Source organism: Colossoma macropomum, unplaced genomic scaffold, assembly GCF_904425465.1.
Source record: "Colossoma macropomum unplaced genomic scaffold, Colossoma_macropomum, whole genome shotgun sequence".
Taxonomy (NCBI): Eukaryota; Metazoa; Chordata; class Actinopteri; order Characiformes; family Serrasalmidae; genus Colossoma; species Colossoma macropomum.
In genome coordinates this window covers 14,064,979-14,172,379 of record NW_023494793.1, presented here as the reverse complement: position 1 = coordinate 14,172,379, position 107,401 = coordinate 14,064,979, and the positions used below count along the sequence as shown (strand labels likewise).

The window sequence follows — 107,401 nt, the reverse complement described above, 5'->3', positions numbered from 1 at the left end:
GCAGCTTCACTATTGGCTAACACCCGGGCTGTATTTCATCATTACTTAACCAGATAACCACATTGCCTTGCAGAAGGCTTAACAATACTGGCCGAAGAAAGGGCCAGTCGAAAACGTTCTCTCCACTTGTGTAAACATGAATGGTAGAAAGGGTGTTTTCCTGAGGCAAAGCAGTGATTGTGAGTAAAGGGATTAAAGCAATACATGCTTAAGGGTGTTGGTTGGTTTGGGGGATATCAGCATATTCCGTAATGCTTATTTTTGGTATTTACTAGGGATGCACAACGATATCGGATTCAGATCAGTGTTGGCAGATAATTGCTTAAAAAACATTATCAACATTGGGTGGATGTTTCGGTTTTAAATGTATATTTATATTTAATACATATTTGTTGTGTTCTGTAAGAGCAGAATGTTTAGGCCACACTGGGCTGCTGACCTAAAATGTCTTTTTTTTATTTTATTTGTAAAAAAATGTTTATATTTCTCCACAATGTCCAGCTAGACATAGTCCCACTTTCTACGTTTTTATAAATGTTTATCTATAGGCTATAAGATCTATAACTCAGAGACCACCCTTCATTTATTTAATTTCCTGTCAAACTGGACATTAATTACAAGTGCTTCATGTTTCAGGAGATATTTCTGAGGAGATTAAATAAAAGATAATCCACTTGCGTAATGTGCACTGTGAGAAGACATCTCTACGCTTTGAGTCTGAAAGGATGTGTAGCTGTCAAGAAGCTGTTACTGAGAACAGGAAAAAAGAAGACAAAGAACCGGCTGGTGTTTTCAGTACAATGGACTGACCACCCCAGAGTCCAGACCTCAACACCACTGAATGTGGGATTACTTGGATCATGAGAAGCAGTAAATACAACCAACTTCTACGACTGAGCTTTGGAGGTGTGGAAAAATATCTCTGCAGATTTCTTTGAAAAACTGAAAGCGAGTCTCCTGAAAAGAATGGAAACTGTAATAGAGGCAAAGAGGGGACACATAAATACTGAAAAAGTTGATATTATATTTAGTTGTTGAGACGTCTGTGCAATTTTTTGTTAAATATAAAATCTTTTTTTTTTCCTGAAAACTTGTTATGGCCAGAAATGAAAGGGTGGTCTCTGACTTTTCCACAGTACTATATGCAGATGAACAATATCAGATAATTCCCATATCAGTGCATCCCTAGTCCATGCCAATAGTGTAAATGTACCTTAAGAATATATTTGACCATGTAGTGTCTTGTTCAGTTTTCCAGTTTGCCAGTTCATGCAAGCCTTTTATGTCACAGTCCAAAGCACACTACTTGAAATACCTTCTGTCAGATCCTAAGACCCCAGCCTGCCCTCTGTTTGCTGCAAAACTTTGACATAGAGCCTGGTGGTAAGTTCAAGGAGGCACGTACACACGCTAATTAAGGAAATGGTTAAGTGCAACACAATTGGCCTACTTAGGCTCTTTTTCTGGAGGACATTTTAAGCTCCATGTTGAGACCAGAAAGTAGTCTGTATTGTCTGTGCATTAAAACTAGTGTAGTTACTGTATATAGTGCAACATGTAACAGTATAGCACAAATATAGATGTTCTATTCCTGTATTCAGCAGGAGTGCAGCAAGCAAGCAGAAGAACCCAGTGAAAAAGAATGCCAGTCTGAATGCCCAGATGAATGCCCTCTGAGGTGGCATGAGCTCATTCAGTAGCAGTTTGCAGGAACGCTTCAGTTGACGGGTTCAATCTGGAAACACTGTTCTACATCTACCTCTACAGTTCACCTGTGCCTAGGCACTAAAGGAACACTTAGCATTAAATGGCACTAATATCCTTGTTTTGGCTCACTCTTACCTGATAATCTTGTCTTTTTCTGGTCAGCTTTACATGTGATCAGATCTGTACGTGTTTCCTCAAAGGTGTTTGGACCCCTTACCTGAAATGTGCATGCATTTAGATGCATTATGTCTCCCAGTGAAGAGTTCGGCATAATGAAGAGGGTACAATGAAGGTCTCTGTGAAGCTCCACGTGGAGGGATCTAGTGATCATCTGAGGCAGGCTGATTTTAGGCCTCGTTCCAATTCACTGAAACCACCCAAAGTCCGCTTAGAGTGTACTAGGGGTGTAAAAATGTCTCTGTCAGATTAACAGCTCTTATCAGCACTTAAAGCTGTCACTCCACTCTTACTTCAGATCTGAAGAAATCCGCTGGTGTTTCTCAATGCTGTGAGTCTGAAAGGATGTGCAGCTGTCAAGAAGTCCTTACTGAGAAAAGCATAGACAAAAAGGAAGGTTTTCTCTTCTGGTGTTCTCAAAACAATAGACTGACCACCCCAGAGTCCAGACCTCAGCATCGCTGAATGTGTTTGGGATTACTTGGATTGTGAGAAGCAGAAAATACAACCAAGTTTTAAGACTGAACTTTGGAGGTGTGAAAATGTTCTGTTTTTTTTCTTGACGATGAAAAATGAATAACATGTTCTTACTGGCCGTTTTGACTGGAAGTGAAGGGTGGTCTCTGACTTTTTATAGTACTGTGTTGACATGAAAAATCTCAGATAACAGCCTCTTCCAGTCACATTTGTATTTGTATGTTTTCTGTATTTTTAAAATCATTCAGAATCGTTCCATGGTGAATTTTCAGATTTCATTATGCTTAAAATGTATATTTACATTGTTATGAAGTCAGAGATTTACACCCCTAGAAGGTACACCTAAAAATATATTTGCAAAAGCTACTTTTTGACCTATCTGCTTTGATTAGGCAGTGATTCCTACCTTGATTACGCACAGCACAGTAAACACTTCCCTACAAAACTAGCTTGCAGAACTTGGATTAAGCCTTGGCTAAATAGAGAAAGGAAGTGTAGGAGGCCTAAGTTGTCTTAGGATTGGAGCAGAGCCACTTTATATTGGCTTTAGCCGTCCATGTGGGTGGGTGTATGTGTGTGTGTGTTGACTGTGTAATTTGCTTCAATACTGCCAGTGACTTGACTGCTGCCAGGCTCTAAAAAAACAACATCTTTTATCCTTCCCTTCTAGCATTCGCAAAGCTGAATCTCAAACCACCCTCCCCCCACCAAAAAACACATCACAAGTGCTTAAGTCATACTGAATATGGATGAACTTGTCAAACCAGTTAATAAAAACAATCTTGCAAAGTTTAAGTCTGTCATGTATGTCAAACTGGTAGAGCTTCATTTGTAAGCCTGTGTAAAAATTTTAAAAGCTGTGTTTTGTTATAGCTATCCGAGTGGACAAAGGAAGCTTCATCTTAATGGATTTATTACTTTCAATAATTCAATTACATTGTTTTCATCATGTGAAACAGGGTTTACGTAACGCTGAACATGAAAATCATGTGATTTCCATAGAGGGAACGCAGTTCATCACGGACATCTGTGAGATCTACAGCGTTCCCATGTTTGTATATATCATACACACAGCCGATGGTTCGAACTCCTCTGTGATGGTAAACTCTCGCTTTTGCTCATTCAGCTCACAGATTGTTGTTATAATGGAATGCCCCAAGCCACAGTGAATGGCCTAACGGAGGCACTAAGCCCGACAGCACCACTTGGGGCCACAGAAAGCGGTCAAGAAGGGGCACCAAGCCTGACAGCACAGTCAATGGCCATGGGCCAGAGACAGCCGCCATTCCCTCAAGGATGTATATCCCAAGCGGAAGCTGGCCACAAGAGGTTGCCAAGGCAAATGGTGCCACTGAGGGCCACGGAAAGTGGCCAGAGGGGGCGCTAGGCATGACACTGCCGAGGGCCGCGAATAGTGTCCAGAAGGGGGCATCAAAGCTGACGGTGCCACTGAAGGCCATGGCTAGCAGCCAGTAGGGGGTGCCAGGCCTGACAGCACCACCGAAGGCCATGGATTGCATCCAGAAGGGGGTGCCAGGCTTAACAGCACCACTCAAGGCGTTCTGAGATGGGCTCACAGGTAGCGTTCAGAAGGGGGCACCAAACGTGACCGCGCCACTGAGGGTCACGGATAGCATTCAGAAGGGCCACTAAGCCTGATAGCGCCACCGAAGGCCATGGATAGCGGCCAGTGGGAGGCACCAGGCCTGACAGCGCCACCTAAGGCCATGGATAGCATCCAGAAGGGGACACTAAGCCTAACAGCGGCACAGAAGGCCACGGATATTGGCTAGAAGGGGGTGCTAGGCCTGACTGTGCCACCAAAGGACACAGATGGTGTTCAGAAGGAGGCACCAAGCCTGACAGCGCCACCACAGACCATGGCTAGCAGCCAGTAGGGGGCACCAGGCCTGACAGCACCACTGAGGGCCACACATAATGGCCAGAGGAGGCACAAAGTCTGACTGTGCTGCAAAGGGAGGGCAGCTGGAGACAGCCACCAACATCTTGGGGACATGTGTCCCCAGCACCACTGAGGGGCTTCAGTAAACTGCTGACAGCACTACCGGGCCATGGAGAGTGGCCAGAGGGGGGTGTTTGGGAAATGGAGGCTCTGAGGGGAACTGTAGCTTTCCACTTTACTAATGCTTTTGTAAGTTTGCTGCTTGTTGATTTATCCATAGGTGTCCCACAGTATAGTTGTTCTAATTTGCACCTCTCTGTATGCCATAGACGGTGCCAAAGGGAAGCTCCTAGAGAAGTCTTTTAACTGTGTGTTTGAAAGGCTTTTTTAACATTAATTAAGCCATGTTAAAAGGCATGAAGCCCAGTGTTGGCATCACAACCTGCGCTCTAAACATCCCCATAGCTCCTAATTACCACTCTATCAGTACTGGCGTACACCACATTCTGTCATTGGCTCAACGGGTGTTGCAGAAACTGGATTGTAAATTGATGTATGAGTGGACAGAGCAGCGTTGAGTATTGGGCACTGGGGACAGTTTGTTCTGCCAAGACTTCCTTTCATTTAACTTGAATAATAGTCATTAATTTAAGTTGTCGCTGCCGAGCTTTTCCCTGATCAGCACTCAGCATGTGTTTCTGTGTGTGCGCGTCGGTTTGTTTGTTTTCATACGTTTTCAGGACAAACTTTGTTGGAAAATCAGAGAAGCACAGTGCTGTCCTGCTAACTTAAAACTGAAAGGGTTAGGGTTAGAATTAGGCTTAGAAAATTCTTAATACATAAAAAAAAATGCATATGGAACATTTGTTATTAAATATTATACATATTAATATACCATACAGGTATTACATATTTATAAAATGGCCTATATGTAATACTATGTAATAAAAATAAAATAAAATGCATATAACACACACACACACATATATATGTATCGCTGCTGTCGGAAGAAAACATTATATCTCCGTTTTTGCCGTTTTTCAGTTTTTGACATAATTTGAAAATACCTGCTGCCCTTTACAATGTCTGTAAATTTTATGATGCATGAACCAAAAGAAACGGCCCAAAATGACATGGAAAAAAGTCTGGTTCCATTGACTTACATTAAAAATATATTAGGTTTTTTCCTTCTCTTGTAAAGTGATCATTCTGGAGATACGAGGTTTTCTTCCGACAACAGTGATTTAATATATATATATATATACATTTTAAGCCCAAGTTCATGTAAAGAAAGAGCGATGCCCAGCAGCTTTAACCCTTACCACTCTTCTGAGCAGCAACAGCAAACACATGTAGTAATTTGAGGTTAACTATTATTTACTAGAAGTGTTAAACTTTTGAAAAGGGAATCTGTCCTTTATTTTTTTGCCATGTTTTTGCCATTGCTTTGTAATGAATGTGATGTAAATGATGTACTCTGTAATAATTAACTATATTTAGATCTAGTATATTTAGATATTTAGAACTAGTAACCCCTCCCCCCCCCACACACAGACACACACTCTCTAATCTACTGCACTAAGTAGTCTTACTGTTATTGAGCAATGCTTAAGAGTAGTATGACCTCTGTACATTTAGAAACTTCAGTTCATTTATTCAATGGAAAAAAACATAACAATTATAGCATTATTATTATTATTATTATATTATTATTAATAATAATTATTATGTTATAAAGTGTTATTGTGATTATAATGATGGTTATAATGTTGCTGTTATCATTATTATTTTATTATTATTATTTATTATTGTTTCTGTTGTTATTATTATTGATGGTGGTGACAGTAGCAGTACCCCTTGCAGCAGATTTTGAGCTGGCAAATATGAAAATGAAAAAACACAGCTCACTGTATAACCATAATCTAATTACTGGGGTTGGGTCAGAGGTGAGAATACTGACCCACTCAGTTCACTTCCACAGTCCAGCCCCATGTTGTGCTGAGCTGCTGCTGCCAAATCAAAATTAGCTCATAAATGAAAGCAATTAGGCCATATCTTGGCAGGCACAGTACAGTTTCTCTGACAATATTGCAGACGCTGCTCGGACTGCAACGTTTGTCTGCCTTTAAGCTAAGTTACTGTTATCATGTCTTACATGTATCAGCTGCGCACCCAAAGCCGAGTGTGTGGCTGCAGGTTGTACAGTGAACCTCCACTACTAGCTTTAGTGGGCGGAGCCAAAACACCGAGCCATAACAGCGGCAAAAAAAGCTGCTGTAGCCGAGCCCAAACCTGCAGGTTAGCTAGGTTAGACAGGGCAGCAGCGACTCCAACTCCCGCCCCACAGGGTTCGTCCTCTCCAGGCTAATGCAGCTAAGAACCTAAGTCCAATTAACATGAACGGAGGAGGAGAAACCCCGCCGTCGCCGTGCGCGGAGCCGACGGGCTGGACGACTTAACGGAGAGTGAGGAATGTGGCCGGTCGACTTCAGCTGACTGGAGTACAAACATGAAGCAGCACATCAACGCCTGTGTGGAGAAGTGTGTGTCGAGCCGAGGAGAGCGGTCTGAACCGTGTCTGTAAGCCGTTTTCTTCTCACTGCTTCTCGCGTTCGGCGCCTTGAGCAGCAGCAACAACAAAACCCCAGCACAGCAGCCCGGACTGTATTTTTCCCCCTTGGACCGTTTCTGGATTCTCGCTTAGCATGGAGCTGCACACGGACGTGTTACTAGTCACCGCAAACGTCGGCTCCTTATTTGACAATGTAAGTGTCCAAATGAATACTTTGAAGGGGGTCATTGGTGGATTTACACGGCTCATTGTCCCTTAGCTCCACAGAACAGGTATGACTTTAAGCGTTTCATAATGTAGCCCTGACTGCAACTGCACTGACTGACACTGAGGGCTCATTAAGGTAAACAAGAAAATTGCTTCAGTTCACATTATCAGTGTACCAGCAGTTGCCTGTTGGGACACGTTTTGGTGGGTTCGTGACGAAAACGTGTCGCAGAAGTTTCCTGCCCTATTAACATTAATGTCTGTGTCACATTGACACACAAGTTTGGCTCATTCACTGACTGGAAAGCGACGTTTTACACTGGAAGTGCTGTAATGCTGTGTGTCGTATTTCCACAGAATAACTCGGGCTCTCACTGACATTACGCTGCCAGCGTAAGCGTGCTCAGCACTGACGCCGAGCGATGGTGAAATAACGTACAGTAGAAATGAGGCTGAAGTTGGCTTCTTGTTCGAATTTTCCGTTCCACCTTAAATGGCGCAGCAGTTACATTCTGGCGCCCGGTGCCAAAATGGTACTGCTGCGCCATTTAAGGTGGAACGGAAAATTCGAACAAGAAGCCAACTACAGCAGATGATGTTTTTGTGTTGCTCGTACATTAATACTGAAACTCGACGTTTCGGAGTGAATTTTTCGAGATTTCGACATCTTCTCCTGACGGCTGGCTCGTGGCCGCGGTCAGTGCCGTTACACTGACTCTCCCTCCGGGGCCTCCGCTCTTCAGCCCCGCGCTAAAGTTGTGCGATCCGGCCGTTGGAGGCGACGCTTCGCCGCGAGCTTGCTGCCTGCGCGAGCGGAGCGGGTGCGCGTTCCGCCGCAGAGCAGCGGCAGCCAATCAGGAGGGAGCATTCAAATTCAAACAGGAAATCCCGCGGACGTTTAAAAGGCTGAGCTCTCGCACGCGAGCCCGCAATGCTGACGGAAAATAACGTTTTTTTGGCGAGATGTGAACGAGAGAAAAACCATACAAAGTCAGAATTTTTGTGAAAAAAATTTAAATTCTCGTAAATATTTTGTGAAAACTGGAGTAAAAATGTCAATTTAAATTTAACATTTTACATTGTATGTAGATTTACAGAGGAACAAGTAGAAAAACAAACAAAACAATAAAAACACATTTTGTGTTCGAAATTTTCCCCTAATCACTGGAATGTAGGGTATACATTCACTGTAATGACCCTAATCACTGTAATGTAGGGTATATATTTTCTGTAATGACCCTGATCTCTGTAATGTGGGGTATACGTTCACTCTAATGACCCTGAGTACTGTGATTTAGGGTATACATTCACTTTAATGACCCTAATTACTGTAATGTAGGGTATACATTCACTGTAATGTAGGGTATACATTCACTGTAATGACCCTAATCACTGTAATGTAGGGTATACATTCACTGTAATGTAGGGTATACATTCACTGTAATGACCCTAATCACTGTAATGTTATGTATACATTCACTGTAATGACCTTAATCACTGTAATGTAGGGTATATATTTGAAAATCTGCATCACTACATAAAACACTATTACAGGGAACAGAATTCGTAATGGCTGTAAAGAGACGCTACGTCGTGCGGGTTTGCTCATTAGTGTGCGACACCGAGTTTGACTGCATACATGACAAGAGCTTTCTAACATCTGTAACAGGTCTAAAGTGAGGTCTGTAGAGACGTTGCTGGGTTTGTAAACCAGCCAAAAGATGCTGCAGGTGAATCTTCAAACCAAACGACGTAGTGCATAATAGGTATCCCCATCCCTTAGGGTACATCGGTTGTACACTACTTATCGTGGTGCATTGTATCTTCTGCGGACACCCCTATGAAATGCGGAACCCCAAAATAGTGTAGTATATAGTTAATAGGGCACAGTTTCGCACACAGTTGTGGTTGTTATTTATGAAAGCTTTACTTTACTTTTTTCTCAATAGTAGAAGTATTTATTTATTTATTTTTTTTTCAAAAATTGCCACTATGTGGTAAACAAAATATTCCAAAGCTGACACATTTTGTCTTATGTATGGATATCACCGGATCCTCTTAATTGCGAAGTTGTTAAGGAGTCAAAATGCGAATGATACTACATACAAGCTAACAGAGCTGCACATTGAACTGACATAATAAGGCTGGCAACCTATGTAAGTATGTAATGTATTCCAATAACTTCAAGTTTTATTGCCGTTGTACATATGCAGGGGGACAAGGACAGTAGATAAAACGTGTATGTGATACACTGGGCAGTGAACAAAGAGTGCAGAAGTACCAGTAGAACAATAGACAATATACATATATATACAACATGTATGAAAAATAGTAATAAATAGACAATAAATACAAAACAAAGGAGAAACACAGAAGTGTACTGGTGCATAGAGGTGTACTGATGCATACAAGTGTACTGGTGCATAGACAGTAACATTACAAAATATATGCAGCATTATCAGAGGTAGGTCAAGTGTGTAAATTATTAGTGTTCCGTACACAATGTTGTGAGTTTTTGTTCATATGTTCATGCAAGAATGTGCAAGTGTGACAGTTAAGTTTCTTCACAGGCTACAAAATGACACACGGCTTCAGAGGTCAGAGAACGTTACTTAGAATATTCATACTTTTAAGATTTATGAGCTTAAATGTTACAGTTTAAAATTCAGGATTTTTTAGGCCAGGTCTGAATGTAAAAAGCAGACTTTCATGGTTGTTGTTTGAGAAATTGTGCATGAAAACGTAACTCGCATGAGCTTGTTTGAATATTCGGCTACTTTTCGTGACCTCACTAAGACTTTAAGATAAACCTCCTATGTTTTGAAAGTAGTGCTGACCCAGGATCAGTTTTTTTTACTTTTATGTCCGAATCAATGCAATGGAAAAAGGCTGATTGTAGATTGGTTCTCTGACTCTGAGATGCTTTATAGGTGCATTCATAGTGTACAGTTCATGTGCAAAAACACAGTCAAATCACATAATTTGTGTATTTGAAAATAAGTAAGTTAGCACATTGTCTACAGGGAACAAATCTAAAGTGCACAATTTCTACTTATTTGCTGATATAACATGAAAAAAAGAAAACACAAAATATAAAAAGTGCCATGACTTTTGGACAAACCACATTTGATATTTTTTCCCCTAATATGTTAAATCAAGCAAATAAGCAATAATTGTGCATTGCAATTGCTTACAGCTTTCCCATATAAACAGGAACATTCATCAGCCCTAAATGCAAACCTAAATCAAATCAAAAAACGTCACTCTGAACTAGAATATCTAATGCTGTTTAGCTTGTATAATTGGTGATATGAGTTCTTATGAACCTCTTGAGACGGTTATGGAGGAAGCAATAAGCAATTTGATACCCCAGATTAGGTTCCTCCTTATGTATGAAGATATCCCTCTGCACACAGTCACCTCTCACACCCTAAGTGGATTAGTTCACTCTGATTAAAGCCTTCTGTAATGCTTTCTGATAAAGAATCCTCCAGTGCCGTCGCCTCTTGGCTTAAGATGACAAACTTTGCTCTATTCAAACAGCCTAGAGTTGTTATTTTAATAGTTTTGGTGGGGACATTGCCTTCATTGTATGTGTGTGTATCTGTGTGTGTGTGCGTGTATGTGTGTGTGTGTGTGTGCATGTAGGGGTGGGGGGAGCTGCTGATCCTACACCAGTGGAAATTTGGCCACGCACCCGGTTTCCCGTGGCCATATTTGGCACAGAGTGAGCGCCTGTTTGGGTCCATTGTGACTATAAACAGATGGATATCTTTCCCCAGAGGATTTCAACCTCTCCTGTCTACTTTTTCTAATAGGTCAACAGTGACGTGCTGGCTGTAAAAACAAACTTCCAAAAATGGTGGGCTTTCTCGTGTCTCGTGTCGCTGGTTTACCAGCCGTGGCCAGTGCCTGGACGTATCTGACTTGCTATCTGTTATTATGAAGAAAAGTTCACAAGTGGTCTGACCTCACTGTAGCTATTCTGCTGTTCCATTTCAGACATTTATTGCATTTTTTGTTTGAAAGACCTGAAGCTTTGGTTTGCCTCTCAGCGCAGATCGACTGTGCAGTGCAGCACGAAAAGCAATATATCTTTTTGTGCAGTGGACAGCAAGAGTGGGCGATGTGTCAAAAATATAACACCATGATTCTTGAGGGCATAACATATCGCAATATTTAGTTTTGCTGAGATTTGAGAACGGACAAAATGCACCAAATAACAGTTGTGCCGCGTTACAAAAAGAAAGGAAGAGCTATAACTAGTGTTCAGAAGTTTAGCATAACTTTGGAATATTAATAATAGCTGTTATTTTATTCAGTAAGAACCTAGATTGAAATACTGTTAAATTTAGACACCAGACTGTATGTTAATTTTGGGAACATCAAGAAGTTATTACATGATAAAAATCACGTGATCTTCCTTTAGGTTTGATCACCATGCTTCTAATGTGAGGCATTCTGGATGTTTATTTTATAACTCCAGTCAATGCTGTGCAGCTTTCTCAGTCATTATACAACCATTTACATCTTAGCTCATCATCCAGAGCACATCTAACATTTCTTCGTGTTTTACAGCTTCTTATGATTAGTTGGTACCTGTAAAGTACAACATTGTTTAGATATTATAATGTATTTTCAACATATCCATTTTATATTATTGAGAATAGTGATTCCAAACTTCTGAATGGTGGTGTACAAACATTTTTTTAAAAAATAAGATATTTGAGATGGAATAATCAAACAATTGATTAAAAATAAATTTAGTAATACATTAAGTTAATGGAACAGTTCTTCCCATGAAGTTTACATTTTTATTCGCTGGTTGCTGTTGTTGTTTATAGTCTGTAAAACTGGTCTAAATCTGTCTAATGTATGATCCATGCAGTTGTTCTAGACTCGAAATGTGCTGACGATACCTATGCAGCGCAATTTATCACTATTACTATAACTTATTGTCATATTGCCCATCTCTAATGGACATGTCCAGCTCTTTTTTGACAAGTCTTAACTCTTTTTTGAGTCTTCCTTGCATTGCATAGTGAACATTTTAGCAAAAGGTGTTGTTCACTGAGAAGAAGGTGCAGTTTGTGAACCCGCCTGGTTGCTGTCTTTTATTACATGCTGCACTGCATGCCATTGTGAAGCCAATAATTCCTCATTCGGCCCCTGAATGCTTAGAGTGCACCATCGCACGCCAGTCCTGTCTGACAAGCACCTCGCTCAGCGCTGCATCATTCCTCTCATTGTTGTTTACTAGGGGTGTAAATCTCTGACGTGACAGTGATTCTATGTGGGTACGATTCTTTGGAAAACAACTCATTCATTTCAGTACAAAAGCAGAAATTTAGCAGAAAACTACACAGAGGTCTCAACAACCACAAATCCTCAACAATTGCACAGAAGATATTAACAGTGATATTATATGTCAGAGTTTTCAGTATTTAATGTGCCCACCCTTTGCTAAAGCTTTCTTTTCAGTTTCTTGCTTTCATTTTTTCCAAGAAATCTGCCGCGATGTTTTTCCACACCTCCAAAGCTGAGTCTTAGAAGTTTGTTGCATTGTCTGGTTCTCATGATCCAAGTAATCTCACTTATAAAGGACACAGCTGTTGGTTTTAAGATAATAAGAGTTAAAGTCACTGGAGGGAAAAGTGCACGAAAGTAAAGAATACTGATAGATTTAATTTTCTACTTAGTGTTAGAGGCTCAATCAGTGATTTCTGTAAAATAAATGTTTTCTGATTTTTTTCAGACACAGAAGAGTAAAACCTATACTTATTGCCTGTTTGGAAAATAAATAAATCAAATCGTGGTGTCAGATGTTTGCACATTTTGTTGCAAAAAAAGTATACTACGCTTTTGGGGGGGTTATTTTAACCAAAAAAAGTGATTATTGATCATTATTATAGATCATTATAATAGATGATAACAAAATCTATTCAGTTGAATTACCATCTACAGTATCAGTGCATTTTCACACATTTTACACTATTGCATACAGAATTCTCGTAAACACCACAGTGTGTTTTCTCAGACTCCAGCTTCTTCCCATGAACATGTTCAGTTGAGCCAGAGATGAAAGACAGTTAAAAGCATTTAAAGTAACTCTGAAATGTCAGCATTTGGATACAGGCCCAGTGATAGGAAATGATGCGTTTCAAATTTGGGAAATTCTCCCGAGATGGGAGATGAAGAAAGTTTCCATTGGCCCGCCCTTCCACTCTTTCAACAGAGAGAGAGAGAGAGAGAGAGAGAGAGAGATAAGGAAGTAAATGAGTGAATACACTGCTTTCCCAAGACAGAATATCAAGGTAGAATGTGTATGCAGGGATTTACATGCTAACGTAATACTAAAAATCAGAAATGAGATTGATCCAAACCAGGGACAGAGCTTGTATTTACTGTAGCACTGAACTTGAATCAGTCCATTCATTTGTCTGTCCATCTGTCAATACTGATATTACAAAAGGCTGCAATTTGCAAATGAGCCCTCTAACCAATCACAGTGTTTTTTGCTCTGTGCTGGGAGTTTCCTGCCCAATCCCGGTTTCTGTGGGTGCTTTGAAAGGAGGTGTTCATGTAGTTCACCAAAAGTAAATTAAAGTAAAATTGATCCGAATAATCAAAATTCAGCCTTCCATAACTAAGCCATCTAGTCACTGTGCGCTTGGTTTCTCAGTTTTTCTGATACAATTTTTGCGTAGCCAGCCTCCATTTATGTGAATGCTCTAAATTCTGAATATGTGCTGTTTGATGGTTGGTGGTTGCGATCACCTGTGAAATAGAGCTATGAACCAAACAAAGTCTATGGCAAAAATCAGTCAGCTATAGAAGTACAGTAAGTTGTTTGGTAAGGGTGTAACAATTTCAATATGGTACTGAAAAACTGAACAAAGAAACATTCAAAAAAGTTGTATTGAAACTATTGCCAAGATGCCTTTCAGTCTTTTCTGTCTTTCATGGAAACTACAAAACATTGGAAACAGTGGCTCGTATTCATCAAAGTTCTGTAGAATAAATTGGATTTGACCACCTTTAATGAGACGCTACTCGTCTGATTAATGAAACTTGCATACGACGTCGGAACAAGTGGACATTTGAGCATAAATGATGAACCTGCTTGAGAGCGTGAAATCAAGCGCCATCCTACCAGCACCTCATTAACATGAAATACAATCTAATTCATTCAGATGTTTCGGAAGGGAGCCAATAAAACGACGTCGTTCGGTAGCTTGTGAGCCAGTGGCTGTGCTCGCAGGTGGAGTTGGAGGTTGAGTAGTGAGTGCACAGCTCCCCCTACAGACCTGATTTTATAGTGTTAAAATTACGACAACTGTTTTGGTATTTTATATGATGTGGATAATAGTTTTGGTTAGTTAAGCATTTTCAAGCATTTTTTCAAAGTGTTGTTAAAGTGTTACTCAAATTTTAAAACATTTGATTTAACCACAACTTTGATTCTGAGACGCTGATGAAACAATAATAGTTACAGTTAATGCTTCGTTTTAGACTCATCAAATATGTGCACTGACTTTGCACATATTGTAATTATTCTTTTTATTTATTTTGTACAGATATTTTGTAATCTTTTGTTCTGAAATTAAATTTGTATTTTGTTATTTGAAATAAAAAAAAATCTTTCTAGTATATAAATAGGGCTCTGTAGAATCAAAACATTAAAAAAAGAACAGATAATTGAATTAAGCCATGACCTTAAAAGTTAAAACTGAAAGTATGTGGATGGATACACCCTGTTGTTTAGTAACGCTGTGAGTGAACTGAATGAATCACTTCCACAGAAAAGGATGACAAAGTTTCAGGGAAGTTCAGTGAAACAATATATATTGAGTAAAGTGTTTGTGCTCAGGATGCATTTTGCTGCAAATGAAACTTACAGTTTCTTTATTTACTGTGATGCCCTCTTGGAGATGGGTGTAAACTGATGACTTGAGTGGCACTTAGTGGCTTTGGTTGGTTTAGTTAACCCCAAAGCTTTAACAATACTTACTATATCACTCTAGTAACTCTGGGCACATTACATAGTGATTAGATACTAATATTAATAATATCTTCATTTTAGTTCATTTTTTAGAACCATCATATAGTAAAACTGCAGAATAAGGACAACATACTACACTCTCAAAACAAGTGTCTTAAGAATTAACAGCGTAAATAGCACATCTGTATGTCTAGTTAAGGACAACAAAGTGTATCACAGTCACTGTACTAGTATTGCAATACTAGTATATTTCTGCATATTATAACTGCGATACAGTTTGCAATATCTTAAAGAGGAATTCTAAATCCACCTCGAAAAAATTCTAATTTAAATTTTTACATAATTCAGTTGTTGAGGTGTAAACAAAGTCATTCTGAGTGGTTTGATGTGAAGTGGTGCACTATGGAGACACTTTCCAGCTCTGATTTCTTTACAGTGTTGGTGATAGGAGCCAGGGGTCACGTCTACAACGCAAATACAGGCATTTTGTTTACTGTCCAAAACCTCCAGTGAACCTACAGTTTATATGTATAAATAGTAAGTAATATATGTTTTCTTTGGGGACTATTTTGCCTCACAACAGTCTGCATGTGTCTCTCCACCATTAATGGATTTAAAATTAATGTTTTAGGACAAAAGCTTATCTCAAAACCATCATAAAACAAGGTCTCATCAGGCATTCGCAATCATTTAACCTTTCCATGAGTGAGCTTTTAGATGCATTAAACTCCTCAGACGTCTGGTTCCTATCACCACCACTTTGAACTAGTCTGACATGGTAAGTTTCTCTAGAATGATTCTGATTGACTTTGTTTACATTTTAGCCATTTAATTACACAGGAATTTTGAAAACCCAGCCTGCTTAAATAGGGTTGTGCAAAATCACCATTTCATTTCAGTATTTATTTATTTTATGATATTTAGTAAAATAGTATAATATATTACTTAATATATTATAATAAATGAAACAAAACAAATCCCTAAAATGTGATTTTGGTGTACGAATACTGGCACCTTGAACGGCTAACCAAGTACTCGAGTACCTGTGCCCATCCCTTAATATTACTGAATCAGCAATGTGACATAATTAAAGCTCTGCATTATTTTGAGTATCCTGAGATGCTGCTTTGACGTTTTAATGCTTATTCCAAGTGCCTGCATTGATAATGGTTAACATACAGTCCCTCCTTCCTGTCTAGAAAAAACACAGATACATGGCTGATGTTCATGAAAGTACTATTTTAGATTTATGTAAAAAAAAAAACAACAACTCCTAATTAAACCCTAAAATTATACGGTAGGGCGGTATGATATAAATTATGCTGACCAATCACAGGTCTGGATTAGTTTCTGCAGGTGATGTGAATGAAGGTGTTCAGGTAATGTAAAATGAAATTATTTTGGTGATGAGTGAACACTCATGACAAGCTAACATGGAGCTAGTAAGTTAAAGAACTAAGATGGGCCCTTTTACTTACTTATTTTGTTCTGGAATTGTTTGCCAGGTTGTCTTCCTCTCTGTTGACCTTGTTGTCCTTGCAGTGCAGTGTTATGCACAGCCTACCCACGCAGCAGCTCACCTTGCCCACCCATGCAAATAAACTATGCAAAGCCCCACTCGCCTAATATGGCAGATCCTGGCTACTTAGCTTCAGGTGTAACTTATTTGGTATTTTTAAGCTGACCCAGGAGTAGCTTTCCCAACTCAAATATTAATCAGGATAAGGCAATAATATTAGTCAGTGAAACGTCTGTGTATGGTAGTTTGGTGAAGCTGGTGAAGAGTGTGCATGTATAAAAATTCAAACAAATTCAGGCAAACAACAAGAGTCAGTGCAAGAGTCAAAAAGGAACACATGCTTCAAATAATGTTTTGGTTTAGTGGCTAAAATGAAAGCACGTCATTAACCATGGATATGGCAAAATGATAGTTTGGTGAAGAATCAAACTGACAGTTTTCCCTTACATCAGCCAAGGCATTTATGTTGTGCTTGGGTGCTGCTCAGAAACTTGTACATACCAGATGGTTAACTTCACTCCGTTCGGGTGCTTGTTGGAAGATACGCCCACCACACAGAAAAATAAAGCATGTAGGTCTGAAGAATACTCCTCCTGCTTTTTCTTTGCTGTATTAAAAAGCTGATAGATCACACAGAAGCACATCAGGTATATTTTTTTTATGTTCACTGCCAAGCTTACCATTTTTCACAGAGAGAAAAAGTGACAAGTTGAGTTATAAACTGGTGGAAACTCATTTGTTATCTTGAATCCAGAGTTTCCCACTTGTAAGACTTTGTAGGCCAAGTGCAATTTATAAGTCGGACAGCTAGTGTTTCCCAGTTTCTGACACCACTCGAATGCAACATTGGTGTCAGAAGTTATAGCACTTGAGATATGAGGCTAATGTAATGTCACTTGAGCAGCCAAGACATGTCTGTTTGCTTTTTTAGTTTTAGATTTGAGATACAAGGAAAATGTAACTAGCAAGTAACGGAAGCTTATACCATACTGTATCATCAGCGCTGTATTACTTAGCTACATTTACAGAATCTTTCTCCTTGTCCCAAATTCAGTCGATCAGCCAGGACATGTCTGCTATCTAAAGTTTTCTTTTTGTGCTGGAGCTACACGGCTAATGTAGCTAACAAGTAATGGATGCTTATACATCATATATCAGCATCATATTACTTGTTAGCTACTTTTACACAGCAGTCATTCAGTGTTTGGTGTCTGAAATTTACTTCTTTAGCACTTGAGCTAAGAGGCAAATGTAGTTAACTTGTAATGGAGCTAATACCAAACCAAAGAGCCCTGCTCAAACTGCCTAATTCATCACACACTTCCCTCAAATTGATTAGTGTTCTCGAAAAGACTTGCTCTTGTGGTTTCTGATACTGTAAAACATACTTTTTTTGGTACAAAAATGGACAAATGTACCAACAAAATTGAGGCTTTTCCTGTTTTCAGTTATGAGACATGCTTTTGTCTGTTCGTTCGAATATGTCTTGGTTATGGGGTAAAAGGAAAATAGTGCTTTTTTAAGTTTAAAACTGACTTCAGAACAGGGTCTAACTTTGTAACATGTACATAGTGGTTGGTCATTTGTTTTTTTCAAGTACCAAAGTAGGGCATTTAAGTATAGCACAGTGAATAATGTATGTCATGAGGTTGTAGAAAAAAGCTTGTATGGGTAAAAATATCCCCCTTGTGCAACACATGGTTAGCGCTAAATGGAAACTTTATGAATGCTGTCATGAGACGGGTGTGTATTGTCATGAAGCACAAATACTTCTGAAAGCCTGCAGTCAAAATGAAATGAGGCTCAGAAGATATCAGTTGACTGGTAAAACTTTATTAAAAGGACACATAAAGATAATCAAATGTTTCGTGAGAAGCAGAAACTGATAAAATACAGCAATAAATGCAGAAGGCCAAGTTATCAGTAAAGTATAATAAGTGAGATATGCTTCATAGTTTATTAAAATATCAGTCTCTCATTTTGAACTTTGAATGCTGTCGATGTTGCTTTTCGAAGTAGTAACTCCAGTAAACATCTGCTACGAACTTTTTTCCTGAAGAATCTGTTGCATCTGGAAACAAGCTTTTTCTCCTGAAAAATAAACCTAGTTAGTCCTGTTACGTCTGGAAACGAGCTTTTTTCCGGTAAATAAACCTGGTTATTTCTGTTACTTTTGGAAATTAGCTTTTTGTTTCCTAAAAAATAAACCTGGTTAGTTCTGTTACTTTTGGAAATGAGCTGTTTTTCCTGAAAATAAACCTGGTTAGTTCTGCTACGTCTGGAAATGAGCTGTTTTTCCTGAAAATAAACCTGGTTGGTCTTTCATATGGTTATTGCAAAGAAAACATGCTCATTTGTATTAAAAAGCTAGATGTTCCCAAATGTTTGATGGCCAGTGTCAGCATGTAATTCCGCTGTCTGTGCTAAAACAATCGGAATGAATGTTCCACACCAGTTCCTGAGAAGTTTTTCCATCTACATGTGTGCGATAAGAGGTTTTTGCGCTGCTTTTGTGTTGGGTCGTGTCTTACTATTGTTTGAGAGGTGGACACGGCCATGACTCGACACTCTGTTCTCAAATGCGGTGATAACCGTTTAATGAGACTCACGTTACCAGTTTAATCCTCATACACTTTCTCTCCTCATGTCTTTTTAAAGGCTTCACCTACTGTTGTCTGTGCCTCATATATTATTCAGCGTGGCCTTTGATCCCTGTTGCCACGCACTGCGAGTTATTGCTGCTCTTTGTTCAAACTCCCTTTATCTAAAGCTTGTTTAGGTTATTAAAGAGTAAAGTGATGAGGGTGATGTATTGGACTTGTTAATGAACCCAGTTGCCATATGTCATGTTCTGTAGAGTAGCGTAATAGCTGCAGGGCTTGACGTAAAAAAATTTGGAGGACTTGTCCTTTAGACAAGTAAATCCACATTTTACTTCTCTGAAGGCCGAAATCGCTTGGATAAGAGTTAAATACCGTTTGCAGATTACTGCTGCATTGTATAAGTTTATTAAAATGGTGCAGTTCACACTGAAAAATTTATGTGTATGTGAGAAAGAGAGAAAGAAGGGAGAGAAAGTGATTCAGTCCTCCATTTCGTACAACTCTTCTGATTCAAGAGAGAGATAAAGGCAGAGAGAGAGAGGAGAGAGAAAGATTTGAGGCTACTCAATTTAAATGGTGTTCCTTTATCACTTTTTTCACAACAAACTTGTCACTAAGACTCAGTATTGTTATCTCTTTCTCTCTCTCGCCTTCTCACTCATTCACAAGGTCAGAGGTCTATCAGCCAGCACTAAGTACCAGCTGGAGTGCTAACGTTCAATAACAGTAATGAAATTAAAGTCACTAACTAGTTAATAAGCATTAACCAAATTCTGCTTCTTAACTCTAAATGCATTTAAAGGGCACATATACTACATTTTGTAAATGGCTTCTGTTTTGGTCGGCTGTCCTGTTTTGTGTTATGTTCGAAAAAGCAGTCAGCGCTGAAACACTCCTTGCAACATCAGTGTGAAAAAGTGGAGCTAAAGTGCTATCGGCTAATATATGTAAATGTGTTGGGTTTTATGACATCACAAAAATAATGAATACAAACCAGGCTGTTATATGGACTGTATGGACCAGTACATTTTCAAACTCTAACAATGTTTACGTACTACATAAAACAAAGCAAGGCAAAAAACACAAGGCAAAGTTGTTTTTCCATAATATAGACCCTTTAATGTTTGCAAAACAGGCACACTCGTAGTGAAAAGACGTTAACAAATATGAAAAAATATCGAAAAAACGAAATCTAAAATGTGCCATAACTTTTGCACAGACCACATTTTATGTTTTGTTTTTTCCCCATAAGTTAAATTCAGGAAATAAACCGTAATTGTGCATTATTTTTTGTAAATTGTGCATGTGCCGAAGTTTTGTGAAGTGATATTTTAACTGATTTTCACTTAGAAAATCAACAAAAAGTCATTTGACCAGTGGTGCCCAAACTTTTGCATATGACTGTATAGCTTCTTGTGTAAATTTGGGCCTATCAGTATATGCCAAAAATAATTTAACACCAGAATAATGAAATCAGATCAAATTGAGTTGCAATTCAGTTCATTCATTCATTTCTTGAAATCCGTCTACTAACTATGGGCCTCATTCCCCAACAGCTTCCTAAGTTTGTTCTTAAATGTGTTGTTGAGAAGGTTCCTAAGAAAAAGTCTATGTCAGATTCATGACGCGTTTTTAAAGCGCAGAACTGTTCTCACCTTTGTGCTCTTGAGATTGTGTAGATTCCGTTCTTACCTAAGAACAAACCCTGAATAAGAAAACACTGGTGAATGTCAGAATCTTCATCAAAACTGAATGATCTTATGTGTGAATCTGTTGCCTTTGATTTATTAAAACACTGTAAAAATGAGAGGTCAAGTCAACTTAAAATGACTTAGTAACTAATTACATGGCTTTTCTTGAGTTGACTCAACTTGAGGACACCAGAGTTCACCCAACTCAAACTTCTTAGTGGAGTTAAAAGTTCTCCCAGCTACTGTTTCTAGTTTCTCTATCTCAGGTAGAAAAACAAAACTGAATTTGTGTTCTTTTACTCAATTTCCCCACTAGCTGGCATGCCTTCCATCACATAGTCCCATCTGGCACTGGTTTCCTCTTGGGCTTCCATATATGCATATATGGACACCTAAGTTATTGCTTATTAAGGTATGCAAACTCATAATCTCCTGATGTTGGGATGAATCATCATGAATCAGACAGTTGTACCACATGAGGCTATACCATGCTTTAAAGTCAAAGCAACAAATGTTTTTTCCAGTGTATTAAACATTTGTAGACACAAAATCTGAGTTGCTTCATGTGTTCCTGTGTGGTGCAGTGGACAAACCTGTCACCCCAACAGGAGGTTGTGGGTTTGAGCCCCGGTCATGCCATAGCCATCATAAGTAAGGAAAAATGTCTAGCAGTGTTATGTGATGGAAAGAGTCCTAGCTAGTGAGGAAGTTGAGTATAAAAAAGCAAGTTCATTTTATTTACCTAACTGAGATGTAGAACTGAAAAATTAAGGGAACGTTTGACTCAACTAAGAAGTCTGAGTTAAGTCAACTCAAGAAAAGCCATGAAATCAGTTACTATATCGTTTTGAGTTGAGCTGACCTCTCATTTTTAACAGTGTATTAGTAGTTTATTTCTGAAGAACATCAAACATTTTTGTCAAGCACTAAACATTTTTGTTACTAGTTTTTGTAACTTGAAGGTGTCTTAACCAAATCTGATTGTTGCATTGCTGCCTGTCTGGTTTTTGAGACTCAGACTGTTGACGTGTGAAAACAGCATTTGTTGTCATAACTGAAATACTTTAAGAGGATCCTGAAGATGGCATCAGGACTGGTTGTATGTGATGTCTTATCTTTAGTATGGACGTCACAATACCAGACCTTTGGCACTGATATCAAGCAAAGTATTAAAATGCTTGATTCCAAAACAGTACAGTGTTTGGAATCAATATTTTAAAATATTAAATATTTAAAATATTCAAATTGTTAATTAACATTTAATTAATGCTATTTAGCACAGGTTGGTTGAATAAGATGTGTGTCATTGCCTAGCGCTGTTGCCTCACAGCAAGAAGGGCCTGGGTTTGATTCCCCAGCTGGGCGACCAGGGTCCTTTCTGTGTGGAGTTTGCATGTTAACCCCATGTGTGTGTGGGTTTCCTCCCACAGGCCAAAGACATGCAGTCAGGCCAGTTGGAGATACTAAATTGCCCCTAGGTGTGAGTGTGTGTGAATGTGTGTATGTCTGTCCTGTGATGGACTCATGACCTGTCCAGGGTGTTTACTGCCTTCTGCCCAGTGGGAAGAGGCTCCAGCATCCCCTGCGACCCAGGAGGATAAGTGGCTTAGAGTATAAATGAATGAATGAATGAATAATTCAGCACTGAAAAAAAGACTGTTTTAACTTAAAAGTCAGTAAACTCAGTGTCTTCAAATTTTGAGTTAATTAAACTTCTAATAAAAAGTAACAGAACAATAATCTATTTTTTAAAGTTAAAACACTGACTCTTTTTTTTACTGTGAGTCTTTTATCAATGCAAAACTAACTGTTTGCAAGTAACAATACAAGTAACTGAATTTCATTTGAAAAAGACCATCCAGGATTCATCATTCTCTCTATTGCCTAAGAGCAAAAACAGGTTATACCTAAGTTACTAAATAAAACTTGTGTATATGTTTTCACTTGTATGTAGGTAATGGTCATGTCCCTGCCCTTCTGAATTTATTTAACATGTGCTATTTGATTTGCTAATGGGCTGTATACAGTGTCAGTGTTAACCTGTTTTACAATTGAATTGAAAGGATTGAAGGTTGGAGTATTGAATTGTTTACCATGATATAATATTGAAAAAGCACTGAATTTTCAGTACGTCAGCGCTGGTTTATGCTGCCGTTTTTAGCAATTTTGCAAAATGTCTGCATAATTCAGATGAAAACAAAACCATTCAGAGCAGTTTGATGTGAAATGCTCTGTCCTAGAGAACAATAACGAGTCAGAATTGTTCACAGTGGAACCAGACATCCAAAGCATTTAATGCCTCTAAACACAGAAAGTTCCCTCACAGAAAGCTATTACATGGATTGGTCACAAATACACAGCCTGATGCCTGAGAGTTTTGCGATATAATTCTTTTTTTGTGATCAATATTTTTATTAACAAGTAAACACATAGAACATAAGAACTATGTTCAAAAAGCCCAAGATATGCCTATAGGGCTCTTCACAATAGATACAGTATAGAGTCAATATTCACTACTAGATATCAAAGTAGCAATGATAAAGTTTTTTGAAAACTTTTTAAAAAATATATTAATGGCAGAGGTATGTCCCAGGGTTATTATAGTTTTGGAATTAATTATTTGTTCATTTTTATTTCTAGTTTATCATTTTGATTTTTAAATTCAGTTTAGTTTTAAAGGTGCATTAATAGTTTTAGTTTTGTTTTTATTTTCTAAGAAATAATAGTAATAGTTACAATGAATGCTGTAATAGTAGATCTTTGATAAAGGCAGAATAAAAGAACAGTAGACTGAACTCAGCTCAGCTCCGGTTTTTCTTGAAGACAGCCGAATTTACTTCTAAACTCTCATTTACGCACTGAAAAAAACAAAAAGTAAAGTTTTTAAATTAGTAATTCTATTTAGTTTTAGTTGGTTTTGCAGCAGGCATTATAGTTTTAATTTAGTTTTTATGTTTTTGAAAATGGTCATTTTTTATTTTTATTACAGTTAACAAGCACATTTTTTCATTTGAGTAATAGTTTTAGTTAACTATATTAACCTTGGTTAATATTTTTTTCATATTTACCACTATTTTACTATAATCAACATTTTTTGGGGTTATTTTTGCATTTTGACACCTGGTTCATATCACCACCAGTATAAAATCAGTCAGTAAGTTTCTTTACAATGAACTATTTCACACCAAACCACTATTTATGCCTCAATGACTGAATCATACAGAAAAAAATAGTGGAATTTACCTTCAGTGACCAGCAGACATTCATACTCTTGTTTGACTAAAAGTTAACTGAAGGCGCTTGGTGTCGGTGCTAATGTTTCACAGTTGGTTTGTCCTTTATTGGCTGAGGTGAAAATGGGGATCTGACAGTTGAAGTTTGTGGCCTTCTGGCCAAATTACTGATAGAAGGCCTTTGTGGAATTGGGCTGAGCTTTAAACTCATTACAGCCTCATTGTAAAAGTGCTCCGAGACTAAAATCAAATTCTCTGTCCCTCAGCTCGGCGAAATCGAGAGCGACTGGCTCCGGGAGTTCTTCACGGTGAGTTTGCCAGCAGTCAAGTGATCATGCAATAACGCTGTTTAACAGACAGGCTTTTGTTACATTTATGGCCAGCAATTCTTGCTCAGATATAGTCTGCCAAGTGGAGCTTTTATAGAAAGCATATTAAATATGCAAACACAGACAGGTGCATTTAGAAGTGTGGAATAATGTTTCATGTAAATTTTCATGTAATTAAATGAAATACATTAAATATACCATAATACCTTATACAGTATAGAGTATATGAATATTGTGTGTAAATATAGTTATAATAATAAATACTAGTTTTCTGTCTGTTTTTTAATGATCACACTTGAAATATGATGCATTCTGGATTTTTTTTTCTCAACATTATCAGCAGGTTATACAGCAGGGGTGCTCAATCCTGCCCCTGGAGGAGATCTGCTACCCTGCAGAGTTTAGCTCCAACCCTAAACTAACACACTTGTTAAAGTTGATGAAGATCTTCAGGGGCATCAGAACATTAGGTCAGGTGTTTTCGATCTAAGCTCTCCAGGGTGGTCGATCTCCAGGACCAGGATCTACAGCTCTGCTCTTCATTTTTCCATACAAATAAAATGTGTTTTTTTTTGTTGTTGTTATTTTTAAACAGCTTTCTAGCTCCTAATTATGTGAAGTTGTGCAGGGCTAGAATATTACAAGCACACATTTATCTGCAACCAAATTGGTTTCATGTTGTTGAAAATTAATTCCGAGCTTTTGAAGTCATTCAAAATGATGACTAAATGATCATGAATTTTTTTCATTATTTATTATTTCTTCTTTTGTCTGTCTGACAGACTGTGCACACATACAAGCCCCGCTTCGTTGCCCTGCACTTCCAAGAGGTGGGGGGGAAAGACTACACGGTCAACATGGCCCACGCTGAGAGCTTCTTTGGGTAGGTTTAACTCCATGCATTTGAAGACTGCCCTTTGGTGAAATAGCGTAGCTACAAAAACGTGAATTAATCGCTATTGTAGTTAATGTGTTAATAACGCGTTAACGTCATAAATTATTTAGGCCGTTGTTTTGTTAATGGCATTAACACAATTTCCAAGTTTGACAATTTAAACCACCTGTAGTTTCTGCCTGAAACACAGCTGCACGTACGCTGTTGCCATGACTTCACCACTGTAGTCCTCTCCATCAAATACAGCTTTTAAATACCAAGAAGTTCCATTGATAGTTCTATTGATAAAACCCAAGTTCTGTCCAGCTACTGCTATGCTGTGAATTTATTTATCCCTGAAGGAATCTTAAACACAAACTCCACACTGATGTCTGCAGTATCAATAATATCAGTAGTGTTAGCAGTGTAAGACGCTTCCGGCAGGCTGTTTTGTACAGTGCTCATGGGAAAACCGTAGAGAAATCTACAAGCAGCAAATAATCAGTGCAGCTGTGACTTTTGAGCAGCTTACTGGCTAAAGTTTTTCATTTAAGGCACTATTTGCATATCCTGTGCAGTGTCTTCAGACAAAAGGAAGGGTCAGAGTATGGGGTCGGCCTGGTGTCCTGTCTCTAGGCAACTTGGGGTTAGGTACTGAAGGATGATGTCAGTAACAGATGTTCTCAGCTAGGGTCAAACTCATGACCTCTAGACAGCTCTGCTGCTAAGCTGTCTATAATTTGTTCAAAGTAGGGATGAAACAGTATGAAAATTTAATATATTACAGTTTGTAGTATAATTGCAGTACCAGTATCAACCACAATTTAAATGAAAGTTAAAGAAAAACCAGGACTGTTTGCTGTTCAGATTGTAATATAAACATGTCTGTGCAGGCTGAGTGTAGTAGTGAGCTTTACTTCAACTGTAACTGTTTAAAAATCATACACTTTTATCAATTTTAAATAGCATGATTTTCATTTTTTATATACTTTTATAACACAATGTGTAATTCAAATAATTGTATATTGCAATATATCATTAAAACTGTTTTTTAAAATTAATGGTCAGCTTTTTAGTGGGGGGCATCCCAGTTCATCTGCAGGACCGGTCAAAATTCTTCCCCCAGTTTGAGCTTGGTCAGAATCGTTATACCAGTGTGCCACAAATAAGCAATTATAATGCTTATTTATAATATCCTTTTCTTCTCCTCACTTGACTCTCTCACTTTGGCTTTTGGACTAATTATTAATAAGTTATTTCAGTTTGTTACACTGGTAAACTTATGTTCATGTTAACACAAGTGAGGAGGTTCAAACATCTTGCAATATTCGCACTGTCAGGCAGGTCAGCAAACGATGAGGGCGACGTGTGCAAATGCACACACACAGTCCATCTTTTGCTCACATTCATTCAGTATTTTCACTCATACAAGGGTTTATTTTAACGATAACCTGACTTCTTCTTTCCTGAATTAAATTCCTGATTAAAATCAAGCTTTCAACAATTAATGAATTGTGTTTCAGAAACTACAGAAAAACAATATAATATAGTACTTTGCTTTTTGACAAAATTTCTTTATTCGACTTTTCCGCAAACAGACTGACCATCAGAATCAGACTTGTTGTTAGTTTTCGGACATTCTTTCCATTCAGATCCTAAGGAATAAAATCAAGTCCGGCTCACAGTTATTTCCTGGGCAAAAAACACACACACACACACTGTATATATTATATATATATATATATATATATATATATATATATATATATATATATTACTGTGATATACATTTTCGGCCATACCGCCCACTACTAGGTCAGTTCTTTTAGTCTGTGTGTTCAGAAGCGCTCTTTATGTTTTGCTTGGCTGAAGAATGATGTTTATTTCCCCTGTACTCTCACTTTTCCTCCTATTGTAGGGCCATCGAGTCCAGCTCTGAGATGAAGGACTTTGACCGTGTGTGTGTGTATGTGGACAGTCATTTCAAGGCAGAGGACAACTTTACGGTGAGTGTAATGTAGATACAGACAGCACTGTCTGGGATGATACTGTTGGGTGATGGCTGTGTCCAAAACTGAGACACCTTGATGCTCGATCTGTTTTATGAGTCGGTGTTATGGAAGGTAGCATTTTGTCCTGAATTCAGTAACAATAAGGTTTGTGGGCTTTGAACAAAATGTTAAATGTTATCTCCTCCTCCCCAGAAAAAAATGCATTTTCAGAAAGCTAGAAAACTTTCAGAAAGCACTTTTTTAATCAACATAAACTAAACTTTGAATGAGAATGAAATACAACACATATGGAAGACTCTACATTCGGTAAGACAGATGAACACTCAGCCAAACAGTTTCTAAAATGCTTTTATTCTCAATAGGATGAAAGCTATGCTGGTTTTCTCATCAGTAATAAAATCCTAAAGGAACGTGATATTCAAAACTGCATTTGCCTGGCCATTTCTACCATCCACAAAATCTGAAGTCTCTACCCTTTTGGCATATTTGCCTTTTTCAGAAAGCTTGTTATTCTACAGGCTGGTAGAATTTGATGCTTGATTCTGCATCACATCAAGAAAACGTTCTGTCCCACTTGAATAACCACGCCCACTTACCCAGCCTTCATACTTCCACTGCCACAGCTGCAGTTTCACAAACAGACATCTCTGATGAACAGGAGAGTGTAGAACAGTGATGTAATGTCACATACCACAAACAATAAATCAGATAGCGTGATGTACAAGCCATACAAAAATTCGCCTGTTTAACTGAGTGACAGTCTTGGATGCTTCAGTTACGTTCCGAATGAAACTGAAAACGCAGCAGACCCTCGATCACCTTCTGTTGTCTAGTCCATTGATATTAAGTAGCCCACTTTGTTTTCAAGGCAGTAGGCATAACGGAATGACCGTTTTTTGGAGTCAGACTTAGCCTAACATGGACAACAAAGCGATTACCATGCTTGTGTTTCCTCTCATACCACCCGAAAAGCTGTGTAGCTTGGCAGCTGGTATTAAGATTAATAAAATATATGTAGATTAATAAAATATATGTTCCAGTATATTTATACACACACACACACATATACATATATATTTGTGCCACTATTGTGTATCACATACTTGACCCTCACATGCTCATGATTTAGTGACTGTGATCTTAGAAGGCTGTTCTCTGGTGCAGCCATCGTTGAGCTCTCCACCAATGCACAATGACCACATCCCCTACCCTGCCCACTCTAATGAGGCAACCAATCAGAGCAGTGGTCATTTGCATACAAAATTATCACCCAGAAAGTGACATTTTCTTCACAGAGCAGTAAATGAAAATAAGGTTAAAACACATCATACAAAGGCTAAATTAAGGTTGAATTTGTTTTATACACTCCACGGTTGTCTTTCAGCAAGAACAGGGAACTATATTTAATTTACAAAAAGAGCAAAATATGTCTCATTTAAGTTAAGCCTATCACAAATAACTTATATCTGTATGCAAGCCGGTCTCTCTCCACCACTACTGGTTTCTTATGTGATTTTTTTTCCTGATTGTGGCAATGAAGGGTGTGGCCTGCAGTAATCAGCCAGTTGAAAGTCCCTCAGCAAGCAGCATGTTATGCGTACATTTGATTCGGACATGAATCAAATGTAAGCATAACATGCCTTTAAATACTGAGCAGCATCTTCAGGAATAGTTTGCGACCACCAGATGGAGTGCTGCTCCAGGCTGAAAAAGACTGGATGTCAGCCTTTCTGCTGTCTTATTTATCTGTTTTATCCTTATCTAGAATAGCACTTCAAAGTAAACATAAGGTACCCAAGCCCTATTGATCTCTGTGTATAACCATTTGGCTCTGTATCCTGTTTTAGTTCTGTGGAAATGGCTTTTATGTTTTTTAGTGGCCAATTTTCCTCCTCAAATGAGTTTTCATGCACCAGTCTTTATGAACAGTTCCTGAAAAACAGAGACTACTAAATGACCGAAAGATCTGTGGCGTGTTTAAATTGTGGTTTCATTAGACTCATGCACATTTCTGACAGGTTAACCATGGCTGCAGGGAACGTTCTGTGGTCTGTAACCTCTCACGCACGCTTAGACGGATGTTAGGAGTCTCAGCTTAGACAGAAAGCGTCTGACCTTCAGCCACACACACGTCAATATGGTGATAAAAGGTCTCCCTTCAGAGAGCAGCGCGCCGAGCAGTTAGTAGATAATTAACTCAAAGTGCAGATTTAGATGAGTTAAGATGTGTATGGTGGTGTGTGTGTGTGTGTGTGTGTGTGTGTGTGTGTGTGTGTGTGTGTGTGTTAGTTAGTGAGTGTGCCTCTATTTTTGCCTTTTCGCACAACTGCAATCTGCAATCTGTGCATTTACTGGTAAAAGCTGCTCTTCACTGTGACCACTAGGGGGAGTAAAGGTCAATGTGAAAACCTCACCAGTCAAAACTCTTGTATGTGATCTGGTTAGATACAATATCTTTCACCTGTCAGTCTTATTGTATTTAAACCTCATGACCTTTACTTTGTACGTGTTTTCCTTGTTGACAGATCACAGTTGAAAGCAGAACTGCTCAACATGGCTTCCTTATACATATGTGTGCAAAAACGTGGGCACCACTGGTCAAGTTATGTTTTGTTGGTTTTCTAAGTGAAAAGAAGTGAACACATCCTCTACAGAGACACACTTCTGCACATTTTAATGTACAGTTTGTACTGTTTATTAGCTAAATCTAACATATTGGGAAATAATTTTGCATAAAATGTGGCCTATGCAAAAGTTACGGCACATCATTATATTGTATAGAAAGAGAGCAAATAAATATACATTATGCAGTAAAATTAGCAAAAAATATGTTTATTTTGCATTTGAGACCTAAATATGAAGCTGGACCTTCTTTTTTGAGGTTTTGTATGTGACAGTAATATGAACGTAATTAAATTTGTTCTCTATAGTGGATGTCTTAGCTTATTTTTACCTAGAAAATCAACAAAACATGCAATTTGACAGGGGCTGTTCAAACTTTTGCATGCGACAGTATCCTTGCTCATTTTTATTAGGCAGTTGTTTGTAAAAGGTATTGTTCAATTGCAGTATCATCGTAACTGTAGGGTAATCCACATATAAGAATTAAAAAGCCTGCATCCTTAATTTGTCAAGTATTTTTTAATTTAATCTGAAGACTTTTGTAGTTTTGTAGTTTTATCTACCAAAAAACAGCCATAATTCATTTTTACATGAATTACAGTCTCTTTTTATCCCTTAAAACAGGCTAATGCCGTTAAGACAGAATTGTGCTTCATTCAAAAAGCAGTCCCGGCTGAAAGGAGTTGGAAAGCTGTTTAATCTTTTCACCACATCTTCCACCTTAATAACTCTAAAGACTGTCTGCAGTAACAACACTCTGCACCACATCAGCGTTAGTGGGAGGGAGGCTTTAGAACGCATAAAAGGATACATTTAAATTCAAAACAGCATCTTGACTTAAAGATGCATTGTGTAAGGTTTTCCTGTTAAAATGGAAAAAAGCAGCATTACTGAGTCAGGAGAAAAAGGCTGCTATAATACAGTGTGAAAGCGCTGCTGCCCTGTAAAACCTGAAACATTGATTTAAAAGTCTGAGATGTCAGGTCAGATTTCGCTGGACTTTTTTTGACCACGTCATACATCTTTATGTATTGATATCACATGCACAGGCTCAAATAGAAGGTCCAGCTAGATGTTTAGATTAGATTAAGTGACCCTTATTGGTCCCACAATGGGTCAATTTCACCTCTGCAATCTAACCCATTTGTGCAGTGAAACACCACATACACACTTGTGAAGACACACACTAGGGGGCAGTGAGCACACTTGCCCAGAGCGGTGGGCAGCCCTATCCACAGCGCCTGGGGAGCAGTTGGAGGTTAGGCACCTTGCTCAAGGGCACCTCAGTCACGTACTGTTGGCTCAGGGGATCGAACTGGCGCTCACAGCGCTCAGGAAAGAGGTCTGAAGACCAACCCGCAATACCACCAGAGAGGTCTCCAAATGCACAAAACCTACACAATATAGCTTTAAATGTACTTTTTAAATGTACATTTTTCGATTGTTTTTATTGGTCCATTTTGTAATGTTCACACAATGGAAAGAGCAGCAAATGAGCATTAAGAAAAAAAATGTTCTAGTAACCATTGTAAATCAGTCTTGTCAATAAAAGAGAGTATTAGAAAAGTGTTGTAGAACTGGCGAAGCCCTTTGAGAGAGAGAATAAAGCAGTGATGTTCGAGAGATTGGCAGGGTATTAACCTGTCGCCCACCCAGGTGAGGAGTGATAGACCGTGTATGTTGTGAGTGTGTGTGTGAGGGTGGGCGTCCGCATTTGTTCCACACTCTGATGGACTGGGTTAATGTGTGGGAATGGCCGGCCAGTAGGCCGAGTCAATACGTTTAAGTCCAGATTAAAACTATTGATCAGGACCCTCAGTCTGGACATGATAAATAAACTTGGGGGAGGGCTGGGTGGGCTGGACATGTTTGGGGTTCTGAAGATGTTAAAGTTGAACAGCTGTTACCTTTCAGCCAGCCCTTATCTCAACCACATACATACGTTAATTATGCATTATTATACTGTTGTGTGCAAAAGTTTGAACAACCCTCGTGAAATTACACATTTTGTTGGTTTTCTAAGTAAAAATAGGTCACATCTCTACAAGGACTTAAAGGGGAATTCCACTGATATTTCAAAATTGCTGCATAATTCACTGGTTGAGATGTTAAGTCATTCATTGTGGTTTGATATGAATTGGTTCACTGTAGTGAAATTTGCTCATGCTGATTTCTTTACAGTGGTGGTGACAGGAACCAGGGGTCAGCATGTCTACAGTACATTTTATTTACTATCCAAAACTACCAATGAACCTACAGAAATACATTTTAGGCCAAAATAGTATTGCAAAACTATTGCAAAGCAGTGTTTTTGTACATATTTCATGTAAGAATTTTCTGTAATGGAGCTTTTGGAGGCATTAAACTCTTTAGACGTCTGGTTCCTGTCACCACCACTGTTAACAATTTTTACTCTGTATGTTTCTCTAGAATTGAGAATTTCACATCAGACCACTCTGAATGACTTTGTTTACATCTTAACCATTTAATTATGTAGTTTTGAAAAATCAGGGGAATTCAGCTTTAAATATGGCATTTTTCTAGAGTTTAACATATTGCCAGGTTTTGCCAAGGCCTTTTCTGTTTTCCCCCCAGTATGTGAAGTTCATCAAATAAACAGTAATTGCACTTAAAATGTGCAGAAGTGTTTTCTCTGCAGAGGAATTGTTCACTTATTTTCACATGTAATGTGAACAGGGTACCCAAACCTTTGCACTTGACTGTAAATGCCAACATACAAAATCTGCTGTCCACCACAGATACACACACACGTACAAGCACAGGGACACACAAAACAGAGGGTCTCTTGCACACTCTCAGCTTCAACACCTATCTTCATTAATCAGGTCAGTGCAGCGTTTAATAAAAATTTATTGACTTACAAGTGATTTTTTATCAAAACACCATTTATACTGCTGGAGCCTCCACACACACACACACTCTCCTGCCCAGCAAAGCGATGATCTACAACCTCCAGAAAACTGATAACTAATCAATATAGATGGCGTGAGAGAAATGAGAAGTGTGGAATGGGGACGCCGTTTGCTTAGAGGTGGTTGTGTTGGCTGGAAGCCGGTGGGCTGGGGGGTCACATGTGTAGATGTGCCTGGAAAATGATTTGTTAGCATCTTGACAAGACGGAAAGACTTTAAGGGGAAACTCCACTGATTTTTTAAACTTTCTGCACAATTTAATTGCAGAGATGTAAACTGTGTCATTCAGAGCGGTTTAATTTGAAATGCTTGGTACCAGAGAAACTTGCAGAGTCAGAATTGTTCATAGCGGTGCTGATAGGAACCGGGCGTCTGAAAAGTTGAATGCCTCCTATGGCTCCCTCACCGAAAGTTATTACATGAAGTCCTCACAAATGCACTGCATGATAGCTGAGACAGTGTTTTAAGATAGTTTTGTGATAAGATTTTGGCCTAAATGTATTTTAATACATTTATTTTAATCCAATCATGGCAGAGGGGTACATGCAGGGTGTTGTCCCCAGAGAAACCTGACTTTTTCATATTTTACCGTCATCAACTTATACACATAGACACTCAGAAGACGTGTAAGTTCACTGGTGGTTTTGGATAGTAAATAAAGTGGGTATGTTTGTGTTATAGACATCACCACCCCTGATTCCCATCACTACTATTGTAAAGATATCTCAGTCAGGAAGTTTCTCTACTATGAACTTACTTTACATCAAACCAATCTGTGCTTACATTCCAACCACTGAGTTATGCAGAACTTTTGAAAAATCAGTGGAATTCCTATTTAAGTGTGTCTCTGTAGAGGATGTGTTAACTTATTGTCACTTAGAAAATCAACAAAACAGAAGTGCTCAAAATTTTGCACATAGCTATATAATAATGCGTAATTTATATGTGTGTGTATGTCTTTACAGTGGTGGCGATAGGAACTAGGATTTGCACATCTATAATGCAAATGTAGCCATTTTGTTTACTATAAAAACCACCAGTGAACCTACATGTCTTTTTATATGTAATGTTGATAATGGTAAAATATCTGCTAAATCTGAGGAAAACAAGTTTTTTGGAGACAGTTTTACTTTACAACACCCTGCACGCACCTCCACGAGTGTAATTTAAATACAGTTCCTGTCACACAAAAACCTTTTGGTGGCACTCCAGTTACTCTTTGTGTTGTGTTAAAATATCTCGATGAATGGACCAGTGGAAATGGTCCAGAATTACTAGGGAAACAATCATATTACATTAACTTAAACTTCTCCTGTAAAGTTACCATTTTAGAGATCCAGGGTTTTGTTTCAGCAGCAACAATATATATTTTAGAAAAAACCCTTCTCAAAACTATTATAATGTCTCAGGCATTAGTGCATGTGGAACCATTTTAAGTAATAGCTTTTTGTGTGGTTCCTATCACTACCACTGTGAACAGTTCTGTAATTTTCTCTAAAATGGAGCGTTTCACATCAAACCACTCTGAATGACTTCATTTAAATTGTAACAAATTAATTATGTGGACCTTTTTTAAAAAGTTGGTGCCGAAATGAAACAGAAATGGTGGCATTTCCCTTCACGACTTGCTGTATTGAGAATTACGGACAGACATCTTTTACTTTCATTATTAAGTGTTATTAATATTAAGGAAAAGCTAAAGTGAATTTTATATATATTTAGTTTGGGCAAAGGTTTGGGCACCCATGTTCAAATGACATGTTTTGCTGGTTTTCTATGTAAAAACAAGTTAACAGAACCTGTAGAGAGAACACACGTCTGCACATTTTAAAGCGCAGTCACTGTTTATTAACTGAATTTAACACATGGGAAAATAAATAAAACATACAATGTGACTTGTGCAAAAGTTATAGCACATTTTATGCTTTTTTTTCTTATATATTACAGCTAAAACTGGCAGAAAAATATCATATTTAAATTTGTTCCTGTTGTGTTAACTTATTTTCACTTTGTAGACTGTAAATTACCAATAGATAATCATCCACTAAAGGTCTACAGTGAACCAACTAAGTAAAGTTATTGCGCATTTCAGTTGTTGTCGCTTTTGAACAGGTAATACTTAAAAATGATTTTAGAAAGATTTATTTTGTGATGTTAGGTGTTTGGAATTTTTTAGGAGGTGCGTGGTCCCAGGTGGAGATGTTTTTTGGGGAAACAGTGATCACTGAGCTTTTGGCTTTTAATCTGCTTCCTGCAGTAATGTCCAGCCTTAGGGCTGGTCAACTGAAACGCACTGTCATATTAAACAAGCATCACTTTGCTCACAAGATTTATTCCCTCCTCCTGGGGACGTTCTGTCACAGCCTGAGCAGCTGTGTGTGTGTGTGTTTGTGTGTTCAAGGGGTTGTTAAGTGCAGGCGCTGCAGTGCGAAGTGTCCCAGAACGGCAGGTGATTTTTCTTTGGCCTGTGTTGAGCCCGCGCTGGGCCCACGCTGGGCCTGCAGTGGGCTCCTGTGTTTAATCACTGTGTGATTGTTTTAATTTTCTGTCTGTATTGATCCTGGCAGGGCACGATTGATGAGCGTGTGCAGAAGCGGGCAGCTAGTACATTAAACCCACTCACAGGTCTGTCAGCTCTGAGTGGTGAGCGTGCGTGAGGGCGTGCTTCTGCACATACTTGTTAAAGTCAAGTATACAAGTGTTTTATGTTCCACACATTGATGTACTTGTGTTGTGTGTTGACATGATGGTCTTGTACATGAGTTTTATGTACTGAGAAAGTGGAGATGGCACCAATCCAATACTGACTATCAGTACTGGGCTCTTATCAGCAGAAAATACTGGGTTTCACAGTGAACACGATCCACATACAATCCTAAGCAAAGTGATTCAGTTAACCCTCCTGTTATCCTCAAATTAACTAACATCTTTTAACCTTGGGGTCAGTTTGACCCCAGCAATTTGAACCTCTGGGAAATATCAAAGTTCTCATGGGAATTATGTTTTCCCCTCACCCATGTGGTGTGAACTATCAGTGGTTCTCTTTGGTTATGTTAGGTTAGGGCCCTAAAGCAGAGGGAAGTTTTTCAGCATCACAAAATTGCAGTTACAGTGACCTCAATATCATCCAAAACAAGGAAAATAAGTACGTGTAAAATGTTGAGGTCAGTTTAACCCCAATGAGGTCTATTTGACACCAATAAACACCGATGCATACAAAATATGTGCAAGACATTGATAATATATGATCATGTTAATTTTATGTTTACCCAGTCGTCATCATTAGGAAGAGTCATTAAATATGAAGTAAAAAAATAATGTCAGCGATTTATTTAGAGACTTTAAACATTGAGTGGGATCAAAATGACCCTAAAGATCATAGGAGGGCTAAAAACTGATACTGAAGGTTTAATATTAAAGTTTAGTACTTTGTAAATAAAAAAAATATTGGATTAGTATGAGTGTTAGTTTGATATACAAGGTTTTAATATCGTTATCGGCTGATACGCAAGGTTTCTACATTAGCAAGGGCCGATACTCAAGGTTTCAAAATCAGTATTGGCCGATACTGAAGGATTCGATTAGAGTTGCACCAATAATGTATAGTTACAGGTGCCAGTTCTGGCATGTAATGCCAGTACTGTCAGTATCGTTACCACAAAACAGTTTCTGATGCACACGTGCGCTGGCGCATGCATGAGCAGACAACACATCAGCAGTTGACAAGCAGCAGTAAAAATGTTGGCAAAACACTTCTACCAGTATTTTGTGAAAAAACAGTAGAAGTGGGTGATACACCAGTTGGAATTCGTCCTAAGCTATTGGTTTCACCGATGCCATACAAATACACCAGAAAACCCAGATAACCTGATAATGTGTACACACAGTGTAAAACACTCTAACAAGAGCACCTTAGCTCAACTCCTGAGCCAGGCTTTTTCAGGAATCCCTCATCTTTCACTGTGTGCGTTAATGTTAGTCCAGATTGTTACTGAGGGGGCAAATGTAAGGAAGGCATATGGAAGGAACCAGTCTCTTGAGGTAACCATCTTAACCGTCTTTAGTCTTGGTTTAGCCTTTAGCCTAGCAGCCCACTGGCCAAGCCTGTATGTCCACTTGCACCACCTGAATCTTGGAAGCTTGTTAGGTTAGTTATAAGACAAAATTAGTAGCGGTATCGGTACTCAGCATCGGGCCATATTCAAGAAACTGGTATCGTTATTGGTATTGAAAAGGATGAAGTGACATCAATGCATCTCTGGAATCAGTATCAGTTTTGGCTGATACTTAAGGTTTTGATATCAGTATCGATCTATACTCAAGGTTTTCTTATTGATAGAAGACGATACTCAAGGTTTTAATATCGTTTTTGGCCATTACCCAAGGTATCAATATCAGTTCTGACCGATACTCATCAGTTTAGTATCACTACTGGCTCAGGTTGCAATATTTGTAGCAGCTGATACGCAAGGCTTCAGTATCGGTTTTGGATGATGTTTAAGGTTTTGACATCAACATTATAAGATACTCAAGCTTTCAATATCGGTATCACCTGATATCCAAGCTCTCAATATGGGTATCAGCTGATACTCAAGGTTTGAATATCAATATCATACAATACTTAAACTTTTAATATCCGTATCAGCTGATATCGGTGATGGATGTTGCTCAAGGTTTCAACATCTATATCGGCCTATTTTCAAGGTTTCAACATCAGTATTGGAAATTGTGCAATCTTTATAAAAGGTTTGGTGCTGTCATGGCAACATTACAGTAAAGTGAACCTTAAATGGTTTTATTTCAATTTCTAGGTAATTTCTGGAAAAAATAAATGTCCATATAAATGAAGAATGACAGTTACATTTTATTTACTTTAGTCCTGAAAAGAAGATGTTATTTCAGCTAATATGAAGTTCACAGTATTTATGGTCATAAGTTCTTCCGTTTCTAATTAATTATTCAAAATGTAAAAATCTGAATCACAGAAAACAAAAAAAGGAAAACATTAAAACTGGGTTAAAAAGAGGAATTCATAGGTTAATACATTGTTCTGCTTTAAACATGCTGTGTTTTTGTCTCTGAGTGTTTGGATAAGGTATTGACTTCTGTGCTGGATGTCAATAGGCAATAATCAGGACAGTGTGTATAATTAATAAGTATGTATAGATAGTCCTTCTTTGTGGTTTATCAACGTAAAACCGCATGCTAACCTTCTTTTCTCTGTGCAGGCCCTGGGCAGCATGTACTTCATCCACAAGTCCCTGAAGAACATACAGCAATATGACTTCAATAGTGAGTTTCTGAAATGTTCTCTTACTTCACTGAACCAAAGGCATCTTCTGATCACTTTAATCTACATAGATAAACAAGGTTTTAATAATCTCATGTGCAGCGTCAACACACAGTCATTGTTCAAAACAGGCAGCTGGCTTGCACTAATCCAACAGCATGCAGATAAAGCATATGAAACCGAACACGGCGTTAGACAAGTCAAACACGTGGCTCTTCCATTCGTTCCGTTCAGTAGTGCAAACATTCGTCAGAAACTGTAGAACACTTTGACAAAGCCTTACTGTATCCTTTGGCTCTTTATCATTGAACTAATAAGGCCCAGCACAAAAGGTTTTAGGGTGTAGGGTTTGCTAATTCTTCTTTTTTATCAGGAGCCTACATTGTGTTGTAGTTATTAGAGTCCGACTGTGTCAAGAGATTGCCAGAAAGAGAGGAGAGAAAAATTGCAGAAAGGAAGTAATTTTAAGTGTCATATAGGACTGAACAATATAGTGTTTGTTAATTGTAAACATAATATTGTCCTTTATAGGGCAAAAAGCTGCAATATGCAATCACACCAGTAACCAGTCACAGTGGTTTTACTGTGTGCTGTGAAGCATGGGTGTTTGAACGAATCAAGATATTTATGTAATCCAACAAAAGTAAATTAATTTGGTCAAAATAAAGAAAAGAAATCTTTAAGCATGTTATTGATTTACCAACACATTGTTAATATACATAGATCAGGCATGACATTAGGACCACCTCCTTGTTTCTACGCTCATTGTCTATTTTATCAGCTCCACTTACTATATAGGTGCACTTTGTAGTTCTACAATTACAGACTGTAGTCCATCTGTTTCTCTGCATACTTTGTTAGTCCCCCTTTTACCCTGTTCTTCAGTGGTCAGGACCCCCATGGACCCTCACAGAGCAGGTATTATTTGCATGGTGGATCATTCTCAGCACTGCAGTAACACTGACGTGGTGGTGGTTTGTTAGTGTGTGTTGCGCTGGTCTGAGTTGATCAGACAGCAGTGCTGCTGGAGTTTTTAAACACTCACTGTCCACTCTATTAGACACTCCTACCTTGTCAGTCCACCTTGTAGATGTAAAGTCAAGACAGTAGCTCATCTGCTGCTGCACAGTTTGTGTTGGTCATCCTCTAGTCCTTCATCAGTGGTCACAGGACGCTGCCCACAGGACGCTGTTGGCTGGATATTTTTGGTTGGTGGACTATTCTCAGTCCAGCAGTGACACTGAGGGGTTTAAAAACTCCAGCAGCACCTTTTTGTCTGATCCACTCAGACCAGCGCAACACACACTAACACACCAGCACCACGTCAGTGTTACTGCAGTGCTGAGAATGATCCACCGCCCACATAGTACCTGCTCTGTGAGGGTCCATGGGGGACCATCCTGACCATTGAAGAAGAGGGTAAAAGGGGGCTGACAAAGTATGCAGAGAAACAGATGGACTACAGTCTGTAATTGTAGAACTGCAAAGTGCACCTATATAGTAAGTGGAGCTGATAAAATGGACAATGAGCATAGAAACAAGTTATGCCTGATCTGTGTATTATAAGGCATATCTTAATTGACATACATAATGTTATATATTTATAATGTTATATATTTAAAGCTCAGCCGAATTTAAACGAATGACTTTCAACTAGGGATGTGCCTGGGTACTCAAGTGCTCAAGTACTGAAGCGCCAGTATTTGAATACTGACATGCATATTTGGGTATTTGTTATGTTAAATTATCGGAAGGCAGAGAAAATATACGCACTGACAATTCAATGAAACCCTGAATTTATGTTTTTATAGCTGTTTAATATGACAGTTTTGTCAGTATTTATAAGTGTATTAAATTATACTTTGCTACTTCGAAACATGAGTGCCTGAATGTGGTTGCAATGTCAAGGATGTGACTGACGACACAGAGATAGCGCGCCTTTTACACAAACTAGAATAACTACTCTAACTAATGTTAGCTAGGTCCAGAAACAAATAAATGATATTTTCTCTGACAAACTTACATGTTAACTAACACATTATCATAAATTGTGTTAGCATTAGCTCATAAGCTGTTTTGCCTTAAAATTAGCTCATTAGCCCACCTGAAGTTGACCAAATATCCCTGCACTTAACCGAATATCTGTTCTTTAACACTTATGGATACTTGAATATCAAAATTATTGGCCCATATTCAAGAATCTCGTGTCGGTATTGGTATTGGAAGGGATGAAGTGATGTCAGTGCATCTCTGGAAAAGTAGCATGTTGTCATCGTCCACTGAGGAAAAAAAATCACCTGTAGATGCAACAAATCCTCATTATCGTACATTAGATTGCGTTAGCATTAGCTCATAGGCTATTTTGCCTTAAAATTAGCTCATCTGAAGTTGACTAAATATACCTACACTTAACCGAATATCTGTTGATTTTGGATACTTGAATATCAAAATTAGTCCGAATTAGTCAGTCACATCCTTACACATTTCAACTTGATGATACAGGTTTTTCCCAAATCAGCTGAGACATGTTTGATGTCTGAAGTTTGTTTCTTCAGTTTTGTGCTGGAGCTACAAGGCTAATGTAGCTAACAAGTAATGGAAGCTTAAAGGCACCAATGAGCATCATGCTAGCTGTGAAGTTACTGTCAAATTGTTAAATATTTTTAAATCCGGTGTCTAAATTTTGCTTCTTTAGTTTAGAACTAGAGCTGCTAGGCTAACATTGCTGGGTATCATCAGGTGAAAAATGGTAACGTACCAGACGACCAGATTTCTTTGTTGTTTTTGTAAAATGGAATGCAACCTCATTTTTGTAGGTTCATCATTATTTCATGTGCAACTTCTGACTCTCTTAAGTAAGCAAGCCTTAGACATTACTGAGCTAATGCTACAAACCTGCAGAATGACATTTCACAGCATGGCCCCATGCTCCAGTCTAAAGGCAGAACAATACCGGAAAGTGGGAGTTATGCAGATGATAGTGAAGTTCGCATTTTAGCTAAATGTATAAATATATGACATTTTACTAAATTGTTTTTCTAAATGAGTTTATGTAGCTTATCAACATAATTTATATAGGAATGCAGAAGGAATTTGGCATGTATTTATGGAAACATGATATGTGGCAAATGTAAAGGCACTGTAAGTCCTGTAGATTTTTCACCAATTTCTTTAACCCCTTAAGAACATGTGTTTAGAATGTGTTTAGCATCTACCTGCCACCATTAAACCTAGTGTTACTGACATGAGTATAGCAGAGTTGTGCTCTATCATATGGTATAGTAAGTGCTCAGCCTTCATCAAATCTTTGCCTCATTTAATACCATTACATAATTATTCATTTTTAACAACTCATTCTACGTTACACAACTTAACACTCTGAAACTGAGACTTAAGAACTCCTCTGATTTGGTTAGCCTCTCTGGGGGAATGAGGAGATTTTTCCAGTCGTACATTCTGGTCACGCTGTCTCATGAATAAGCTTTTAAGAAGAAGCCTAATAGAAGAGCCATAAAGATCAGTGCGCTGACGAATTTGGTTCCCCATTAAATTCATGTCCTATGGATCCTGCTCTCAGCACCCGCTGCGGGGTGAGGGGGAGTGAGGCTAACATTAGCGTATTGATTTTGTGTTTGCATGTCTCTTTCTCTCTCGTTCTCTCTCTCGTTTACTCACCCTCTCTTCCCTCCTTGTCTCTCCTAGCGAGGGAGTTTAAATCCGTCTCAGGACACAAGAAGTACGTGGGCTCCCTGGATGGAGTCACTACACTGGAGAAGGAAAAATTCCCCAAGAATTTTTGGACTGATGTGAGTTGTTGTTAAAGATGCTGCCTGATGTTAGTTTCCTAACATCGAATCATTTCAGGCATATGTGCTCCTCAACAGGTGTCGTTTAATATGTCTAGTCGTAACTTCAGTTTTGCAGTTTAAATTATTATTATTGTGGTAATTTAGAATCTGATTTTCTGGTGAGGCTGAAAACTAATGTTTCCTTTTTCTCCTCAATGACAAAGTAAAACATGGATAATCATGGAGAAAGCGCACAGTTGATCGAAATTTAAATGTAATTAATGTTTTCCACTCAATGAAATTTCCAGTCAAAATGGCTATTAAGTACAAGTTATTCATTTTTCGAGATTAATCATTTGCATAAGACAGAAGAAAGTTCACTTGCCTAAGAGAAGGTCAAATGAAAAATGAAAAAAAAATGATTACAAGACAGAAAATGGGATTCCTAACAACCACCTGCAAGACCTGCTAGACCAAAGCTGTCCCCATCAGATTAACAGCAACCCTGAGAGAGAGGAGAAAATCAAGCTGTCCTTCTTCCACTGTGAGAAGTCAGCTCAACACTAAGAGTCTGAAAGGATGTGTAGCTGACAAGAAAAATCAAGGAAGTTGCTGGTGCTCTCAGAACAATGGACTGACCACCTCAGAGTCCAGACCACCCGTTCACTGAATGTCCTAGGGATTACTTGGGTCATGATCAGGACCGAACTTTGGAGTATATATCCCTGCAGATTTCTCTGAAAAACTAAAAGCCTCCTGAAAAGAACAGAAGAATAATAAAGAATAGAATAATAGAAGAATGATAAAGAATAGAAAAAAGAGGAATAATGGCGAAGCGTGGACAGACTGAATATTGAAAAATATTTATTATATTATATTGATGTTGAGGCTTCTAGGTTTTAGGTTTTCTGCTTTTTTTCTGATGCTGAAAAATGAATAACATGCTCTTAATGGCTCTTTTAAAGGGAAATAAATTGATGGTGGTTTCTTACTTTTGAACAGCAGTGTATTTCAGATAGACAAGTACAGAATTTTACATCAAATTTCTCTCTATGTCCTTTTTTCAGATCAAGTGGTCAAGAAAAGGCTACATGAGGACACGGTGGATCATTCACAATCAGTATGTTAACACTGATGTGCACAAACACACTTACAGACACACACACACACGAGTTCACATACAAGATCCAAATGTCCCATGAGTATTACATATACACTATATATTACATATAGATACCTATATATATCTATGTGTAATAATATGTCCCATATGCATTTTATACACACACACACCACACACACACACCACACACACACACAAATATATTTATATGATGTAAGAACCTATGTGTAATAATAACGTCTTATATGCATTTTATATATTTAAGTATCTATGTATTAGAACATTCCATATGTATTAAATATCTAACTACCTATATGTATTAGCAATACGTCCTATATGCATTATATTGGTGTAACCACCTGTATGTAATAATATTTGCAAGTACCTACATAATATGCATTCTGTATGTAATAACAGTGTGCCGTTTGAATCATATAAGTCTCTATGTACTGGGACTTGTTTGATGCATAATGCATTACATATATATGTAACTGCCTTTATGTAATAATATATGTAAGTAAATAATATATGTTTTCCTGCAAAGTCAGGATAATCTTTAGCTGAAAATATATGAAAACAAGTTCACAGTGTCTTTCCTGCACATTCAGCTTTTCCTCCTCTAAGTGTCACACCTTGTGTGCGTGTCTGCATATTGCTTGGCCTCAGCTCAGCTGCGTGCAAAACAAAAGATGTGCATTTGCAGGCTGTCACTGGATGTGTGTGAATAAGCACGCAGGCCCATCAGATGTGCATTAATAGGACGGGCGTGGCAGCAGGTGAATGGAGAGTGAATGGAGGCTGAAGGGCTGCTGGGTGATAAATGAGGAAAGCCTCCATGTTACCTGGGCTGCACTCACACAGCCCACAGCTAATGACTTACAGCAACTGCAAGACTGACAGCACTGATACAGAGACTGACACACACATACACACAAATCCTTAGGTACACATGGGCAAACACGCACTGCAGCAGAAATACGTATCAGTGCACACGCACAGTACTGTACAAAGGTGCAAGATTTCCTGTTGAAACAGCCATTAAGTACAAGTTATTATTATTAATATTTTTTTATTGATTTTCTCTCAAACCTGGAAGCTTTATGTACTGTTTTAATAATGTTTTAACCTCTGTTTTTTGAAACTCCTGTTTTTTCACTTATTTTCCTTTAACTTTGTCCTTCTTTATGCAAGTGGATTTGTCTCCTCAGAAATATCTCCTGAAAAATTAATAACTCGTACTTATTGGCTGTTTTGACTGGAAATAAGTTATTGGTGATTACTGACCTTTGCACAGTGATGTACAGTGAACATGTGTCTCACATTATATTTTACAGTTAAAAACGGGTTTTGTGGGGGCTCGCTCTCCCTCGGTGGGTAGGACGCCCCCCCTTCTCCCCCCTTTACTCAGCGCGATGCTAATCAGCGCAGGCATCTGTTAGCTGACGTAACAGATTTGGCGGTTGACACTTTCCTCCGAGCGCGTTCAGCCGTCCAATGACGTTGTATGAGCGGCAGTCTGAAAAGAAGCGGTGGTTGGCTTCACAGGTCTCGGAGAAAGCCTGTGTTAGCCTCTGCCCTCCTAGCGTTGATAGTATTGTGTGATTGGGGGAGTCCTAACTAGTGGGTGTAATTGGAGAAAATTGGGTTAAAATAATAATACGGATTTTGTGTTAGTCCTCTTCTATTCCTTCATCAGTTGTCAGTTTCTGAAGTCAGAGCTGCTCCTGGCTGGATATGTTGGCTGGCTTTTCACTTCTAAACCTAGCAGTGACACTGACAAGTCTAAAACCGTCTTATACACTCATACCAGTTCCACACACACCATCATGTCAGTATCACTGCTATGCTGAGAAGGATACATCACCCAAATAATACCTTGGTCTTGTGGTCAGAAACTGACCAGTGATGGATGTGTAGAGGCGGCTGATAAATTGTGCCTCAACAAATGTAGTTGTACACCTGTATAGTGAACCTATAAGCTAGGTGGACCTCATTAAGTGACCAGTGGAAGTACAAGGAAGGGGTTTCAAAAAAAAGGCAACATTGATCTGTTCTGAAAAACAGCTTTTCTTTAGTTGTTTAAATGTATGTTCCTTTGTGTGTAGGGGCCTGGACCTGGTGAATGTGCACCTCTTCCACGATGCATCTAACCTCATTGCCTGCAACTCAAGTCCCTCAGTGTACTCCACAAACCGGCAGAAAGCACTCAGATACGTCATCAACAGGTTAGTCGTTATCCCAGCAATATGGCCACTCCAATATGTTTGTAGTATGGAAAAATAATTCAAACAGAAAAAGCTTTTAAAAAACTTTTGGCACCCTTATAAATATGAGAATTTCTATATTCATGTTGCTGTACTATTCAGCCCCAACAGGATCTCATGCCCTTATTTTGTGATTTTTGCTGGCTAAACTGCTTGATTTTGCAGTACTATTTTATTTACAGCAATGTTTGTACTTTCTTTGTTTTGAGGGAGAGGAAGTTTTCAATAAAACTAGAAATTTGTAATAATTTTTTTTATTTAAAATATTTCTGAGAAACAAGTACTGACACAGACTCAAATAATATTTTAAAATAATAAAAAAATTGTTTTAATGTTTTTTAAAGAAAAGAGTTTAACATTTTATGTTGAGTTGATGTTATGAAACGTCCTGTATAAAAAATAAGCACCATATTTCTACAGTCTAATATTGAGGAAAGATGAGAAAAGTAAAATAAATTGCTCTCAAATTTCTTTAGCTCGAGCAAAAAGCAGTGCAAAATTATCCATAAAAGAGCACAGAAAATTTAAAGTTCTCATGACAGAAAAGTCATTGACTTTCTGTTGTTAGCCACAGCATTGTTGCCTGATGGTTTCCACACTGCTTTTATATAAAATGTTCAGAAATTGGTTTGTCTTCACTTTAGATTAAATATTCATCGGCAAATGCTTCTCACTGTGCAGCAGAAAAGTTGCATGCTTACAGTTTCTGTGAGTGCACTTACACGATGTACATATTTGATTATCTGTATTGACAACTTTGAGAACAACAGTAACTTTTCATCAAATTCAGATCATACAAATCATAATAAACTCTCTCATAATCTACTTACAAACACGAATGTGGTGTTAATTGAAAGCTTAGAATACACAATTTCTTTGCTTGTTTCAATGAGGTCTAAATGTATAGTCGCTGTCAGAACAAACCCTTGTATCTCGATTTTTCTCGCTTTCATTTTTCGGCATACTAAAATGCAGGTTCCCTTTACACTGTGTTACAATGAATGATTATTGTACCAAATGATGACCCAAATTAACTTGGAATACAATTTTTTTACATATACTTAAAAGTTAAGATGGTTTTTTCATTCTCCTGCCATTTCGCAGATACAAAGTTATTGTCAGACAGTGACGACATATACAATTACAACATGCTGTTGTATCACCTGCGATAACTCAGACTTCTAAAGGTTAAATGACATGGAGCTAGCAAAGTCAGTTGTGTGTATTCACCTCATGTAATCTTACAGGTTTAGTTTGTTTCTGACTGTTTTCTGCTGCAGGATATCAGACTGTATCTACAGCCCTATGCCTTTCTTCCTGTTTGGAGATTTTAACTTCCGCCTCGACACACAAAGTCTAGTGCAGGTATGATTCAATAATTCATATAGTGCACAAGCAACCATGCGTTCATGGCTGCTGTAATGTCAGTGCAGAAAACAAAATACCAGGCCTCATTTCAAACTGACAGTGAGCTGTGTGATTTGTGTATGTTTCTGTTTGTGCACAGAACCTCTCCACTTCTGCTGAAGTTCAGACGGTGAAGAAAGACAGCAGTAACGAGGTGGAGAAGATCATCTATGAGGAAAAAGACAACGACCACAAGGTGCATCTCCACACTGTGGCCTAGAGAATTAGATTAGTGATGCTGTGCACTGATCAGCTCTAAACGTAGTAGTCGACAGGCTGCTGTTAGCTAACACTAAGCTAACGCCATCATTTGCAATATTACATATAGGCCCAATCCCATTTCACCCCTCGCCCCTACCACTTAGCCCTTAGCCCTTTGTTTTGCGCGTTCACGTCTAGGGGTAGGGTGTCCTGACTTTTGTTGAGATAGAGGAATGTGGCGAAGTATCTACATGGCCCCCCAAACGGAGGTTTTTCAAAGGCTGCACAAACAACCAAAGAAACCCACAAATGTGAGAATTTTCTCCATTAAAAAATTCCGATAACCATTGTATTGCCTTAGTTTAATGCTGTTTCAATGTGTTATGGTCCTTTTCCTTATAACAAGCATAAAAAAATCGCTAACAGTCTGCTAATGTCTCTGTAGCTAGCCAAATTTCCCGTTACACCTTAAATAGTCCAGCAGTACTGATGCTTGAAGCACCAGAATATAACTGCTGCTCCATTTAAGGTGGAATGGGAAAATTTGATTAAGAAACTGGTGAATAGCTGACTTCAGCGTCATATCACCAAAGAAATAAGGGTGGATGATAATTAATAATTATCACATCCCATTTAAATAAAGACCAGCAGTGAGGTTGCTGAAGTTTACCCTCCTCTGCTATAACTGCAGACTGGCAGGGTTGCCTACAGAGCAGCGCTAGTAGCCTGTTAATGAAGTAATGTTCTTCTTTATTTGAGGATTGTCACATTTCGTAGGGGAAGACTTCAACCACTACCCCTTATAACTCAGTTCCAAGGGGCAAGGTGATGCTCGAAAACAAGGTATAGGAGTGAAAAATAAGAAATGGAATTGGGCCTTATCCTGTATCCTGTTATCCAATATCCATGGCTATTGCTGCAGATTTATTCATTCTTTTCCATTAATAACATGATTTTTCAGTGGTGTTGTTGCATATCTAGAATGTAATGTATTGCATATTTAATTACAAATACTCTACATTTTTGAACAAGAAAATGCATAATTGGGTACATAATGAGCCTTTCAGACATGCACAGTGACCCAGAAGTTTTCCAGACATTACCCAGAGGAGCTGTATGTTTGAACGCAAATGTCTAAATCAGTTGTATCAGACATTACCTGGACTTGATCCTGCCAGCCCCCTAGTACAAAGTCCGGAGAATGTCCGGGTGAACCCACGTGTGAATAAAGCAGGTCATTTTCCAGAGAATTCACAGTGTGTGGGATCTTCGTGCACAGAGTGTAGCTGTGTCACTACAAGTAATACAATCCAAAATTACACACATGCGTAGAGTACCACGTAGTGTAGATGTTGCCAAGGCAACGAGCATCACGTGAGTCCAGTCAGAGTGAGATGAGTTTTTGTGTTTTTAATTACTTTAAAATGATATCAGACTCAGGAAAATGTACTTCACGTGTACTGTTAAAGAAGGGCGAGACGAAGACGTCGTGTTATGAGACACATAAGCTGGACGCCCGTCTCACCGCCGTCTTTTAAAGTTCAAAGCATAAACTTCGTCTCCTCTGCAGACCAGTTTCTGCTCCCTATAAACTTTCTATATGACGTGACGCACGTGAGCAGAACGTACTTAAACTTGCCGATTGGGAAAGTAATCGGATACAGGCGTTTACATGGTTATTATTCTTCTATTTAACAGATTATTTACAGGATCACACACCTCGTGCAATCGGATAGAAATTGTGTTTGGCCTCAATCGGACTAGTCTATACCGACTGCGATGTACACGTGGACATGTTCTATTCCGATTGAGCTATTAGTCAGATTATTAACGGATTATCAGGCTACATGTAAACGTGACTAGCGATATTTAAACCATGTCCTAGCTTACTGAAAAACCTGCATTGATGAATATTGTGGGAAATGTATTTTTAAATAAATCATTAATTAATTTTCCTGTTTGTTATGTGCTGTATAAACTGGCTACTTCAAGTTGTAATGGGCTTTCCTGTGTTTCTTGAGAAGACTGGGCAGAGCTGAGACTGTGAATATTTAATAATAAACACAACAGGCAGAGTTGTAGTCACATAAGGCAAATGTAAAATAGCAATGACATCACAGAGAAAGTGCCAGCTCTGCTGTTCGGTGCACTAACTGTGCTCTTCAGTTTCTGGGAGATGATTAATCCCCTCCTGTTGTGCTCACCCAAACATAACCAGCGCTCTGTCCAGCCAGATTTATGGCCGAGGAGAAGATATTGACTTTTTGCCAGTGGAGAAAATGCGTGTGTGCATTAAGAATGCTCACGCTGAGCTGTGATTCATTTTATGTGCCAGGCTTTTTGGACTTACTCTCAGCATTTAGCAGCTTGTTCTTCAAATGCCCTACATTAACCTCTGTCTTCTCTGCTCTCTCTCGCTGTCTTTTTCTTCCTCCTTTCTCTCTCTTTTTTTCTGCTTGTCATTTCCCCCTGCTTGTCTTTTTCTGCCCCTCTCTCTTATTTCAATTTCTTTCCTTCTTTTTTTTTCTTTCTTTCTTTCTTTCTTTCTTTCCTCCATCTCTGTTTCTCCTCACTCTCCCTCCCACCAGCAGGTCCTTCTCCATATTGAGACTAAGCTGTTTGCATACCTGCACCAGGCAGTCTTCAGAGAGAACAATGGAAAAGAGGTGAGTGTCCTGTAGATCTGGAGTGATGTATGACTTTAAAGAGTTCACGTCATGGAAAAACAAATTTTCCTCACCTTTTTAAAGGAAGAATTTACCATATACAGACCCTATATGGCAACTAAACTGCGAAAACAGCAAGTTTTAATCAGTCATGCTTGATATTATGTCACAACCATGAACACGTTTGCATTTGCCTCCCCATTCAGCTAACAGTTTAGCCGCCCAGCCATGTTGAAGTGTTGTTACAGCAGACATTCTGTAGCAGAAATATTATGGTGGAAGAAAATTAGAAAATGATAATTCCAAAACGCCAGCTTCCCTTAATGGTATTTGAAAAAGTCATGATGAACGGAACAGTACAAATAATCCTTAATATGTTACCTAAAATCTTGTTCCATTAACTTACATTCAAAGTTATTTCTTAGTGTCTAAGTTTTTTCCTTCTCCTCTGAAGTTTCAAATTCCAAGACACAACAGCAACAAACTTTTTGTTCTGTACAGTTTGTTCTGTACATTTCAGCCCAGACTGTTTTCTGAGTGAGGCACAATACAGGACAGCCAATCAGAATAGAGGTCTTAAAGGCACAGTAATAAAAACAGCCTGTTTAGTCTAAAGGGGTAAAGTAAAAATAGAAGAGAAATATAGAAAACAGCTCCTTTAAGTCAGCAATTACACAGCTCATCACCAGTGTTTCTCCTGCTTTTCACCCCCACAGCTCCTGAAGTATGACAAGGAGATAGAAGCGTTCCACGATGTCATCAGAGAAGAGGAGATTCTGTTCCCACCCAGGTGACTAACCTCCTGAGAACCAAGCAGAATTTACAGTAATCACTTGACGACCTGAATAAATCATCATCTTGAAGATACTGTGTATATGCTGAACGACTGTTGTGTTGATGTTCTGTTTATTTATGTTACAGTTACCCCTACAGTGAAGACAACACTAAACCCACTCAGTACATGAACACACGATGCCCATCCTGGTGTGATCGCATCCTCATGTCCCACAGTGCACGGGACATCATGCTCAGGGTTGGTACTGCCTTATAACGTAGTTACAAACAGTTAGCCTTAATATGGTAATGGATATAATATAAATTCCAAGTTACACAAAAAGAGCTTGAGAGTTCATAGTGTAATTACATTATTTTGTTTGGTGCTTTAGATGACGATTTTAGTTTTGAAGAATTTCAAATTTATTTCTGAAGATTCCTAATCAGTAAACCCCATTTTTGGATTGTCAGTTCAAGGATTTTTAGGGATGTAAAATTCTGACAGCAGTTTTATGTCAGTATGCATTAATGCATCTCACTTTCGCCCTTATTTAATTATTTTCATGCAGTTCAAAATTATTTTCTGTGACCCAAGGAACTGTTTATGCAGTACTGAAATATAAACAATAAGAATAATAAACCAAGCTTTTATTAGGATTTTAACATTTGAAAACAGCCTTGACACCTTTTAGTAAACCCAGTAAAATGAGCACATACTTCAGTGAATATAGTTATAATTAATTAGGACATTAAAAATGTTCTGTTTTTATTTGTTCATCATTCACAGGGAGAAGATGAGAATAACATTGTTTATAACACACTGGGCCCGAATGTCTGTATGGGAGACCACAAGGTAATTCATCTTCAGAAATAATAATCAATAGTACTATTAATTTTTAAAGAAAGGAATCATTTTAGAGTAATGCTTTGTTGTTTCCTCTAATCTGACACTTTTGTTCTGTTTCTTTAAGCCTGTTTTCCTGTTCTTTGCACTGAATCACAATGTCCACTGACCCACAATATGGACCCATAAAAGGGTAGGTGATATCTGGAAACTTTATAGGAGAAGAAAAAACATTTTTAATTTTGATGTATAATAATTAGAACTGTCTTAGTTATGAACGCATGGGTGAACACAATAAATCATTAACAGCACTTGACTAAACACATTTGACTTTTGACATTTGACATTTTAAAGAAGTACCTTTAGTATCTTCGTCACACTACATTGGACAGTGCACAGACAGCAAAGTGGAAAGCTCCTGTTCCTCTTGAGAGCCTCCATTCTAGCAATACATGAGCTTTATGAACAAGAGGGAAACCGAGAGGCTACAATCATGTTAGAGGTTTGACTGTGTAGGTATGGCATATAGACTCATTGGTTGGAACATACAGCCACTGTTGCTCTCACCGAATGTTGTTGATGGAAATCACATGATTTTCATGTTCAGGTTCATGCGAATGCTGCGTTCTTGCGATATAACTAATGTTATTGAGTGATTAAAAGTAATGAATACGTTCTAATGAATCTTATTTTGTCCATCCATACTGCTTTAACAAAATGCACCGCTTTTAAAATGGATAAATAAGCTAATAAGACAAATGTGATTAATTGCGGTTAACTGTGCAAAATAATGAAATAAATTACCGTTCATTACTGTAATCATTTGACAGCCCTAATATTAATGTTCATTCAGGACAGTTTCTGTTGGTCCACCTTTCAACAAATGTCCACGCAATGTAAACCACAGCTGGAGTTCTTAAATTTTGTAAAATAAATAAAAACTGAAAAACATTCAATATAACTGCAGCTCTGTATATAAAATTCACCTTGTATAGTTGGTTATACTTTCATTGGTATATGCTGTATGACTTTATATCCCTTCTGTCCAGTTCATTGCACACATTCACAGCTGTTTTGAGCCACTGAGGGGCTGCTGTGGGGATTACTCCTGTGTGTATAATAAAAATAGGACCCTCTGCTGCCCTTGATCTATGGCTATTGAATCCTCCACGTTTTGCTGTTTGCTACGTTAGTAACACCTTAGCGCAGTGCCATAAAAACGCCAGTGTTCATTAATTACATATAGCTGTAGATGCCTAGCGAGGCATATATCCTGGACTGTTGGTCTGTATTGGCATTTTTATGGCCGTGATTTTGTTTTGCTGCCAGTTTTATGTGTGTTCCATAGGCTACCGCTGTCAGAGGTTAAGACGAGTCTTCTTGTGGCTTGTACATCATTGTGGGGTAGCTCTGATGTGGTCAGTCAGGTTTGAGTTGAAAAGGTTGGAATTCTGTAGTGGGTTTGTGAATCGAAGATAGAATTCACAGTTACTTTACTTTGGTTAAAATTCCTTTTCTTGGGTATAAGAACTCAGGGTGGGCTTTGAAGAAATGAATTTAACTTAGCATTAAGCATAACATCTCTGTTTAGGTCATAATAAAATAAAGCAAATAAGAAAGTCATACTAAGCCACGCGAGACCGATCTTACCACAGTTATGCGTTATTGCTAAAACCCATTTGGATGGTAAAATCACTGTAACGCATGACGTGTTGTGGTCTTTTCCTTTTTAAAGTGACTAAGTAATACTGTATTATACAATAAATCAATGTTCAGATGATCATTTAATTTGTTATTAATAATATTTGCATGTCTTTAAGCAATGTTAAACAATGTACTTTGTTATTGGTAGACTGTTGTTGGCATGAAATGCAAAATGTCTATGGATTTAAAAATATAAATCTAGAAATAAACAAAAGGTTTTAGATTTCTAAAAAAATTAAAACAGCAGAAAGTAAAGACAAGTAAAATCAAGGAGAATAATTTCTTGGTCACTATTTAATGGAAGCAAATTTGTACAAGGCTTGTACAGATCCTGTAGGATATTTATTTATTTAATTTATATCTTTTCCAGTGACTGTTCAGTTGTCTGTGGATTCGATCTGCTCATCAAAGGCTTTTGCACAAACATGTGGAGGCCACTACCTTTGAATAAGAATCATCATATATTGATATTCATTGTATTATAACTTCATTCCCAGTGTTACATAGATTTTAAGGCCATTTTAGAATCTAGAGTTCTGTTCTTCATTCTGCACACAGTTAATATTTCAGAATTATTCACAGCTTCTAACAAGATCTCACCTTCACACTAGGCTTAATTTAAAAAAGTCATTTAATCATCAAATGTCCAGCGAGCATGAATGTATAAACAGGTATCAACAAAACAAAATGTACTTGCTCAGTCAATAACAAAGTGTCTCTGATTTCCTTCTTCTGCAGGTTTGCTGGTGGGCGTCAGTGAAGAAAAAGCGGAATTTAGAGACTGCATAGTCCCTAAATACATAGGATTGCAGTTCATATAATACAGTATCTCATAGCCTGCACAGACCCCCAGCTCCACCCCCCTCCACACACACACAGATCAAGGGAAAGTCTTTTTATATATAAGGTTAAAAAGAGAAAAAACAAACCCTTTGTGCACAGATTGTACAGTTTTACAGTTCTCAAGACACTCCAGTTTATTTTACTGCCAGTTATTTGACCAAAACCTGCAGCATGTAAATGCATGCAAGGCTGGCTTGCACGCTCTCTCGGTTTTAGTACTACTGTTTTTCCTTTTTTCCTGCATGCTGAAAACAGAAGACAGTTCCAGTCATGTACAGTATGCTGCTCAATCGCACAAGCTCTGCCCATCTTGCCACCACAGCACTCAGTAGAGGTGTGCACGCGCAGCATGGCCGAATATTTACGTATCACCGTTTTGTGTTTTTTCAGCTTTGACATCATATATGTGAACGCTTGCAGGTTAGGGCTGGATGATGTGGTTAAGATTTTTCAGCCTTTTGGCGATAAATAGTATAAATCAGTATTCTTGTGCACTCTCTGAAATGGCTTTTTCAGTTAGACAGACCAGATTTTAGTTCTTATTCTTTAAATCTGTGTTTTGCATCACACACTGCATGTTTGCTGGGGGCTGTTTAGTCCAGATATCTATCATTTTTTCACCAAAAGGCTGAATAAAAAGCGAGATATACAATACTGTGTAAAAGTCAGAGACTACACTTTGTTTTATTTAATTTGCAGTCAAAACTGTCATTAAGTACAAGTTCATAATATTTATTTTACAGAAAATGACACAAAGCCTCCAACACTAAGTATAATATCAAATCTATCAGTATTTAATTTGTCCGCTCTTTTTTCTGCACCTACTGCCACTTTAACTCCTTCATCTTTCCGATATTAAAACCAACCAGTTGTAACCTCCCAACAAAGGCTTTTTCCATAGAATCAGACATTATGTTGCCCTTCAAACCTTCACACAAGCAACTACACAAACACTCTTAAGCTCAATGCTATGACAGCTCAATACTATGAGTCTGAAAGGATGTGTAGCTGCCAAGAAGCCCTTACAGAGAAAAGGAAATAGACAAAAAGGAAGAACATTTGCACTAAAACACCAAAACTGGACAGCTAAAATATTGAATAGTTTTTGTGCACTGATGAGTCTAAATTTGTACTTGGGATTATTTGAATCGTGAGAAGTGGAAAATGGAACCACCTTCTAAGACTGAACTTTGGAGGTGTGAAAAAATATTCCTGCAGATTTGTTTGAAAAACCGAAACACAAGCTGTAATACCGAACTGAAGCTGTAATAAAGACAATAATAACAATAACAATAAAGGGTGAACACACTAAATACTGAAAAAACGTTATATGTTGTTGTTGAGGCTTTCTGTTAAATATATATTTTCTGCTTTTTTTCTTGACACTGAATAATAAATAGCTTGTACTTTATGGCATTTTTGACAGGAATTTAAATGAGCCCCCACCCAACAAAACTAAAAAACACATTTTAACCATTCCACCCTTTTTGAATTATCATTTATTTTATATGCTATTTTATTGTGTACAACGTTTTACATTAAAAAGCAAAAATATGCTTTAATTACATATTAGTAACCCCTGTTTTTAAAATGCAGAGCATCAAACTATGCCATACCGTGCTTATATGATGTAAACAAATTGTCATATATACTGTTTTTCGTTGCAAGCACTGAAATGAATGAAAGGTAGTCTCTGACTTGTGCACAGTACTTTATTATAAACGTCTGATATTGCTCCCGGCCCTTTCGCAGGTCTGTGTGTATCCACTCTCAGGCCAGCACTAGTGCACGCCGGGCTGTCTGTGTGGTTCTCAGTGTCTCAGAGGCGCTGTATCTCAGATATTATCAGATCAATAGAATATGTACGCAAGGACCACCAGGGACGAATTCGAAAGCCATCCGCACTGTGTGAAATATGGAAATCCCGCCCAGAGCGGCGCAGGCCGACAGGCCCTCTGACTTTTAATTAGAGCTTGAGCAGACTACTGAATACTAATATACAGCTATTCACTTAGGGGCTGTGAAAGACAACAGATAAGTCATGCTTCTTAACGTGATATATGAATATACTAGGGCTGCACCTTATGGCCAAAATACTAGCATTGTGATTATTTTATATGCCTTGCGATGCAATAATTTGCTTTGATTTATCAAAACACTCACAAAATGCTCATCTGGAACTGCGATTGGACAGTACACTCAGAAGGTGCTAAACTGTTGCTGGGGTGGTATCCCTCATGTCGCTGGGGTGGTACCCTCACAGGAACCTTCAAGGAACATTGACTCCATACATCCTGTCTTAACTCCAAGCTTTTTATTGTATTTGTCTGCTTTAAAGCATTACGTTATAAAATTGATTGTAGAAAGTGAGTGTAGTTTACCTTTAATCAATTTCACTGATTTCACAGTTTCATTGAGATGTAAGCAAAGTCATTCAGAGTGGTTTGGGGTGAAATTATTCATTGTAGAGAAACTTTGGATTTGGATTTCTTTACAGTGGTGGTAACAGGAACCAGGGATTACAATGTCTACAAAAAGAATATAATCATTTTATTCACTATCTAAAACAACCAGTGAGACAATATATGTCTTCTGAGTTTTTATATGTGATGTTGATGATGGTAAAAAATACATTTTCTTACGGGACTATTTTCCCTTAAAACACCCTGTATGTACCCTTTTTCACCATGAGTGGGGTTTTAAAAAAATGTGTTTTAGGCCAAACATTTCTCTCAGAACTATTGGAAACCAATGTCTCCAGCAGCAGGCAATGCATTCATGACCATTTTGTGTAATGACTTCCCGTGAGGTAGCTTTTACAGGCGTTAAACGCTCTGGCCGTCTGGTTCCCATCACCACCACTCTGAGCAACTCCACAGGTTTCATCAGCATTTCACACCAAACCACTATGAATGACTGTGTGTACATCTAAATCATTTAATTATGCAGAAATTTTAAAAAATTGCAGAAATACCCATTTACAACCATTGTTCTACCTTTGAGGGTATATTTACATTGTTTGTACCTTGATGAACAAAAAATGACTTGTACAGTGCCCTGTTTTCTGATTGGGTTGAAAGACATTGTAATTGATCCTAAGACTCATTCGTAGTCTTCTGCAGCAGCGAATATTGCAGAAACGATTGTCAAACTACATTTTGTGCAGCTCTAGGATATACATTTTGAAGTTAAGATACTTTTTTTTTGCATTTTTGGTTGGGGACATATATATAGATAGCTGTATACTGTTGCTTCGTGGACTGCATGCAGTTTGAATCTCGTCATTGTCTGGGTGATCTTTCATAGGATGTACTCAGCAAGGAGCGAGTTCTTTCACGGTGGAGCATATCGTCACTGTAATAAGAAAAGTACTTCCGAAATAGTAACTTTAAAAGAAAAGGAGAAAAGCTTCCTTAGCTCTGAACGCAAGTTAAAAAGGAATTCTACCAGTTTTTCTAAATGAAAAAAAAAAAGGTTTGGATGGACAGTGACGATATTTTTCCATTTTGATTGTCAAACTAACATCTGATTATTGTTCAGTATTGTTTATTTCTTGATAGTCAGCAGTGACTTTAAAAGCATATGTAGTTGCTTATATAACTGCCACTCTGACTTAAATACTCAGCCACCCTTTCCTTTTGCCTTTTATATTTACTTCCTATTACTGTCTGGTGGCCAGGCATTTTATTTGACGGTGTCCAATGTTCCCTTTCGGCAATGAACTGTATGCTGGCTCTTCTGTGGTGATAGAATTGACTGTGAATAGCTTTCCATGTATTCCTTTCTATGTTACTTTGCAGTTACTCGTTGTTATATCTGATTTGTTTCACTTGTATATACTGGGGCAGAGAGGTTTTCAGGAATTGTAATTAAGACGAGTTTGAATACATACATTTATAGATGAGAGTTTTGCAGCTTACAAGTACTCAGTCGCATCATGGATCAAACTCACAACAGTTCAACCATTTAAAGGCTTGATCACTGGCCAGTGAATATTTCTTTATTTCAAAAGTAATTAGATCCACTGATCATCAATATTCATTAACTATCGTTTAAGTGGGCACAAAACGATTACACAGATTTGACAAGGGAGTCATTAGTTCAACTCGACTACAATTTATTGATTTTATCCGTGTAATCTGAACGACCCCCCTGCCCAACACCTCCACCAAGCCAGGAATTCTCGAATCAGTAGCAGATCAATAATTTAAGTGCGAAGGTTAAATTACACGGGCTGTTTGTCAATAATGGACTTGTTGGAGTTGATTCATGGTATGGTGGACATAATATATTGCTCTCAAGGGCATCGTTCTGAACCCAAAGTCCAATACGAGGCTTCGTGCTTGTTTGGCATTGGCATTTGAAACACTACGGTTTTACAAAGTGTAATTTATATTTTTGTACATAAGCAGCGATCGTATGGCACTGTTCTTAGCTTCGAATCTCCTCAGGCTTATGTAGCTACCCACATTTGCACTTCTTGAGGATCTGTTTTCTTTTGCTCTGTCTGTGAGTTGACTTTGACCACTTAAAGTGTATGTTGTTCAGCAGCATTTTCAGAAAGTTTGGACCAAGTGTAGCACTGTTTGAATTTTAGAACAAGCACTATTCATATGACAAGTACTTTTAACAATGCTTTTAGTCGTAGGCTTGGTTTCTTTAAAATAGTTTGCAAAAGTTAGAGTGAAGAATTGGAACGAGACCCCCTCAAGGTGAAACAGGTCCCAATTTTTTTTTTCATTATATTTATTTCAATTTTTTTTTTTTGGTATTTCTTTTAAAAGACATCTGGGTGATGATAATATCTTAGAAGTGGCTTTTTAAAGTAAGATGACTAAAGCTAGTAAATGAAAATGCCATGTTGAAATGGCTTTGGCCCGAACCCAATAAAAAACCTGAACTAACACCCATCAAACCAGTTTTCCTTTTATTTTATGTTTTATTATGTCCTTGGAAAGAGATCTGGTCAATGATATTTTACGCATGGCCTTTTAAATTAAGATGGCAAGAACTAACAAAGGAAAATGGCACATTGATATGGCCTTGGCCCAAACCCAATGAAGAACTGAACTAACTCCCATCAAACTGGTCCAACATTTTTCCTTTTATTTTATTTTATTATTTCCTCTAAAAGAAATATGGGAAATGATCATGTTTTACGCATGGCTTTTTAAATCAAGACAGCTAAAGCTAGTAAATAAAAATAACATATGAAATGGCTTTGGCCCAAACCCAGTGAAGAACTCAACTAACCCCCCATTAAACTGAGAAAATCTTACATGTGGCTTTTTAAAGTGAGATGGCTAAACCTAGCAAATGGTCCTCCCATGTCTTTGGCCCAAAACCTATGAAGAACTGAACTAATCCCCCTCAAGGTGAAACTAACCCACAGTTTTTTCCCCTTTCATTTTATTTTGTATTATTTTATTTGCTCAGACTGACAGATCTGGGCAACGTGTGCAGATCAATGGCATTTAAAAGGCTGTGAAAGAGAAGGACCACTTAAATCCTGAGTTGTCGTAGCCCAGGTCTTCACCATTAACGCATTTGAGAAGATTAATGATGCTGTGATAGGGCAGGTTTAGATTTCTGTTGAGTGCTGGGTGAAGGGGAGAGATGTCAATAGAGGAACGGGGTTGTTCTGCGGTACCAGAGGCACCCAAAGAGTTCACCTTAACAATCATATCCATATCCTACAGCACTCAGAGCTCAAATACAATACCTAATGTACTGATATCACAGCGTATTGTTACAGTCCTAATCTGAAACGAGCTTCTTATCCTTACTCAGCTCTGCAGGTGTACAGGGGTTACTGTGCCAAATGTGTCTTGTTCTTTTTTACGCTTCCTCTTTTTTAGCTTCATGTTTAGCACCTTTGACATGACTTGGCAGGTATGAAGCTTCTAGCCTAATGCACAGTTAGCAATGACTAGACTGCAATGCTAAGTGGCCGAAAGCTTCACCGCATTGTCTGTTTGTACCTCCGAATAACAAGTTAACCTTGAAATTAATCTAAGATCCCTGTCGTTCTATATGATCATAACAGAAATGAATGTTTCTTTTTCAAAAGTGTATGTTAATATAAACTGTGTTTTAATTCCTTATAAAGTGTATATATTCATTGATACTTGTGTGATGTGTCATTTTTAACAAAAAGAATGAAGTACCTGCTTTACTGAGAACACTTAGTTGTCCAATTTTGCAGAGGAGGAAAGTGAAGTGTCACTTAACTAAAACTTCTTCAAAATGGTAACATAGGAGAAGCAGTTCTTAACATTTTGGAAAAATTGAAACTTTCAAAAGTCCTGCTTAGTTAAATGGTTAAGATGTAAACAAAGTCACTGAGAGTGGTTTGATGTGAAATGCTGCATTCTAAAGAAACTGAGTGCATTTACATGCGCATAATAATCGGGTAATAGGAAAACTCCAGGTCTACGTGAGTCAGGCAGTAATCGGATTTCTGCTGTTTACATGACCATTTGAATAATGAGATAACTGCAGAAATCCGATTATGATTGGATTATTGAGTGCATGTAAACACACTCACTGAATCAGAATTGTTCATAGTGGTGATAGGAACCAGATGTCTGAAGAGTCTAACACCTCTAAAAGCTATTACATGAAAAACAAAGTTATATAAGTTATTTTTTATATAATATATATATATATATATATATATATATATTATATTAAGTTATTACATGAAATGGTTACAAATATGTTACCTTCTCTCTGAGACATTATTTTACAATAGTTTTGAGATGAAGCTTTTGTCATAAAATGTATTCAAAACATGAATCAATTCATGGCTGCAAGTTACATACAGGGCATGTACAGTCAAACAGCCCCAAAGAAAACTTCCAAATTTGTCACTATGTCACCATTATCAACATTGCATATGAAACCTAAACCAAATGTAAAGAGTGCTTGGAAAATGCAACAAAAAGTAAAAAATAATGGTGCTCTTTGGTAGGGAATACAGTCCACACTAAGCCTTCTTCAAGGTGCTTTACATATAAAAACTCGGCAGGCATGTGTGGGTTCACTGGTGGGTTTGGATAGTAAATGAAATGGCTATATTTGTGTTGCACCATCTAACAAAAGCCTTACATGTGGGCCGAAAGAAACGTCACGCTTTCGACTGAATAAAGTTACCCTTTCACCGTGTATAGAGTGAATGCTGCACCGTTTTTACTGGTGAGATAACTTGAATTTTGGTAAGACCTCATCTATAGTTGGTGGAAGACATCATGACCTCTGGTCACCATTGTTGAGAAATCTGTGACTCTTCGTTTCTCTACAATGAACCATTTCACATCAAACCACTCCGAATGACTTTGTTTAAGTCTCATTGATTGATTGATTTATGCAGAAATGTTGGAAAACTGATGGAATTCCCCTTTAGCCCCTTATAAGTCCAGGCTTATTACATACTAAGGCTTATTACTCAGTAACTACAGGGACTTCAATGCAAACTGGCTGAGCTATTATAGCTGTTATAGAAGTGTGTAATAAAACTTTGGGCCTGCCAGTTAAGTTAAAGAGGCCATATCATGGAAGTGGTATGTAATCTCCCCACCCAGTCCATACAGTCCATGTATGGAAACCAAGTTGCAAAAACATCCCATTATGAATTCACTGTTTCTGTGAAGTCACACAAACTCATTTCCGTACTATCAATTAATTTGGCCTACAGCAGTTTAGCTCCACCCACTCACATTGAAGTTCTAAGGAGAGCTTCAGCTCTGAATGAGGCACAAACATGACAGCCAATCAGTACGGAGCTCGTTGATCTTATATAAGTCTTAAAGGCAGGTCTGTTAAATTCTGAGGGATAAAGAGAGGCTGGAAAATGGGCGTGTAAACATGAATTTTTAGTAAATAAAACCATAAAATGTTGTTAGGAGACCTCAAGAGAAAAGAAATAAAATAAAGAAAATTGGGTTGTATGGGCCTTTAATGTTATGAGATTTTGTTCACAGTCATTTTGGGCCGTTTTTATTGGTCCATTTAGCATCAAATCTTCACATATAGGGCAACTAATGTTTTCAAATGCTGAACAAAAAGATGAATTAATTTTTTGATATGACAGCAACGGAATGTACGGACACAGCATTGAAGCTCAGCAACTTTCGATTTACTTTTTCTAATACTGTGGCCAAATAATTGCCCCATAACTTGAACTGTGATCATATCAGATCCTAATACAGTTCCTACTTCATTTATCTACAACGTCAAATAGCGATAACAGACTACGTCAAAGATTAGCTATTTCGCTACAACAGTGGGATTGACGTTGTTTTGGATGGTCAACTCAAGGCCTCAATCACTAAACATGACAAACTGCAGTGTTCAGTCTTGCTCTTAAAAATGGCCCAGCTCCACACGTTAACACGCACAGATGCTGTGAATAATGTGTTTACTCTCTGCTGCATAACTGAAACAGGTGTTCTTGAAATGCATCAAGATAGCTTTATAATGGCTTATCAGTAAGAGGGTGTTACTGCACAGCTAACAGATTCAGCTTTTATTGTTAGCTGTATTTACATCCTTTCTGTCACAGTAGAACAAAACGGCCTAGAAAACTTCTTGTTCTCAAAAACGTTCAGAAGCGTTGCTCTGAAAGTGGGATGTAAAGTAGGATTATGTTCTTGAATATTTAAATTTACATTGATGAAAGTTCACAACTTGGGGTTGAACTTTAATATACTTTGATAATGGAGCTGTAAATAATATTAATTATTATTTAAGAATATAACAACAGTGTAATGACAATGTAAGTACATTGTAATGACATTTATCCATTGAACACAACCTGGAATCCACAGCGCTCACCTTCCTACTACCTACTTCATTGGTATTAAAGGATAAAAGTTTTAGAGACATTATTGTTAAATAATGTTGATATAATCACATATAATTTTAAATTAGCTCTTATACATTATATGTATAAATATGGTCAACATGACTGTAATAGATTGATGGTTGCATATCTAAATAAAGCCCTGAAAGAAATGCAGCTGTTTGCTTTAATATGTTCAAATAACTAATTTTGCTGACTGTCTGCTGACTCGCTATTTGCTGTTCACAGCAGCTGAATGGAAATAGTGTCAGTATTTTTATTCAATATAATCAAATATTTTTCCCCCCATAACTCCATTAACAGAGTAACTGCGCTGTAAAAAAAGGATTTTCACTGTAAAAGTACAGTAATAAATGGTTAATACTTTTTTAAAAAGGTTAAACGTATATAAATGAACCACATATTATGTATCTTATTGTAGGTTAAATGTATATAAATAAACCACATATAATGTATTTTACTGTAGGTTAAATGTATATAAATACATTTACCACAGATACTGAATTTTTCTGTATTTCTTACGCTGCTGCTGTTAATTTACAGAAAAAGAATGTAAATTCACAATAGAACAAACGATCAGCTTTATTTCACAGCCATTTGTGTTTATTTTAAAGCCCCTGTCTACTTATTTTCAAGATTTTTTTTCTACTATCTAATGTTTGGACTGGCAGAGAAAGAACACTGTTGCTGTTTTCTGTTGAGAGATTTTACAAATAACTTTTTTCTGCCTTTTTCATCTGTACGATTTGAGTTGGGTGGGGCTAAATTTCATGCATGTGCCGTCAGGTCTGCCAAAGAACCAGAGTAGGCGGTATGTATACATCAGATAATCACGTCACTCTCACTCTCACATAAAGTGACTGACCTCCCGCTGCTCTGAGTCGCAGACAAAACTCCCAGCAAGCAGATTATTTAAGCTTTTCTAAATGTAACAGTGCTTGTTATGTAGGATTATTACACTGTTGTTTGTAGCATAGCTACGCTGCTTCCTTTTTGCATGAGCCACCTGTTGCAGATCACACTATAAGCGATTAACTTTAAAAATGTATAAATACAAATGTATAAAATAACTTTTTTTCCGTGGCATATCTTTACTAATAAAACATGTTGAACATTTGAAACCATGTTTTCAGGGGCTTTAATGATTATTATGGTAAAATACGGTATGGCAGAAAGACCAGTGAACTGTTGAATTACAGTAAAAGGCAGTATTTTTAATACATTACATGACTGTAATTTTACTGATTTTTACCATCATTGAGAAAACATACTGTTAACTCTCCTGTTATCTTCAAATTTAGTAACTTTTTAATTTTTGAGGTGAATTTGACAGTGTAAAACACTGTTGGCTCTCTCTGTGTGAAATGTGACAGTGTTGAGCTGCCAGTGAGCAATGAGGGGTGAAAGGAGAGGGGTGAGATTCCACTGCTGGGAAAACTGTTCACACCTCTCCACAAAGAGAGCTGTTCTGAGACAAGATGGACAGCACAACTGCAGCTTTCTTCATATAAATCAATCAAGTACAACTGACACAATAAAAAACAACATTTAAACATCTTAAATGTTATTGAAAGAAAAAATGGGAACTCCTCCAAAACGGGAGCTGCTGAGAAAAGAAGCTAATAAGCCCACAACCCTGTCGCCCAGACTCACTGTTCATTTCCATCTTTATTAAATCAGAGCCTCATGGAGCTTCCTTAACTGATCCTGCTGAAATTGAACTCATCCACCTGCTGCACAGTCATCACTCACACACAGGAGAATTTGTTGCACAGCTTCAGTTTTATTATTTATTGACGTTGCTCACCACAGCATAACCGAGACGTGCTTAACATTTTCATACATATCTGTGACGAAAGAGTCACTGTTCTAAGGACATGTTGAAGAGCCTCTCAAATTCAATAAATAATAGACATATTCTTGGAAATTATGTACATAGATGTAGGGCTGAAACAAGAAGTACTAGAAATGAGAGTGTATGGGATACAGTGCAGTGTTAATATCAGACTCAGACTTCCTCGAGTCACAAAGGAAGGTTAGTGTATGAAAAGATATCACTGCTGAATTTGAAGTACAGGGTGAAGTCAGAGACCACCCTTCATTTATTTCATTTCCACTCAAGACGGCCATAATGTACGTTTTTCCTGTTTCAGATGTTTCTCAATAGTAGACACAAGATAATCCACATGCACAAAAAACAGTGGTTTCCAAAACTGGAACTCACTAAAAGATAAAATGACCAAATGATAGAGAGAAAAGGGGGCAGCCTTGTTAGACCTGGGGCTCGTTCTATCTCAGAACGTTGGCACTATCTTGCTATAGTTTCCGGGCTGAACACCATGTTTCGTCAAAATGGTGCAATATGTTGAGTGACGGGCCTTAAGGTACGTTTTCTCTCTTCGATGGGTGTGTCAGAGGAGTTACCCAATCAGCAGACATGTATATAAACCCTGCCGTATTGAGAAGGAAATGCGCACTATGGATTCTAATAAAGTCCTCTACAAATGCGGCCACTGCAGCTTGGTGTACGCAACAACTGAAGATGTATTGTGGATGTATTTTGACGTATTAAACACATATTTAAATGTATTTCATTAGCCTCTGAAAATTCTTCGAAAAACGATGCCAAGAATGGCCTTCTTAGCTGCCGCAGTTGCAATGCTTGCACAACACAATAGAGTATTCAACACACCACCATCGGTAAAAGCAAATGTTTTGTCTGGGCTGAATGCAGCCCTGGTAGATACCAAAACTGTCCTCATCAGATAAACTCTTAAAGCTTTCATCTATGAGAAAATCAAGCTCCGCTCTTGCTTCAGACCTGAAAAAATCCACAGCTGTTTCTGTCCATCCTTTCACTGTGAGAACACAACTCAGCACTATGGTTCTGAAAGGATGTGTAGCTGTCAAGAAGCTGTTACTGAGAAAAGAAACTAGACAAAAAAGGAGGAATATTTGCAAAGAACAATGACCACCCTTGAATCCTGAATTGTGAAAAAAAGAAAATGCAACCAACCAACTAAGACTGAACTCAACTCTAAGATTGAAAAATATTCCTGCAGATTTCTGAAAGCTGAAAGCGAGTCTCTTGAAAAGAATCGTAGCTGTAATAAAGGCAGAGGATGAATATACTAAATACTGGAACAAAATCTATTTAGTTGTTGAGGCTTCTGTTTTATTTTCTGATTTTGATTGGAACTTGAATGATGGGCGGTCTCTGACATTTGCACAGTACACTGTACTAATGTAAACACCAGAGGTGGGTAGTAACCAAATACTACAAATTACATGTACTTAAGTACTCTGACTCTATTTGTAAAGGAATCTACATTTTACTCAGGTACAGTTTAGTTCTTCACATTTAGTTACTAATTTCTTTTTTTCTGTTTAAGTTCATTCTGTTATGGTGGTTCAGCTCTAGACTGCTTTGCTGTTGCTCCTTTCAAGCTTTAGCATTTTAATTCAAACCAAAATGATCCCAACAAGAGGAGACAAACAAGCTTCAGTTCCTAATATGCCGGGTTATAATACAAGCAGTTTGTGGACCTGATACTTCTGATTTTTGCTATTTTGCTACTAAAGTGATTCATTCATTACCACATGAATGAAATATATCACATCAACACAGCTGCTGCCAGAAAGTGGCAAACGGATTGTTCTATTTTATTCCAGTGGAAATGAATCAAGTAAACTCATCACTTTCTTCAGTGCAAAGTCACTGCATTGAAAAACACAGCTCCTGTACTTGTTTCCAGGATACTCTACCCACCTCTGGTAAACACTGTGGCATATATGTGTGTGTGTGTGTGTGTGTGTGTGTGTTTGTGTTGTATCAGACGTGGTGGGGTCCCAGACGCAGCACAGAGAAAGCTCTGCGGTGTTTGCGCAGCAGCAGACGGATCTTCTCATCGTCCGAGTCGGGGTCCAGCGGTTTGTTGTACTCCTCGTCCTCCAGCTCGTTTTCCGAGCCGTCCCGGCCGCTCTCCGCCCGGCTGGCCTGCGTGGAGCTCGGCTCAGACGCGCTCTTCTTACGCCACTTCGTACGCCGGTTCTGGAACCACACCTGAGGAAGACAGACCACTGTTATGAAGCATGCAGAGATATATGGAGATAAAGGGAATGTCCACCAAATAAAAAAGTAGACACTCACACCAGGGCATTTGGAACTGTGGACTACATGAGTGATGGCGAGTTCTCGCTCATGTTCTGCTGTGTTACTTTTACATTTTTAACACAGTGATATGTTCGAATTACACATCACTGTGTTAAAATACTGGAAAAAATAAAACACTATGGCACATTTTATACATTTTACAAACGTGCCATGGAAATGTTTGATGTTTTATTTTATCCAGGATGTTAAAGTCAGCAAGTAAACTGAAATTGTGCACTAAAATTTGCAGGAAAATGTTCTCTGTAGAGGATGTGTTCACTTATTTTGACTTAGAAAATCAACCAGACATAATCTGACGAGGGGGGTTCCAACTTTTTCATATGACTGTATCTCAGTCTACGGAGCTCCTGAAGGGACGTGTGGTGTATTTTTTTTAGGTAAAAATACTATCAGGTAGATACTATCAGGTGAGCACCAGATACTAAGTGATGAGCACCTGATACTATCAGGTGAGCACCAAATACTAAGTAGTGAGCACCTGATACTATCAGCTAAGCACCAGACACTAAGCTATGAGCACCTGATACTGTCAGGCAAGTACCAGATACCAAGTGGTGAGCACCCGATATTATTAGGTGAGCATTGGATACTATGTGGTGAGCACCAGATACTATGTGATGAGTACCATATACAGATGTGGTAAAAAAAATTTGACAGTGGTGCTCATTACATAATATCGGTGGTGGTATGTTATTCCATACACGATGGTTACAAACACTCAGAGACATTGAGACATTGTTTTGTGATAATATTAAGAAGATTCTGACCTAAAATGCTTTTTTTTAAATCCATCCATAGCTGAGAGGTACATGCAGAGTGTTGTACAGTAAAATTCTCCCCAAAGAAAACCTATTTTTTCATTTTTTGATTTCCCCATATTTTACCATCATTAACATTAGATATAAAACTGTATGTTCACTGGTTGTTTAGTTTACTGGGTAGTAAGTAAAATGGCTATATTTGTGTTGTAGACATCACAACCCTGGTTCCTATTAGCACCACTGTGAAGAAATCAGAGTCAGAAAGTTTCTGTAAACTGAACCATTTCACATCAAAACACTCTGAATGACTTTGTTTACGTCTCAACCATTGAACTATGCAGATATTTCAATGTCAGTGGAATTCTCCTTTAAAATATTCAGTGCAGTATACAATGAGCTATTCCAGATGACAGTAGAGGACAACAGACCAGAGCTGGAGTAATGTACAGTCCTCAACAGCTGTGACTTTGTGTAGATGTGTTGCTCAGTGGTATAAACTGTCCTATGGCGCCCTTTGCTAAGGCGTACTGGGCATGGAAGTAGGGAAGATGCTAATCTGTACAGGGCAGTGCGCTCCAAGACCAGCACTGAGAACCACTGAGCTACAGAACACACAAAACTATAGAAAGTACTATACAAATATCAGCAAGCCATAATTCACTACACAGAAAGAGAAGATATAATCTATAAAACTGCTAATTAAATTATTAATATTTATACTTATTATTCTGTAACTACTAAAAATGATTCTGTAACTACTACAAACTATTCAGTAACTACTTTTAATTGTTCTGTTACTACTATGAAACTAATATGCTACTTATGTACCTTAGAGCTTAAGTGTTGTGTATATGGTGGGTTGGTGGCCAAAAACATAAAGGTATACATTAAGGAAGGAATAATGTATTAATAATGTATTTTACATGAAATTTTGCTAAAATTGAGAGTTAAGTCAGTTATATAAATTATAAAACATATATTTGTTCTCTTTTTGGTTGAGTGGGTGGGGTTAAGGTAACTTTTTCCAGTGAAATGTCCTCATGGGCCATATTTTGGACAGCGCTGCTCTGGTTTTCCACCTAATCTGTATCTGCTACACTCCCCCTGCAAAAAATTGGGCCGAGCCCAAAATACCACTGGTTTTTACTGATGGTCTTGGCCTTTTCAGAGTCCATATTCAAACACTATAGAGAATATTGAAGTCATCAGAGCTGAGTGGGACAATATTGACTCTTCTTTCTGCAAAAGGTCGTCTGCAAATTTACCAAAAAGACTTCAACACCTGAAGAAATCAAAGTGAAAAGCTCTCCATACTAACTTACTTTATCTACTAGTTTAATGTTGTTAACACCATTAAAAGCTGAATGTTTTGATTTTTTTTAATGGAAGTGTTTATCTGAAGCGTACAGCTGATTACCGCAGGTAGTAATTTTGACGTATTTCCCTGAGCTTAGAGAAGAACAGGAAACGTGCTGATTCAAATCATACTCGTAATCAAAGTCAATGGGCCGTTGCTTCATTCGAGTGCACTGTGTTTTTCAAGTGAGCTGGTTTTCTGTTTTTTCTAATTACATGGAAATATGTTGAAATTATTGTCTGTGCAAATCAGCTGTTCACTACAGGCAGAGCGGATAAAAAACTAGCCTGAAAAACTCTGTATTGCTTTAATGTATGTGTCCAGTTATTAGTCCGCTGGCTGTGTTTGCACGTGTCCGTGTTCTCTTACTTTGACCTGTGACTCGGTCATGCCCAGTGAATACGCCAGTCTGGCTCTCTCTGGTCCTGCTAAGTACTTGGTCTGCTCGAAGGTTTTCTCCAGGGCGAAGATCTGGTGTCCACTGAACGTGGGCCGGGTGTGTTTCTTTCTGCCCGCTGTCTCTGCAGCATGTCCGCTGTCTGCTGAGGAAACAGAGCAGGTTTAATGAACACTGTCGAATCTGAATTCGCTGCGTTTGTCTCTTTTGTTCCAGGAATTAGTTAACTTGCAGTCTGTACTCTTTGTATGTGCCACGCTGCAAGTGGCCTCATAGCAGCTGAGAGATCTCCATTAGTGAGAGATAAATGGTTTTGTATGATTGGGATGATTATAGATTAAATCACAGCTGATTGATTGTGTAATTTTATGTAGATGACAGTACAATTAGTGATTTTGCACTCCAAATCAGGGTTCATAGCCAGCAACAGTGTAATTGCTTTCAGTAAAGAAAACAGTACTTTTAAAAAACATTATGCTACATACTGTATGGAATTTTTTGGTTAATGTATCATACTAATTATAAACGATCAGCATCAGTGCAAATAGCTTGTAGTGCATGATCTTTCTCATTAACAGTGTAAATCAGCTATAAAACAGAAATGTCTCTTTGACTATTAAAACTGATCATCCAGTTACTTCCACTGATTGTATTTTTCACTGTCAAATAATATGCATTTTATTTCAGTTCATTTTATTGTACTGCTGAATACAAAATTCAACAGACATTCCAAATATTAAACAATAAATATTTAACAAAAAATACTACTGTGAGGCATATTTTAATATTTACCTTCAAACATATTTTACAGTTATTCAATTACACAGTAAAAGTCAACAGAAAGAAAATACATGTATTAGATAGCTAATAGATAATGTAACTAGTCTTAAAATTAGATAATACAATGTTTACAAGAGATAATAAATAATAAGATAATTTAAACAATCCTAATGTTTATGCCAGCAGTTATTTATAAACAATGGTAAAAATCATTAAAATTATTTAAATAGTAAATAAGTTAAATATTTAAAATTACATACACAGCACTATTACGTTGTAAGCATAAAGTGAGAGCCTAAATATGTGTATATATATATATATATATATATATATATATATATATAGAGGACTTCAATAACGGATATGACACAATTTTAGATATAAGATCATGTAAGATCTTATTTGATTTTTTTTGGGACTCTACACTGCTCCATCTGTGGTACTTATTATAGCTTATTATATACATTGTATTGAATGTTACTGTCTGCATTTACTGCATTAACTTTGTATTGACTTATTGACTTCTGCACTGTTGTCGCATTATCTGCTTGTCTGCTGCTGTTTTATGTCACTGGTGTCAGAAGAAATGTATCTCCAAAACAGTAACTTTACAGGAGAAGGAAAAAACTACTTTACTTTTAATGTAAGTCAATGGAACCAGAATATTTCCCAAGTAATTCTGGGCTGTTTCTTTTGATCCATTCATCATGAAATTTACACACAATGTAAAGGACAAACTATGTCCAAAACTGAAAAATGACAAAAATGGAGATATGAGGTTTTCTTCCAACAGCAGCAATAGAAAGTAAAAGTAGCCCTGTTTCCCATTTTTTCCACATTTTCTGGAGAACTCTGTAGTTATGAAATATAAGCATTAGATTAGATTTTTGATTACACTTCTAAGAACCTTCTGGAAAAACGTTAACTCAGCCAAATAATTCAGGTTTCTTACAGTTGCCACACTGTTGTCTTCCTCCTCTCCAGTCGTACCCTCCATCAGCCCAGCAGCTGCTTCGTGCTTTCATGCCTGGGCACTCGGTGCTGGTTTTGGGAAAAGTGGCCATCCCTGCAGGGGTGTAATCCCTGTTATAATACACGCCCGGGCTTGGCATGGCCGTCCCAAAGCCGCCCATGGTGGAGTATCCCGGGATCAGGCTGGTGTTTGTGGGGGATCCCACCATGGAGCGACTCAGGATGTCGCTAATGCCGTGGGGGGTGCCCGCCTGCAGCTGGGCGTTGAGGTTAGCAGGGCTGAGCTTGTAGAAGGTGTTGGACACGGAGTACTGGCACATGGGTGCCTTGATGTCCGAGGGGAACTGGTTCAGGCTGTTGTTGAAGAGGAAAGTCCCCGAGATGTTGGGCTCCATTGGAACCAGCGTCTGTCCCTCCTCTTTGTCCAGTAACGATGGCTCCAGGGTGAATACTTGATGAAGATCTGTATCACATAAAATGTCCCCCGGTGGTCTGATCCAGGTCGGGATACCCTCCTGAAGAGTGCTGGACTTTGCTTACCTTCTGGAAGGTTTTTCAATCCTTTCCAGATGGTTTTTTTGGGTTTTGGAAAATCTGAACACCTCTGCTTAAGTGGAACCTCAAAGTGCTTGGCCCCCTAATCAAAGTCTAGCAGTTCTCACCTGTTTTGTTCCATGTTTCAAGTGGCAGTTGCAAAGTCAACAGCAGCTATCTCGCCACCTTTAACCTCCACTCTCACTTCGGCCCACGACTGCCCTCAAGCCAGCTCCTTGCTCTGAGGTCATAAATAAGAACTACCTTACACATATGTGACCCTCTCTTGATGACAACAGACAAGATTAGACCGCTCGTTCTGGATTGGGTGAGCGCTTGACATGCCGGAGCACCTGATTGGTCATCGCTCAGGGCGACAGCTGTTGATTGGCTGACAGCAGATTAATTGCTTTTTGAAGTGGCAGGGTGGGAATGAGGGAGTTTTTGATGGAGCTCCCTGCCCCGTCTGTGGAGGAGCAGTTACAGATGGGAAGAGAAAGAGATGGGACTTTAGGAGGCTTCTGTGGCCATCTGGACTTCATTTTACCTTTCCTTGGTAAATGCCGGTTTTATTCTGATTGCAGAATTGTGAGCTTCACATAGGAAGTAAACTGCCATTTGCTGAATAGATTTAACTCTGTGCTTGTTATTCTGCTATACGCCATTTCAGGCAGTTATGGACATTTCTGCTTCTCTTTTTTCCAGAAGGTTTGGTGTGAAGAATGGAAATATGTGTTCAATATGGACTGACAATGAAAATCAAACTCATAAGACAGGTATAGACTATACTAATACTATTTTTTAAAATTGATAATATTTTAACAATATAGTATTAATAATGTAATGTTGTTTTTCGAACTAATATAATGCTATCACATTTTTAATTTTCCTTTTTAATTCTTATTTTGTGAGTCCTCTGCACTCAACAAACTCAAAGGATTCAAGTAAATCCTCATATCCTCAGAAGACACGTCCTTCACAGCTTTGTCTGAGTTCTGTTAGAATTCTCTTTCAACACATTCACAATTATCAGATTCATTCTCTAGGGGAAGAGGTCCGAAGCACAACTGACATTCTGACGTCCTTCTGCATGTTGTGTGCAATTACACATTTCCACCAGAGAGGTCTCCAAATCTCCAAAACTTACATAGGCCAGCTTTAACATAATAGGATATGTTCAACAAATAAAAGTAGAAGAAGTTAAATCTTTGTAAATTAGTCTTATTGACCAGGGTATATTTTTCCATCTGAATTTCGAAGACCAAATCGTAAGACTAATTATTCAGTAACTGCATGGAATTAATGTAAATTTTTTTATTTATTTGGTTTTTTTTTTTGTAAAAGTTCCCCTCAAATGAACAGAATGTGTTTTATGATCATACACATTTTGCTATATCCTTACAATTTACTGCTGAAAGCCAAAAATCTTAGATGCTCTTTGTATTATTTTATAAAAGTAATTTTTATAGAGCAGATCACTGAAGAGACGCCATTTGTTTATAGTTTATAGCCCAGATTTGTGGAAAAATGGGTCGACTTTCAGTAGACAAAAAAAAATTTCAGCTTCTTTTATTATAAGGGTTTAAAATTACATTACCCATCTATTTGACTGGAAAGAAGACAGTTACAGCTCTCATACGACACCCACTTTTTGAATGTAACTTATGAAATATGAAAGTTATGAAGACTATGACAAAGTGCGTTTTGGTTTGGTCTCAAGGAGTTGAAGAGGTTAAGACACGCTCAGTAGCTGGGAAGGCAGTAACTTACTTACAAACAGTAATGAAGCTAGACAGTTAACCAAGTCACATCAGAAAGATGTAGGAAGGTAGGTCAGTGGGAAAAGACTGCATGAAAAGGGAGAGTAAAACACATATAAAACAGGCAAAAGGGTGATGCTGTAGCTAAAGAGAAAGATGTTGTACTCAACTGAGCAAACAAATCTGAAATGAAATCTAAATCTGACAACTTATTATATTTCAATGAAACGACCCAGTTTAAATGAGTTACATGCATTTGTTAAGTAATGCCCAACAACAGAAAACTGATTAAAAACAACAACAGAGTGATTTCACTTTGGTGAGTGTGTCTCTCGTTTTACGAAGTTCAGCGTTATTTGAAGCTGTAATGATTCCTCTTCTTCATCACCTTCACTTTTCATTGTAGTTGAAACCTTTTTAATATATTTAAATGTAAGCAAGTATTTTTCTCACCATCCTGCAGAGTTTCACACCTGTCTCTAACATTCAGATGCTACTGAAGGTGGTGAAGAACTCCTGGAGTTATGTTAGATGAGGCTACAACCAGAAACACCTGACTCAGAAACACCTACAACCTGCAACATCTCTCTTTTTAAACTTCTAGGCTTTTGCCCTCGAGACCCACAGCCACTGAAGAGGCCGAGATGGACGATGAGGATTATTCTTTTTTGTTATATGTTAGTAGTTACAGGCATGTAAGAGTCGTTCCATTAGATCTGTGTCAAATGGACTTGCTAATTGCTTATACTTCACAAAATCAGTTTTTTATCTCCCATAGTTTCTTTTACATACTGGTTACTTTGTCTTCTACATCAGTCAGTATTAAACCTGCCAGCTTCATCAGGTATTCATTATCATATACCACACATGACTTGGAAAGGGGAGTAAAACACATCTTGATCATTCTGCATGTTTCCAGGAAAATATAAACAGTTCTTTGGAAGGCGGCCCACACGAAATATGGAAATAGACTCACGCATTAACATCCTAACTGATACAGACAGCAGGTGAAGGCCTGCTCATGTGAAAGGGTCATTCGGGTTCATAGACTGACGCTTCCCATAGACAAAGGTCCACTAGTGTAATTTGAGGAAGCCACAAAAGAGTTTGTAAATATGTGGTTGTGCTGCATAGTTCTTCTTATGTTACCCTGCTTAAATAAAGGAATTACCACTGCGGTTAACCAAACATGTATCACTTCAGTAAAATCCACCGAAAACACATCACAGCATGAATTACTGGCTTTTGCACGGTTCCCAACCTGGCTGACAACAGACCAGGCAATGGCACAATAGCATTATGATAGAGAAATGCAAGACGGTCAGTGAAGTTTTTGTCCAGTCGAGGAGAGCCCTTGTGTAAGGAAGTCTTTGGCATTGTTCAAAAACTTTTGCAAGCCAATGAATGCAGGCCAAGGCAGGCTAGATGCCCATTGTCCAGTGAACATATAAGCCTTGTAAAATGTCTCACTTTTAAACTTCTAGGCTAGAAGGCCTTGAGTCATTACATTAGATCTGTGCCAAAATGACTTGCTAATTTGCTTATTTTCAATAAATTATTTTTGTCCTCCACATTTTCATTTAAATATTGTTCTCATCAAGGTATCACCTTATAAGCACAACAAAGTGCATAGAACATCTTAATTTTTCACTTTTTCTCATGCGCTGAACCTAAAAACTCTACTGTCAGTTGAGTCATCACGCCTTCAATGTGGGTTTTCAGTGAACAATCTGGAAACAGTTTCAATTAGACTGGCTTTCAGACTCCAGGAAATGAATTCCTGAGATTCTCTATATTTTTACAGGCATAAAATTACAGTGAAATACATTTAAGTTAACAGAGTTCCAGAGTTTCAGAGTCAGGTTCTATCTGGGAAAATCCCATGAGTAAATTATTGGTTAGCCTGTGATTAAGTAACCTGTAATTGGTTAGCTTGCAATTGGTTAGCCAATGATTGGTTCTCCTATAATCCATTAGTCTACGATTGGTTTGTTTTGCCTATGAAGTTATGAGTGGTTAACTTGTGACTGATTAGTCTGTGACTGATTAGTCTGTGATTGTTAGCCTTAGATTGGTTAGTCTGTGACTGGTTAGTCTGTAATTGGTTATCCTGTGACTGGTTAGTCTGTGACTGGTTAGCCTTAGATGGGTTAGTCTGTGATTGGTCAGCTGTGACTGGTTAGCCTGTGACTAGTTAGCCTTAGATTGGTTAGACTGCAACTTGTTAGACTTAGATTGGTTAGTCTGTGACTAGTTAGCCTTAGATTGGTTAGACTGCGACTGGTTGGCCTTAGATTGGTTAGTCTGTGACTGTTAGCCTTAGATGGGTTAGTCTGTGACTGTTAGCCTTAGACTGGTTAGTCTGTGATTGGTTAGTCTGTGACTGGTTAGTCTGTAATTGGTTATCCTGTGACTGGTTAGTCTGTGACTAGTTAGGCTTAGATTGGTTAGTCTGTGACTGGTTAGACTTAGATTGGTTAGTCTGTGACTAGTTAGCCTTAGATTGGTTAGTCTGTGACTGGTTAGTCTGTAATTGGTTATCCTGTGACTGGTTAGTCTGTGACTAGTTAGGCTTAGATTGGTTAGTCTGTGACTGGTTAGGCTTAGATTGGTTAGTCTGTGACTAGTTAGGCTTAGATTGGTTAGTCTGTGACTGGTTAGACTTAGATTGGTTAGTCTGTGACTGGTTAGCCTTAGATTTATTAGTCTTTGACTGGTTAGCCTTAGATTGGTTAGTCTGTGACTGGTTAGCCTTAGATTTACTAGTCAGCTGCAAAACAGACAAATGTTCGAGATGTTAAGACATAACCTACAGAAGGTTCACAAAATATCCAAGACTGAACAGTGTCTCTCTTTCATGTTAATTTTCTTCTTGATATCCTAACTACAATCATTAAGGGCAAATAGTCTACTTTGAAGGGCACTTTCTCACCCTTATTTCTCATCATGAATCTGTACAGCACTAGACAGTCATGTGGATTCACCCCTTTTTACTCTGTCTTTGGTTTAAACTGTTTTATATTCCATTCATTATAAGGCAGATGTTACAATTTTCATGCATTTATTGATTTTACCCAGCTTAATGAATAAATTATCTCAATATACATACCACTCAACCTAAATAAATGTCCCTTGGGTATTTAGCTGAAAATTTCAAGTTGTGTACGGCAGGAATTTTTAATCACAGTAACCACTAGATGGTTGATGTAACCTCTTTTTAAATATGCAATACTTAGTGATTTGCATTTCAAGAGTATGGACATAAATGTATATTGTAGTGTGTACTTCTTTAGGCTGTTATATTTCTTTTTAAAAATGTATTCTTTTAAAATCTCTTTGGACTATCTATCCTCCAGTCCAGGGGTGTCCACTCTCAATCTTGCAGTGACACTTGGCAAAAACATCAGCAAAACTTAAGCGGTGCCTGATACACTCATACCAGCACCACACACACTACTATGTCACTGCCATGTCAGCATCACTACTGTGCTGAGAATGATCCGCCACCCATTAATATCTGGACATCAGCAGTGCTATAGTCAGAAAATGAACAATGATGAATCCTGGTCCTAGACTGATGCAACTAATGAACTAATTAAAAGCTCTTCCTGAGCTGGAGTGGATGTTTTAGAGTGGGGAAAACAATATGCAGGGTGGAGGAACTCCTGGACCAGGAAAAGGTCTTTAATAAATTGGACGGTGAGCCATGGAAAAACAGCACTAAATTTACTTGATTCAAATGTGTACATAATTGTGTACATAATTTCCATAAAAACAAATTCAATATGATATATGTTGTTCATGTGGAAACAAATACAAATTTAAATCTTAAAAACTAAAAGCAGCATGTTTTTCTGTTCATGCACCTACTAGGTTGCATGTTCACTATTTGCCTGAAGGGGGCAACAAATACCAATGTTAACAGTGCATCTGACAAACTGTACTTTCTCCACGGAGGGATAAAAAAATTCCAACGTGCCCCTAAAATACATTTTATTATATGTTAATGTATGAAGCGAATTTAATAAAGCAAAACTACAAAAATGCATAACCTTATTTTTAATGCTATCCAGACTGTTATCATTTAAAATGTTAGAGTTTGCCTCATGCATTCAAATTGTGATTGAAATATAAGAAGAGCCTTGTGACTCTATGAGGGTGAAGAATTCTGAGAACCTGGGCTGGATTCTGGGCGCCTTCTGCTTGCCAGAAGTACGAACCTCCCTTGATGAACCAAGGTGGGACTGAGGAACAGAGCAGAGATAGGGTGTTCATTGGGTGTGAAAGCTTTGTCATGGGAAACGTGAGGCGAAGATGGACATTTACAAGACGTTACATTTGAAAGAGGAGGAGCTTCAGGCATGGTCCTCCTCCTAAAGTATTTCATAACTCCATTTTGGTGTATATGAGCAGGCAGGCCTCGATCACTATTTGGATGCGTTGTATTCCTCTACACAGGAATGCCCACAGCTACAGTAGAATCTCAACTATTATGAGAGAAACTGGTTGCAAGTAAGCCCCTCCCATCAATGCTGGAAGCATTCACATATAGAAAAACATTGATTCTAGATAAAAGACAGGGTGGACAGTTTGTGATCTGCGCTGGAAAGAAAACCTGTTCTGCAGCAGTAGAGCCCTGTTAGGACTTGCGTGTGTACAGCCTTGTGCATAGAAGATGTAGAGATTTAAGTAATTTTAACACACAGTTTCCTCCTTACTGGAAACACAGATCAGCCAAAACGAGGTTTGCTTCTTTAGTTTTGTACTGGAGCTACAACTAATGTTTTCAGCTATATGTGCATTCGTATACTTAACAGTGTGTAATACAGCATCAAAAACCACATAAGCAAGTGTGCTTGACATTAATTACCAACTCAACATGGTTTTGGTGTGCAGTTTGCCTGATGCTAATTGCCATTAATACACTTTCATGACATATTTGCTACAATAGCAGTGTGCAGTTTGCACAATGCTAACTGGCATTACTACACTTCCATTACTGGTTTGCTACATTAGCCTTAAAGCTTGAGTGTAAAACTAAAGAACTTCAAATACTAAACACATCCTGGCTGACTGACCACATTTAGTGTGAGAAAAGAACTGTGTAAATGTGTTCAGCTCATGAGAGCTAAGCAGGTACGCTAAGGAGGCTAAAAGTGGCACTGCAGTGACTGTGGCACAGCTGGCAACTAAAACGTACTTTAAATCACCGTCTTGTCTGTCAGGTGCATGTACACAAACACCTACACACCCAGATGCCAGGCCACCAACATAACTCAGCATTCCTTATGAGGATTATCTGGATGGAGTTACCCAGCATGCCCAAGTTGCTTAACTTGTCTTAAGGACAGCATTTGGCATGAGATGAATAGGTCCAGGCCTGTTTGGTGTTTATAAAATGTTTGGTGTTAAAATGAAAGCAAAAACATCCCTTTATACCTGATCTTGTCACGTAAAACACAAAAACGAAACAAATCTTGTTTCATCATGCCATGAGCCATCACGCACATAAACACCACACATCTGCACACTGCATAAAAATAAAAATATAGCAATAAGCCACAAGAGGCTGTGCGTTACAATGACTTAAGAGTGTTAAGCTCCTTTACCCCTCACAAATCACTGTAACGCAAGGCCTAAAGAGGCTTACTGCTTTTATAAAACAACATATAACGAAATCCACATTTTTTTTAACAAATAATAAATAATTATTATTAATAATAATTGAGATAAGCAATTCTCCACTGAAAAAATCATAGAAACTATTAAATGTTTCTGTTGATTCCTTGTGGAGTCCAGTGGTCACTAATGATATTTTTGTGTATTCTTGATAAATGGATCCTAATGGTTTAGATGTTCTGGTACTGAATATTGTCGCTGTCAGAATCTCCAAAAATGTTAATAAAAAAAACAAACCACAAAACTGGAGATTTTGTTCTGACAGCAACGATATATAGATTTATTTACCTCAACATAAAATGTAATTTAATTGTTGTTGACACATTTTCAGTTTATAGGCCCTCTTGGTTAATTTCTCTAGTCTTTCCTCTATCAGAACATCTGACATTTTATATTTAAGTTGGCTTGACAAAGCCAACATACTGGTCTTCATTTTATTATTCTACATTATTTTTGTACTGGGTTGCAGTTTTCGAGCTAGAACAATGAAACCACAGCAACACCCTAGCAACACCTTAGCAACCACTTGCATTTTCATAGAAATGGCCTTGTAACACCTTAGCAACCACCTGCATTTTCATAGAAATGGCCTTGTAACATCTTAGCAACCACCTGGGATAACATAACAACACCTTAGCTACCACGTGGGATACCACAGCAATGGCCTAGCAACAACTTAGCATCCACCTGCGTTTCCATAGCAATATCCTTGTAATTTCTTAGCAACCATCTGGGACAACATAGCAACACCTTAGCTACCACATGCGATACCACAGCAGTGGCCTAGCAACACCTTAGCAATCACCTGCGATTCCATAGCAATGGCCTTGTAACATCTTAACGACCACCTGGGATAACAGAGCAACACCTTAGCCACCACCTGGGATTTCACAGCAACAACTTTGTCAAGCCAACTTATAGTTTGTTTCTTTGTATAGTGTAAAAGTCTTGGACAGCCATAAGAATGAATCTGTTATTCTTGGCACTGAGTGTGTTTTTTCCTGTAGATACACTATATAACATTAAAATAAATATGAATTAACATAAATACTGTAAAATGGAAGATTCTTTTTGTTTTTGAGAAGTTAATTTATTAATATGACTTAATATGTTAGAAGACGACAGATTTGGTTACTGACGTCTTCGTTCACTCCAGCTTCTGCCCAGATAGGAAGCATATATCGGTCTGCTGGCTTGATGAGGTGGGCACCACCGCTTACTGTTTGCCACTGCTGATCAATCCTCGGACGACCCAGATTATTTGAATGCACATAGACTTTTATTTTACAAAAATAAACTAGGAAAAATATTACAAACAAATGTGAAAAAAGAATCATGACTAGGCCTGATATGAAACAATTTTATAGAACATTTTGTTTCCTGACTCTGCTAGATTAAAATTATTTACTAAACTAATTTACACAGTATAACTAAAGACAGGAAAGTAGGAAAAAATCAGTAAATTTGATTGTGAGTGGAAAAAGTGTGATGATAAGTGGAATTTTGTCCAATATTCTGCTTCACCACTGGTGGGCCACCCAGAAAAGGCTGAGCAAAATGACAGTGGACCGCCAGCTTTGCCATCAGCAGCACACCTGATTTGATTTAATGAAAGACTAATTAGATTAACTATGAATTGGATGGTAACTGTAAATACTGGAATTTCTCAAGAAAAGGTAAGGAAATGGTTAAAGTAACACACTGGCACACATTACATCACAGTGTGTTGTTTAGGGCTCACAACTGCTCAGTTAAAATCAATTACTCAATTAAAAATTGATTAAAATGTACTCTCAATGAATCAACTTAGTGATAAATTTATAACTAAAATGATAAGCAGTCCTTATAAACATGTCATTACAAAGCCTCGTTTTAGCATGTTTTAGTACTGTTTAACTAGGTGAAGGCTGAACAGATCGGCAGACGGCTTATAATAACATTCAGACAGACTTCATTAAAAGAAGGACTACAACATGTTACAACCTACAAATCCTTCACATTGATGTGTTTAGGTAGAGCTGGCCTAAGCAATACTACAGCCTTTGTGCTAAATGAATGTAAACCACTGTTACCTTCGCACAACATAGCACTGAAATTCCCATAGAAGGACTAGGATTAGCATTAGCATAATTACTAGCATATTACTAGTCCAAAGACATGCAGTCAGGCCAACTGGAAATGCTGAATTGCCCCTAGGTGTGAATGTGTGTGTGATTGTGTATGTCTGTCTGTCTGCCCTGCGATGGACTGGTGACCTGTCCAGGGTGTATCCTGCCTTCCGCCCAATGACAGCTGGGATAGGCTCCAGCACCCCACCGCGACCCAGAAGGATAAGCGGTTTAGATGATGTATGTATATAATTACTAGCAGTGGTATTCTCGCGTGCAACCTGTCCAGGGTGTTTCCTGCCTTCCGCCCAATGACAGATGGGATAGTCTCCAGCACCCCACCGCGACCCAGAAGCATAAGTGGTTTCGATGATGTATGTATATAATTACTAGCAGTGGTATTCTGGGTGCTTATCAAGTGAAGTTTTCTGCAGTTAACAACACTACGAAATGAAATGCATGGCTGTGACAAGATTTCTCAAAATCTTTTTCAGTCAAATAGTTTGGAATCCTTGAAATGCTTTGAATCATAAATTACTGCTCAATTAAACCAATTTCCATTGTTCAGCCATAAAAAACTGTTTGATTTATTGCAAAATAATCTATTGTATATTACTTGATTACCAACATAATCGATAGTTAAATTTGCAAAATAGTATACATTTTTTAATGTATATGTTTTAACAAATAGCTTTAAACTGTCTGACAACAGTAAACAGATTATCAAAAAATGTGGTGAAAAAAAACAGATTAATTTTTAGTGTTTTGGTAATGAGAAATTGGTCACTTACACTGGAAAACACTATGATAAATCTATTTAATACCAATGAAATCACTGAGGTTTATTCTGAAATATGATATGGATTTGATATATATACATATATTTATTTATTTTGTTAAGTTGAGTCTTAGTATTGTTCATGTGCGTGACAATAACTAAAGTGCTCACTGTCCAGGTAAATAGCTTCAGATGTGATTTTCTCAGATGGCCTAAGACTTTTGCAAATGATCTGAATTATATGGGTGCGTTCCACACAGATCGCGTGCTTACCACAGCCAGAGCCTGTTTGCCAGACTTTCGGTCTTCAGTGAAGAGCAGCCATTTCCATGAAGCCTGGTGAATAATGAGCAGTGAAAGGTGCAGTTACAGTTGTCAGTCAGGTCATGCGCGTTGGTGTTTCACTAATTACAGACAGGAGTGTCAGTTTATACCTCCAAAATGTGGACGTACATTGACTTGTCCAGGCATGTCTGAACCAACCGTGTGGAAAAAAAACCTGTGCTGCATTATAACAGCGCTCTGCTCACTCCCTTCACCCCCCTTTCTCAGAGTAAACTATTCCTGTTTCTATGTTTTATATTAAAGGTGAGTCCACTGTTCAATAGACGTGCTCTCAGTAGGTCTGTAAGGCCCTGATAAAGCAAAGTATGTGGCCACGCATTGATGCTTCCACCCAGAGCAGGTAGGCCGATTTTCTAATCTGGGAATTTTTCTAACGTACCTTCCCGCCTGCCTGTAGCCCCGCCCACCTTCCTTTCTCCTCCTGAGGAACGCTTATTTCTCCAGACGAAGATGGTGAAGCTTTATTGCACGTTCGGGGGAGAAACCAAGACGCAGAATCTCTACATTTTGCTCTTTATAGTTCGCCTGTGAGCTACAGTGCCATCTCTGTATGGTGAAGACAGAGGAGCCATGAGTGAGTATACCTGTCTGCTCATAGCATTCAGCAGGGGTCAACCTGAAATATCTAGCTTTTCATTATCCGTTTATTGTCTTCTAGGTTAGCAGGTTAGCCCTTGGGGTTAGCAGTGTGTCATAAACAGGTTTCCCCAGATTGCTTCTGTAGTTTCCAGCAAAAAAATGTTCAAAACCCGCCAAAATGCAGGGAAAACCACACAAAATTGCGTATGAGAAACAGTCCAGGCTCATTTTAACCAAAAGACGAAATAATACAGCGTTTAACCTACATGGCAATAATGTTTCTTAGGCTACTTTCGAAAATTTGCAGCTAGGTTTTTGATGATGATGTCAGTCTTTTAAAGCAAATGTGTTTATCCTGCTCAGAGACTGGACACTTTAAAAACGATATATTTTATCTTATTAGACATGTTCTCTGCTATGTACTAAATAATGTAATGCGTGGATTATTTATAGTAGATTATACTGGACATTTGTACATGAAATATGAGAGATTTTGAAAAATGAACATATCACCAACATGAGACACAAATCAAGCGCAGAACGTTTTTTTTAGTGTTTTTTTGCAGCTACACGAAAAAGTGTCTGAACTCTTGGAAAAACCTGGATTTCTGCAAGAACAGCTCTTACGATATTTAATAATTTTGTTTATATTTTTATAATAATAATAATATGAAGAAGAAGAAACAAAGCTTTTTAAACACAGGGAATACATGCTGATTTACATTACTATATCTAAAATGAACAAATGGTTGAAACAACTGAGGTCACTGAAAAAAAAACTGAGAAAACATTAAATAAGCTCTACTACATCTTACATAGATGTAAATATAATATTAGACATATTACACATATTAAATACATTTTATACACTAGACCAGTGTTGTAGACAGAAATAGGTTTTCTGAAACATAGGGAATGTTTAGTTTTTTGTTTGGTTCTGTTATCCTGATAATAATTAGGTTCATTTTTCAAAATTGTCCACTATATTGCACAGTGAAATCCACTGATCACTAAAAAACAATATTATCCCCAAATTCCTAAAAAACACTTTAGATTTTTACTTTTAACAGAATAAACAAAAGTCTTAAATGATCATGGTTTTGTAATGAATGAGTCGGCTATACCAATCAAAGCACATTACAGATTACTGGACGTTTAACTTTATCTAAAAAATTAGGTATATAGAAATAAAGATCTATGATTTCCTTTTTTCTTTTCACAAGAGGAACTTTCTGTTTTCGTCTAGTCCAGCTGGATGTCCAGCTTGTTAACCACCTAGACCAGGGGTGCACAACTCTAGTCCTGGAGGACCGCTGACCAGCAGAGTTTGGTTTACCTGCTCAGACACACGTAATTACACTCATCTGTTAATTGCCAGGTTTAATGGGTGTCTTAGCATAATGAAACCTCCAGACTTTGCTGGACACCAGCCCTCCAGGACCAGAGTTGTGCACCCCTCACCCAGACCATCAAAGACCAGCTTAGACCATCTAAAACGTGCTCCCAGAAAATGCAGGGAAGATGAAAACAAAAGAAAATAGAAGCAACATAAATGAAAACAGAAAATAATAGAAGCAGGAAAGATTAAAACAGAAGAACTAGTCCATACAGTTTATTAATGTTAACTATATTCTGGAAATATGGTAATAATTAATTTTATCTACAATAACTTCTACGTTAGGTCTGCATTGAGCTAGCAAACTCATGGATTCACTTGTTACTGACGCCTCTTGTCCTTTTATTTCCAGAGAAGCATGGTCGTGTTTGCGGGAGTCGCTGCCTGGGGCCGATGAGTTTCCTTCAAGAAGTGAAAGGGCAGCGTGTGACCATTTACCAGGGTGGACATCTTGCCTCGAGAGATGCCTCGTGCAACATGCACGGCCTGGTCTTCGTCAGCCGTCCGGTAAAAGTGAAGGAGAAAATCTCTGTGTGTATCGAAGATGCAGTTCCATTGTTGGACGGAGCACTCCGCATCGGCTTCACTAACCACCGTCCCAACGCCAACCTGATCCCACCAACTGCTATACCACACCTGACAGAGACCCCTGGGTACTGTGTGGTGCCCGTTCCTGCAGAAGTGTGCCAGCCTGGAGCATACATCACGTTTTGGTTGAACCATGCAAAGTATGCTCTGATTCAGGGAACAGATGGGAAGACATTTTACATGAAAGCAAAAGGACTAGTAAACCTAAATGAACCACTTTATGTTTTCTTGGATCTGTATGGGAGCACCAGCGCAGTGCGCCTCCTGGGTAATTGTCTAAATTTATGATAAAACCTTCTTGCTTTCTTCACTGATTCACACATTTGCTTGGAATTAAGCTTGTAAAGAAATTACTAGGAACACCATCCATGTTTATTTTTGTGTTTTTGTGCTCCAGGTTCGAGGAAAGGAGATCGGACATCATGCCCCGATCCAGGCCAGTCCAGCAGTGGTGAAACAAAAGTGAAAGATCAAGGACTTAACAAAAACTTCCTCAGCGTCAAGAACAATGTACAGTCAGGTGGGAATGTGGTTGTGTCAGGTTTGGTACTGATGATTACACTGATACATTCGCCTGTACATTCACTGGCCACTTTTTTAGAAACACCAACCTTCTGGTTATGCCGTTACTAGTCAGTTTCAGACCACAGAGATGCTCTTGGCTGGATATTTTTGAGTGGTGGACCTGATACACACCTACCAGCGCCACAAACACTACAGTGGTCCAGCACCCAAATAATATCTGGTGAACAGAGGTGCTGTGGTCAGAAACTGACCAATGATGAAAGAATAGTGGGTGTTTGAAAAGGTTTGCATGACAACCGATTGCTACGGTCTGTAACTGTACTCTTATACTGTGGACCCATAAGACAGGTGAAGCTCATAAAGTAATTCAGTGAGTGGAAGCAGAAGGTGCAGTCAAATGCAAAGGTTTGGGCGCCCTGGTTAAGTTATGCTTTTTTGGGTTTTTTTTTTAGCGAAAATACGTTGATACATCGTATGCAGAGAATACTCGTCTGCACATTTTAAGCACATTTTAATGCATAATTAATGTTTATTTGCTGAATTTAACTTCCTGGCCCATGCAAAAAACAGGTTTCACTGGAATGTCTGGCTCACCACCAGCATGACATTTATAGTAGCATTTTTACAAGATGTTTGTTGAGATGGGCTGCAATAACTGCTGGCAATTAGTAATTTTGTCACCTGAACAATATGTACAGTGGGTCCAAATGTCTACCATCAGTTTGATGTTGTGCTAAAAGTGGTTTTCTCTGAAAGAAATATCATTTTGTTAACAGGCCCATATCATGGAAAACCACATTTTCCACATGTTTTTGAAATGTTTTTGGAATTAAGCTCTAAAAATAACCTTTTGGCAATTCACTGTTTTTATGATGCCACGAAAACAAATGCATTTCCTTGTATCAGCCTACCAAAGTTTATCACCATTAATATCAATTAATATTGAAGTTACAAGGAATGTTTCATTCTGGACAGTTTTTTTAAGACACAATACTGGGCATCCAATCAGAATAGAGATCATTTACATATGTTGGTCGTAAAGGCACAGTAACAAAACCAGCCTGTTAATTTGGAAGGAATAAAGAGATGATGGAAAATGCAAAAAGGAATTACGATCAATTAAGTGAATCACATAAACATCACAAGATAAATAAATATAAAAAGTAAAATACAAGAAAAATATAGAATATGAGCACTTTCGACATTTTATAAAGAACTTCATCAAAGTTTACCAATGCTTAAATGGTTCAAGTGTCCATATACTTTTGGAGTCACTGTATACTAGTTGGGTTGGAGCAGTGACACTGCTCACTGCATGTGTTGGTGTAGTATCGAAGGTAACGATACATCACTACTCGTGAACTTGCGTGAAATAGAACCTGCCCGAGTTTATCACTAGTATTTACAGCTTTTTCAGCCTTTTTCAGTTCTAAACTCATAAAACTGTCCAGGGAACTGTCCAGATGCACAGTTGTGACAATATTACTGCATGTCTGAGCTGTTAAATACAAGTGTCTGATTGTGTGTTTTGTCATTTTTGTGCTCAGATACTAGAAGACTTTCCAGAGAAGAACCACCATCACAGACAAGAGCTGCTCCATCTTGTTTTACTCAAACAGTATCTACACAAGAACCAGACCAAACCAAGCACAGGCAGACTACAACCAAGAAAGATCTTAAAAGGATCCGTCAGTCATCAATGGTAACAGCATGGAAAATTAATGGATATTTTCTCTAATTATTAAAGGGGCTGTTGCCTTCATATGCCCAAATGTTTGGTACACAAGAACTGCTGTGCATTGTCTGCTATTTTTATAGTATAGTCATTAATATCCCATAAACAAATGTGACTTTGAATGAAAGTTTGCAAAGTCCAGGCACGTCCCTCTGAGCTTTCACTGTCATCATTAGGAGGAGATGGATGTCACGTCTTTGCTGAGAGAGTTCCAGCAGCAGTATCTCAGCCCAAGTGAGTTCCATGTGGTTGTTTGTCGGAAAAGACTGCTCAAGAGTGCCATCGATGCTCTGTCCAACAGCAGCTTCTCCTGGACTAAAACCCCTCATATTGAGTTTGTTGGCGAGGTGGCTTTTGACAGCGGAGGTCCAAGAAGGGAGTTTTTTAGGTAGTACACATTTACTCTACTCTGCTCCTAAACATATAATATAAAGTGGACCATATTCTATTTGTTAGCTAATACCTGCAGAACCTAAATTTTCCCTCATCTACATCAATTTCAGACTCCTGATGATGGAGGTACAAGGCAGTCTGGGCATTTTTGAGGGCAAACCTGGACACTTATTCTTCACCTACGACCAGAGTGCTTTGCAGCAGCGCAAGTACGAGCAGGCTGGAAAACTTGTAGCTTGGTCCATAATTCACAGTGGTCCTGGACTTAAGGCTCTAGACCCTTGTCTTTACCAGATGATGTGTGGTCAAGAGGTGCAGTTTATGGAGTTCGACTGGCGCCTCATCCCAGATGCAGATGTCCAAGGAAAAGTACAAAAAGTAAGTGTTAGCCGGCTTGTTTACCTATTTACCTATTCATTTGTGTATCTGCTTCATCCTAACTTGCTGTCTTCTTCATCTTGTTACCATCAATCTATTATGCCATCTATTCAGCAGTGTTTTCTTATATGCATACTTAGCTAACCTGAACTCCCAATCCTCAGATTTTGTCCTGTAGGACATCTGCACACCTTCGTGCTCTTCAAAAGGAACTGGGAGACTGGATCTGTGAATGTGGTTTTCCAGGAATTTATGGACCAAAAATTTCCATCGAAGACATTCCTGTAGTTTACTCCTACGTTGTGAGGCACTACATTTATCTGAGGTATGTACAGATGTCTCTCAGATTATGTTGTAACTCCAAATTTCCAAATTTTGTAGCATTTAAAGCAGTGGTCCATACTATGTTTCTTTCACATAATCTCAACCTTGTTTTTGTCTTCTTTTGGCAGGAAAATAGCATTTTATTAATAATTCATGCTGCCTTTCATGCCCCATAATCTCTTACTTCGATTTGACATTGCATTTTGAATTTTTATAGTGATGTTCTGTAAATATTTGCCAGGCATTTGTAGACACAAAATGAGTCCACACTGGTAATGTTACCACTTGTGCTAATGAACTATTAGTTAAGGCTTTCAACTAGGCTAACAGTTTTTTAGCTAATGTCTCAAGGCTCTCAAAGTCTTTTTAGATGTTGTATAACATATTAAATTAATATTTGTTAATTTTATAAAAATTGATAAATGATCAATGTCAAGATTCTGCAGGCATGGCAAGTATATGTTAGGAATATATCTGAATTATCAATTTTTCAAAAAGTCTTAAATGTTTGTATATTGTACACGGTCATATTTAAGAATCATGAGATGTCTGAACTTTACTAGAGGATACTGAGTTTACCTGTTTTAGTCCAAAGAAAAAAAACAGCAAAGAAAGACTACTGCAGCCGTCTAAAGGCTAGTGCACACCGGGGCAGGCGTGCAATGCTGTTTAACAGACAGTACAAAGCGCAGATATAGCACATAGGAAGCATCACAGAAAAGCACCAATAAACATCAAGCTCAAGTTCATTTTTACACTCAGATTTAATGGAACAAAACTTTTACCATTTTTTAATTTAAAAAATTAAAAAATGAATTTATTATGATATCAGTTAAAAAAATATTGTGAGCTGAAAGGTATGAAGTAAAAAGTAAATGATGTAACTAGACGACTAACGTTAGCTGAGCTGAAAACAGATGATTAGCACTTGTTTGTGTTATCTTAAAATTTGAAGGCCTTTCTCTGTAAATTTAAGGTAACCTAATATGGATTTTTGATCTGGGTTTAAGCCCTGCATGCATATGCAGAGACATTCTGAGGGGCAAGGGCTCCAGGGGAAAAAAGGAAAACCTGAACGTGACTGAAATTTAAATCATTTAAACCATATGGTGGTCACTTTTATCCACAAAGACCGTCTAATAATATTTCAGAGGAAAGCAGGTGTAGTGTAATGTTAGGAGTTTTTCCAAGGAAATCCGTAATTACAGCCTTTGTAGACCTCTAAGTAACAGAGATGGGCAGGGGTTATTTTTTAAAATATTGTTTAAATTACGCCTTGTAAATTGGAATACATATTGAATGAAATGACCATTCCTAGATTAAATTGCACGCACTAAAGTGCCTACATGCTCTTACCTATGGACCACTTGATTAGTGTTTGGTTCTGGCATTAATATTGTAAGCCAAATCCAGTTTATCAAGGTCTTCAGAAGTATCTGTTTGTGGTTTTGCTTGGAATGAAATCTAGCAGCTCATCAGTCCCTGATATACCTGCTCTATGAGACAGTCTCAGTGTCATAATACACAGTTACATATTTTTATATTCATTGTGTGGAGTATCATCTCAAAACCTTTCTCAATTTTCAGGGTGTCGAATATGATCAATCAGTTCACTGAGGGTCTGAACTCATATGGAAGACTGTGGGACATGGTGAACGCAAACTGGATCGATTTCCTGCCCATTTTTATCAACATGAATGAGCCCATATCCAGAGCTTCATTCAGGGCTCTCTTCCAGATCAGCTGGAGCACAGAAGGGACCAACAAGAGACAGGAAGAAGAGCAGACCATCTACTACTGGGAGCTGGTTCTGAAGATGATTGAGGGTGAGCATCATATTCTGGAAATGTCCTTTATGTTTGAACATGTTAATTATTTGGTGGAAGATTGATCAACAGTTGATATATAAAATGCCACAGTATGTTGAAACTATGATGCAGAAAATTAAGAAGTTATATGGCCCATGTCATTGCAAGTCCCAAACAACCTGGAGAATTTGCCAAATTATGGACTACACACTTAAAAAAGGTGGTTCTTCAAGGGTTCTTTAGTCATTCTTTAGTGCGCGGTGGGTAGCGCTGTCGCCTCACAGCAAGAAGGGCCTGGGTTCGATTCCCCAGCTGGGCGACCAGGATCCTTTCTGTGTGGAGTTTGCATGTTCTCTCCGTGTCCGCATGGGTTTCCTCCCACAGTCCAAAGACATGCAGTCAGGCCAATTGGACATGCTAAATTGCCCCTGTGTGTGCGTGAATGTGTATGTCTGTCTGTCTGCCCTGCAATGGACTGGCGACCTGTCCAGGGTTGTATCCTGCCTTCTGCCCGATGACAGCTGGGATAGGCTCCAGCACCCCACCGCAACCCAGAAGGAGAAGCGGCTTAGAAGATGTGTATGTGTGTGTGTGTGTGTGTGTGTGAATCGTGGAAGGGTTCTTCATCTTGAAAGAGAATATCCTGAAGACGGTGCTATACAGAACCTTTTTGAAAAGGGTTCTATATATCAACTAAAAGGGTTCTTCTATTGTTACAAAGTCAAGAACGCTTTTGGTGTTATATAGAACTCAGAAAGGTGCTATGTAGAACCATATACAACACATTCTGTCTGAAGACCCCTTTCATGATGCATAGAACCCTTTAATCATGCAAAATGGTTCTCTACTGAACCATTTTCTTCACTAAAGAACCATTGAAGAACCATCTTTCTTAAGCATGCAGTTTTCCCGTCATGGAAAATACTTGGAAAATACTTGGAAAATACGATAATTGACAACAAAATTGACAAAAAAAGTGTAAAGTTGGTCCATTAAGACACTAAGATTGCCTATTTTCGCCCTATTTTTAGCTGATATTAATGTCAAATTTGAGAGTCGGTTCATACCTATTGTAGTTTAGAAAGCTTCAGTGTTTCAGAACGGCCGATAGAGCGAGGCTACATTAACACATGCTGTTTGTTGTGTGTACCATACATTTCTAATGTTTTGATGGAACTGTGATCGAATGATGATTCGTTGAGGAGCATGTCATTCTGTCACTAAGGAGTGATTAGGGTTTGTACTGTTGACATTTATGTTAACAATGTCAGCAATGCATATTTTAAGATAACCTTTTGTGAGAAACAGATGTCATGTATGTCTTTGCTGTTGGGACAAAAAACAGAAACAGTCCAACAGTATTTGGAATAAAATCTTTGTACAGTGTAGTGTAAAAACAAGAACACTTTTCCTTCTCCTGTGAAGTTGGTCATTTGGAGATGTAAGGTTTTGTTCCAACAGCAACGATATAAGCCAAGAACTGAGTCGTGGAAAATGATTTCCTAAAAAGAGTCAGAACTTTTTAAATAAAAGGTTGATATGTTAAAGTTTAGAATGTACTGTCCAGTCCCCAGTCCAGACAGTCCCTATATGGAGACTAAGCTGCAAAAACAGCTAATTTTGAATGTCTTTGGTGATATAACCAAAAAAATAAATAAATAAATGTAGGTTAGCCCTTCACATTCAAGTTATAAGTAGTGTTTCAGCCTTACTTGCTTTTTAAATCAGGCACAGTGTGGGGCAGTCAATCAGATTTATTTACATATACTGGTCTTAAAAACAAGGTAACAAAACAGCCTGTGTGATTCTGAGGGATAAAGAGAGGTTGGAAAAAGGTCATGTCAAAATGAACAGATTGCTTTTGGTGCACAAACCCACACAAATGTCATTAGTGCACTTCAGGGAAATAAATAAAATGCAGCTGAAACATATTAAATAAAAATGAATTTTCAATTTTTCCATAGATAAAAAAACAGAACTACGTTTTGAAGAGCTGCTCACATTCATTACGGCAGCAGATGAAATTCCAGCGCTGGGATTCCCCCAGAAACCCAGCATCAACTTTTACCAGCCTGAAGGACGAGGCTGTCGGCTACCACACGCATCCACATGCATGATGGGACTGTTCCTACCCAGAGGGGTCAGAAGTCAAGCAGAACTCAACACGATGCTGCTGAGAGCCGTCAGAGATTCTGCAGGGGTTTGGTAAAGCATAGGGACTGTTTTATATTTGGAGGGGAAGTCCACCCAAAAATGTAAAATATATTTTTGAATAAATTATTTGCTAAAGAAAATGGACCATTCCATACTCAACTATTCAGTATAACTGTATAACATGGGAGAATAGGTTTTACTTTCATTGAGCACTGTTTACCATATAGTTTGTTAAAACTCTGTTTACTGAAGTTTGAAAATAGCTTGGACACTTGGAGAAGTCGTGGTATGCTGGACAGGCACCAGCATGACCTCTACAGTGAAGGCTGGCCAAAAGAATTTTGGAAAGAGAAGGAGCAGAAATACCACTTTGCACAAGATTACCAGGTAATAGTAAGAGGTCATACAATTGAGAATGTGTAATGAGAAAGGAAAGCACAGTTTTGGGGAAGCGGAAGACTCTCTTTTACACACCATTGTACATGTTTGCTTTATCAGGCTGGTTTAATGTGGCCACTCTGTAAAACTCTGAAGTCTCAACATTGAAGAAATGAAATGTTACTTGAATTGTTTCTTCGATTTATCTCTTGTCAAATCTTAATTAAAGCTCTCTCTGAAGTGTTTACCTTGTATTGTAAGCTTTAAATGTAACAGTGTTTTATTATTATTTTAATAACACTTTATAAATAACCTTTGTAAGATATCATTGTTGTACATTCTTTTTATTTTATATCATACATTATAAATGGAAAACTTTTTTGTAAAATAAATAAATAAACTTAAATAAACCTGACTAAATGTTATTTCATTTGGTTTATCTGATCAATAGTAGCTGGTGTACGTGCCTAGAGAAGGGGAGGTTTCCAAAACTGAAGTTCAAAAAATTATTAAAAGATACAGAGAAAATGGGACCCCAAACAACCATCCACCCTTGCTTATGATCTGAAAAAATCTCTGTCCATCCTTCCACTGTGTGAAGACAACTCAGTGCTATGAGTCTGAAAGGATGTGTAGCTGTCAAGTAGCCCTTACTGAGAGAAGAAGATAGACAAAAAAGAACATTTGCAAATCAAACAAAGAAGCTGCTGCTGTTGTCAGAACAATGGACTGACCAACGTCCAGACCTCAACAACACTGAATGTGTTTGAGATTAGTGGATTGCGAGAAGCAAAAAATGCGACCAACTTCTAAGCAAACAGGTTCTAAGGCATCAATATTTTTCATGTCTCGGTTTTTGTATTGTCCAGCTTTCACATCCATAACAACCCAATGCTGCCTGATTTAGTTTACAGTCGTCCTGTTAAGCCAAAGCTTACACTGCAAAAAATGACCTATTGGAAGGTGAAATTATCTGAAATACTTCCTTTATTAAATTGTTCTAAGTATCAAACTGTAAGAACAATGTGAGATTATTAAACTTGTTTCTGGGTAACGAAGTCCGCAAATTTCATCGGCAGATCATTTTTCATTTCACAAAATAACTGGTAAAAACTCAAGTGCACCTAATTTGTGTCTATATTTTTGTATGCTTTTCATTTGACATAAGTAAGCCTCATATCTCATATCTGTGGCATTATTTACATTCTATATTTCAACTTACAAAAAACATCAGAGCAATGGATCAAACTGTCAGTAGATTTATGTATCTGAAAGATAAATAGGATCAGAGCAGGGGGTTTTGAAAGAGAAGTAAGAGATGTGGAGTTTGAAAACAAGCAGACAAAATCTCTGTTGTACGAGAATATTGCAGGGAAGTTTCAGGGAAATCATACAGCAGAAAACCCCAGTGAAACAGTGAGTGTTGACATTGTACAGAATCATGTGATGTGACATCTGACATAATATCACTGGGTGATAAAAAAAAAAATCTAAAAATTCATTTGAATTCAGGCCAAAAGTACTATTAACCCACAGTGTTATCTGCCAATGAAACAAGATAACTAGTATGTATAGTAGATAAAATTAAGTCACACTTAGTTGCAAAGCTCTTAATAATACAAAAATCTCAAAATGAGAGATAGTAAGAATACTGAGATTTAGGATGATTTCACTTCAGATATCAGTTTGTGAACATCCAGTATCTGTCTTTTATTAGAAGCTATGCACAAGCTTTCCAACCTCTATATCAGATATATCAGCAGAGAGGGGGTTTCCACTGCTTGCATGGACTTTTCCATGTGTGCCATTTCAAAGATAGGGCCTATTACAAATGACTAGACCAGTGGTGGATAAACATGCATGTGACTAGGGTTACTCTGAGTGTTTGCTTTCCAGCTCAAAAAGCCGGCCTCATTAACAACCAACGTTTCTTGTACCTAAACTGCCAGAACACTGTTAGAACTCGTACACAACGTGCTGTTCATCTTTTTCCCAGCAAGTTCCTCACTGTTTTGTTTCAGCAAATTAGCTTCACCTACACGTTTAGCCTGCATGAGTTTAAACTTAATAAGCGCCGACATGATGAAACGTGGCTTTAAAAAACAAAGTCTGAAGAAAAATAGGCCAATAAAGGTTTGCAGCGACGACACAGCGACTCTAATATTTAACATAAGTTAACTTCAGCTACCACTGCGATTCCTCAGTGTTTTTCCACTGTGATTCCTCTCAGTGTTTTTCCATCGTTTCCGTTATTTCCCTCCACCCGTATTCAGACGCGGGATTGTCCTTGTCCGACTACAGGTGGTAAATAAAAAGACCTGTAGACTGACGTAAGGTGGGAAATTGGAGCGTGTCACGCGCTCATTCAGCCTGTCTAATGAGAAAGTTTCGTCAGTTCCAGAGAATTTTATTTTTTTAGTGTTTAATGTCTCTAAAAGCTCCCTTACAGAAATGTATTGCATGACATGGTTATCAATACATCGTTTTATGGTAGTTTGGGCCTAATATATATATATATATATATATATATGTGTGTGTGTGTGTGTGTGTGTGTGTGTGTGTGTGTGACTGAGAGGTACTTGTAAGGGCACTGTAAGGCAAAAAACCCAAAGAAAACTTATTTTTAACATAACATATCAAAACTCAGAAGACACGTGTAGGTTCGCTGGCCATTTTGGATAGTAAATAAAATGGCTATATTTGTGTTGTAGGCATTGTGACCCCTGGTTCCTATCAGAACCAATGTAAAGAAATCTGAGCTTCTGAGGTTTTTTTGTTGTTGTTGTTGTTTTTTATGATGCACTTCACACCAAACCACCCTGAATGACTTTTAACATTTTAATTATGCCTATATATTTAAATACAGAATTTTATTGTATGTATGTATTTTATTATTTAATTTCATTTACATGTTAAAATGTATGATTAAAATATTAATTAATGCTTTTAAATATATTATTATTAACTAAAAAAATAAACTATTGTAATATCTTTGAAAATAAAATCCTTTCCAACGAATTGAGCTTAATATCTCAACAGCCTCAATATTTTAGAGGCTTTTACTACACCTACAAATGAAAAGTTCTTATGCATTATCAGTTTAGGGCAGGAAGCTTGGGAGATTTATGTGACGTTGTTTCGACATGGCTGTATTTTATGGTGGATTAACTTTAAGAGTGAATATGTAGCCTAATCACATTTATTGTTTGCCTCTGTTTATGACTCTCTCTCTCTCTCTCTCTCTCTCCTCCCTCCCCTCCCTCCCTCCCTCCCTCCCTCAGGCAGTGTTACTGGAAATGGAAAAAAACACATGATCCCTGCAATGCTATAGGATGTGTACAGTCATGCTAATGTAAAGTTAGCTTGTGCAGTTCATCTCTTGGCTTTTGGCTTTTCACTCTGCGTGGTCGCAAGCAACGTAACGTTAAGCGCCGACATGATGAAATCAGTCTTTAATAAACAATAAGAATAACAAGGTGTTAATAAGTGTTTGTGGCCAAATATTTTAACGTCGAAAGTTAAATCTACCGCTACGATTCCTCTCAGTGATTTTCCACTCTGCGTCCGTTATTTCCCTCCACCTGCATTCAGACAAGCCCCGCCTCCCGCGAAGCGATAGTTCTTGTCGGAATACAGGTGGGAAATAAAACGACGCGTCCTGTAGACTGACGTAAGGCGAGAGGTTCGAGCGTGTCACGTGAGTTTTCTTCTCTAGTTCCCGAAGGAGCAGCTGGAGGAAAGTTGAAGGGAAATTCAACCGAATTCTGAAAAAAAGGAAACCACTGAGACTAAATCAACTCCGTTCAGAATGGTTTAATGTGAAATGCTCAGGGCTGGAGACACTTAACGAGTCAGAATTGTTCACAGTGGTGGTGAGAGGAACCCTTTTTTATGCCTCTAAAGGCTGCCTCGAAGAACGTTATTACACGACATTGCTATCAGTACATTGATGCCTGCGACACTGCTTTGTTGTAGTTTGTACATACATACATATAAAGAGTAAAGAGTGCGTTGTTTATGATGCACTTGACATCAAACGACCCTGAATGACTTTTAACATTTGATTGATGCATGTTTTAAAAAAAAAAAGAGCTCCCAGCCTTTCCAACAAATTGAGCCTAATATTTCAAGTGTCAAGTGTTAGTGTCATTTATGGCAGTAAGTATGGGAGGATTTATGTCATTGTGGTTGATCAGCTTTGTGAGCCTAACCACATTTATTCTTTCCCTCTGTTTATGATTCTCATTCTGTCACTCAAACACAGTGTTACTGGAAATGGAAAAACACATGAGCCTCGGAATGTTATAGGATGTGTATTAGTCATGCTAAATGGAAGTCAGCTTGTGCAGTTCACCGCTTGGCTTTTGTTCTTTTTAGTGTAGCCTGAATGGTCACAACCATTTCTAGGAATTAATTGAAAATACGCTCAGAAACCTGAAAAGTGCAGTATTTTCCTCGTTTTCTTGGTTTAAATGATAGGTAATCCCCTGTCTAATGTTAGGTTTGACCCCACTACCTTACGTCCATTATTTAAAAAAAGATGAGGATTTAGCTTTTTTGAGCTCAGTGGGTCAACTCAGTTTCCCACTGAACTGGTTTAGCTGAAATAGGAATGTAAGTAAATGTTTAATGATTAACATGGTTTTGGTTTTGTATTGAGTGTCAATCATATATAAGAAAGATAAGATAGCATTCAGTAGTGATTACAGAGTGCGATGTAAAGCAGGCCTAGTGCTGCATGAATGATTCAGAAACTTCCGAGAGTTTGATGAAGGTGTGGATTGGAAGTTCCCATAAATGCACAGAGGTATGGATGATGCCATTGTGAGCCAAGGTGCACTGAACGTTATGTTTTTATATGGAGTAGATGTAATAAACTTCAAAGAAAAAGTAATGACCTTTATTGCATGTAAAGCGTGACTGTATGAAGTATATTACTACACCTGGAAGGACCACCCAGATAAAACACTAATTGCTGGACCTCACAAGGTTGTGTGGATATATTGAAAAAAAAATAGATAAAAAAACTAAGTTTAAGGTTATTATCTATTATTTTTTGTTGGAGTCATTGTATGGCCTCACAGCTAGTCCATTCATGCATAATTCATTCAAGATATTTTTATTTCTCAGAACAGCTTAAAATTGAGATTTTTTCTAAATATCTCTTTACACTTTACAGGTTACAGAACTATTCATGTACAGATTAAGTCACTAATTTGATCATGTTTTAATATTTGCAGAGACCTCTCATTTTCTTAATGGTATATTATATGGAAGGCAATTAATTTAATATATTCCAATAAGTCCTGATATTATAACTTTCCTTATTCCAGTGTAACTATTGCCTTAGGTATGGTAATCTGCTGTGTGTTGGGTAATATGGATATGAAAGTGCATGACATTCATCACAAATCACAGTTTATGGGTTGTAGGCAACATCACCGTTTACACCTAAGTGTATCAGATCAATCTACATTCACTGCATGATATAACCAGTGTTAACTGAAGACACGTTCTCTAACAGAGCCTTTAACTGCTCAGACTTAGGTTAAAAATCCTGAAAGGCCTCAAACATGGCCTAAAAGACCCTAAATGCAGCCCAGAAGTCCTCATACATAGCCTGAAAATCTGCAAACATAGCCTAAAAGTCCCTAAACTTGACCTAAGTCCTCAAACATGGGCTAAAAGTCCTCAAACTTAGCCTAAAAGTCTTCAAACTTAACCAAAGTCCTGAAATAAAACATAGGCTAAAAGTCCTCAAACTTAACCTGAAGGCCCTCAAATGTAGCCTAAACGTCCTCAAACTTAATCTGTAAGTCTTGAACTTGGCCTAAAAGTCCTCAAATTTAGCCTATATATTTTTAAACTTAGCCTAAAAACTCTCAAACATAGCCGAAAGATCTTCAGATGAAGCCTAAAAGTCCTCATACAACCTTTAAGTCCTCAAATGTTAGATGTTGCAGAAAAGTCCTTAAACTTAACCTAAGTCCTTAAACATAGCCTAAAAGTAATCAAACAGCCCAAAAGTCATCAAACTAAGCCTAAAAGTTATTAAACTAAGCCTAAAAGACCTCAAACTTAACCTAAGTCCTGAAATTAAGCTTAGGCTAAATGTCCTCAAGCTTGGCCTAAAAGCCCTCAAACTTAGCCTACAAATCTTAAAACGTAATCTGTGAGTCTCAAACTTGGTGCTCAGGTTTAGCCTATATATCTTTAAACTTAGGCTAAAAACTCTCAAGCCTAGACTAAAATACCTCAAACTTAGCCTTTAAGTGCTCAAACCGAGCTTAAAAGTCCGGAAAGCGAGCCTGTAAGTTGTCCTCAGACTTAAATTGTAAGTTTAAACCAAAGTCTTGGGGAGCCATTCATGCAATAGTCTTTCAGTCTTAATAATTCATATCTAGCAGATTTACATTTACATATGTAGCTATGCAGTGGATGTAGTTCAGTTTACAGAACTGTACAGTTTTAGCTTATCTGTTTCTTGTCTGTTTCTTTAGTGGCTTCTTTAGTTTTACACTGGAGCTGTGAGGAGCTGTAACATAGCTAACAAGTAATGGAGGCGTATGCCTGCCAATGAGCATCAGGCAAACTGCACGCCTAAATCATCTCTCTCTCGTCTTAAACTCAAACAAGGCTCTAATTAACTGCGAGCCATCCATGCTTTATTCATTTATTACTGGCATCTTTCTTCTGTTCTTGCCAAGTTTATTACAACGCAAAGCTTATGATTAGTGGGTGAAATGAGTTCCACTTTGACTGGATCAATCATTTATCATTCTGCTGCATCTGCATTTTGACTCTTCTTTATTGCATACAGTCATATGAAAAAATTTGGGTGCCCCGGTCAGATGATATGTTTTGCTGTTAACACAGCCTCACAGTTCTTTGCGTTGTAATGCATAGTTATTGTTTATTTGCTGAATTTATGTACTGGGACAAAAATATGTGCAAAAGTTGTATTTCTTATATGTTAAACTTAAATTGAAAATTAGTCAGAAAATAAACAGAAATTGTGCACTAAAATGGCAAAAACTGTCATATTTAAGATTGTTCCCTGTAGGGCAAGCATGTCAAACTGGGGACCTTCCAGGCCCAAGTGCTGCGGAGATTAGCTTTTACCCTCATCTAACACTCTGAATTCAGTTCACGAAGGCCTTGCTAATTAGCTGATGAGCTGAATCAGGTGTGTTTAATGAGGCAGTGTGCTGAAGTCTGCAGTGTTTTGGCCCATGAGGACTGGAGCCTGACATGTGTGAAGTAACATAACCATCATTAACTTATTTTCACTTTGAACATCAATAAAATGTGTATTTTGAATAAATTCAGTTTAAAAATAAATATTGATTTCCACCAATTGGAAATCAAGCATGATTGGTTGATTCCACTGTCACTTCCTAAGTATGTTAGTAGTTAATCTGACATGTTAGACTTAACAAGGAAATGAGAGTATTTACCACAATGCTTGCAAAGTTTACAACAAGCTTGATGATAATATCAAACTAAAAATAACAAAAATGAAATGTAATTTTTTATTACTCCTTTTTCTGAAGGCCTAGAAGGATCTGATGGTTCCCCACTGCTGAAACATAGTGTGCATGTTTAGTATGTAAGTTTTTGATGTCCTGAAATGGGTTTGAGAGAAAGGAAGGAAGGAGGAAATCATTCTAATTAATACATGCAATAGCATGAGGGCGTGTTTGGACCACTATGAAGACATCAGAAAAACCATCCGTCATCCATCCGTGGGACCCTAGAACGCACAAGTAAGGGCGGAGTGTGTGCTTTCTGAGAAATCATTCTCTCTAAAGATAAGCTTTGTTTTCACATAACCATTTCAAAATGAAAGCGAAACGTCTTTAAATCATCATGGTAAACAGCATCATGCTGGCTATTCACATGAAAAACAATACAAAGAAAGCAAAGAAACATTTCCCTCCAAACAAGCCATGTACTGTTCTTTGTTCTGCATTGTGCAGCTTCGAGCTTTCGGCCAAAGAGGAATTAAATTTCATCATATATTGCATATTTCTTTATTCAAGAAATATGTATGCAGGGGAATGATAAATGATTGATCCAGTCAAAGTGAAACCCATGTCTTCCAAAAATCCCAAGCTTTTATGATTTAATAAGCTTGGCGAGAACAGAATTCTATTGGAGCCAAAAGGGCCAAGGACAAGATTGTAAGCAGATGCCATTGCTACCAGTTCAGGCCAAGCATTTACACAATCATTGGTGTTTAATAATAGTTATTAAAAATAGTTACAAATGTTAATCTTATTTTCATCTTACAAGACAATTAGCAACAGTTGAGGACACATAGGGGCTGTTTACACCTTACATTAACATGCAATTTTGGTGATCGGATCACGTTCGGATTTCACTTGACTGCATGAAAAGCCAAGTATAAAAATAGCTGGTATTCCCGTTGACCGTTCCATTTTTCATTTTGGCCCCAAGTTTGGGCACCACTGCAGTGATGTAATGTTGTTGTTATAAGTATTATTTGGATCCAGACCATGAAGTGAATTTGTCATAGTTTACTCAATTTGTGTGAAAGCTGAGAAGAAAACTGAAAGAAAAGTAAGAACTGCTTTGGTTTGGAATTCTGGTGAAACTCCCTGAAGGCTTAAAATAAACAGGGAGGTGACAAAGAGGTTATGATTGCAAGTAAACTGCATTAAAGCAGATGTTGAGGCTGTATGGTTAGATATGAAGATGAAGAATAAGGGACGGTCTTTCTCGTAAAACCGCAGTTTTACTGCATAGCTGAAAATGGCTTTACCATAACAGGAATCAAGCATAACAAGGTTGCTCAGATGAAGATGCTGTCATTTTATCGCCACTATTTAACTCCACTTGATAGTTGTCCTGCTTAAAGCAGTAAGCTTGTTACAGTTTATTTTACTAATATTTGTATATTACTTTCCCTAAATTTAGTTTCACTTCACTTTCATTAAAATGACGCATTAATATTTCTAAATATTTACTTTCGGTTTTAGATGTAGTCACATAGTATAGACTTATAGTGAGTCATCTATGGGAATGTTTTGGGTTTTTTTGGGTGAGTGATACCAGTTTTAGGTCTAAGGCCAATTTGCTATGAAAATGAGAAACATTCCCAAACATTTTGTAATAATCCATTTATTATTATTATTATTATTATTATTATTATTATTATTACTATTCCCGTTTCAGCTCATATTACCCAGCCTATAAGGGACATCCTTCAGCAATATCAGACATTCTATTTTGGTCTGCTGAAAAACATGGATAAGAACGTACTGAGAACCTTATGAAACACAGTGGTGAACCGTGACTATTAGAGCCCATAGATGTCAAGACTAGGTCAAAAACGAGGAAAAAATACTATTTCTAAGATAACGCTAATTTCTGCTAGCTCTCCTGTGGGATTCTTGTAGTATGTTAGGGCAAAAGGTGATTAACATGAATACTTTTTGGCCATTCAAGGTTAAATGTAGACATTTGAAGATTGTAAAAGTCATTCCACGTGTTTCATTTGAAACCTACGATAGATTAGTGTATATTTTACCCTGTATGCATCAGTTTTACATTTAGCCTTTCACTGAAGTGTTTGGGAATAGAGCTGCTGCTGTTTTCCATTTCTGACTATTGACTGAAACCTGGTTTAGACTAATGCTCATATTCACAGGCAGTGATGTATTTAGGACTTCCAGAAGGCCTGGAGTGAGAAAATTGGTCCCGCTTATTGGAAATCAAATGTGATTGGTTGATTCCACTGTCACTTCCTATTCATGTTATAAGAGTTTTACTATAATACTTGCAAAGATTACAACAAGCATGATGATAATGTTAAAAAACATGACAAAAAAATAAATGTAATTTTTATTCCCCTTTTTTTTGAAGGTCTAGATGGCCCTGATGGCTCCCCACTGCTGAAACATAATGTATAATGTGTTTAGAATGTAGGCTTTTAATGTCCTAAACTGTGTTTGAGAGAAAGTAAAGGGGCCACCATCTGTGGGACCCTACAAAATAATGTCCTTACAACTCTTACAGTCTTTCTGAGCTTATTGCCCTTGTTAACTGGGAATAAACCTGTCATGGTCTGCTGTAAAGTTGTTCTTAATTTAGTGAAACCTGCAGTATGAGTTATAGTCATAATGTGAGTAAGCACTGCTGACATGATTGACAGCGCATAAGAAAAGCTGTGTGATTTCTTGGAAAGGCTTCATGCTATAATTAATTAGGGTAGGGCCACTGGCATTTCTCTTTTTTGTGGTTGCACTACACTGGTTGGGGAGGTACCTGAACGTTGGGGATTAAGTGATATGGGTGTCACTTAATGAAAGAGGAGGCGACTTCTTACTACATACAACCTTCTGGCGCAATTTCAGTTTCCTGTACAATCCAGCTAAAACAGACCCCTCCCAATCAGACCCCTTCCCAATCAGTCTCACCAGGGCTCTTAGGCCAATTCACAGTATGTTCGGTGTGAAGTACTCTGTGTTGATGGCTTTAGTGAATTGCCATTGTCAAGGTTGTCAAACCGAAAGTCCCTTCACCACAATAGAACTAGCCATAACAATAAAAGGTTATGCAACAAGCACACTGTGGAGCCATTCGTCTTCCGGCCAAAAGTGCAGGTATCATAAATGAATACCTTTTGTTGAACATTTCCGGAGAACATATTGATGAACTCTGCTTTAGTTAGTGTTAGCATTTATTTAGATCGCAGAGAACAGGATGAGGCTTTGACTAGACAAGCTCGCTGAATATTTTTCAGTATAATTTAGTGCCTAATGAGCATAGGTACAGTGAAGTCCATAAGTATTTGGACAGTGACACAATTTTTGTATTTTTGTCTCTGTACACCGCTACAGTGGATTTGAAAGGCAGCAGTCAAGATTTGATTGAAGTGCAGACCATTCTTCAATTACAGACTGTAGTTCATCTGTTTCTCTGCATACTTTGTTAGCCCCCTTTTACCCTGTTCTTCAGTGGTCAGGACCCCCACGGACCCTCAGGTACTATTTGGGTGGATATTTTTGGTTGGTGGACTATTCTCACTGAGGTGTTTAAAAGCTCCAGCAGCACTGCTGTGTCTGATCCACTCAGACCAGCACAACGCCCACTAACATACCACCACCACATTAGTGTCACAGCAGGGCTGGGAATGATCCACCACCCAAATAATACCTGCTCTGTGGTGGTCTTGTGGGGGTCCTGACCACTGAAGAACAGGGTAAAAGGAGACAGTGAGAGTAGATACAAGGAGGTGGTTTTAATGAAGTGACTGGTCGGTGTACACAGATAGACACTACTAACTTTAGCTTATATAGCTTGTTGTCCTTCTCATCTGCCAAGTCATTTCTGGCTTTTTAGTGATCAATTTTGTTCATTTTAATGAAGGTTTATAGATAGTTATATGGCTGCAAAAAGATATTCGTTCCTACAATTTGGCTAGTTAAAAGAGATATTGGCCGCTAACATCAGGCTAACATTAACCCATGAGAATTTATGAGTGATGGTGCACTCGAGTGCCTTAGAAATGTTTTCTCGGTTGCGATGGGAATCTAGCTTTTTTTCTGAAGATCTTTTATATAAAGATGGACATCAACATTTTAAAAGGCTGTTGACCCCAAACAGGCAAATGAGAGTCTTGCAAATCCCCTGCCTGACTCACATTTGTAGGACACCCCAAATTTTCTTTTCCATTTGTTATGGCTGGCCAGCACTACAGGAACTGCCGCTTCTCCCGACAATTGTAAAAGGTGTCCCGATTTCAGGAAGAACTTTTTATTTTGGGCAAATCTTGTAGGGTGTGGGCTGTGGTGACTGAAGGACAATAAATGTGGGATCTGTCATTATGTGTGTTGTTGCATGTTTTCCGCATGGATTAGTATTTTAAATATCCTGTAATGTGGTCGAGGCATCCCTGCTGAAAAAAATCCTTTTTAATCTAATCTGGTTTAGGCTGGTCTGGTGCTGGTTTAGCTAGTCACCTGGCGTGGTCATGCTGGTTGGCCAACATGCCAGCATCCAAAACGCAACATATGCTGATTTTGCTGGTCTGTGCTGGTTTTCTAGCAGGGATTAGTCATTTTATGTGACGTATGGCTGTTCAGACTTGGGTCTGCATGTTAATGCAATACTTTTCTTGTGTCTAGCAAAGCTAGTATGACCTCATATTGTGCTTACTGAAGTGAGCAATCTGTGCATCCTTTCACTTTCATTTCAGTGTAATGTACACACAGTATACCGAATACCCCCTGCTATTTGGGGAGGCCCATTCTGGCTGGCTGCCAACTCCTCACTATAGCGGAGCTGATGCTAGCTTCATTAGCAACAAAAATGTTTGGTTTAACAGTTCTTCTTCTGGAAATGCTCTTTTCTAGTTTGGCCATGTGATATTCCACCATTTATTCCATTGACTGAGATTTTACACATCTCCTCTTTTGTCTTCAGTTTGAAAAATGAGTAACTGGTGTCCACCAGTCTTTTGGGAAATTGGGCAAATTTTCAAATGTACAAACATTCTACGCCTTATTTCCTTGAGTCTGTGTTTCCTTAACCCCCAGCAGGCCCAACGTTTTTATTACACACTTCTATAACCTAAGAAAAACTCAGCCAGTTTGCATTGAAGTCCCTGTAGTTACTAAATAATAAGCCTTAGTATGTAATAAGCCTGAGATACAGGGGTCCACAGACAGCATAAAGTCATAACAAGCTTATTTTTAGGGACCCCCAGAATTTAGATTTTGAGACATTCACTGGGTTCAAGAGGTTATTTAGGGGGTCCCAGGCCCCCAGGACCACCTGCATTTCCCGCCGTATTTAAAAAGCAATTACAGCTGCACTGCAGGTGATGTTTAACACAACAGCATGTGGCTATCTTGTGGCTGTTTATGGAGCCAAGTCCAAGGTTTAGGACAAGATCACAAAACTGCAGCTCAGTCAGCCTCACTAGACTTCAGCTCCATCCGCCAAGGTACAGTGAATGAGGCCTGTTCAACTGGGCTGTGAAGCAGATTCAGTGAAAATAATGAAGCATTCAAAGAGAGAAAAGATTATTTATTAGCAAATGTATCATTAAAAATGTAAGCTAGATATACTTAGTCAATTCTTTTTATTGTACACATTAGTGATCATGCACTGTAATATTTCATTACTAAATCATATGTAATTATAAGTTTTTTATTGTTATGTATCTTTTATACAGTATGACTCGAATGGATTTATCCCTTTATTAGTAAAGCCAGTCAGGAATAGCCTATGGTCAGCATACATCCTCGTGTTGGTATTCCAAGGCTCCTATTTCTGTACACTTAAAAATAAATATGCTTCTTTTTGGAGCGGTGCCTCATAAGAGGAACTTCTTTCAGTTCCCCGAAGAATCGTTAACTGTATGGTTCTTTAAAGAAGCATTGTTGTATATGAGATGTGCAAGTGTGAAGAAGGTTTATGCTCTAGGTAACAGGTTCTACAGCAGTAAAAGGCTTTTCATAGATCTAAACATCCAGGTCAAGAATCATTTAGGAACCTTTATTTTAAGAGAAACTTCTGTTCAGAACAGTCTGCTACTGCTCCTTAAAAGTGTGAACCAATGTAGCATGAGAAGGAGTGGAGGGTGGGTACAGTGACAGGGGGCCTGGGAAGATGAGAGATGCAACAGGTATATATTTTCTCTATATTTTAGGGTCAATTGGTGAATTTGAGTACTTAATTGAATACTTAATTACTTAGTTGAAAAGAAAGGTGATTGGACTTCAGACCTGGACTTTAGACCTGGACTTTAGCCTAATGTTCTTTTGCTTTGAGTGACCCTATACCTTAATCACGTTTGTTTTTATTAAAACGAATGATTAAACACTCCATTTCGTCACTACCAAAACAATCATAACACTGCTGAAACCAAATGTTTCAGTAGCGACTGTTTTGATAGTAATAATTTTAGATCATTCAAAACACAGGTGTACACACATAAATCAGTATATTTTCATTAGCCCCTTAAAATCTCAGGCTTATTACATACTAAGGCTTATTATTCAGTAACTACAGGGAGTTCAATGCAAACTGGTTGAGTTATTCTTGGGTTATAGAAGTATGTAATAAAACTTTGGGTGTCCACCAATCTCGTGGTGTTTTAGATTTATTAATATGCTACGGCATGTTTCCTTGAATTTGGGTGTCTGTGTTTCCTTAACCTCTTAAGTGGCCAGGGCACACTGGCAGGCCCAACGTTTTATTACACACTTCTGTAACCTAAGAACAGCTCAGCCAGTTTGCATTGAAGTCCCAGTAGTTACTGAATAATAGGCTTTAGTACATATGTACCTTTTCCCTGGGAAAAATCTATTCAGGGTACAGAGTTGGACCTTAAAACCACATTATTTGTAAGCTGATGAACAAAAATGTACCTACACAGAACCGTTATTTACCATGATATGTAAGTATAAGTAGTACGTCACAGGTTTCAAATATTTAGTACGAAGCTGTAAAAAATTAAGAAATGTGTCAGAATGGCGCTGTACCTGTTTCTAAAATAACTGAGAAAACTGTTTAGCTACATTAAATCCAAGGTAGAGCAGAGTAGAGATTTAACTATATTATTGTTTATTTCATAAGAATGTATTGTAAAATGTAATACTATAATTATTTATAAGCTGTTCTTGCCCAAAAGATTGAATAAAATTCTAAAATTTAAAAATAAAAAAAGGAGTGTACTTAACAAAAAACTGGCCCGTCGGTGCAGTACTCTTGGTTTTTAAACTGCATGGATCAGGTGGTGTGTGGAATGTCCCTTTAGGATATTATAACCATAATCATAACCATAAATTATACAACTTGCAATGGATAATGTGCCAAGTAGTCGTTTATCTTTGTGA

General features: G+C 38.0%; 3 protein-coding genes and 1 long non-coding RNA gene across 7 annotated transcripts; 3 read left to right on the top strand and 1 right to left on the bottom strand.

Moving 5' to 3' along the window:
* Nucleotides 1-6,506: 6,506 nt before the first annotated feature.
* On the top strand, nt 6,507-59,890 carry inpp5l (inositol polyphosphate-5-phosphatase L). Of its 2 annotated transcripts, none has more exons than XM_036578568.1 (16): nt 6,507-7,029; nt 24,358-24,399; nt 25,203-25,303; nt 27,213-27,300; nt 38,090-38,153; nt 41,854-41,957; nt 43,007-43,059; nt 45,168-45,287; nt 46,607-46,691; nt 46,834-46,929; nt 49,526-49,600; nt 50,317-50,390; nt 50,522-50,633; nt 51,162-51,227; nt 51,346-51,411; nt 53,661-59,890. In XM_036578568.1, exons 1-15 carry the CDS (start codon nt 6,970-6,972, stop codon nt 51,385-51,387), a joined length of 1,182 nt encoding a protein of 393 aa, XP_036434461.1. In that variant the 5' UTR covers nt 6,507-6,969; the 3' UTR covers nt 51,388-51,411; nt 53,661-59,890. The 2 variants fall into 2 exon arrangements, with proteins under 2 accessions (XP_036434461.1, XP_036434460.1); XM_036578567.1 differs by having other exon boundaries at nt 49,523-49,600.
* A 4,550-nt stretch (nt 59,891-64,440) lies between these two features.
* On the bottom strand, nt 64,441-71,872 carry nkx6.3 (NK6 homeobox 3). 2 transcript variants are annotated; one of them, XM_036578569.1, is made up of 3 exons: nt 71,050-71,872; nt 69,290-69,462; nt 64,441-66,691 (listed from the first exon to the last, which is right to left on the bottom strand). In XM_036578569.1, the coding sequence occupies exons 1-3, from the start codon at nt 71,462-71,464 to the stop codon at nt 66,461-66,463; spliced, it is 819 nt and encodes a 272-aa protein (XP_036434462.1). In that variant the 5' UTR covers nt 71,465-71,872; the 3' UTR covers nt 64,441-66,460. The 2 variants fall into 2 exon arrangements, with proteins under 2 accessions (XP_036434462.1, XP_036434463.1); XM_036578570.1 differs by having other exon boundaries at nt 69,290-69,459.
* A 201-nt stretch (nt 71,873-72,073) lies between these two features.
* Nucleotides 72,074-74,546, top strand: LOC118813313. Of its 2 annotated transcripts, none has more exons than XR_005007623.1 (3): nt 72,074-72,159; nt 72,309-72,379; nt 73,854-74,546. It is a non-coding gene; the product is annotated as an uncharacterized LOC118813313 (long non-coding RNA). The 2 variants fall into 2 exon arrangements; XR_005007622.1 differs by having other exon boundaries at nt 73,827-74,546.
* An 8,168-nt stretch (nt 74,547-82,714) lies between these two features.
* LOC118812897 (G2/M phase-specific E3 ubiquitin-protein ligase-like) lies at nt 82,715-92,869 on the top strand. Its single transcript, XM_036578008.1, has 9 exons — nt 82,715-82,847; nt 84,601-85,104; nt 85,234-85,356; nt 86,909-87,063; nt 87,273-87,484; nt 87,600-87,867; nt 88,032-88,192; nt 89,779-90,017; nt 91,964-92,869. The coding sequence occupies exons 1-9, from the start codon at nt 82,844-82,846 to the stop codon at nt 92,206-92,208; spliced, it is 1,911 nt and encodes a 636-aa protein (XP_036433901.1). The 5' UTR covers nt 82,715-82,843; the 3' UTR covers nt 92,209-92,869.
* The last annotated feature ends 14,532 nt before the right edge of the window (nt 92,870-107,401 follow it).

Coding starts and splice junctions, on each gene's coding strand:
- inpp5l (XM_036578567.1), top strand. CDS start 6,970: ATGGAGCTGCACACGGACGTGTTACTAGTCACCGCAAACGTCGGCTCC. Junction 24,400..25,202: donor GGCTCCGGGAGTTCTTCACG/GTGAGTTTGCCA, acceptor TCTGTCTGACAG/ACTGTGCACACATACAAGCC. Junction 25,304..27,212: donor CACGCTGAGAGCTTCTTTGG/GTAGGTTTAACT, acceptor CTCCTATTGTAG/GGCCATCGAGTCCAGCTCTG.
- nkx6.3 (XM_036578569.1), bottom strand. CDS start 71,464: ATGGAGCCCAACATCTCGGGGACTTTCCTCTTCAACAACAGCCTGAAC. Junction 69,463..71,049: donor AAGACAACAGTGTGGCAACT/GTAAGAAACCTG, acceptor CTGTTTCCTCAG/CAGACAGCGGACATGCTGCA. Junction 66,692..69,289: donor TGACCGAGTCACAGGTCAAA/GTAAGAGAACAC, acceptor TGTCTTCCTCAG/GTGTGGTTCCAGAACCGGCG.
- LOC118812897 (XM_036578008.1), top strand. Junction 85,357..86,908: donor CAAGAACAATGTACAGTCAG/GTGGGAATGTGG, acceptor TTTTGTGCTCAG/ATACTAGAAGACTTTCCAGA. Junction 87,064..87,272: donor GGATCCGTCAGTCATCAATG/GTAACAGCATGG, acceptor TGTCATCATTAG/GAGGAGATGGATGTCACGTC.